Here is a 143,464-nt window from a genome sequence, read left to right on the forward strand (position 1 = left end):
GGGATGCACAGTATTGGCACTAACAACAGCATTTGTGATTGATTTATGCCAGGTTTGAACCGGATATGCTAGCATTTTCAGGTTGTTATTTTGGTGGGGGAGAGAAAGAGAGACGTGAACTTGGTGAAATCAGAAAAAGGTGGACAACATTACCTGTAAGACTACAATCCATTCACTTATGATGATGGAAATCTTATTCATTTAACTACCATGATTGTAACTTTTTGTCCTTGTTTAACTGTGCTGACCTTCTGAAGGTATTGAAACCTGTATTGTTCCCTGAAACTTTACCTGATAGGCTTTCTAAGTACAAATTAACTTTTGTCACATGAAACTTCTTAAAGCTGAGATGAACTATTTTATGCTGTGATATGAAATGAGTGAGTTATTACCTCATGATAAAACAGGATTTGAGCCCAGATGGAGAGCGGAAGCGAGGGAAATGTCCTCTTACTCCTCATGAAGTGGGTTTGATGCTGCGGGCGCTCGGTTTTACAAATGACACGTACCTCTATGTTGCATCGGGAGAAATATATGGTGGGGATGAAACTATGCAGCCTCTCAAAGATCTTTTCCCCAACATCTATACAAAGGAGATGCTTGCTGAGGAAGAGCTGAAACCTTTCCTTCCATTCTCTTCCCGCCTTGCTGCTATTGACTACATTGTTTGTGACGAAAGTGACGTATTTGTAACTAACAACAATGGTAACATGGCCAAGATTCTTGCAGGTCGAAGGTAAAATAAAATGACTTTGATATCCTCCACTTTTTTGTTTAGTAAACTAATGAACTTGTTTATAAAAGTTATACTAAAGACAATGAACAAAGGATTATCCACATTTTGTAATGAAATAGCTAGAGTCATAATTATGATTATTCTGTTATGGAATGTGGCTACTATATTGCATTGTTTACTCTTGAATTATATTCAGAATAGGTGTGATAGATGTGTATGTTTGCTGGGATCGAGGAGAGCATGTTGTGTTTTACTGTATACTTGTTCACCGGCAATCTTGTAGAAAGAAAAGGAATAAATATACATTTAGGATTCTCTGTTATCATGACCTTGTAATCGTCAGAAGTTACGTAGTAAAGGATATAGATTGGGTTAAAGATGGTCTAGGTAAATGATGAAATGTCTTCAAATGAGGTATGATCTATATCCTATTTCTTCCCCACCTCTTTGTTTTGTTGATTATTCTACTAGCTTTCACAACTGAAAAATGTTCAGGGCGGTTGATTTTATAATTGGAACAACAATGACCTAGTTTTTGCTATTTGGAGTTAGCATAATTCGGCTAACTATACTGCCTATTTTGGAAAGTTCCCAGAAAATTTGAGGTTGTATGGGATATGTAGTTCCCAGATAATAATATAAAAAGTAACTACTTTGCTCGTATTCAGGCATCTAAGCTAGACCTGATTAACGTGCTAATCTTGTCAAAATTCGTTTTTCCCAGGAGTCAATTTCAATGTCCCCATTTACAAATAGGCAGTCTTGCAGTTGATTTCAGTTATCTTTTGCAAAAGCAAAAGTCGTTCCGTGAAAACTGAGAAGTATAACCTGTTTCAGGAGGTTTCCTGTAAAGCCTGTGTTTGCTTCGACTCCTTTTTGTAAACACAAAATTCGAAACTTGATGAATACCATATCAGTTAAGGGTCTATTTAATTGTCTTGCACATGTGCTACTGCTCGTTATGCTTGCTTAGTATCGCATTATCTTTTCATTCTTATATATATATATTTTTATTAATTTGCCTACTGTTAACTTTTCATTTTGTTTACAATAGGAGATATATGGGTCACAAAAGAACAATTAGACCAAATGCGAAGAAACTTAGCACGCTATTCACGGGAAGGCATCAGATGGACTGGGATACCTTCGCCAGAAAGGTTAAGGCAAGCCAGAGAGGATTCATGGGAGAGCCAGATGAGATGAGACCTGGACGAGGTGAATTTCACGAGTTTCCCGGCTCTTGCGTGTGTGAGAAACCATATGTGGATGAAGAACTTAGCAAAGAGGGATACCGACCTCCTAAAATAAACCTTACTGCAAAAGCTGATTCCTCATCGAATGGAATTAGAAGGACCAGCACATGATAAATGTAGACTTTGAAACGGGGGGGAGGTCATCGAGTGGGAGGGAAAAAAGAATACACAGTTGTCATTCGCTCCAGTTAAATGCCAAGATAAACGTCAGTTGAAATATTGAATGCTACGGCGATGCGTCCATTTCACACGATTTGTCTTTGTAAATCGTTAGGGGATCCAGTTCAAAGTCGGTGGCTCTGTTTAGGGCCTACAGACGTCAATGTCTTGCAAATTGTTAATAGATATATATATATGCTTAGCATAGATTGCTCTCCATCTGTTTTGCCCTCATTGTCTTCCCACAAATTCCACACTTTCTCCCGTTCTATCCGACTAATCTGTTCTCGTCAATTAATAGATGCAGCCACATTGGACCATCCTTTGATTGTGCAAATATCAAATAAAAAAATAATGAAAAATCATCAAAACTGAAACCAAATATTGTATAAATTGTGTGATACTGAATCTACAAATCATTGACAAGTGAAAATCAATTAACTATTTTACGTAAATGGTTAAGAAATTCTATAAATTGCAATTATTAGTTATTTTTAAAATCAATATATTGATTAAATGTGTATATAAATAACTTCCCACTTTTCTCAACGCATTATCTGGCGAAGTTATTAAAAAGGGAAGTTGGCGTGTAGAGCATCACGTTATCATTTGATCGTCAAACCTCTACAAACAAGGTAACATGGAGAATTTCCATATACAGTACAGCCTACGGTGCCATAAGATTAGGGGATCAAATCACGTTTAAAATAAAACTAAAATCAATATGACCGACTGTCAACTGAACTATAGTCTGCCTAAATCATAGAAGTAAGAATTTGCATTCCTAGGTTCCCTATTATAAATATACACATCTATGCTAGGTATGTCGATCATCTAATAACAGAGCTGGTCTTTTTAACTGTAACGCATCATTGCAAGTTCCTTCCAATCAACCTTGGTTATTACCTGTTGCAACTTACAGTCAGCCAATCAGTGAAGATGTAAAAAAGATTCGACCAACAAAAAATGAAAATTCTGCGAGGGTATGGATACTCACCCTTTGAAGTATTACGACTATGTGGAACCGAAGGAATCTTTGAGATGATCAAAGAACTCTGCAATCCTTCCAATAGCTGCCACCAAGTCAACCATCGGATCAGATTCAAAACCAAAGGCCATTAAAATATTTCAAATTAAAAATGGCTTCATACAGGGGAAGAGATAGAAAATAAGTCGTTGATACAACTGAGAATATCCACTTTCAGTTATAGAAACTTACTCTCGACGTTGGTTGAATTCTGCGATTGGATCTCCGGGGCTCAATGACGTCAGATGCTGATTTTGCTAAAACCTTTTCTGCCTCACCCTTACCCGACTTATCACTGGCAGGCGCAAGTTTTCCTTTACTTGCTCTTGATGTGGATGTCCTTTTAGTGGGGATAGCATCACTGGAAGTAGCCAGTGACGAAAACAACATTGGTCCTTGTGTTGCTCCATCAGTTGAAGAGTAGGGTTCTCTCTCCACCTGACTTTCACTCTGGGAAGCATTCTTGAAATGGTTTGAAGAATCCTTGATCCTTTCTGTATGACCTGTCTGATCATTGGTGAGAGAAAACGCATTTGATAACGAAATGTCTTTTGGTGGGATCACTCTACCCCCACTCTGTGGTTTTCCAGATTTAGTCTTGGGCTTGGAGTCGGCTCCAAGCTTCTGTCTGGTATCATTTTTGGAACTATTTTTCCATCCCCTGGATCCTGAACCTTGAGGCATCAAGAAATTTGCAAGTTTAACTGAATCATTTCTACTGCTTTCATGTGCAACATAATGCTTGCTTACTTCCATAAATTTCCTTTTCTTCCCAGGTTTAGGAACACCAAAAATCACTCCCGATCCTTCTTTTTGAAGACCGGTCCTCACCATTCTATGAGCATCCTGTTTATTTTCATTCTTGCTGCTCTTACCAATGTTAAACACTTTCTCATTTTCAGTCAAATTAAGCAATCTCATCTCATCAGGGTTTGCTGACTCCACAGCATCAATACCTTTTGACATCTTGTCTTTTCCTTTAAACTCTACTGCATGACCTAGTTTAGGTCGTTTTTCATGTGGTGTATCGCCCTGTATGAAAAATGTAAAACTCAGCAGAGAGCCATGAAGTTGGAACACTAAAAGAAGCCAAAAAAAGCACCTCATGGGTAGAACTGTCATTTGCTCCCACTTTGAAAGATTCAATCCATTTCCCATCCTTCCAAATAAGGGACGGTCGAAGATGCCAAGCTCTAACAACTGATGTTTCTCCACTAGCTGCAGAAAGTCAGTGTTATAACTTTTCAAAAAATGGGTGCTAATGTGCCTAGTGTAGTAAGAATTAAGAAACAACATACAATACAAAATATCGTTAATCAAGTAATAATATGTATACCAGGAAAGTGGATAGTTAATGTTGTTTCATCTTTCTTATTCTTCTCTGTGATTACTCCTTCCCGCCAGCTGATAACAAAAGGCACCAAGTGAGATAACTTTAACATGCAAATTTATCGTGGTTCAGTTTTATCACAAATAATATTTTTGTTTTAAATTCAGAAAAGTTTATGCCTCCAAAAAAATTGATGTAGCAATTGCATGTTGACTTTCTATTTTTCAGTATATATCTAATTGAACCATCTTAGAATACTATTTTAATATATGTAATGATTTTTTTACTCAACATTTCTATAGAAAGAATGGGAACTACTATAATTAAATTGAAGAACAGGACAAAGTACAGAATAATCCTAACTTCATAAGCCAACCAAACCCACAAACATCCACTTTTATCATGGAGGAAATCAACTGTGAAGATATATTGTATTTTTGTACATAAAATCATGAAGTGGCCATAAAAATAAACTAGTGAAAATAAATCAGTATATTAGTATACCTTTCTTGTATCCATGCATCAACTCTATCCCCAACAGACCATGCATAATCTCCCATAGCTGCTCTACGTCTCTTTCTTGTCCCTTCATATTGCAAAGTAGTAAGAGGGCGAGCAGTACGTATTCTGGGGGGTTTGTCTCCTTCACATTTAAGTGAGACCCATTCCTTTAAGGGTCCTGCATCTTGAAACCAGCGATCTTTTTTAATCATAATGAATGGATACACACTACTACACAATTGAATAAGATCTTAATGGAAAAAGGGTGGCAAAACATTAGCATCCAGATGTACGCAGGGGTATGGGAGTCAACAGAACATGGCCATTTTATGAACACCTAAATTTTATGATTTATCCAAAACTTATTGCAAGTCACAAGTATGAATTTATATATGAATTTGTGACCAAAAAATTTGGAAAAATACTAGTGTTATTTTGGTCAAAATATAGCATTCTCATTCTGATGTTCCCTTTAAGAAGAATTCTCCCAACTGTACACACAAATGAACCCAAGTCCATTGACTTTTCCATGAGTAGTCAAATATTGGAAATACAGTCAATACATTTTTCCCACTGGTTCACTAATTAATAAAAAACTTCCATTCTCTCCAAAGTATGAGCATATATAAGCTTTACCAACCTTCAACAGCTACAAGTGAAGTGTAGCATACATAAGCTTTATCATCCTTGAAACTCAAAATATTGGCTGTGAACCATCCAACTTTGTACCCTTCCTCGTCTTTGAAAACCTGATACATATAATAGCTTCAGTTTTCAGGGGAAAGAAAAAAAGAAAAAAATTGTAAGAACATATTCCTTTTCGAAAACATAAAGAATGCATGCCAATTTAATTAAAAACCAGCACCTAATCCTCACCAAAGTTGATATCAGAAAAATGAACCCATGGGCATTAGCCTAGCCACTCTACCTAGCTCAACTTAAAAACTGAAATGAACAAGAATAAAAGCCACCTCTACAAGTAAGCCCTCCTTGATGTTATTTTCTTCAAGATTTTCAGATCCATTACTAACAGTGAAAGAAGGAGCCTGTATTTCAGAGTCAGATCCAGGAACAACACCAGGCTTGACTAAATCAGAAACCTTGCGGCCTTTTGGTCCTCTTGAATTCTTTTCATTGATCTTAATAGAAGCTGAAACATCACCCGATGAAATGTCTTTGAGATGTGTATGAGAAGTTTCGGGAATATCTCTAACATTGTCAATGTTCACCATATCTCTACTGATGTCTTTCAATATTACAGCTTGCTGAGAAGACTCTCGAGCTGCTTTCCAACATCCCTCTGGGCCAGCTTCTACCAAATCACTTAATGGCAAAGGATCACCCATAGTTACAATCTTTCCTGCTTGAGATACAGCTTCTGCTGCCAGCTCAGCAGCCTTTACAACAGCATCCAAATTTTCAGCTCTTTTGGTGGCAGCAGACGCAGCTTCCACTCTCCTTTTAACAGCTTCCTTTGCCGCAACAATGATAGAGCCAGGACTGTTGGTTCCATTAGCACCCTTCAAGATTGAAGCAGTGGTAGCTTTTCCTAAGTTATTTGTACCCTCAGAAAGAGAAATTTGATTACTTTGGTTAGAATTATCATAACCCAATGCTTCATCAGCCATCAGTTTTGCTTGAATAGCAGCATTTGAAGCAACATTAGCTGCTGCAGCTGCTGCCTTTGCAACAGCTGCAGCAGCTGCAACAGCAACAGCTGCAGAAGCTAATTTAGCCTCAATATCTGACATCAATCCCGAATTTTTATGCTTATCCAACTGACTCCATAACTCTATGCTATGATTAACTGCAGCAGCAGAAAGAGCAGAAGCTTCCTCTGCATGTAAACTAGCCTCCTTAACTTTCATAAGAGACTCATCTGACATAATCCTTTTCTCAACATTTTGATCATTTTTGGATTGATCAGCAAGAGGAGATACAGACACAACTGATTTCTCAACAGTAGTTATTGGCACATTCCCAACCGGGGTCACAACAGCAACAGAAGTAGATGTATGGCTAATAACAGAAGGAGGCAGCGATTGCAAAGCCCTCTGGCCAAGATCCTCAGATACCACAGCTTTTTTCCTTTTCTTGGGCTTTGGATCTGAAGAATGCTGAGGAGGTGGTACTGTCACATTGTTTGCTTCAAGTGGAGAGGCAGTCCCCAGAAAGATACTTTGCAAACCTGCACTGGAAGTAGGGAGGCCAGAAGCAGCATTCTTTATGCCAGAGGTAGGCAGCAGAGAAGATGCTTTCACTGAACCTAGCTTAATTGTATCTGAGACAGGTGATGCAGAAAGATGGGTACTGCTGTCAGGTGCAGCAGTTGGAGAAGCAATCCAAGGTCCCCGAAGGGAGGTTTGGGATATCCAAGGTGTATTGTGTCCAAGAAAGTTCCTAGCAGGAGGAGTTTGATAAGGATGCAAAGGAGTAATTGCCTGCGGATAATCCACAACTGAGCCTCTTGCAATGGCACTAGATTGAAGGGAATCACTAGAGAGAGTTGGAAGACTCCAAAGTGGAGACGAAAGCGGTATTAAGGGGTTCACAATTGTTGGAGTGGCCTTGCTGCTGGCTCGACCAAGTGGTGAAGAGATACCTTTCCCTTGAACTGTACTGTGTTTTAATGCTGAATCAGCGGTTCTAGCAACTGAAGATCTCAATTATCGTGAGTTAAACAAACAAGTCGATTAATCAAATCAGAGAAAAAGCTATACCACAAGATATACCAGATCGTGAATGCATAGGTGTTTCTGGATTAACAGGAAGAGATTTTTGACCATGTTGCCTTTCCATGCAGACACACCAGGCATTCTCCCAAATGCTCCTTCCACCATCTGAAAAACACAATGTCTAAGAAATAAATATTTTATTATGAGCAAATAACAAATGGGTATGTAAGGGAGTCATTATAAACAGAAAGTTAACCTGATCCCCCAAAAGCTGATATCATATACGCCTCATCAGGGGCTGTGCCTTGACTGCAGAAAATCAACAACATAAATAATTGGCAGAGCTAATTATCATGCCACAAAATCTAGAACATGAACAACTATATCATGCAGATCTAAATGGCTCTGGTGACCTTGGCCTCAGATAACATTTTGATTAAATAAGCATGGAATATGTCTAACTAAAATAGAAAGGCAAGTATACAATCAGACAGATTTTCCAATTAACTATGCGTGGTAATGTTAGGTCAGGTCTCATATAGGGAGTAAGTGAAAAAATGCATGATTAATTCATAAACACGTGCATGTATTACATCTGTTTAGCATCCATAGCAATTAAATAACATACAAAATCAATAATTGAACTTACATTAAAGCTCCATAGACGAAGATCTGTGCACGCAATTGTATTTGCTGCAGATCTGTGAAAGGCTGATGAAACAAAACAGGTGACGCAGAAGTGTTCAAATCTGGAAGGCTAGATGTTGAAGTATTTACAAGAGCAAATGACTTTGTGCTGTTTGAATCAATGTGTCCATACGGCTGCACCTCATTTGACTGCATCAGCTGGAAAGCAGGAGATGGGCTAAGGGAAACCTTGGTTGATTTATCACCTCTATCAGACTGTCTAGATGGAGTAGTGTCTTTCATATGACTTCCTCTTCTAGAAGATTCTTTTCCACCTGTCTTATTGGATGATCGCCTAGTTTTGCGCTCAGGCGTAGCTTTAGGGGCACTATGTGCTACCCCTCTGTCTGATATTTGTGGATTTCCATGGGAGATATGTCCTACAGTCTTGGCTTTTAAGGAACCTATCCCAGATGTTGAAGGAGATCCCTCCATAGCCTTCAATAATGAAGTGGAGGGAGAAAAAAATGAAAATTCTATAAGATCATTTGTTATTCATAATGTAAACAACAGAATATATCACCCATGCATTTAACATAATGAACCTTTCAAGAATCCCCTTTGCACATTCAGGAAAAAATTCAATCAGGAAATAAAAGTAATAAAGGAAAAACATTAAGATACAAATTCCTTAGCTTGGATTATAAACTGCAACAAGACTTACTTTTGATGCTTTGATGGTTGCAGAAACAGGAATTGATTGCCTCTTGCCAGCATCTTCTGTATTCACATCAGCAACATCTTTTTTGGACAAATCAACTGCTGAATTTAGCTCAGGAGTTGAGCTTCTATCATCTTTAGATGCATTATTCCCCTTTAGATCTTGAGCAGTAGATAATGTTTTTTTTTCAACACCATCTATGAACTCAGAGGCTTGAGGTTTTTCATTAGCAGAAGCCTTAACTTGATTCTCATCCTTTTCAGTTTGGGAAGTGCTCCCAAATGTACTAGACGGACTACAAGTACTATTGGCAGGAAGGCTTCCACTTCCAGTCTCACGCAACTCAACACAGGGGTTCGGTAAATAAGCAGTAGATATGGAACCTTGGTTTCCAGTTAAATTGTCACCTAAAAAGTTAATATTGTAATAGGAATGAACGCATGTGAAGGAATATGATAAAGAGAGAACATGCAATGCACATCACAGAAAGAAAAAAGAAAACCTATTTTACATCAGACAATACAAACAAAACTACCATCATGATTCATGGCATGGCTATTTATCGTCATTGATATGGGTAGCAGTTTGGCATGCTCAAAAAGGGAAATTATAAATAAAATATGGCTATGAATAGAAAATAAGGCAGTCATCAGAATGATTCGGTTGCCAAGATTGACACAAATACTATTCGTGAACCCTAGAAGACTCATAAAACAAATGCTTCTACATGGCCAAGGGTATGCTCCTGAATTTCCTTGTGGATGAATGTGAGGTCAAGTGAATCTTCTCTCGAGAAAATTTCCTTCATCACCTTCTCTACTTGCATTCAGCTCCCCTTCCCCTTTTTTTTGTCTAGGATTCCTACCTGTCAGCTATACACTTCTCTCCAATCTTAAATTGTCAGGAACGAGTAAAATGATTCAATAGCTAGAGAATTACCTATGGAAGAATTGAAAAACACTTATTGATTGTTCACATAACCAGGAAATTGTTATTTGTAACTGGCTCAAATAGTTCACTGTGATTCTAAATTGCATGAGCTATAGACTTTTAGTTATAATTTATCTTAGACAGTACAATTGATTGCACAAAATATGAATACATGTTTATTAGCCAGAATTAACTTGACACATGAGATATGGGTCATGCAAAGCCACAGATTTTTTTTTTCAAAAAAGGAAAAACATACTACCACAAGGGAAATTTTCAGTACTTTTGGATTTTATACTCCTTCACTTAAAAATTAGCAATACTCACCTTTCTGTGGTTATTTTTCTCTGATTTATTTATTTTTATGATTAAAAATAAGAAAAAATAACTGAAGGGAAGTAGGAACTACAGGAACACCAAAAATTTACTCCTCCACAGGAGAAAACCAAGATAAGTTCTTGTAGTTGAAAATTTGCTATGATAACCCAACTGCACTAAAGGAAGGACTGAACGCAAATAATAATTCTCCCTTTACAAGCCACTGAAATAATGAGATGCTCTTTAACAAGACATTTATTGAATGAATACATTCAACCACAGCGTTCCAAAAAGTTTTATGGCACAGACATATTTAATTGATAATGAGTATATCACAAAAACTCAATAAAATCATTCAATTTGACAAAACTTGAAGTGGATGCCACATATTCTGTTTGTTTTCTCCAAGTTCTAGGTATTGATACATTAACCTCACACAATAAAATGCAGAATTTAAAGGAATTTCATAAGTGGGTAGCAAGACTTGATAAAATATTACCTAATTCTTTTGAGGAACACTTGTCAGGATTATCCTGTACAGTCTCCTTGTCATTCTTAAGTGAGGAAATTGTGACACAGTCACCCTGTTTCTCTGATGATACACATAGATCTTGAGACATAACAGTCTCTTTAGCACATTCCTGAATAACCTCATCATTTGATGTTCCTTGAGGTTCATCAATCTTTACAGCACCACTAGTACCTATGTTATGCACATCACTTGCGACATCACATAATGGTTGTTTAGATGCATCAACAGAAAGTTTTTCGGTTCCTGCAACAGGACAAGGAGCAGTTTCCTGCTCAGAAGGTCCAACAAGGGTGCCTGCATCCTCAGCTATTTTGACTGTTGATTCTTCCTTTTCCTTGACAGAAGAAGATTCAACAGGAGTTATCCCTTGAAAATCATTGTGACCAGTAACTTCATGAGTGGAAACAACTTTGCTAGGAGGAGGTGGAATGTCTATAATCTCATGCGATGTCAAGCTAATATTGTCTGAAATAACTTGTGAAACTGTAAAATATGAAAATGAAACCTTAAAATAATGGAGCTGTTATGAATTTGATCCAATATCAGTGAAGAACATTTTACTATATCAGTAAAAAAAATAACACCTCACTTTGGTACCTAAAGGTCTGTTTGGCTTGAGAGAATGTTTTTTACTTTCATTTCCTAGTTTTACCAATATTATAAAACGTCACCTTATCTCCTATATTCCATGAAAGTACAGAAAATGATGAAAACACCAAAACATGAAACAAGATGAACACAATGTAACATTTTTGTAATCATTAATGAAAACAGAAAGTGTTTTCTCAAACCAAACAAGCCTCAAGTGTTTTCACTTAAAGTGCAGGTTTTTAACAATTTTTCAAATAGGTGATACCATATGATTCAATACCAGTATACAACAATTAAGATTGTCAGCTTACCAAGATTAAATCAATCACAATGTACCTGAATTGTTTGCAGGTATGACTTCAATTGATCCTGTGGAGGTTGTCAACTCAGTTTCCATGCTACCTGCACTAAGAGATGACGAAACAACTCCCTTGTCAACAGGATGGGATTGATCAACATCACAATGCTTCTGGTTAGAGTCATAAGGAATCTTTTTACTTTCTTGATCCTTGACAGAAACATCTTGATCATTGACAGAAACATCTTGATCAAACTTTTCACACTCATTCTGTCTGTCAGATTCATTGCTTACACATATTTGAGTTGACTCACCCAAAATGGAAGATTTTTTTAACGAAACTGCCACACTGAAACCTGAGAAACCTCCTTCCCTGTCATCAACATTTCCTTCACTAATAGTGGAAACATTATGTTCCTCAACAGTAAACCCAGATGACTCTGACTTACTTGATAACATCTCTGTATCCACATGGTCACCAGTGTTTGATAGCTCATTACCCACATGGTCACCACATGTCTTTGTGTCCCTGACATCCATATTCTGCTGTATGGTAGGACAAATCTCACAACTGGAATTACTAGCATCAACCGCCTGCTCCTCAGAGATAGAATCATCTTTGATAGAAATAGTTGGCAACGCACATGCATTTGGTGCAGATTCATTGTTCATGAGCACATCGTTAAGTAACATTGCATCTTCATTTGCATTGTCCCGAGACAGATCGCTAAAACAAGTATCTTCACTACATTTTTCTGCTTTCTGCAAGTCAGAAACTGCAACAGAATCCATTCTCATGGAATCCTCTATACTACTTAATCCAGTCTCGAGACCTTCACCTACACTCCCACTTTCCAAAGTTTCTTTTGCAGGGGTTGGACAAATTGGTTTATCTGGATGATGCGTATTGCTCCCAACTGCATTTCCATCCATAGTCTGTGTGTCTACAAGAGCTTTTTTATTCATCATAGAAGAGTTCAAATCATGATTATTAGTTTGTGTTTGTAAAGGACCTTGCTTCTCATCACCCAAATTTTGCATAGATGATTCAGCAATATTAGTTTGCACTGCAGATGAATCATGTGTTTTGCCATGATGTGAGTCATCGGCGACAGTCCCAACTTCTTGTTGGTCTGCATTGTTACATTTGTCATCAGTAATAAGTGTCAGACTCCCCTCAGACATAGGCAAGTCAATATTTCTGCAAATATCACTTAGTTCTGCATTACCTGAACTTCCAATGATGGATAATTCCCTTTCATGACCTTGTGACACTGCATCCTGAAACTTTTCCATTCCTACATGCTCTTTCAATCCAGAAAAACTTGCATGAGAACCACCAGGTGAATGTAAATCTGTAACATTATCTTGAAATTCTTTTTTATCCTCAGGTTTTGGATTGGGGTCCATTTGCTTAGCTAAGCAGGCCAGTTCATCACAGGCATCTGATTCCTGAATAACGGTTTGCCTAGGAATATAGTCCTCCTGTCCAACAGATTTTAAAAGCATTTCAACAGATTCCGAGGAAGTGGCCTCGGACCAAACATTGCCATGCCTTGATATGGAGCAAGACTCAGCTGCAGTTGAACTGAACTCTATGCCACTACCACCCCGGGAGAATGCGTCAATCCACTGGTTATCTTCGTTACTTTCAATACCAAGGAAAACTTCAGTTTCAACCAAACTGTCAAATCTTAAATTTGCTTGAAGGCTTTCATCAAAATCAAACTTAGGGAGAGCATATGGCCTTAATGCTGGAGGAAATTTGGTGCTCCCTTCACCAGCTAAATGGAGATTCTGGCTTTGAAAGTCATTGTCATCATAATCCATGGGTAAATCCCTAAAACAAATAAGCATATTAGAATAAGATAAACAACAATATGAGTGCAATGCATGGATGGATAGACATGCATTGAAAGTCATTGTCATCATTATTGTTGTTTATCCATCCATGCATTGAAAGTCATTGTCATCATTATTGTTGCTTGAAAGTCAATGCATTGCATCCTGATATAAATCTATGAATGCAATGCATGGATGGATAGACATGCATAGATACAAATGCAAAATCAGACAGAGGGATGTATAAAATCCACTGCAGACATATACATTACATCTATCATCCAAGCATCAGCATGGCATGGTACACCAACAAATGGATGCACGAATACATAGAAATTCAAGAATAATTTGAAAAAATTGTTGGCTTGGCAATAACATTTCAACCCACACACGAGGCAAGTAAAAATAGAAGCACAATTTAATAGAGCAAGAAAACAACTTATATTGAAAAGTCTAACTATTACCCCCATATTTAAATTTCCACGGCCACTCACTACTAACATAACTGAATAGAAGAAAAGCAAATACCATATCACTAATAGATTAGGTTTCACTGTAGTGATATATTTATCTAATCTACAACCGATAATTTGACAGTAGGATTAGAAAAGAACTATCCTTAGGGTTTATAGGCTGTCTAGTGATCTGCAAAGTTGTTTTGAGAATACAACAGGGGGCAAATAGTGCATAAAATAAACCTAAATAATTGGAAGAGTCCCCCATGCATTTTGATGTCATACAATAAGAAAGCTTCTTTGGCATAGGGGTATGGCATTCAGCGCTTCTTTATTAGCCTTAACTCATTAAAGATGAGGCAGGTTTAAAAATTGATACATCATGCAATTCTTCAAAACAAACGGGAAAAATAAATTAAAATCTGGAACCAACTGAACTGTGCCGTTGTACTGACTCAACTAAAAAATCTACTGAACCAGCAGCACGATTGGAGCACACTTTGTGGCACAGCACCAATCTTCTAAACGACTAAGTGAAACAGTTTACACACAGTGATTAACCACTTGGTTAAATCAAAAGCAGCAGTTGAACAATTCTTCTAAGCGCGAATTAGCCAGTTGGAACGGTTTAGAAGAAAGAAAAACAATTTTCAAACAAAACTCACCATTTGAAAGCAAAGGAAGCATAACTCGTGCCCTAATCATAGAAAATGAAAATTGAAGAACCCAAAGTTGGACATGAACAGTACCAGAACAAGTAAGTCTAGAGACGCTACCTCCCTCCATCCGGCGAGGAAATCCCAACCCTTTTGATCTCACCTATTCCCGAATCGTACAGTCATCTACTCCCTCCAACACAAAAATCACTTCGTCAGTGTAGAAAAAAACAACCAAGGGGAGCAACAAGGGCAATTGAACCTCACCGGTGGATTCGAGTTCCGGCGGATCCAATTAGGGTTCCGGCAAGAGTAACAGGGAACAACACGAAGAAGTGTGAAACAGAGTTTGAGAGTGGATTTTTGTTCGTTGGCTGTGGCTGGGGAAAAAGCAGTGAAGAATTTTGTTTTTTTCCCAATGAAGAGAAAATAGGTGTCAGCTATCGGAATCAAAATTGAAAAAAGTGGGTTTGCTCGTAAATAGCCGAGATCCAACGGCTGAAGATGCTAAGGCGGGACACGTGGACAGAGATAATTCCCGCATGGAAAGTATCTGCTATCTAGGGTTACGCATGGAACTGGCGTCCTTGGAAAACAGTGTCACGTTTGCACGGACGATTGGTTAATTGCGGAGAGAAGGGTAAGTAAAGTGTCTCATCACATTCTGATGCTGTAATCCCGCGGTTCTTAGAGGGTTTACATAGATAAATAAATCACACCGTGTAGCCACATTGCTTTTACAATTATTTTCATGTCATTAGTTTAAATATTATTAATTAAATGCAATTGCAAAATTAAAACAAAAGCCCAAGTCTATAATTATTGGCTCCGAGTAACACATGGGCCGTTAAGTTATGAACTTAATATATCTGTACTGGAATTTCCAAATTGTGCAAATTTGTACAGATAAATTTGAATAAATATATTATTTAATTAATCTGTATTAATTATTTTAATATAATTTTTTTAAATTATTAGAAAAACTGCTCTTTTATATGGTAATTTTTTTAAAATAATTAATATTTAACAGTTAACTGCATGTTTCATAGTTCAATTTTAAATACATATATTATATATTTTTATTATATTACGTTTATTTATTTTTCTTTTACATCACGTTAAAATTTCAAGAAATCATTTTTTACAGAGATTTTTTTTATTGATATATAATAATAATTTATAATTAAATGATAATATAAAAAATACATTATTAATATATTTTAATTAAATTCTATTTTATGTCAGAGAATGCTTTGTTAATATGTTAAAATAAACCAAACTGAAATTTTCTCTTATTATCTTTAAATTATATTTTAAAGATGAGTACGTATAAGAAATAAATAAAAAAATAATTACACATAACATTACACAGGATATGAAAATTTTTACGTCGTAATAATATAACAGCTGTTACAATAATGTTTCTCTTACTTTTAGTTTCATGTTTTTGGAGAGGAATTCACAGACATGTCATATCGGTCGGTGGATTAATCCTTCCTTCAATTTACTATTTTCTGTAACTGATCTGCCTCCCATCGTGTCACTGCTTTTGGATAATGCTACTTTCGTTAAAATCAAACTTTTCCCAACTCAAACTGTTCATATCCCATGGAAGGCCAACTTCATAGCAATCATGATCATTATCTCCGGTATTTCCGATCATTTGTCACTTTCGGTACCTCTAAGGACACATTATTTTTTTCAAAATTATAAATATTATTTACAATTTTTTTTGGGAGTTGAGTCTGTCAACAAAATTAAATTTACATGATTTGATGAAAAGAACACTAGGATCTTTCTCAAATTTTAATTATTTCTATTTATTTTATAATTATTATAATTTCAATCCTCTTCGTTAAATACAAAAATCGAAGGTTAATTACGTGTGTTCCTTCTTATTTGGGCTTTTTACTTTTATATAAAAAAATTAAATATAAAAAATATTAAAATTTTTAAAAATTATGTAAACAAAAAAGTAAAAATTATTGACCAATCATTATGAATGAAATTTGGTAATTCTTTTTTTATTTTTTTTGAAAAATACCTTTTTAAAAATAAGAATATTTTATAATTTATAATTATTTTATATTTGTATAGAAGCATTTAAAATTTTTGAATTATTATATTTTTATAATTTTTAAAATTTCATATTTTAATATATATCATTTTTAGATATCATATACAATTAAAAGGTAAGAAGGTAACGTTATGAGTGAAACAAGTTTTCTTTTGTATAGAGTTCTCAAAATTAATCGTGCAGTCAGTATGACTAATATTGAGAAAAATAAAAAAAATTAGTCTAAATAAATTTATCAGTAAAAGGTAAAAATTTGATCAATAATAAAAAAGATAAAAATTAAATTTATCCCACAAATTAATATTAATTAAATTTTTTACTTTTTAAAAAATATTATCACTTAAATTTTTAAAAATTTAAGGAATATAAGTTATTTTTAACTTTAAAAAACTTCATTACCAATTTATTTTTCTTTGTTAAAAGTATTTATTTAAAATTTTACCCAAAGTGAGTTTAATTAAGATTTTGTAAAATAATACTTGTCCTTCATATTTTTTAAATTAAAAAATTTGAAAATAATTTTATCTTACAACAAAATTTAATTATTTTTTTTTCGTTATCAAAATGCTAATCTGAACTGAATCTACGTAATATTAAAATATCACAATTATCTATCAATGATTTATTTTTTAAGTATCAACCTACTACATTTAAAACAAAGAATTTATAAAAATAGTAACTTTTATAAGTTTTTTTAAATTTATTTTGATAAATTTTAGCTTTAAATTTATAATATAAATTATTATTTAGAAAAGCTTATTAAATAAACTTTTAAATAATTTGTACAGTCTAACGCACCCCTAACTAGAGCCAGTTATATCTATTTATATAACGTGATGGTTACATAGATCTACCGACCATTATAATTATTCTACACAATTTATATAAGCTATGTCCAAAGAAGTTAGTTTACTTTTCAGCCTGCTAATTCAAGTACTTTTTTTTCGCTCAAATCACCGCTTTCAGATGTCACGGGTAAAGTACTTTTAAGTTACAATAAAGTACAAAAACTACACATTTAACCTTCCAGGATAGGCCTCTGATATCTTTATTATGTATATCCTTTTCACATTATCAGATCCAAATTCCATTTTAGATTCTATGCATCTTATTAGCTATGCTAGGGACTTACACTGTTAACCAATATCTTTGCTCACTCATCCAACGTTGTATTACGGCGTATTATTCCATGCTCCAACTTTCAAGTTAAAAGAAAGTTTGTCCGCACAACTTGTTAGGCGTGCGTACATTAATTATCAAAATATAAATGGTAAAGTATGTTATCTAACGTAAGCAAATATCAGATTATGTTAAAATGTACACGATATTTCTTTGAACACCTATAATTAACTTCTTCGCATCCTCAAACAGTCACACCTCAAGAGAACCTCTTCATGTAAAATGTTATACCCACCATGGCTTTTCTATTAGATCCTTCGAGAACATGTACCTGAATCTAGAACTGTAAGGCAGCCATTCTATGATCTGAGATGACTTTTTATTGGACTTACGATCAAAGCACTTCTGTATTGAATCATGCAGTTTCTTGTCAACACTTTCCATTACCCATCCTAGGAGATCATCTAAACCGATTGATGCTTCTCTGGAAAATCTTTCCACCAATTTAGGGAGAAAAACTTTGCTTGATTTCTTGACAACCACATTTGCTTGAAGAAACTCTCTCTTGGCGATATTCAACTCCTCTCTTATATTTGACGCCGAGTAAACTTTTAGCTGGAGCACATTAACAGGAAAAGTCTTTATCATCTTTTTAAAATCAGGGTAAAATCAAATTTTCCAAATTGCAATTCCTTGAAAAAATGTAAATGAAAGAAAAATTACCACAGGATCTGACAATGCCCCGGTGCAAAGGGCAAAGCAAACAAGGGGTTGGAAATCAGTAATGCCCAATTTTGAGCTGATAAGCTGTTTTTCTTCACCACTTTTCTTCCTCAAGGCAGCAGACACAAAACTTTCAAGCCACTGTGTTTGATAAACAGAAATAATAATCAGATGAAATATGACAAACCAACCTAACATTAAGTTCGGTATTAGAAACTTTTTCTTCAAAGTCTGCCAAAAAAATACAGTATAATATCAGGAAAAAAAAAGAGGTCCTAATTAAGTTCTAAGCATCCCACTCATATGAAAGAATTACATTAAAACTGTCTTGTAGAGTTTTGGTAGTCTTAATAAAGAAGACAGGACAAAATAGGCAGTTCTATTATACTTTCATCCATTAATTGGTTAGCTAATTGGAAAGGGTAAGTTCATCCTATAATGTTCATTAAATTAAATTTTATACTGAAAGAAGAGTTAGGCTAAGAAGTATGATAAGATGAACATTTTTTTTCCTTTCACTCTCATCTCCATGGAACCAAATCACATGTCGTGTCCCCTTCTCTATCCCACAATTAAAAAATGACACTTCAAGAAAAACTAGCACTCAACAGTGTGTTACTTTATAGTCATGTGTCAATTTCTTATTGGGCACAAGAATCAGGGACATGTGATTTCAGTCCTCACCCACCTTGCTCAGTTGCTCTTCCTTATTTTGTCACTACTGCCATTGTTATTACCACCGTTACTGCTAGGCTACTTCCGCCACTACTACTACCACCATCCCTTCTTCCTCTCACAAGGATAATTTTGTAGTTAGTATAAAATTTATAATTATATTACTATATACTATGATGTATAATTATATTACTATATACTATGATGTGTATCAAACACTTGATATGATAAAAACGTATCTAACTTATTTCTTTCTTATCTACCCTTGTCCTATTCCAACCACTAAACAACCCTATAAATTTACAAGATCATTGGTGATTATTAAATAATAGCTATGCAACACCAATTTAATGTAGTCACACATTCAAATGGATACACTAACGTCTTTCTACAGCAACATAGGGAACTTGCAAGCAGCAGCTGCAAATCATGGAAAGAATCTGTGACGTGTAACCCTCAATTCAAAACAGGAAAATAGATTTAGAATTGCACAATCTGGATGGACCAAGCAAAATATTCCATCATTAAATTGCATCAATAAAACTGACAAAACTTCGTATATAACGAGGTGCCCATGTTTTTGACACGAGGGTAAGGTAAGTACCCGTCCAATGCGGGGGGTTCGGAAGCAAAATATCGCTTGTTCTATGGCGTTTGCACTTACGATATGACCGCCAATGTTGTAAGCAGCCTGCACTATACAGTTGCACTCATCAATTCATATTTTGCATGATGTATCAATAAAAAAATTAAAAATAAAGTTACATCAATGAGAAAAATGGAAGTGCTAAGTTTATGACTATGACATCACAGGTTGAAGTTACTTCTGAACACGTCTATGTCCTCATGGCAAGTTGAAAACTTAAGATCAAGTCGTACGGTCACTTAAGAGAAGGTGCACGAGAGAAGGGATTTGTTTTGGCACAAAGGAAGAATTTAGTTGTTCCCTGTAAATGTGGCTGTTTCTCTGTAATTTGATGGATCCAAAAAATCAATGAAATAAACTTTATTTGGATATGGTTCCTGGTCTAGGCATCACGTTAAACAGTGATTGGCTTTGGGAGAGCACTTCAGAAGAAGTATAATTCATTAGTTTTACTAACTTTTTTATAGTGTTAGATAATCTGTGCATCAAAAACTCCACAGAACATCTAAAAATTTAGAATTTGCTTGTCTGACAACAATATACAATGAATAAAGAAATAGACTACCTTGTGAAACAAGGCCAGCCTCTTTAGAGGGCCCTGGGGAATTCCATATGCTAAATATGCCTGTTAACAGTTAAAGAAAGTTATACACGTACTGAAACTTGATAAATAAAACTATAGCTAGTGATGTGAGCGAGAACATTACGTGCATCACAAGAGCATTATGCACGTTGATCCAGAACGCAATTTGTCCATCACATTCCATTTGACTGACATTCACTCTTTCGAGTTGTTCAACTAGAACTCTGAATGAAATGACAAGGAATGGGTTAAGTCAACAATTCAATGATAAGAATCTAGGGCATGCTTGAACAAAAATAACAAGTATGCATAAAACTAGAAAATACCCTTCAGTTAAGTGGTTGGTTGGTTAAGTAGATTACCAAAATTGTCGTGTTCTCTCAAAGTTGAAGAATTAAACTTTAAGGAATTCCATTATAAAAAAATGTTCATTTGGTGTGTAGAATTAGGTATGGAGTTGAAGTTTAAAATTGGAATTGGACCATGCAATTATAATTATGATGTTTGAAAATCTTTTTAAAATTGGAATCACAATCCTAACATTTTCCAATTCCTAACTAACCTTTTGATTTACAATTTCTAACCTCACTTTTAGGCTGCAATTATTTTCCCTAACTTCGCTGCTCCTGCCGCAACTACGGTTTATAATGCCATTGCCACCACTACTGTCACTGCCACTATCATATCCCCCTCACCCCACCCCTGTCAAATGTTGTCACCTCTGCCTCACTTCAGTCCAACTTGGTTAAAAAATGTGACAATGTCCGAATTCTAAAAACGGATCTCGTTGGGCAGGAATAAAATTCAGGGATACAGGTTAAAAGTACTAGGATTAGTTATGGATCTCTAGATTTGGAAGAAAAGAGAGGCGAAGACATGTAACAAAAAATCAGAGAGAGAGAGAGGTAAATATGGCACACGATCAATAAAAGGAAAGATAGTGGTTAACAATCAAGAACAAAGGAGAATGCCTAAACTATTCAGCAGCCTTCAAAACCCTTCGTACAAGATAGAGCCCTAATTTAAAACAATTCCTATTTAAATAAATCTAATAACGCCCGTCTAAGGTAACCTGAACAAAAAGATGTGAAGAACTACAGTTGTTGAACATCATCCGTCCATCTACAGCTCATTTGTCATGCATCGTTAAATGTGAAGATGCCCAAAACCATCCATTCAGGATTATCAGCAGATTTTTGCCAAGGAGGTATGCAACAGGCCAACAAGTGTATTGGAACGATCATCTTGGGAAGGGCAGCTAGGCTAGAGAGCATCTCAAATATGACGGATGGATTCAAAGGAATTATACATAGAACCTGAGAAAAAAGATCTAAAAGATTGTTTATGACAGAAATTCTATGAAATTTAAGAAGACTTTAGAATCATGAAAAAAAGACTTTAATGTGATGAGGGTCTTCTAGTAATCTGACTTTCTTTTTTGAACTGTTGTATTATAAACATAAATCACGGAATACTAAAATGACTGTGGTAACAATACTATTTTAAGACATCTAGGAGAGAGTTGCCAGTCAAAAGATAACAAAATTTGTCTAGAGAATTATTGTACAGACCACAATGAATACACAATAGTCGGTAATAGTAAATAACTCATGCTAAGATTACCACAGAACTGTTGGTTGTTAAATTTCTAAATTTCCAAACAAGGATCTTTTGTGGTATGACACTGCCTTCAAGATTCTTTATAAATGCCTGAGAAACATCTCTTGTGGTATTCATATTTAAAGAACTAACCTGTAGTTGTCAATGGCGTAAGAAGCATGAGAAGAATGACGTTTGCGAGTAGCTATCCAAGATATTTCCACAACTGATTTGCAAGAACAGTCTCGATCCTCTCCAACACCATGCCGCCGCCGTATAGCGTTAGTGGATGACCTTGATAATAAAGGTGACCTACTTTTTTCAGTATTTACAGAGGATGCACTACGGAGCCAGCAATATACAGTTGCCATACACTTCACCATCTCCTCAGAAAGCCTGCTTGGGCACTGGTATAGATGATCTTTTAAAGTTCGCAATACTGGAGTTTTCTCCACCGTAGAAAACTTCTCATGAATCTGACATATGATTGAGGTGAAAATGTTGGGATAAACACCAGAAGTGTTGCATGTAAGTGTTTTTCCGTTCGTTGAGAAAACAAATGAAACAAAAACTATAACAAAAACTAAATCGCATACCTTGGTGGAATCAGGACAAGTCTTTCCAAAATAAACTTTGCCCTTGCCACTCGATAAAGGAGCATGATTTGACCCAAAAATTCTATTCCTCAAGTCATTATTAGAAACCAGAGCTTGCAAGGGTCGCAGGGGGAACTTTTTTGAAGAACAGAAAGCACTTGAAATTATACTTGGATGCTTCCTGGATTCATGCCTTGGGTGAGCAGGTGAAGCAACGCCAGAATTTTGTTCAGAAGGTGGCCGGCTAACACAATGCTCAAAAATACTCCGGTACATGGCAAGCACATGTTGCTCACGACTTGTAACTTCTTCTTCAAGCAATTCAATTTCAGCAATTAAGTCCTTTGTCTAAGAAAGGGGAAAAAATAGTTAATTCCCACAAAGCAGGTACTTATGGCCATAACATGCTTGAGAAATATCACATTGTGAATTACACATGCCAATCAAAATTTACAATCCAAGTGAAGAGTCCTTTTATGCTTATCATCAATCTACAGCCGTTGACATGAAAATCGGCTCCTCTTGTCCTAGTAATTTATAATTGTGAATATTTTATCCTATGTTGAGTCAAGTTTTATGCAAACTTAAATAATGTAGTCACAAGTAATCAGACATAGACCAATTGCCTGCATAGCAAATGTCAAATTACCTGAGCAGCAAAGTGCCTGTGTCCAGGTGATAAAGTACTTGAGGCTCGGCCCATTGCTCTCTCGAGCAGGATACGCATAGATTTTTCCTGCTGCAGGCGTAGCTGTAACTGCTCAACCTACAAATGAGTGCATCATATATGGTTCGGGCATCAATCAAAATGGGAGCAAGAGCCATTATATACTTATCCCATATAACCTACATCTTTTTCCAAGGATGCTCTATGACTTGAAAAGGTTTTCTTGTTTATACATGTGAGGTTGTCATGCAACGGACTTTGTAACCTAGAAGCCCTCACCGAAGGTGGCGATGCCTGTTCATGTCATGTCAAAACCAGGGAATCATCTTCACATTCAAAATTACAATACAAGGCCCACGCAGTGCATGTGGAATACAATCACTGTGTCAATAAAAAAATTACGAGATATGACTTGAAAGTAAAAGATCAAATTTAAACTGTAGTCACACAACTCACTAGAGGTTCATCCTGGTCTTTCTCTACAGGATCCAAAACACCACCTACTCTTGAAAATTTCAGGTTCCTGTCAGAAGCACTGAGAAGAAGTGCGGAACACCGCATGTTACGTCGTCATGTCACAAAATGAAGCAGCGGAATATCATAAACGCAATTTGTCCAAATTAATTATCACCATTTACGACAAACCCTTCTTAAAATTATCTACATAGTATCCCAGACCAAGCTTTCCAAATCGTTATTTCGCTGATATTTTCAGTCGGAGCCATCCACCCACACTCATCCTCCACTCACTTTTTATTACTTTTCATAATGCTCTTGAATTCAAAAGAAAGAAAATTCTGAAGTTATCACTGAAGAAGCCAAATAAGCTCATTTCACACTAACGCAAATAAATTATTCATTAACCAATTTTAATAAAATATTACCTCAAAAGACGTTATTATTATATTATCTGAATGTGTAAACCAACAACAACTGCAACACGATTCAATTTCAGCAGTTAAAAAAGAAAAGCAAGACCTGTTAGAACGCCTGTGTCGAGAATGGACCCTAGAATCTGAACTCTCATCACCACATCCACTCGCTTCTGCATCACCGTCCTTGTGCAATACACGATGAAACTCACGCATCATTAATTATTAACTATTCTAGAAATCTCCTGGCATTCTTCTTCTTCTATCAACACTAAAATATTTACTACCTACTACACAACACCAGCGACCGAGTTTGAACTTCACATAAATGACAACAAAATTAAATTTCGAGATCTATTGCTCAAACGGAAGGGAGAGTGCGGGCCTCCAATTATTTAACACGACCAAGGTTTCACTTAGAAAATCAAATTGAAAATGAAAATAAAACAAAATGTGAAACTGTTTTTATTTAAATTTATTTTGTCGCAAGGAAGAGAAGAATGTGAAGTGAAATAAATAGCAATAGTTACCGAAAGACTGCGAAGATGCTGCAGTGATCGGAATTGAATTCGATGAGCAATGAGTGGTTGGGCGCATTCAATGTTGCGATTTAATTCAAGTACTCATCAACACCCACTCACTCTCTCTCCCTCACACACACACACACACGAAATTGGTTAGTTGGTAATGGAAAGTACTCGTGTGAGGTGTGAAGAACGCTGATCGAACAACACTTCGATTTTGAAACGCAACCATTGGTCAGATTCATTCACCCGCCAATGTCTTTGCCGTTTTAAATTCTGTTTACCACTTTTTCCCTTTCTCAGCCTTGCTAACTTTAAATGTTCATTTTGAAGGATTTAGAAACTCATTTTAGTCCCTACTTACTGATTTAGATTCTAACTTTTATTTATTTATTTATTCATTGCTTAAAATCTCTAATTTTCAACTTGCATGAAAGATTAGCCTATGTAATTAAGTTTTCAAGGAATTTGTATGTGAGGGATATACGCGCGAGTAACAGAACTCAAATAATTATGAGGATTAATATTTTTCTTAATTTTAGCCCACACCCAAATTTGACCTAACAGATAATGGCACGACACACTTTTTCTTCCCGTACCCATGATTTTTGAGCTGTGTGAACACAATACAAGTTTGTCCGCGTACAACAGTTATGGCTATTCAAACCATTCTAAAGCACCCATAATAAGTACGCGTTTAACTATTTATAGGGTCACTGGGTATTTGGAAATCAAAATAACATATTCGGATTCAGTGCAGTCCACCTAGAAACTGCACTCTATATTTAGATAAAATTTTGTATTTTATTTAAACAAAAATGTGTTAATTTAAGAAAAATACAAAATAACGTAACATGCCGTAATTATTGTACTAAATTCAAATTCTAAAATAACAAAATATATTTTTGTTCAAAACTTTGATTTAGCATAAATTAAAAATGTGTTTTCAATGGGATTCTAACATTTGTATTGCTGACAAAAATTCGCTCTTGTTAAACGTATTCATCACATTAGGTTTAATTTTGATTCGTTACTTGTACAAAACTTTTTTAAAATTGAAATATTTATTCAATTATATATTATCAGGTTGTTGGAATTATTTGATCTTTAATAATAATAATAATAATATATTATTATTATTATTATTATTATTAGATGAACATATGCATGCTTGTGTAGACTTTATTGCATTGGATCGGTTTAAGAAAGAAAGAAAAATGTTTACGATGAAAATTTTTTTATTGGGTTGTAATTAGAGAGAGAAATATATAATTTTTTTTTTAAGTTTCACATACAAAAAAAATCTCCTTTTAAAATGTACACAATAAATCGAGAGAAAAGTGATAATTTATTTTGCATCTGTTTTGTTATCACTTTGGTATTATCTTCCCCATTTCTCTATGAACCATGGAGCTCCAAAGAGTAGCTTGCAATGGGATGCCACTTTATAGTTTTTATTTTATTTCAGATTCGTTGTTCTTAAGATCTTCTATCTTTTGATGAAAAAAAATCAAGGGTAAAATGCCTTTTGAGGACTTTTTTTTTCCTTTTATTTTTAATTTAACCAAATAAAAAAATTATTTTTATCAATCTAAATAATACGTCACTTTCATCTAAAAATTTATTTATTTATTTATTTTTATCATCCGAATATAATAGGCAGAGATATTAGGTCGAACCAGTTGGTCTTCATCATTGAAGATACTTTACTTAACATGTTTAGTTAGTTAGTTAACAGTTAAAAATTAGTTGAATTCTTTGGTCAGTCGAGGCCAACATTAGTTAAAGTCGATATAAGTTTTAATAAAAGATACTCTAGTTAAAAAGTTATTTGTTGATGCAAAAATTTAATAAAATATATTGATGTAAAAAAATCGATTGAGCAAAATAATAAAGAACAATTGTATATATAACCATTTTTTCAAATTTTAGTGATGAAGATAATAGTTTAAATAAGAGGTTTGATTTGTAATTAATGGTAGAAATGATGACTTAGACTAATTTTTTTTTGTTTTTTTATAATTTTATTTATAAAAAATAACCAATAATGTTTCTTCCTTGGTAGATTAATGAAAAATTAAAGAAATATAAAAGATAAGGAACATAGTTCGAACTCTATCATATATAAAACCAAAAAAGTATCCCCCTCTTATCTCTACCTTCTCTATTGGATAAATTTTTTTCTAAAATATAAAAAACAAAGATATATTTTTAATTGTATGAATTATTAATTATTTTTATACCTTTATTTATTATAAAATTTATATTAATAAGATATTCACTTATTATATATATAAGTTGATATATTCATTTATTTAATACACAAGTTACTAATTCAATTATTTAAAATTATAAATATTTTTAAATATCATATAAATTTATAATATATAATATTTTTTATTAAATTAAATAACTAAAATATTTATTTCTTATAAATAAGATCAAAATTAAATAAGGTTGAAGACCTGTTATCGTAAAAAGGGATTTAAAATTACCATTGTAATTCTTAGCCATGCATGTTTGCAACTAGTTTAAACTTGTAAATACTATACTAAGGATATAACATATGCTAAAGAGAAATATACGAAATATCTTGTATCAGTATTCATAGATGCTATCTGAGGTTCGTATCGCTAAGAGAAACTACTGTATTGACCTTAATAAGCATAATACATACGCAGTCTAGAACCTTCTGCTTTCATAAAACTGCCTAAAAAAGGGAAATGCAAAAAGAAAAGACAGAGACATCATGTAGAAGAGCCATTCCACTAAGCCGTCCAACCACTGTGGATCAGTTACAATAATCATAGGATTAAACAATTCCAAATTGCCTATGAAATGAGGCCAAAGCTTTCAGTCCAACAACGTTATATTTTAATGTTAGCATTTAGAAAAATACTAGAAATACATATTTTTTAACACATTTTTTATTATCAATTAAGATTTATTAAAAATTATAAAAAAATATTAACTTACAAGTAAAAAAAAGTACCACCACATATTTTATAATTTTTAATTAATTTTAACGAATAATAAAAAATATAAAAAAATTAACTTAAAAATAAGAAAGAATGAGATTACATCATTTTTATAATTTTTAATAAATAGTAAAAATATATTATTAGCATTTATTTTATTAATAATCAATAAATATATTAACGGGAGCAAAAGTAATCGTGGGACAATCATTGGAGTTTATGAGCCACGAATATGAGAGGAAGACTGGTTCATCCTCGTGATAGTGGAAATAGAATGCCCGCTAACAATATTTATTGCCACCTTTGTTATCGTCATCATTTAATTTAAGCCTCCTTTTGTTCGTATGGCTATCTGGAAAATGACGACTCAAATGTGTTTTTTTTTTAATGTAAATGGAGTTATGACAATATTCGCTTAGGACATGCTTATCCATCCACTGTCTTTTAAAGCTCCTTGTTTATTGTTCCATTTATTACTAGCGAATTTCCTTGTCATTGACTTCAGAATTAAATAAGAATAATTATAATTTTTAATATTTAAATTTTATTTTAACGTATGTTTAAAAAATACAAAAAAATTATATAAAATATTTTTTTATTAATAATATTAAATATTACAGTTTTCATAAAAAAAATTTACTATTCTTAATTAAGAAGTGTTACTAGATACACATTAAAAAAATTATTAAATAAAAAATATTCAATATATTTATGTTTTTTAAGATAATAAATATACATACTATTGTATTTAATATTACACATTACATATATTCATCTATACATACTCTGTTATTAACGCATTGAATTATGTAATATTTTGTTGTTTTTAGTAAAACGTACATAAATTTTTATTAGATGTCCTTGATAAAAAAAATTGTTATATAAAAATATGTAAAAAAGTAGTAAGAAGATAAGTAACAGCTCATAAAATAGACATGAACACAAGTCAGAGAATTTTTTAAAGTAAAGAGAAGAGGAAGCAAGGGGGTTAGTTAGGACCTCTGATTAATCAAGGGTTATCCAACCACTTCTGTGGTCCATGGGCGGTGCAATGACAACCTGCAATAGCCATCCCTTCACAATCACATGCATTATATTTATGTAAGCTCTTCTTATATAAACTTAGGCACATATTTCTGATGCAAGGCACCCACTAATTGATAGCTCCTTAGCTAGATTCTAAAAACTTTGGTTTTTGCAAGTGGCGTGCCAAAATGGTGAAGATAGCTGTTGGTACCTTCGACGACTCCTTCAGTGTTGCCTCCCTTAAGTCTTATCTAGCAGAGTTCATTGCCACACTGCTTTTCGTGTTTGCTGGTGTTGGATCAGCCATCGCTTATAGTAAGTGCTCGAACGTGACTAGTTAATAATATATACTTCATATTTGAATTATACAGCAATTCATTTGGCTAAAGTGCCTTTGATATATAAAGCCAGATCAAAGCATCTAGATTACGAAGCATATATAAGCACACAACATGCATGCTTTAAATCCATGTATGGTATCCATGGACATTCTACACCTGAGAAAATAACATGAAATTGGAATCATAATTATTCATAGCATCCTTACATACTCCTCAATTTGAGAACAATTGCAAGTATTACTGTAAATTTATACATGACTTAACTCTCAAGCGAACAATTTCTATCAATCATGTAATAGACAATATGCTTATTCAATGTGAGAATTTTTAAAATCTGTCAAAATTATTTTTACCTTTCAAACTGATAATATGAACATGCTTAATCAAATTTAATGGAACTAATGAAACCAGTATGATCAAATTATTATCAGTTTTCATGATACACAAACATGTATATTGGTTTAAATATTCGTGATAGAAAGAGTTATAATAGTCATGATAGACAAATGTATATACTTTGACGTGTACTGAAAATTAGTTGTAATATCGACAAGCGTAAAAGGAATAATGAAGTGGTTGTTTTGTATTATGTAGACGAGATTACATCAGATGCATCCTTGGATCCACCGGGTCTGGTGGCAGTAGCTGTGGCCCATGCATTTGCACTATTTGTAGGCGTGGCTGTCGCAGCCAACATCTCAGGTGGCCATTTGAACCCAGCTGTCACATTTGGATTGGCTATTGGTGGCAACATCACACTCCTCACTGGTTTCTTGTACTGGGTTGCCCAATTGCTCGGCTCAATCGTCGCATCTCTCCTCCTCAATTTTGTAACCGCTAAGGTATTTCTTCAAATATGTTGGATTCGTTTAACACACTGTTTCAATTAAAATTAGTGTTCTATATAAATTATTAAAGTAAATCAATAATAGTTAAGTAGTTGACCTAAATTTTGTTCAACCATTAAATTGGATTGGTTAATGATAAAGGACAAATTATAAGTTGCTTAAGTGCTCTTAGTGCTGTTTATTAGTCAAAATTATATATTGATCTTGATTATATGAAAAAGCATTAAATATAAATGTTACTAAACTAAAATTTTAATTTTAATTGATAAACATTAATAACACCCTACATAACAACGCCTAAATTTTGTCTAAACTGTAACATGGAGTGTGGAATTCAGAGATAAAATTTTTCTTATATGATATTATTTTGGATATTGGCAGAGCATTCCAACCCATGGACTGGCTGCTGGCGTGAACGCTTTTCAGGGGGTAGTGTTCGAGATTGTAGTTACATTTGCCTTGGTTTACACTGTGTATGCAACAGCAGCTGACCCCAAAAAGGGCTCACTGGGCATCATTGCACCCATTGCTATTGGGTTTATTGTGGGTGCCAATATCTTGGCTGCTGGCCCATTCAGTGGCGGTTCAATGAACCCGGCACGCTCATTCGGACCCGCTGTGGTTAGTGGAGACTTCGCTTATAACTGGATCTACTGGGTTGGCCCATTGATTGGAGGGGGCTTGGCTGGGTTGATTTACGGTGACATCTTCATTGGTTCTTATGCCCCACCCCCACCCTCTGAAACCTACCCTTAAATCGACTTCTTATTCTTGTGTCCTTTCAAGCGTCAACTTTCTTCACCGTTTGCTGTCTTGAACCTGTTGCCTTTTCTTTTTTAACTGTACCTTAAATTATCTATCCACTGCTTGTAATAATTCTGTAAATTATAAATCGAATCAGATGCATGAATCTTTGGAATGTCCCATTTTCAGTTTTCGTTTTCGTCCCGACAGTATCACTGCGTACACCAACTAGCAATAAGTTTTACAATTACGATATCCAACGTTGCTATATTCTCAAAGAAAGCTACAAATTAACAGCTTTTTTGCTAAATGTAATAATAATCCCGGACTACGAAGAACTGTCGTTCCAGTTTCCATGTCTCGAGGAGTGCTCTCAGCAAAATGAAGTTCATAAAATTATGAGTGGATCAAGTGTTTTAATACCATATTTTGTTTTCATTAGGTATAAGAAATTAATTCCTCATCCTCGCTTGGTATATAATTTTAAAATGCAGATCTTATCACGTGATGAGACTGCAGCGCAACCGCATAGTCACGATTGCAGTCCTCGATGACTGCATCCGGCCACAACACTTATAATGCGACAGCAATGACAACCTAGATTTAATACCTCCTGCATGGTACTACAGTTTTTTTCTTTTTGATATGCAGAACTTTCATGTGAAGTCCACAAAAATATATTCATCTATATTTGTTTTAAGTAACTGAAAATGTTCTTTGTAGTCTATCGTTGTACCATTGCTGCACCAAACAAGTGAATTGGAGCAAATAACTGATCCCGATAAAATTATGTGCATATCCATGCCGATATAACATTGAAAGCCTTGCGCTTGATTCCTTGGTCTCTACACAATACAAGAATGATAACAAATCTTGATTAGTATGTAATAATTACAGTTCTTGATTCTATTCTAGCTCCAATGTCTAAATAATTTATTTTTTTTAAACTTAGCCTTATAGCAGTAAATCTAAGTCCAACGGCTATGACTTAAGTTGCATGTAATAGTAGTAAGGAAATAATGTCCGAAATATAGTATGAAAACAATTGTAATTTGATCAACATTTGAGTATAATTTAGTAGCCGTTCTCTAAACAAATAAAATAACTCGTCACTATAAGAACAATGTGGAACAAAATGCAATTTTCCTAATAGCCGACAATTAGGCCGCAAAGAAGTTGTGGAGCAAACAAAGAATGGCGAAATAAATTAAAAACTGAAAGGGGATATCTTTCAGGACACAAGCACGACGTAAGCAAACCAGAATTCTACATCAGTAGTTTCCAACAAAATCTTCTGTTATCCACAAAAAATTCCACCTCCCCAACCACCAACAAGCACGATCCAGATCAGGATAATCGCACTACATGTTCCCGGGTGGAGTATCGTTGCAACCTATAAATGATAATTACAAGAATAAGCCAGTTTGCATAAATCGAACGCTCTTGTTAACCATATGTAGCAAAATAGAATGAAACAATGGATCCAGACCACGTCAAGAATGCACTTTTCGTATTGCCTAAAATCTCTCAAAACAGGAGACTGCTGCAAAATCAGTGAATCATTTTTTCAGACAGATAACGAGTATGCCAACTCTTTAAATTGCTGAGAAATTTTCTCTACCAACTTACTAATGAAGTAAAGGAGGTATTGTAACCACCAGCTTATATTAGACATTGGCAATAAATCCCTTCCAAGTGAATTTACAGCAACGCCTGAGTTTGTTAGGAGCAGCAGTTAATCTTATGTGCATCTTCTCACAGACACCCATCCAAATTCCAATCCAAATGGCTAAGATATCGACTACTAGGACGGGTGCTGAATGAATGCAATTTTATTGGCACCGAGGCACAAATTTGTATAGATATATGGGATGAGGCAATGCCCCAGTGAAACAAAAAAGGGGGAGCAAAATATGGGAAATATTTAAAATTCAAATCAGGCAAATAAAAAAAATTTACAACACGAACAGTTTAACTAGTAACTCATCTCATGTCTACATATATATTGAGAAAAAGATAAATTATTTCTTTGTTTTGATGACAGAAAAAAAGTAAAAGCTATTCTAGATAAAGAACGGGGAGATTTCCAGAAACTCACCCAGCAGCTATTGAGTTAAAAAGATGGCAGTTGGACTTCCAGGTGATGGAGGATTTTGATTTAGTAGAGAAGCCAACGGTCCAGCCCTGGCCAAGGAATCAGCATCTGCTGCAGATAAAATTTCCACATCTTCTAGACCTATCTGTCTCTTTATCAAGTCCAAGTTTTCCTTAAGAACCTCAATTTCACCAAATGGCAATCTCAAATCCAGGGCATGAGCTCCAAGTGCAATTGCTTCCTCTTTCTTAAACCTCAAGAAAGGCATACAAAGCTTTTGGATTTGTTTAAAATTGGAAGATTGACCTACAGAACTCTGCTGTAAAGCTTCCAATATCTCTGAGTCTGGAGCGAAAGTTTGAGTGTCTCTGTTAAATTTTTTCTGAAGAATACTCAGGCACTCAGCTTTCCAACCATCAAACTGTTCATTTACATATATCAAGCCTGTTACCTTGTTTTCTGTCAGTGTTGTAACCGGAGGACCTTTTTTATTACCCTTCTTTGAGCCTGAAAGTTGCTTCTGAAGCAACTTCCTCATCAAAACAATTGAATCCTGCAGATATTTATTAGCACTCTTCAGTGTAAGATCAGGAGCATCAGCTGTTGGCCAGCCTGCATTCACGACAAAACCATCCTTCTTCAAAAGCTCTCTCCAAATAAATTCTGCATAATGGGGACAGATGGGTGCAATAAGACGTGTCTGCACATCCATAAAACGCCACACCAAGTCGCGATTGTAACCACCAACCCCACATGAGAATCTATACTCATCCCTAGCAGCCTGAAGATCATAAAAGCCAGTCTTGAGAGCTTCTCGAAACATGTAGTTGGAGTAATTTTGCTCAGTTGTTTTGACAGCAATGTTAATCTCATTGGCAAACACACGATCAGCATAAGTAGATAGGGGACCAGTTCTCATGGATGATTCTGCTGCCAAATTATCTTCATACCATGCAATTTCTTTGGTGAGCCGGAGAATTGCAGCATTTGCTGTCTCAAATACAAAATTTGCATCATCAACACCATCACCAGCATCAGCCAACGAGAATCGTGTAGCATCAGCAGAAAACTCTTCAATTGCCTGACGCAATGTCCTGAAATTTCCAGTGGACTTGGACATTTTCTCAGAATTGAGCATTATGTGGCCATTGCATCTAAACCCACGAGGCCAGTGACGCTTTCCCATGATTGCAGTATGGTTGTAAATGCTGAAAGTAAGATGATTCTGTATAAGATCCTTACCAGAAACTCGAAGATCAAATGGATACCAATACTCAAACTCCTGCTTCATTCTGTCTAAAAGGGTGGATGAAATATCAGTTGACTTGGGGTATGGTCCACCACAGAAAATATAATCCCAGACATCATCAGTCAGTTGCTGAGGTTTGATGGCAGACCCACTGGATCCATACATGTCACCGTTCTGTAAATGGTGTGCAACAGTGTAATAAGCCATGTAAATGGTGGAATCCGATAAAGACTCAACTAGGAATTGTTCATCCCATGGTATGCGTGTCCCCAGACCAAACGATCGTGAGCAAGCCCACTGGTTCAGCCAGCTTAAAGTGTGCTCAAATCCATGTCTTGTCTCATCAGAATACAGGCTCATGCTAGATAGGCACTCCTCAGCTAACTTCTTCCATTCAGATTCCCCATATGTAATGTACCACTGATCTGTAAGAGCTACAACACATTCATCACCAGATCTTGACATCACCCGTTTCTCTGGTTCACTGTAGATAATAGCTTGACCTGGAAGTGTGGAACCAAAAAATTTAAGTAATGGATGCAAGTTAACCGGAGACAATAAGGCACATAAGTAAAACATTTGTCAGAACTTTACATTTACATATAAAAATACAATAAAATAACTGACTTTTATCTAGATTAATTGTTATTGCAAATTATTTCTACTATCATTTAATCATATGTTACTACGTAGTACATAAAAATTCAATCTTTTAAGATGTATTAAGCAGTAAGTGGGAGGAATTTTTTATTAATTCAGAGATATATAAGAATATTAATATTACACATAATATTAAATAAAATGCAGTGTGAAGGCGAATGCTGACCTGTTTCCAAAAGCTTGTTCCTAATCAGGGGCTTAGCTTCCTGAACTTTTCTCCCTGCAAATTCTCCAACAAGCATTGTTCCTTCAGTGAATCCCTTCAAGTATGTTTGCTTCTTGGCTTCTGCAAGCTTTTCTTTATCATTCTGGCTTTTGATTTTCATCTGCAAGCAAACAGTTTCCGCACACTTATTACCGAACTGCGGAACCTCAATGATGGGCACAATCTCAAACGGCAACACCCATTCATCCTTAACACCATACTTTTCCCTGAGCGCTCGTTTTGACTTCAAATCATGCAAGGCCATGTAGTCATCCGGGGCATCACTAGGCACACTGGTCACAACCCCAGTACCTTTATCCATCAAAATAGACAACATAGGAAGAGCATAAATGACCTCGTTAACCGAAAGAGGAGACTTCAATGGAAGTCCAATCAAGTCATGACCAGTGAGCTCAAGCAAGCAAGTGGGTTTCTCAGGAACCCGCGAATGATTCTGATACGCAAGGTTAAGAGCAGCTCTGTGAGCAAGAACAAACACCTCATTTTCATTGATCTCAAAAGCTCCATACTTGCCATCAGGCAAAACCCACGCATTGGTTTGCCCATACATGGTCTCAGGTCTCAAAGTGGCAGCAGCAAAGAACACCTTTCTTCCCTCAAGCACCTTAAACTTAGGCGGAAAAGGGTGAACCAACTCCATCTTGATAATAGTGTATTCTTGTGGCTGAACCCCTTCACCAGTTGCCCTATCATGATCAGCACATGGTTGACCATCCAAAGGAGAAAAAATGGTGTACCTCACATCCTTCACAACCTTCCCCATTGACTTCAACTTCCTCATCTGCCACCTCACAAATGAATCAAAATAAGGGTTCATATCAGTCGTAATAAAAGATCTTCTCCAATCACAACCCAACCCAAAAGCCTTAAGATCCTCCACAGCCAAAGGAGGAAAATAAGAAAGCCATTTATAAGGATCCTGAAACTTAGATATCTCACTATCAGAAATACCAACACTTCGCATAATCTCCCATTGATAAACCTGTCCACCAGACTTAGCAACAGCCTTTGACTTTTTCCCTTTGAATTTATCAGGAGGAGCACCATCCTCGTTCTTCGAACCTTCATCCTCTTCTTTTTCCTCAACTTCACTAGGAAAAACCGGTGGATCACCGAACCGTTGAATTTCTCTGGCGAGTTTATCAGCAGAGGCTTTGATTGGCATGCCAGTGCAGTGAAAAGCGAAGGGGAGAAGCACGTTGGCGCCTCTGAGTCTGTGAAAAGCGGCGGCAAACTCGAGTTTGGAGAGAGAGAAGGCGTGACCGAGATGCAAGTAACCGTTCATGTAAGGGAAAGGAAAGTTACCGAAGAACTTTTGGCCAGGTTCGGGAGGGTTTTGGCCAGGTTCGGCTTTGAAAACCTCTTTCTCTTCCCACCATTTCTGAACCTTCAACTCGATTTCCCTCAGCCGATCCCTCCTCGCGAAGCTCTTCCCGCTCTCGCTCGCCATGTCCGTTAAATGACGGCAACTGCACCAAAATTAACTGTTTCTCAGATCGGAAACGAAAAACAGAAAGATATATGCAGAAATGGAAATTTTCAGATACAGAATATAGAAAGGTTGAAGGTATAAACAAGGAGCTAAGACAAGGTTTAGGGTTGAAAGTGGGGAAGACCTGTGTGCTACTGAACTTTGAAAACAAAGAACAGAGTGCGCGAGACGAGACCGGAGGCGATAAATCAACATGCAGAGTAGGGAGCACCTAACGGGTTAGTGATGGAGTGCAAGGGTTTTGCTTCCATCTCCATGTTGGGTCGGGCTCGCCCGGTTGTAAGCCCATTTGTATGGGCTTATATAGGCCCAACAGTTTCATCTTTAATTATGAATTGAATATTAAAAATTTCAGGAAGAAAAAAAAGGAAAGAAGAATTCAAAAGAAGAGTTTCAAATTTAGGACAAGATAAGAACTAATATTGCATAGATTCACGAAAAATCATTAGATTCAGTAAACAACGAAATTAAGCATGACAGAAAAACTAGATATGATGAAAGTTTTAATTATTATGACACATCGGGTGGATGAATTTATTTTGTAATTAGATTTTATCTATTTTTATGTGATTTTAACACTTAACGGCTTTCATCTGTTAAACAATAGAAAAATATAGAATTATTGCTAAAAAAAAAAATACAAATTTTAATAACATTTTTTAGGTATTGAGTATATTTCATTTGGATAAAGATATTGGGAGTAACAAAACTCTCTTTTTATTAATTATAATTATAATCATAATTTTACTTTTATATTTTTATTATTTATAAACTTTTAATGTCAGTGTATATTCAGTTCTTATTATTTTTTAACTATTAAATTTATATTTTAAACTTAAATTTTTATTTAATAATTAATAAAAATATGATTTTCAATAAAACTGTTATACTTTTTTACTGACTTTGAATTATATTAATTTTTATACGAACAAAGAGATAAATTTTTTAAACGAATATTTTATCTATTTTTATAAGCATTTAAATAATTGTTAGCTTTCATCGAATAAAAGTTAATTTGATAAGTAAATAATCTAGTATCACTTAAGGAAGGTCTTGAGTTAGAATTTTACTTACTATATCCAAGTGCAGAATTCATGTTGAATTTGAATTAAATCAAATAAAAATAATAATTGTTGTTTTTATAATTGTAAACTTATTTAGTTAAATATATAAAGTACTAAATGAAAAAATTTCAAAAATTAAAAATTAAACATTAAAATAAACTTATATTTAGAATAATTTTATATCTTAAATATCTAATTTTTTAAAAATAATTTTCAAATATTATATAAAACTAATATACTACAATAAAGCTTTTCAACAACTTTTTGAGATAAAATAAACTGATTAGAATCATGTTTAGATGAAAAATTTAAAAGCTGCGAATTGTTATTTTTTAAAGAGAAAAGTTGTTGGGTTAAAAGCTGAAAATTAAGTATTCTCTTTATAAAGCTGTTGGGACAAAATAAAATGTTTCATTAATAACCTTACCATTTTCTGTATGGAGAGTTTATTGTCACCAACTGTCACACCTACCAATACATTCTTCAAAAAAAGCATTTATGAGCTTCTTTTAGCCAACTTCTTCTTTCCATTATACATGTTGTACTTATATGAAAAGAATGTGAATGATCACCAAGAAAACGTGTGGGATCTCTGGATATACAAACAAGGTATGGTTTTCTACATTCTTTTTTTTTTTTTCTATTTGATCCCACAATGAGTGATTTTCTTTTGAGATTCCACTTTCAATTAATGTTATTTTTTGTTTTCCCTTGCTGGGAAGGAAACCCTAGAGTATACAACAACATCTTTCGTGGGTAAAAACTAAGTTTAGATTAGTGGATGTTTTCGTTCTTCATTGTTACTTACCATAGGAGGTTGTGTTTTATAGCTTTGGTTTGTTATTTTGGGTATGTTTGTTGGTTGCCACTTTGTTATTTTTTTAATGTATTTTGATTTTGATCCTTGGTCCTAATTTACATTTTCCTGCTATACGTATAAATGGAGCTAGTGTTGATTATTTGCCCTTAGATGTCTCTAAGTTTGTTATAGTTTGGATAAGTGATATGTTTCTGTTATGATTTGGATATGTTAATATTTGTTACTTAAATAATCAGTTTTGTTTAGTGGTTAGTTTGTTATCAGTAGTGGCTAGGATTATGGAACATGATTTCTCATTAGTTATTTTCTTTTTCTGTATTTAAGCATTTTCATATTCAATAATAAAACAGCTCAGTTTGCATCCAACACTCGCATTGTATTTCTTTTATTCTCCTTTTTTCATGAAAATCAATTGTTACTATAATTGGTTATTATACGAATTTATGAACATTTAGAAAGGAATCAACTTGTTACAAGAATTAGCCTTAGATTTCTTTAGTTAATTGTGCTATCCTTGTGAACTTCTACTTATTCAAGGTGAACTTCTACTTCTTTGTGCTTTCTCCTTAAAACTAACAAGGGCAAAGATCTATGGAATTATTAATGCTTAGGAATAATGCGTTGACAATATCATCTTTTCCTTTCTTTTTAATCCTTTTTTATCGATATAGGATGGCAAACATATTAAGGAAAAGAAAAAGCACCAATGGATAATAATGCACCAAAGATTTCTTCTAGACAAGATAAAACAACAACAACATGGAATGATAAAAATACAGAAATTTTAATCTATACTATTCTTGAGCAAGCAAATCGTGGTGAACGCAATGACAATAAACTTGACTAAAGCGAGGTGGAGGGGTGCTAGAGCACATTTTAAGACTATGAGTGGGTTAAACTATGATGACCTTTAAATTAAGAACAAATGGGATTCACTGAAAACTAAATGAGGTATTTGGAACCAAATATTTGGAAGAGAAACTGGCCTTGGTTAGAGAGTCGATGCATTAGATGATTGGTGGGAAAGAAAGATTCAGGTAGGTTTCAAAAAAATTAAATAATAAAAACTATAATGATTTTATATTTAGTTTAGTCTTACTTATATTAAGTGTGTGCTTAGTCCTTGTAAGAGGATCCTAGAGCAGCACAATTTTGATTTAAGGGATTAAAATTTAAATATGAATTGATCTCCCTATTTGCTCCTGGCACTACCACTAGTGAATATGCGTGGGCACCATCCTCTTGATGTTTACTTACAAATGTTGAAAATTTAGATTCTAATAAGGGTTCAGTTGATAGTGAAGACCTTGGAATTTGTGCTAATGTTAATGTTAACATGAATGATGGTGCTAGTGTTAGTGGAGCTAGTGTCCGTGGTAGTTTTGATTTTGGATCATTTTCTTTAAACAATTCTAAAGGTAGTTCTTTGAGTGGACAAAAAAAGGAAAAGAGAAGGACCAATGATACCTAGAAAGGGTAAGGGTAAGCAAACACAATAGCACAAAATGAATGGTTTCCTTAAAAGACTTGTGAGAGCATTTGAGTCACGCCCTTCAAATGTTGATGTTGCTAAAAATGCTGACATGAGTGATCCTTCTTCCATTATCAATGTCATGAAGGAAGTTAAAAACTTGCCTAGCATGATACCTAGTTCAGATATGCTTTCTAAATGTAGTCACATCTTGAAAGATCGAGCCACAAGGCAAATGTTCATGGCTCTTAATGATGAAGAGTCCAAGCTTAACTATCTGTTGTATGAAATCAGCTTGACTAAGTAGCATGTACTCTAGTCTATTTTGAAAGTTGTTGACTAGACAACCTATATGCTCTCATTTTGTATTATGTAATTAAGTTAATGATATATGAAACTAGGTTATCATGTAATTTTTATGATTTTATAATATAATTATGTTCTTATTATGTAATTATGATACTATTTTTATGACATTTATCTATTTGACTCATAACTTCACTCCATCTTCTTGCAAAATGATTATTCTAACCTCATCACAAAATGATGATGACTTGGATGAGGATGTTGCCAAAGATAACATGGAAGATGACATGAAATTCTTGATGGCAGCAACAACCATTTTGGTTATTGATCATAGTTTAAAGTACTTATGCAAAGAACTATGTCGAACTGGTAAATTAACTGGGCATAATTGGGTTCGAGAAATATTATATGGCCATCAAATTTGTTGTCATGAAATGTTTTAAATGGAAAAACATGTTTTTCACGCCTTTTGTGAAAAATTAATTGAGCATGGGTTGAAGGTAACTAAAAATATTGGAGTTTTAGAGATGGTTGTCATGTTTTTAAATGTTGTTGGACACATGATAGGTAATAGGATGATCCAAGAAAGATTTTAGTACTCTGGAGAAACTATTAGTAGATGCTTTCACAAAGTTTTGATTGCACGTTTGAAGCTATCAATGGAATTGATTAAGCCGTAGGATCCTTTTTTAAGAATATCCATACAAAGATTCAACGTGACTTGAGATATTGGCCTTATTTCAAGGACTGCATTGGAGCGATTGACAGGACTTATGTGCCATGTGTAGTACCTCCTAGTGAGCATAGAAGATTTGTCAGTAAAAAATGTTATACATTTCAAAATATCATGGCAATATGTGATTGGGATATATGTTTCACGTTTGCATTAGCTGGGTGGAAAGGTAGAGCACATGATGCTAGGATTTTTCATGAAGCATTGCATGATTCTTCGTTCAAATTTCCACATCCTCCGTAGGTTTGCATTATAACTAATAATTTTTATTTTGCATTTGACTTGTTCTAATTGGTTATATTTGTTTTTATATATCTCATTTTTATAAAACATTTATGGTTAGGTAAATATTATTTGGTTGATGCTGGATATCCAACCCCTCTTGGATACTTAGGACCTTATAAATGTGAACGGTATCACCTTCCTAATTTTAGGCGAGCTACCAACTTTAATAGCGACAATAAAATTTATAATTATTTACATTCTAGTTTGCAGGGGACCATAGAAAGAACATTTGATGTATGGAAGAATAGATTTGCGATACTAAACCGTATGCAAAAATTTAAATATTCAACTCAAGTTCAGATAGTTATTGCTACAATAGGAATATATAACTTTATTAGACAAAATAGTCTCATTGATGCTGAATTTACAAGAATCGATTCTAAAGAGAATTTCATCAACACTGATGATGAGTATGACAATGATAATGATGCAAGTCTACTTGAAAATATGCCATCATCTAGGTCCTCGCCATATATGGATCAAATATGAGATTTAATCAGGGATGAGATTGCTGAAGCTTTTGTGAAGAATTAGTTATATTATAGTATCTTAACATATGTAATTGACAAGTTGTAACATACTTGTAGTGCTTGAATCATATTTGAACCTTCTTTTAAATTCTGAATTATATTATTTTGTAAACTTATTAAGGATATGGAAATTTAGGATTGCGATTTATCTTTTATTTTTATTTCTTTCAATCCTTTTCTATGAATTTATCTGGTTATTGAATCAGCATATGAATTTTAGACCCAGTTACTAATTATCTAGTTTTTATTTAAACCAATTCATGTTTATTTTGTTTTGATCAATTTCAAAAATCAAAACTAATTGCAACTAAAATATCAATCACTAATGAAAATAAAAATAAAATAATTGACACAATCTGAACATAATAAATTATGTTAAAAATCATTTGTTCAAACTAATTCATACCTCTTTTAGTAATTTTCTACTAAAAGTTATCTTTTTTATATCATTCAAACATAACAAATTATGTTAAAAATCACTTTTCAGCAAACATACTCAAATAAAAACAGATTCTACACATAATGAATTCTATACATAATTAATTCTATACATAATCAATTCTTTAAATAATCTAATTTTTATAGCTATTCCAAATATGCTCTAATACTAATATTTTATTCATTTATTTGAATATCAATTAAATATAAATATATAAGTAAAAAATATTAATTTAAATTTTTGAATTAAGTTTTGTTAATCTATATTCAAAACATTTTTGATCTTTTTGCTAACAAAAAATCTACTCTATTTTATAGGATTTTGTTAACACTAATCTTTAGGATTGAGTTTAAGTTTTTAAAAATAAAAAGTTTTTATTAAAAAATAATGCATGTATTATATTAAAGTTATAAAAGTGTAATAAATAATTTTTATTTTAATAAAATATTATTATAATTAATTATTTACTCTTAGTCCTAAGAGTTAAAATTAATATGTTATATTTTATAATTTTTTTTATCTTATCTTCAAATGAATAAATAAAGTATTAATGTTAAATTTTTTTATTTTTTTATTGTATATCAATTTATATAAAATATTTTAAAAAAACTTTTTTATAAGAAATTTTCTATATATTTGAAATTGATTTATGTAATTAACATATCCTTATAGGAATATATTTTTTACGTTTCAATCATTATTAATAAAACCTTATCAACACTTGAATTTTTAAAAATCCTAGAGTTATCACCTTCACCTCTTAACCGAAATAATGAAGAAGTCCACACACATAATGAAAGGAAAGAATAAACTCCCTGTGTATATCTCCTCCCACTGTTTTGGACCACACATGTATAGTCTAGGAAAATCATTTTTCCATTGTTTTGGACCAAGTATATATAGCCTGTTAAATAAAGTCATTTTCCATAGTTTTAGACCACGTATATCTTTTCCCACTATTTTTGATACGAATAAAGGAATACATTGTACACGCGTAGTGTGACGACAAGCAAAAACCCACCAAATAGATTAATTTTGAGACAGCTAAATGAAATGGGCATCGTACGAAGATTTTGTTCTAGTTGGAAACTCCACCAAGTTGTTAGATTAAATAGCAGGAACAGATACAGTTATAGTTCCTTTAATAAATCTGTTGATCCCCCAAACCCATCATGTTCCAATTCCTTCCTCACTCATGGAATCCACGTGTTTCACTGCCCTGTAAGCCGCATTCTCCATCTCTTTCTAATCTTCCAACGTTAATTTTCATATCACCGTACAATGTCAAGTGAATTCGTTTTATGATAGGATTCTGTTGGAATTGTTGCCAAGTTATCGGATTGCATTGCCTCTAGGGGAGGCAACATTCTCGCTGCTGATGTTTTTGTACCTCAAAATAAACAAGTCTTCTACTCTAGAACGTATACTCTCAATATCGTCTTTTTATATGCATCTTGTTTTACACACAGTACAATTTATGTTGGTCATTACTGCAGTGTTTTCGTTTTTGATCCTGTTACATGGCCTCGATTGCAAATGGAGGAGGATTTCCTAAAGCTCTCCAAAACATTCAGTGCCATGAGATCTGTTATAAGGGTGCCAGCTCTGGATCCTAAATATAAGATTGCTCTTCTTGCATCAAAGCAGGTATGGTTTGTTAATGTTCTTCTCATGTTATCTTATCAATACATTATTTGATTTTAGTCTCTATATTTAACAAAAATGACGTAATCTTAGTCTTTATGAAAGGATAAAATTATGTGATTTTTATAATTTTTAAATATTAAAACTAAATATTTTTTATATGAATTAAAACAATTAAACAAAAATGGTGATGTTTTTAGGGATCAATTGCTTGTTTAAGTATATATGTGTGTGTGTGTGATAAGTAAAGCTTCTCTTTATTGTTGCAGGACCACTGCCTGATAGATTCATTGCATGGATGGCAGGATGGGAGACTCCCAGTGGACATCACTTGTGTAATTAGGTGGAATTTCAGAAAGTATATGTCTCTTTTATTTTTTTTATTTTTAATCTTTTTGTTATCATCTTATGTGATGCATTCAACAGTAACCATGATAGAGGTCCAGAAAGCGAAGTGATTCGTTTTCTTGAAATGCACGGTACTCCTTACCATTATTTAAGAACTACAACAGAGAATAAAAGAGAAGGGGAGATCTTGGAGCTGGTTAGAAATACTGATTTTTTAGTGCTTGCGAGGTATATGCAGGTAAATAACTTATTGGAGTTCAGGCTCTCTTTATGTTTATCACTGTTTCAATATTTAACAGTTTGTGGTGTAATTGTTTTACTCTTGAAAATAGTAAGGCATTTTATCTACAGAATCGACTCTTCTCTACCGGTATAAGATGGAAATATAAGTGTTATTTATGATTATCATCTATAGTGTTTGCTAAAACGATTGTGATGATGCCCAGTATTAAATTGAAGAGTAACATGGATTCATTCTTTTTTAAGTAATTTTTTCATTGATTTATTTGTGCAGATATTATCCAGCGTCTTCCTAAGGAGTTATGGGAAGGATATAATTAACATCCACCATGGCTTGTTGCCATCATTTAGGGGTAGCAATCCATCTAAACAGGTGGTCTTCCTGTATTTCATGGGTTAGATATTTGCCAATTACTAACAATTTGTTATGTGTTGTTCGGTGTTTCCTTGCTAATTATGTGAGAACGTGTTTAATATGAATGATTATCTCTGCAGGCCTTTGATGCAGGTGTGAAATTAATCGGTGCAACATGTCACTTTGTGACTGAAGGACTTGATGCTGGACCTATAATTGAACAAATGGTGAGCATAATTTTTTAGTACTTGTTTATTTTTTAATTACATTTTAATCAATTAGTTGGTTCCTCTATTACATTTCATGAGAAAGTATGATGAATTAGGTGGATGTCATTTGTTTACTTTTAACTTTCTTTGATGGTGGAGAGTAGGATTTTTGACAAGTGTTTGTTTTTCTGTTATACGTGCATTGGTGTCATTATTGAATTAGGTTATGGGGAAAGAAAACATGTATTGTGCTAGCCAAATCTCAAATTTGACTTCAGTTTTAACATCATGCGAGATTTATGTTATTTGAAGTGAATTTCTTTATAGATGCTCATAGAATTTTGGTCTTGTCCTATTTTAAAATAAAGGACATTTATTTGACTACTAGATGTAATAAAATAAGCATTCATATAGCACAGCCTTAAGCACTAATTCGATAACATATGAAGAGTGATTAGTCTTCTTGGAATTGGGCTTAAAAGCTTGTCATTTTGTTCAAAATGCTCGAAGTAATTTAAATTTGTGCATCTCTTACTTATATTTTCAACCAACCGTGGAACTTCTTTAATTTTTAACAAACTGGTTGAATCTCAATTGTAGGTTGAGAGAGTTTCCCATAGAGACAACTTGCAGAGCTTTGTGCAGAAATCAGAGAACCTTGAGAAACAATGTTTGTCAAGGGCTATCAGATCTTATTGTGAGCTTCGACTATTGCCATATGAAGAAAAGAATACCGTTGTATTTTAATGGCAAACAACAATTATAATGTACCCAAATGAGTGCATCTCTACATGTTTGTATAATTGTTTACTTGAAAAGCTCGTATTATTCCACTTCATTTGCAAGAATGATATGTAAAAAGGAAAATGCTAAAAGAATAAAGATGACCAATGTGATATTCAAATATCAATCATTCTAAAAAAAGTATAATTCATGAATCCGAATTTATGCATTCACAATTCTTGTCCCAAAACTTAATCCATTAAGCTAACTCTAAAGAACAACAATCTAACAAGGTGGATTCAAAATTAAATTTTCAGTGCTATTTTTCTTGTGGGGGTAAATAAAAATCTAGGAGGTTAAGAGATACTCGGTTTAGCACTTAATTTTTAGTTTTTAAAATCATCTATCATTCGAGACATAATATAAATCTCTATTAACAGAAACTATTGTGATCACATAAAAATGGTGATTGAGTGATTTATTTTCAGGGTTATACGTTGTAGTTTTGGACTTTGGCACTCATCTTTTAATAAAAGAAGCTATTCTCAGCGGATAATTTAACTAAAAGAAAAAGGAAGACGTTGAATACGAAAATTCTGACATGTTAAACAATTTTTAGCACTTATTTGTCGGTAACAAAATCGTCTAGGCAACCCCTGCAATTGACATTGTTCGTTTGCTACTGTATTGTAGAGGAAGAGCACTTTTAGGAGTTTAATTATTTGGCAAAATTCTATATATTCAACTTATGTAGAGCCTTGAACATATACAATTAATCTTATCTGACTCAAATCGAATTAACCGGATCTCCATGTCCGGATACAGGGCCTAGACCAAAAAAAACGGCATATACAATGAAAACAAAATCATGTGCTGCTACTAATATTTAAAAATTCAAGAGAACGCTCTGTTCCTTCAACAGAGTTGACTCGACGAAGTAAAAACTCTACCCCATCAACCCATTTTTGCTTGTGGTGTTTGCTCTCACACTTAAATTCTAGAAGACCTTGTGCAGTTTTGAGTCCAAAATAAAGCTCCTCTGACGCTTCCCTTTCTTTTCTATAAGGCCATGCAGTTTCTTTATCACAGACTCCATAAACGACAGCTGCTACAACACACGTTACACAGAATTAGAGTTTTAAATTGCATTGTTGTTAAAGAGTTTTTTAATACTAGAAACGCTCACATTTATTCTTCTTGGAGAAGGCTCCTCCAACGTGCTTGCTTTTGATCTTAATTTTGACCTGAAAAACAAAATAAAACTAATTTCTTATCTTCGCGAAAGAACCCGCCACCACACGAAAATGCGCTTGTTTGTTGTTAGGCCTGGATTAATGTACCTGACATTTCTTGTTGATGTAAACATGGACATGTTTCCATCGTAATGCACCTGAAATAATAAAGCAAAGCAACCTTAGAAACAGTGAATTTGTGTTGAAGACTCAGGTAACTCATTATAAAGAGTATTCTAGTCATATTAATAGAGCAAATTACACGCGTTCTTAAAGCAATTACCTTTTTCAGTGACCTGCAACAAATCCCCAACGCATGGAGGATAACGCTCCCGCATTTGTCCCTCAAAAGCAGGAACCCAATGCGTTTCTGCTATCACCTTATCATAGGGACTTATAGACGCATTCTTCTTCGCCTCTTTTGGCAATCTTGCTGTCAAAGCTGCTTCTGCTCGCAAAGCTGAATTAAACAATGTTGCAGGAAATGAAAATTGAATATTCATAAACAATTTTCAACTAGAGAGATTGAAAAAGTACCTGTTGCAGCTGCAGCTGTAAGAGTCATTAGATCACCCGGCGTTTGAATATCAACCGCAGACCTCACCGTGGAAGCTACGCGCTCATGATCTGCGCCAGCTTGCTCTGCCATTTCAACGCAATATGATGCTAAGAGTTGGGTGGCAGAAGCCAAAGCAACGTCCAATTTAGAATGAGAGCCACCTCCACCACCAGGGTCCTCTGTTGCAGCCACAGCAGCCAAGGCTGAGGCTAGTCCTGCTATAGATAGCGCAGAATGCACACGCGCATTTTCTAGACGCGCCCGGTCTTTCCTTTTTGTGATGTATGTATTTCCATGCTGCTTCTGATGTAACCATTTTCCAATTGTTCCCATCCTTCGACAATTACTGGAAGGTATGATCTTTCCTGGCTGCAAAAGAGGCCCACAACACATAGTGCATGTTTGGTATGAGATTAACTCTAAAAAATAATCGCTTATTTTTTTAAAAAAAAGTTGAATCAAACACGCACTTAGAATACAATACATCATGCATGCATTTTTTAATATCAATTTTGTTAGTTTTTTGTTGTTTTTTTTTTTTAAATTATCTTGTGACCTTGTTAGAAAACAATAGGTAATATAATGCATTAATACTGCTAAAATAATTTTTTTTTTTGTAATGCATTATTATCCTGTGGCATTGTTCATTTAATCAATTATTGATGCAATAATGCAAATGGGTATGAGGGGAAGGGGAAAGTTGGAGGAGGAGGAGATGGCATACTGCTAATTGAGGTGCAGAAATGGTTTCTGGCAATGTGTCTGGACTCTTATCGAGAAACGTTTGCTTTTGTTTCTCTGAGAGAGCCTTTGAAATTTCCGAAGCAGAGAGACTCCATGACCTGGATAAGAACTCCATAGGCTCACGAGGTGTGGGTGGTTCAGGTATTGCTGGCAAGGATGACACCATTTTGAATTGCTCATTTTCCTGCACATCCTCTAACTCTAACCCATGACATGACCCATTTTTCCAAGATGGAAATAAACCCCCTTCCATTTTTTTCGTTCTAACTAGTTCAATTCTGAATGCTCCAATCACTTGAAAATTGTAATCGTTGTGTGTACGATTTTGTCCAATAGCTGTTACATTTATAGGCACGCAACAAAGAACCAAAAGGGTTAGTATGTAAAAAGCTAAGTGATAGCTAGATTCCAGAAGACAGAAGTAAAAGTGAAGGCTACAAGATGTTTGAATACTGTTTCTGTTTGTACTTAGTATAGAGCAACAGAACAAGATTGGTACTAATAATCCATGCCTAACTATTCAAAATCTCCACTGAATTGATCTTATATATAAAAGATGAAACAAGAAAACCCAAGAAAAACTTCAGCCAAATCTCTAGGCAAACTTCAAAAGCTCGCAGAGTTGAATCTATAAACTTTGATAATCTAAGAGAATAAATTTTAAAAATCCCAATTTAGACCTCAACAAATTTCAAAAGCAGACTATTTGATAAACCAATTTGTAGTCCCAAAAGAAAGAATTTGAGAAGAAACCTGCTTAATTTCCGAAGCCTGCACCCTCGATGAAGAGAAGCTAATGTTAAGACCAAGCTGGTAGCTTCAGTCTCAAATAAATGAGATAGGACTTGGAAGCAACGAAGAAGAAGAGGAATAGATTCCAAGAACACTGATCGAAGTCTTGTGCTCTGAACCGCCACAAATTCAGGTGGAACGTGGAAGATAATTAAACAAAACAAGACAGACAGTACAGTATTTACTAAGGTTTGAAAAACTACGTATGCTGTAAATTTAAGAAAACATAATCCTGGAGAACCGGGTATGGTTCATGCAGGGCACTCCTGTCGATAACGCATAATTTTTTTAGGAAAATGATTTTGGAGCACAAAAATTTAATGCCTTTATTTTTGTGGTGGGCTTTTGAGACACTGTATTTTAAAAAGATAAAAATAATTATATGTTTTTTTGGATGTATAAATACAATGTCACGTATGACATTAATATTTTCATGTTCAAATAATGTAATTATTTTTTATAAAGTAGAAAAAGTACATGGATATAGCAAGAACTAATGGTAGAAGAATACTTGGACGTGTGATGTGTCTTTTTATAACGCGGATTTAGGGCGCTACGTACGTGTACTTTCAGTTGTTGGAGATTGGAATAAAATGTATGCACTGTGCAGTGCAAGACTGGTCAATGACGGTGGAGGTCGGTGTTGTTATCTTCCTTCTCTCATTCATTCCCAGCTCCCCTCTCTTCTACGATCTTTAGATAACCAGTCACTCATTTGAGAATTTAAAATTAAGGTGCAATACTCATAAAAGGGAGGGAAAATCACAGGATCGTGTTTTTTCCTTCTATGTCTTTATAATGCTTCAATGCGCCAAAAAGTCCTTGCATTGGTCTTTCCATATTTGGATATAAATTTAAATTATGTTTAACATTAAATTCATTAACATGTGATCTATTCTAAAATTAAAAATGTTGAAACGTGATTTTAATAAATTTTTAAACATGTTTTTAGATCCTCAACAGCTTTTTGTTTTAGTAGTAAAATATACCATTAAATATGTATTTAATGGTTATAACAACTCTTAGTATTTATATAATTAGTCAATTTCCCATTTTAAAACAATTAATATAATTTTACTTTAACAAAGAAGCTGGAGAGAGAGAGTAGTCGGAGAGAATGTAGATTTTTTTGGACATGGATTGGATAGGAGATCCATGCAAAACGAGTAGGATGAATCAATTTTTTTTTGGGCAATGAGGTGTGTCTCCGTCTTAAACGAATGCCACAAATTTGAAGTTTTGAACTATCGATAGGGATAAGACTCCAGTCCAATGAACACTAAATGGAGTTTTGGAAGTACTGATAAAGGTAAGACTCGAATGCAAACACAAATAATAAGTAACAACATTGGTACATTAGCGCACATGTCCAATATTATTTGAATAAAACAGCACTTCTTTTAGTTATATAAATAGAAAAAGAAAAAGCTGCAAAACTTGTTTGGTTCGACCTGTTCCTATCATTCAACTGAGTAATGCTGTTTAAAACCAAGGATGTCACACGGATCCAATTACACAGAAACAAAAGCAACCATATAGAAGAGTATTTGCAGGTCTCGAGAAAAGCTAGCACAGAACAACTATCCAATATCCATCTAGCTTACCCGTGCTGTCCCATATATGTTATGTATAAACCTAGAATTCTGTGACAGTCAAATGCAGTGTGCTAAATTAATCTCCAATTGTTAATATCACATGAGATGAACAAGATATTATATTAACTTTTTGCCATGAATGATATGAAAAAACAATACTTTGGAGTTACGCCATAGTCGTATTATAAAGCAGAAAAGAGAGAGAGGTGTAAGAAATGTGAAAAATAAGTTACTCGAATCATATATAGCATATAATAATATATATGCCACAACATAATATAGTGTGAAATATTTTTAACAATTCTTCGATATGCACGACTACGTCGTGTTTCAATAAGATAAATCCTCTACGAGTGAAAGGTTGTATAATATTTGGTTTTTGTCTTAATATAAAAGAATGAAAAGGAAAAAAAAATGGTTTGTGGAGAATTAGCTTTACTTGGATTTAGTCCGAATAGTTAAGTTTATCTTTCATGATCTTGACATTGTAATTTCACCTGATTATATTTAAAATTCCCACAAGAAAGCGAAATAACTCTGAATAGGAATTTTTTTTGTTTTTGTTTTTGTTTTTTGGCTATTATAGGAATTTGTTTTTATCCACCCCACCTTAGTATAATTGTATAAAGTAGATAATACAAAAATTGAAATCAATAAATTACTCATTAATCGGATTAGATTGAGAAATTTACTTTCATACTTAAAAATCATTGTAAGAAATAAATATTTTATTTTATTTTATATTTGAAGTGCCTTGGAAATAAATGGCAAACATTTTTTATTTTACATTTTAAAATTAATTAGATTAAGTAGAATAAACAAATAAATACGGATATTATTATAAATTTAATAATTAAAACTAAATAAAATTCACTCAAATTCAATAATGTCTGGATATATGTCTATTAACTCCAAACGCGTTCCGAATTCAGAAGTTAAAATTCTGTAACATCTAAGTGATCGTAAATTTGGTGAAATATGACGTGAAACTAAATGCATGCTAAATTTGAGTAGAATAACAAATACACACAACTTAAATTAGTGACTCATGAAAAATTTCATAATCCAATTAGTTTTGTTTAAAATATTATAAATAGAATCAATTCTTAAAAGCAGTGATTGTAAGCATGCTTGATGAATACAAGTGATACCATACACATCAAAACATTATTTACTGTCATTATTTTTTTTATATTTAAGGATCAAAATACCTATTTTTGATATAAACTTATGAAAATACGACCAACATCAATTAGTCCAAGTGATAAAGGGTTTCATTTTTTAAAAATAAATAAGATTTTAAATTAAAATTTTGTGTATTAAACAAATATTAAGAGAACTTTATTTTCTCAAGTGAGGACTCCTAATTCGACTCGAGTCAACGAAGATATAAACATGAGAAAAGAAATTAGAAAATGTTAAATATTGAGTTGTTCTTTTAGACAGACTTCTAGGGTATAGTATTATTCTCTATCTTATCGAAGCAGTACTCGTACAAAATACGAATACTAATTCAAGAAATGTTACAAGATTCTTCAGACTAATTTATTCTTATGATAGGAAGGTATTAATTCAAACTACGTGTCTTTTCATTTTCTCTTTTATAAAGCAGAATTATGTAAAGGTCACTTTGAATGAATTGTTTTCGTGGCAACAGCAGGCATTCGCTTTCAATGGGCCATTCTGAAAAGTAGTAATCACAGGCTGTTGTTGAGCCATTTGTAGAACAAGAATGTGTCGATGTTATAATGGAGGTTTTATCGTGCAAGTTAGGCGCACAAATACACAATTCATGTGACAATGTCTTATAGCACAACTGGATGTACTGACACACATCTTCAACCTAAATATAAATGAAAATTACATCTTACCAACTAGTTGTTCGCATCGGTCAACAAAATTCAAGTGCATATTTGCGGTATATGCACCATAAGGCATCTCAATTTCTATTCCCGATAGAATTTAAATGCTTTATAAGTGGCCCCATAATTTTTACAGAAAATTTATTCTTATAATTTTGTATAATTATTTTTATGACTAAAAGAAGATAAGAGAAAAATGTGTGGAATAAGATAATTGAAGTAAAACAATAAATTAAAAAATATTTTAAAAAAATGCATGTAAAAAAATATATATGATACTTAGTCGGAACCACCATTATGACGATCGGAATCGTATTACCTGTCGGTTACATGATATTTCGAAGCAACCGCGTGCCCTCTAACCAGATACAAACTCTTTCTTTCAAGTTTCGTGTTTGGCCATTAATCACTTATGCTCACTGTTTTGCGTTTGGACAAAGGAGTGAATGAATGAGAAGAGAAGAAAATTGAAAATTTAATCCCTTTTCTCTCTCCCTCGTCAGAATCAGGTCCAAAAATAGGAATCTTTTAGTATTGGAAGACATTGAAGGATGCGAAGTGGGGCCCAGCGACTCATCTTCATGCGTGTTGCTATTCCAGGAACAAGGTTTTGATATAGACTTAGTGATGAAAAAGAGCTGCTCAAAATTTGTGGATTTGGATTATTGAAAGTTCGTTTAATGGGTTTAATTGTAATAAATGCAAATCCCAACTTTCTCAAAGTGGTGAGATGCGGTTTGTTGACTCTGAAATAGGGCTTTCATCTCATTTCGTGCATCTAAAAAAAAAAATTCCGAGGAAAATTTTCATCTCCCGGCTCTTGTTGACCTGTTCTAATATTTATTTCGTCTCACTAGTTTGGTCAAGTATACATTTTGTATGAAATAATATTATACTTATATTGATCTCATCTGTTTGGAAATATATACTGTAGAATATATATCAGTTTTAGTTTCATCTTTTTTTTAATATATAATGTTAGAATATATATATATTATTGGAGTTCAAACTATTAATTTTTTATAAAATTCAAGTTGAGCAGGATTAAGGTTCATAAATATCCTTGTTTACTATTAAAACATTGATGTCTTTTTCTCTGAGGATATTTGAATTTTTGGGATTTGTCTTTCCAAGGGAATAAGACCTTAGCGGCTGTTAGTAATTATTCTATTTATTTATTTTATCTGTTTGTTTAAGATGATAACATGAACAAAAAGAAATGTAATTAATATCTTCATAGATATTAAAATTATTTTTAATTTCTCAATATGACTTTTACTCTCATTTATGTATGTATATAAAATAATTTTAAAATATTTAAAGATAATGACATAGTTGAAAAATTACTTACTAATATTATTTGAATTTCTTAGTGATTAGATAAATAGAGCAATAAAGCAATGCCAGAGCTATAAAGCAATAATATTCCAAAAATGTAGTTATAATGGCGCTGTTTAGATATTGCAGGGTATTGTTTAGATATGAACATGGCACTGATCTTCTTCCTATTCTTCAATTATGCATGGGTTATCCTCACAGTGCTACCGCAGAATCCTAAACCTTGAAAGTATCCCAATTTCAAAACATAATTGTCTCAAAACTATGCTGCTAGCTGTTCGAATTTGAATTTTGTAACACTTTAAGCTAGAATTAATTACTGAGGGTCCACAAGGTTCGATTTCGTTCTATATGAACAATAAGACATCAACATCAAAATATCGATGGACCATTAATATAGAATTTAGATCCAATCTTGTTACTAAATAATATTAAATAAAAAAAACACAATTTTTTTTATTAAATAAAGACTACTTAATTGATTGTAAGTTCAATAATTTAAGTTGATAAAAATTATATCTTCTTCTCTCCAATATCATCTTAATAATACGGGATGATTCAAATCCATTAATATCAAATATTAATCATAGTTTCGAGTAAGTGGTACTAAAGATTCTTCATATAAAATATCGAAAATACTTTAAACATCACCAGTCTGGGGCAGCGTATATTTCACAAATATAATGAGCTGCACACAAAATTAACTTTGTCACGAACAATGCCACCTCCCTAGAGCCTCACCAACACGAATTCTATCCCCGCCTTTGACACAGAACTGGAACTCTTGAGATGAATCGCCCTCGTGGAGTTTCGAAATTGGAGCTTGGAAAACAAGCACAACTGTTGATCCCATGTTGAAAGCACCTAACTGGGGTAAAAAAAAAAGCCACAGAATTACATCATGCCAAATCTAATTGATAGCTCATTGCTCACAAGTAGTTTAAGCAGAGTAAACGAAAAGGAACCAAAATTCAACAACACCTCTACAACTCTACAAATTCTTAAAAAAAAATTACGAGGTTTTCCAAGTATACATTTTGTAGTTTGTATTTATTTGAATTTTTTACAGTGAATGGAGCACATAAGTTCCAAAAGACAATTAAATCACACTTCTAACCTCATCTCCTTTTTTAAGCATTCTACCAACACCTTCACATTCATAAACCCGTTCTTCAGGGGGCTCTGAATGTAGAAACTTCTTCATTGGCTTGTTTGTCTGAAGTTCGGGCTCAATGAAAAGCTGCAATGTTAGAGTTTAAACTGAAGACATTAGTGAAAAATCCAGTCAATCACAGCATATTACAAGTCATCCCAGCCAATGGGCTATCTTTAAATATTGGATCTGCCGGCTTTTATTTTTTTAACTTATTATTATTATTATTATCTTTAAAAGGAAAACTTGCCGTTGGATGCATGAAAACTCATACAGACAAGCATAATTGCATGTGAAAGCATGTTTAGTGAACTTATTGGGAAATAAAAGTAAGATTTACAAAATTAACAACTAATTTAGTCTTTTCCCAAATCGCTAACTTTTACAATATAACCCTAATTTTTACTTAGGACATTATTATTTGCATCCTTAAGAAACTGTGGGCAAACCTCAATTGACCCAATATTTGTGGCACCAATTGCAGCAAGTGCCATAAACCCTTCCTGCCATAGACCTTCAAGAATAACCTGAACAATTTGTAGAGTGAGAGTCAATAGTCAGGACTCCGTAGGTAATCATAAATTGAAGAGTGAAAGAATTTAATCAGAGTGTCATAACATAAATCAAGTCCACTGAGAATTGTAAAGGTAAATAACATCCAAGGCAAAATAAAGGTTATAATTTGAGAAGACCGATGTAATGAACTTATTTATGAAGAAGGAACCATTAGCTACTTGAGCCATTAATCCTGTTATAAAGTGGTGGATCATTAACGATTTTATGACAGGACTCACTACCTGGTTAATGGTAAATAGTAATTCTCTCCAAAATAAAATCAAGACAAGGGCAAAAGAAAAGATTAGGAATTTTCCCGAAGGTCATTTGGAGTATTGTTTACACCTAGAGAGAATTCCACGCCTGCCAGAACTAAAACTCATCAAATTTAATTACTTCCCTGGAAAAATATTCAAATGAGAAAAATAGGTAAATTCAGAGAAAGGCTTGCATTTAGACAACAAGTGGAACAGCTTGTAGTTTATTTTAAGAAATAAATTCATTTTTCGGGAGCATAACTTTTCAAAGTTATAGATCAATGTAGAATTGAGGAAAAAGTCTTCAATTTCTATTTAAATTGCAAAAATAAATGATAAAATAAAAACATGAGACATTGAAATGAAAACTGATAGAAGACAGGCACAATTTGCAGACATTGCCATCAGATATAAATTACCCTCTCATTCTCTATATAGAGATTTCTAATTGTTCTTGTAGCACGTTCATTCAAGGGATAAAGTCGGCCTGTGACATAAACAATAAATCAAACAATTAATTAATGCGCTGCATGATAGCAAACATATGCAAAACTTGAAAACCTACAGTTGTACTTCATTATTTTCTCCCACTGGTTCAAATAATTATTTTCATAATATGTATAATGAAGGGGTAGTTTTGATTTGCAGAGCTTTATAAAACACTTATCCACCCTAAATCTAAAACTGCACCTGGACCCATCAGCAGCAATCAAACATAAAAGGTGCCCCAGAGGAAGAGAAAAAAGGAAGAAGAATAAGAACATGTTTGTTTCCCTTTTTAAAAACAGTTTTCTGTTTCTAAAAATAAAATACAATACAATACAAATTTATATTGTATTTTATTTTTTTAAATAGAAAACTGTTTTTAAAAAGAGAAACAAACATGCTCTAAGCAATTTGAAATGAAGAAGCCACATATGCAAGTTGTAATGAAGTTTTAAGATTGTTTCCTTGCAAGGTATATTCCTAATGATCACTGAAAGAAATTACTTGGCTGTCTAAAAAAACAGAAGAGAGCATAACTAACAATGAATTAGCTTTTCTTTAACTCAAGAACTAACATATATTATATGATATATGGTGAACTAATCCACATTCCTTTTGGAAGGGTTTCTGTTATGATTCAAGCCCACAAGAGCTTATCCCAAAAAAATGCCTTATTGGGTGATAAAGCTTCATAATAAGTATCACATTGAATGTATTTCTTGGCTCATTGCAGACATATACTGTTGAATTTAGGTTTTAAACTTAATTCAACCCCAAAAGCTAGTTCATAACATTGGAGGGTCAGGTTAACTGCCTTGGGAAATTCGTAAGGCCAGATTTATCTTTTTATGTCAAGGGTGGCCTAATATCAAATTTATGATAGACTTTGATACTATATTTAATTGGGGCTTAAAGTCTAACTAAACCCCAAAATCTAGTTTGTAAGGTGAGAATTGTTTTTTTAGCCTTTATAAGCTCTCATTTAGTCATTCTATAGTCAATGTGAGATTTCAACACAAAATCTTTCAAATGCTAGGATTTAGAATGACCACTTTAGGGATCCATTTAGGATGGCTTTCACTTGGATCCTTGTGATGCAAGTAGCCTTTTCTTTGGTTGCTCCTTCCCAATTTGCATCCACTTTAGGCATCAATTGCCATAATCCAAGGCCCTGTGGAGAGTCCATCCCCAAAAAATTGCATATTCATATGAGAGAGTTTCAAGGCTCAAGTACTAAGCCTCTAACTTTGCTCAATGATGGATGTAACAATTTGGTCGTAACAATAAACACAGGTTCAGTGATATAGTTATACAAACAGTTAAAACAGATTAGCACAAGGTATTATTCTCAGTTTATTAAGCTGTTAAGGCTTGTATAAGATGGTTTACCAGAAAAATGCCTGCGTACTAGAATGTTCCAGTCAGCTGGGGAGTGTATCCGATGGTAATCTCCAGGCTTCAAGTAAATCACACAGTAAAAAAGGCCTCTCTTTGGGCTGAAATGGGAAATTTTAATGATGTATGGACCGTCAGGCACTACATTCAGTTTCTTTAACAACAAAAATTAGCAAATACATTGCTTTTCCAGAGATCAATGCAAAACAATCATATACATATATCGCAAAAAGGTTACATTTTTGGTAATATGCGTAAAATATATCAGCACGAAATGCATGCTTCTAAACTCTGAAGGCAATAAGAGTATTAAGATACAAAATTTGCATGTTATGTAGTTCAAAATTCAAATTACTCTTAAAGTTTGCTTTACAATGAAGAGAAATGCTAGCAATATACTCCAAAAAACACTCTTGGTTATTAGCTGTTTTTTAAAAAAATTACAAAAATCACACAGGTTTCACTCTTAATTTAATGATTCTCTGGTATACTTTTGTAATTTTCAATAATTTTTAACCAATAATTAAAAGTGTGTTAAAAAAGGGGTGTTTATGTTTCTAGCACTCCTCTATAGTAAAACACTAATACAAACCACGCTAAAAAAGCAGGGCTCATTTCTTGAAAACATGACAAAAAATCGTTGTTTTTTATTAAAAAGAAGAAATTTTCTCGTTATGATTTTACAGCACTCTTAGGCTCTTATTCTATCAAGTCAAGCAATCCTGCTTTCTATTACAGCTAGGCTGCAAGCTTGCTAAATTATAAGTCTCCATTAGTTGAAGCCAATATGCCATAAGTACTCAAATGATGGTTACAAACACCAATGATAATATGTATGGTGAAAAAGAATTACCAGTAGATACATGATGAAGATTTAGGAGTTAATTTGAGAGGATTAACAGATAAACATATCAATCTCTGATTTTCTTCAATAACCATACTTTTTTTAAATGCAAATGGTTAAAACCAGATATAATAAGACATTGGCAGTTGAAAGCAATTAGAAATACATCATCATCAAATTACCGTGATGTTGGGTCCCAAACTTTTGGCGAAGCCAATGAAACCCTCCACCATGATTTCTTGTTCTTCTCAGTAGTAGTTATTGATTCACTGTGCTCCTCTTGCACATCACCATCAGCTGTTGTTGGAAGGGAAGGGCTTGCACCAAGAAGAGAAAAAACAGAATATGAAAACCCTTTTACTTGTTCAATCATTGCCCCTGCTCCCTTCAACTCCCCAAATCTTAAAACTATGCCATCTACAGGACTAACCTGCAGAAAATAATATGGTCAAACAGGTTATGTATCAACTGCAAATGGCACAAACAAAGACATTTGAGATTTCCAAATAGCTGTTACCAGTTACCAGACACTGTGAATAAGCATCAATAGGCCTGGAACCTTCTTTCAAAGCCCGACCAAAGAAATCCCTTAAAGAGGTATACTTGTCTAGAGGTAAAGCAGCTTCTTCCAAATCTGAGATGTCCATAGGGATTAGGAATTTAGGATCATATTTACACAAATTTTAGATCATAATTTATCTTATCATGAACAAATTCTGCCAGTTTCATGATATGATGGTTACAGGAGCATATTAAAAGGAAATAAAGAATACATTAACATTAAAACAAAGGGGGAAAAGTTATCATACTTGAATGGAATGCTCGAGCCCAAGCTTTATAAACATACGGCCTTAGCCACACTGGTATTTCCTGAAATTTTTATGAAAAAATAAAGTCATAAAAATAATATAAACATGCAGAATCATTTTCAAATTTAATAGTGTCAGATTCAAATTGATAGAAGGAGAGAGAAAAGTACTATATAAACAAATATAGTTAGAAATCTTGAAAAATATGCTGCATTGATTTTTATCTTCTTGTACTTTTTTTTTTCTAATTAGGATCCCTGTTCAGCTTGTCCTCCTTTACTATATACATTTCCTCTTTTTCTTCTCATAATATTGCTTTTTTCTCACAAAAAAGAAAAGAAAAGAAAAGAGTCAATTGTTTATTTCTACATCAGGTCTCTTATGCTTAAACAACTCAAAATATTGTTTCTCTGTGTTCTTACTACCAGTTGCAATGGATGTGTAACATAATTGCAAGCACAACAAATAAGATTACAACTTAATAAATATATATTAAAAAAAGGATACTCAAATATAATGTTGACTTCTTACCATGCTTGTCAAGTATCCCCAACATCTAGAAATTGAACGCAGAGGCAGTATTCTCAAAAATGTAGCCTAGTGTTGACAAGGTCATAGCACACATCTCAGAGTTGAAACAGATATGTGTAATGATACACAAACAATTCAACTTTTTTTGGGGGGTAGAAGGGAGGGTGAGGGGGTGGGTAAATGTAAAAAGTTTACCTTTACATCAGGTTGGAACTCCAACTCAATTCCTTTCTCCCTCATCTCTTCAGTCTGCCACAGGGGTAAACAATTTTATTCTGTAGTGTATGTAAACTACAAATCAAATAAGGGCTACAATTTCAATTAAGCAAAATAACACAAACAGAAAATCCTACAAATGAAATGTGAAAAATTTTCCAGTATCATGACTGAAAACACTGTTCAAGAGTGGTACAAACAGAAGGCCTCACACATGACAAGTGGTCATCTCTACCAGCAAAGAAGTTGCAACTTCTCATTAGTCTTGAGTGTTAAAGAACATTTTTGTTTTTCATCATTTTTATTTATTTATTTTTGCAGTTCCATAATAACAATAGACTAAACAAAATAAGGAGTAAAAAAAAAAAAAGGACCCGATGGCCTTAATCAATCACTGACAATGACATAGCGCCTGTTTGTATTATCATTTCTCCGACACATTTAAAGGAAGAAGAAGATCGTCTTAATCCAACCACGTTTGTAATGTGGCTGCCAGGATTGGGTTTTGAGCAACTGTGGTTGGGCATAAAACAAACAGGCTCATAGACCATGCAATTGTAAAATACTACCAGATATACCAGCAAACAGACCCCAAGTAGCATGTGAGGGAGATATCGGGGGAGCTGCGGTCTGTGAACCTATCATAGCCAATGTAAGGCAAGCAGAGAAATGCAAAGTAACCACTGATGATGTTGTAAAAAGAATCAGCAGTGCAACCAAAATTTACCGTTGGCTACTACTCTAATGCACATGCATTACGAGTAATCAAATTAAAAAACGTACCTTCTTGTCATCATAGAGTCGTCGGGCATGGAGAACACCAAGCATCAGAATGGTAGCAACTGTTGCCCCAGGTACAAGAAAAGAATCCCCTGCACACTTTCATAGCAATAAGCTCAAAGCTTCTAAACATGGATAGTACGCAAAATATAGCAATCAAGATTATATTAATTCAGACCAGATCATATACTTCGAAAATTTACAATTCTATACTTGTTTCCTTGTAAATATTACGACTATCACAGCAAAACATTCTGCAAAACACTACTCATGTGTACGTGTAGCTTATCATAGTTCAGCATTCAGCTTCAATTTAAGGTTTAGCCAATCGTAAATTTATTCATCGTGTTTACGACAGTTCAACTCGTGCTTTGGCAAGAAGGCGCGTGGACTGAGATGTGAGTGGAGAAGCAACTAACCTTGAGAATTTCCACTTCCGCCATTGACAGAAGCACGAGCTTGAGGTGTTTGAAACTTTTTTGCGAAGGAAGTGAAGCAGCGTGTGTGGTTAAAGGGACGAGTATGGTGCGGGAGTAGAAGGAACCTGTGCGAAACCCTATATTTCATTTTTGCACTTTATGGAAAAGAGATGTATAGTGTTAGTTTTTTAGTCTAAAAGGAGAGCGTTGCGAAATGTAATGTTCTATTTTGATTAACCCACTAGCACAGCGGGGAAGAGTAGCTACGATGCGGCGCTCCGCTTCGTCACTAACAGTTATCTTGGGGTCATTATTTGAACCCCTTTGGTTGTTATACTCAGTACAAGGGTGCGTGTTGTTTCTACATAGATACACGACTTTGGAAATTTAAGATTAGGTAAGATGTGTTTTAATTTTTCAAAAATATTATTTATTATCGTTTTTATTTTTTTTATAATGTGATATGACATGTAAAATTAAATATATTATATTTATCATTAAAATCATATTAAATACGTATAATACACAATAAGAATTGATAATTTACTTTTAAAAAATATTGATTTCATTTAATTTTTAAGATATTAAAATAATTATAATCGTTTTTAAAAAATATACAAAACTTTCTTTCTAAATTTACATATAGCTTAAGTAATAAATTTTATTTTAAAAATTAAAAAATCAATAAAAAAATTTAAAAATAAAAAAATTAAATTAAATTCAATCTTTTTTAAAAATTGTATACCAAGCTACTAAGTGTTAAACGTCTTAAATATTTATTTCAAAAACAGTGATAGACACTTCAATATTTTAAAAAAATTCATTAAAAATACTAAATCAATCTCTAAAATTATAAATATTTTAGATTATAAATTTTTAAAAATAAAAATAGAAATTTTAATAATTTAATTTTAATTATAGTATTAATGATCAGTAAAAAAATTGTTATGAGTTTAATTGACATATTTTTTATAAAAATATAAATTAAATTTATAATTGGTTGAGTTATAAAATTAAATATTTTAAAAATAAGATTATAAATTTCAAAATAAAATGAGAAATAACAAAAATTTAATTTTAATTATAGTATTAATTTCTAATAAAAGAAATTAATTAAAATAAGTTTAATTGACATAACATGCATAAAAAATTAAATTTATAATTATCTGACTTATTAAAATTATAAATTTTTAAAACATTATTAGAAATTGTAAGATATTTATTTTAATTTTAATATTAATTATTCTAAAGATAATCTTAATTATTTTTATATTTATAATCTTAAATATTTTTTAAATTCATAATTTTAGTTTTTTTAAAATCATGATTTTAAATATTTTAAATTTAAATCTTAAGTATTTTTTAAATTTATAAATTTAAATATCTATTAAATTATAATTTTAAATATTTTTAAATTAATGTCACACATCAACATCTCATATAATATCGTATCTAACACATAAATAACAGTATTGTTGTAAAAGTAGAGATAGTCTTATTGTCTAAAAAAAAGATACTTATTCTATATTTCACATTATTTTTTATGAAATCATGTGTTATGATCGAATTCATTGCTAATCATATTTTCGATAGAAACAATTGATAATTAAATTTAATTTTTTTCATAATTTTATATATGTAATAATGTGAAAAGAAATTGTTTAAGAATAGTAAAGTTTGAGTTTCTAGATCCTTTACTTTAAAATTAGTCAATTTTATTTTTTAATAAAAATAAAAAAATAAGTATAATTCAGTGGTAAAATATAATGAAAGTCTATCAGTTTAAAAAATGTCAAGAGTGAATATGATTATGACAAGTATTAAATTATTTTAAAAAATAATATTGGATACATCGAGAAATTTTTTTTAATTAACCCTTTTATGGGAAGTAGTTTTTAAAATTATATTATTTATATAAAAAAGCCTTTTGTGACTGTTAAATGTAAGTATTGCGAAATTGAAATTCCCGCCTTAACCCCTGTACGCATCATTGGCTAACTACAAAGTCCTGTTCAACCAAGTGCAACTTAGCATCGTAAACCGACACTCTTATAAGTAGTTTTGACGCGCTAAGCAAAGTTTGCTGAAAATTGCTAGCAGGCAACAATGGAAGACGACGGTGGAGAGAGTTCGAGTTTCGTGGTCGGTATCATTGAAAACAGAGCGAAAGAGGTTTTGATCTTCGATTTCCTGATAATCATTCGTTTCATTTTTCACGTAATAAAGGAAAATTCAATTGAATGTTCTCTTTTCTCCAGAGTTTTTTTTTTTGTTTTTTTTACTTTGCTTCAATTTTTTCTACTCGATCTAGCAAACTTAAGAGGCATGTCGCCTAGTTGCTTATTGTTTCATCTTCAATTTTTTATGTTTCTACTCTAGTAGTTGATTGTTCGATATTCACATGACTTCCAGGATTATACTGCGCTTTTAATTGTTATTTTTGACTTATACGCGATAGGAATTTCAATCAATCAAGCGGTAGAAACACGAACATAAATTTGATTTCGAATTGCAATGCCAATGAGTGCAGCATAGCTGTTTATATACGATTTGTGTTATTGGAGCGGAAATTAGTTTCATATCAACTTGTTTGGTTATTTTGTTAAGGACAGGTGTACATGGAGGTTAGTTTTGTTTGTATTATCAAAATGTGTAAATGCGTTTTAAGTTTATCTATTCTGTAATTGTTTGATTTTCTCGCCCTAATTCTAACTGGTTCTTCTGGATTATCCGTAAACAGCCAATATTACATGCACCTTTCAGCGTTAAAATTTTTTAACTAAACCTGAACGCCATTTTAATTATTCTATCGTGAAGCTAACTCAATGAATCACCATATTTGCTATTAATGGTGCAAATTATGTTTTCCCCATATTTTTGGGCATCCATCTATTTATTTCTCGATGCTTATATCTAGTCGTATAACCAGTTTGTACTTAGTAGTAATCTGCCAATCAACTCCTTATTCCATGCAGTTCTTTCCCCCATATAATCTTCTAATATTTTTAACATCACAAAAAAATTTGAATCCCTGTGGTATTTGATTACTAGAAAAGATATCTAAAATGCATCCTTTATCACTAACATGATCCTAAACTTGAAACAAGTCAGATTGTTAACACTACTGGAAAAATATGTCTTCCATTAATTTATGACTTATACAGAGGAACTTTTGGTTGTAAGAATTTTTGTAGTGTGCTGAGGAGGATTATAGATGTTGAATAAGAATCAGACAAGGGGAGCTTTATGTTGTATTGTGTTGGTTATCATAAGAACGAACGGGGACGCACCAGTGGAAATTCCCATGTTTTATATTTTTCCAACGTGGTGAAAAATGGATTATTATTTTTTTTTTTTGGAGAGTTTGAATGCATAATTTTAATGATCTTTTATAACAGATTACGGAACTGGTTTCAGACAAATAGATGAAATTTATCATGTCTAACTGGAATCAAATCAATCAATCATCTAACAGGTTGGATTAGCTGCTTTCGATTTGAGGTCAGCTTCACTGCATCTTTCTCAATATATTGAAACAAGCAGTTCATATCAAAACACAAAGACGCTGCTGCATTTCTATGATCCTATTGTGATCATCATTCCTCCAAACAAGTTAGCATCCAAATCTACAGTTGCAGTTACAGATTTGGTTGATAGATTTTATGGTTCGGTCAAGAAGGTAATGTTACCATCTTTCTTTGTCCCTACATCCTTTCCGATGTGCTGTCAGTGAAAAACTTATGTGCATGCTGTCTCTCAGAACTTCATTTTATTTCGAGTTCTTATTTATGCAGGTAGTGCTGGCCCGTGGTTGTTTCGATGACACAGAGGTTTCATTGCATACTTTTGGTCTTTCTGTGGATTTCAAGATTTAGGATGTTTGAACAATTTTTTCTCCCTCATTAGTGCACTGAAGTTTTGTGCTCAGGGCGCTATCTTAATAAAAAACCTTGTTGCCAAAGAACCTTCAGCACTTGGTTTGGACACTTATTACAAGCAGTACTATCTCTGCCTGGCTGCTGCTGCTGCCACTTTAAAGTGGTATTTCCAATACTTAGATATACAAAAAGATTATCTTGAATGTTGAACTTTGATTTATTAAGAGCTGATTATCTTGAAATACCACTTCAAAGTGGTATTATCAAATACTGAATTATCAGGGATAGTGAACTTTGACTACAGCATTGTATCAGTGGTGATTCAATATTCTGCTACTATGTTGTGTTCTTACTGTGCTAGAAGAGGAACATCTTGCACCTAAATATTTATGCTGCGCGCCTTCTTGCTTTTCAACTTTTTACTGCAATGTATCCTCACAATAGAATTTTTTACGAACACTAACGTGTGATGTGTGTGTATATATCTTTTTGGGGAGCGCTTGCATCGTTACATGTATATACTTATGTCTATTTAATCTTCATTTTTGTACTTTTCAATTGCTTGCAAATGAGTTTTGACTGGGCTTGCACAGGACGGAAGCAGAAAAAGGGGTTGTTGTTACCAATCACTCATTGTCGGTATGTATATCTTTAAGCGCGACTGTTCCTGAATTGATTTTTTGAAGTTTAATTAATTAATCCGTATTGTTCTGCTTATCTTATTACTGCATTCCCTGTATCTTAATGAAAATAATGTTCATACAAGAAAGCTAGCCACACAATCTTTGTTTTTGTGACGCGCCGCGGCACCCATATGTGATCTCGACAGATACAAATTAAGTTTTGAAACAGTAAAAGTCATCATCATCTTATACCAAGAAAAAAAAAAAAACAACAGAAGTCGTCTGGTTTTTTGGGTATTTGTGATTATTTTCTGGCTCATTATATCTTTTCTAGTGGGCTAAACTGACATGCAAGGTATGATTGAAGTTCGATTTCTTTTACTTGGATAAATAAATGTCAACTTGAAAAAGGGATCAGAGAATCTACCATTTTTTTGATTCCTTATGCAAATTAATTAGCTTTAGGTGCTAAAAGGGTATACAAACAACGTTCACAGGGTAGAATCCTCTGTCGCGCACATTCATTCCTTGCGATATTTTTACACCCTTCAAGCCCTGCCACCACTTTTCGCATTGTGAACTCATCATTAACTGCCATTGATGTTCTTTAGGACGGTGGTCAATGTCCCAACTCTTAATACTTTTTAGTCTTCAGCTGCAAAACTCCCATATCCATTAAAATAAATGTTAATCTGTACTTATTTTATGGAGGATTGTCGCTCCTTTTATTTTGTTTCTTTCACTATTTCAGGTCACTTTCAATGGATCATTTGATCACATGAATATTGATGCAACCAGGTTAGCTTGCTTGCTTTATTGAGCTAATAGCCGTCCTTTGCTTGTGATGCATTAGATTAATAGATATGAAGTCACAACCTCAACCGGAGAAGAAATAAAAAAGGAGACTAGCTGGCGGGGAATATGAACTGCGCTGACTTTCCCAGGAAAGGGATCAATTTAAAACTTTAGTGGCCTGTTACGAAATATATTGGTATCGTAGATCTTACATGTTTAACAGAGTAAATCCCTAATTTAATTCCTTAAAAATATATCGTCTTCTTTCAAAGAATTACCACACAAAATCCTAAAAAAAAAAAAAAAACATTTCGTGGATTAAATTAGTCATTCATAGCTTAAGAATTACTCCGAGCAACAAAATGCATACTTTAATAACTCACCTTCATTCTTAACTTAGGAAATACTTAAGTAACTAAATGCTTATTTTAACAATTTATTGTTAATTTCCATATTTTACGTTATATTTTTTGTTGATTTAGCTATTTACCGTGTGTGTGCTTTTACTTTTTGAGAAGTTCAAATCATAATTTGGTTAAAAACTTGTTTTATAACTTTTGTCTGTGGTTTGGAAATTTCAAATGCAAAATTAACACATCAGTCTTCTGAATATTTGCTTTTGTAGTTTCCAAACCTCTCTTATCATCATTTTCTTCCTATCTTTTCTCTCGTGACCTGCTTTCCTGTTAAAGAGACACGGTTCATAAAAGACAACCTTTTTTCTAGTTTTTTTTTCCAGAAAAAATTTCTTTAAAATTGAGAAAAACACAATTGATCATTTCATAATAATTTTGAAATGTTCACTGTTTGATTCCTGACGAGAATAATTATACGACGAAAGTGAAGTTAAATAGAGATGAATGAAATAAAGAAATATATTTGATGTTTGCATGAGTTAAAATAAAAAAGAAAGAAATGATAAATAATTTATTCTATTATTTAAATGAATAAAAGAGAGAATAAAAAGAAATAATTGAATTATATTAAAAAATAAAAATAAAAATATTTTTGTTTTTTATTTTTATTTTTATTTTTATTTTTATTTTTATAATAAATTTCTTAATAAAAAATATTTTGTATTTTAATATTGTATTAATATTTTTAAAAATAAAACGAAAATTAAAAATAAGATAATGAGAAATATAGTAAAAAAATTGATATTTGAATGAGTTGAAATAAGAAGAAATGAAATTATATATATATATATATATATATATATATATATATGTGTGTGTGTGTTTACTTATTTAGATGAATATAAAAAATGTAGAAAAATAAATAAATTGAATTAAAAAATTTATAAAAAATTAAAATTAATTTAAAAAATTAATTTTTTAATTATAATATTTTTCTTAACAAAAATTTATTTTTATTTTTATCAAGTTAATATTTCTTAAAAATTAATAACAAAAATTAAAAGAAAATTTCTCCAATTAAAAACATACTTAAAAAGCAAGACTTCAATGGTAAACGATAGTACTAATAATCCATTTTTAATAAAAGGAAAGAATTTATTTTTGTAAGGTTTAAATTATCTTTTAATTTTTATACAAGACTCATTCTTATAATTTAATTTCTATAGGTAAAAAAATTGTACATAAATTTTTATAATTTTTTTAAAACATTTTCGGTACTATTAAGATAAGTTATATCGATGTGATGATCTCCCTAGGCAAACGATTCTCTAACCTGACTTGTTACCTACAAATTTTGAAGAATCTGTAACCCTTAAAAAAATGTAACTTGACACTTAAGTGTGCCATAACAAGAGAGATGAAATTTCAAGTCCAATTTACATTTTCCTGTGCTATGTTTAGTCTATGCTAATGGAAGTCATGGTTAATATTTAACGGCAGTGTCCAAAATTTGGAGATCATTGAGCCATTTCATTCCACCCTACTGGGAACAAGAAACAAGAAGAGAAGTCTGTTCCACATGCTCAAGACAACTAAAACTATTGGAGGGTACGTGATGATTCACGCAAATTTATTGATGCAGCATTAATTGTTTGACACTGTATTTGTTTCCTCCAGGACTAGACTCCTTCGTGCCAATCTGCTGCAGCCTCTAAAAGATATTGAGACAATCAATGCTCGTCTTGATTGCCTAGTCAGTGTCAATCACATTTATTCAAGTTTATCTCTTGTGCTATGCCATATGCTTGTGAATCCTGATTAGTTAAGATGTAGATGTGTTCTTCTATTTGTTAACCTTAAAATTCTCTATATTGTGCACTTATTTTTACAAGTCCACCTTAATTATGGATTTCATTCCAGATGTTATTCTTCTTTAACCTTTAGTGCTCTAGTCTGAAACTTGGAACTCAGATGTTTATATATACTGTCGTATCACTCACATTTGTGTTCTGATTTTAATTTTTAATCTTGAAAACTTCCTGATGGAGGTTTTAGCTGAATGCCTTTGTGCTTATTGTTTATAACTTGATACTAATATTTCGTTTTAGGATGAATTGATGAGCAACGAACAACTATTTTTTGGCCTCTGTCAGGTTTTGCGTAAATTTCCAAAAGAGACAGGTAATTAAAAGCAGTAGTTGAACAGACATTACTTTTTAAGAAGTTTATACATCTTTAGTAGTAATGCAAAACAGTATTGTTTCAGATCGAGTATTATGTCACTTCTGCTTTAAGCCGAAGAAAGTTACAACCGAGGCCTTGGCAGTTGATCGGGCTAAAAAGAGTCAGGTGCTAGTATCCAGTGTAATCCTCCTTAAGACTGCTTTGGATGCGCTTCCTTTACTATCTAAGGTAATTCTCTCTCTCTCTCTCTCTGTCTCACACATGCACACACACTCAGACTAGAATCAGGTATTCCTGAAGTAATCAAATAAAGAAAAGAGGTTACAGATTATCCTTTCTTCTGATAAAAATATCAGGTGCTTAAGGATGTGAAAAGTTCCCTTCTTTCAAATATCTACAAGTCAGTTTGTGAAAATGAGAAATATGATCTTATTAGGAAAAGGTATGCTAAGGTTTTCTTCTGCATGAGTATACGCGACTGTTACATGTTAGATGGTACATAAATCCATTTATTACTTGAGAGTTCGTATAATTCTCAGACTATAATGATGGAAAAAATCCGACTAAGATATTAATTACAATTTTACATAATCAAATAATCAACAACCATTTATTTTCCATATTTTGCAAAGGCAATGACAAAGTCTTAATTAACCTAAATTTGCTTCCTCTATGATACATTTTTTGACAAATATAATTGTTCCATGCTAATTCTTTGTACGTACAAATTACACAATTGGTCAATTCTTATCCATAGAATTAAAAAAAATTGTTTTCTATCCATTGCTTTTGAATCAAGGATATTTGATAGAAACCATATTCGGTATGGTCACATGACTCACATCCCATTGGCAATGTAAAAATATATGCTGAGTACTATGCCAATTGATTCAAAAAAACTTATATGTTGCAAACATTCAGTTCCAACCTAGAAAATGGGACCAATCAAGTCATGTCTTTAGGAGTGATTTTTGTTACAGGATAGGGGAGGTTATAGACGAAGATGTGCTTCATGCACGTGTTCCTTTTGTTGCCTGCACTCAGCAATGCTTTGCTGTTAAGGCTGGGATTGATGGCCTCTTGGATATTTCACGAAGATCATTTTGTGAAACCAGTGAAGGTTTTATAAGCTGCTTGCTTGAGTTTTCTTTCCTGTCAACAGTATAATCTTTCTTGAAATCAGCAAAACATATCTAGTTTTCTTAAAGCATTTGGTGTTACTTTCACAGCCATCCACAATCTTGCAAACACTTATCGAGAGGATTTCAAGTTGCCCAATTTAAAACTTACCTTTAAAAACAGGCAGGGATTCCACTTTGTTATTCCACAAAAGAATATTCAAGGAAAACTTCCAAGCAAGTTCATTCAGGTTAGAGATTGAATTTTTGTAGCTATATTTTTAAGAATGTCCTTTTAAAAGTTCTGTTTTCCCTGAATTACTGTTCATTTGGCTTATATTAGGTCGTTAAACATGGGAACAACATTCATTGCTCAACCTTGGAACTTGCATCTGTGAGTATTTTGATCCTTTGGATTACAAAAACATATGAATTCTATTCAACTTACAATATTGATGAACAGATTTATATACATGAACTGAAATTGACAACTTGTACTTGTTGACAACATTAATTTTGGTAACAGTTCTACGAATGTAAAGGTTTACTTTGTGTGCATTAAGTTTGATGAGATCATGATCAAGTTAACTCCATTATTCCATAAAGAAAATAATTCCTCTGATCAGGAAAGGATTCTCTCATGTTATATTTTCTCATGACAAGGTGCCATGCGAAGACAAGGTCATGTGAAAAGTTTGTGTTTAGCTATCCCTTCGTCACTATTGAGTAGGTGGGTTCCTTATCAAAATTTGTAAAGTCTATGAAGAGAGAGGTACTCAGCAAATTTTTCACATGACAAAGTCATGCAAAATTCTTACATGAGAGAACCATTCCCCCTGTTCATCTGCCTCCTACCTACTATTTTATGGAGATTCTTTATTATATAAGATGGCTCATGTGCTAAGGACGCTTAGAAGTTTCCATGTTGATTAGACATTTTGGATTTTCATTGTTGAAACTATCTTTGTTTTGGTAAGCCCAAAAATACTTTTTGACTCAAACTGAGAAACATTATGCAAGCTTCTGAAAAAAAATTTGACACAAAATGCTGTTGCATTTGTCTGATATGTTACCACTCTATAAGATGCTACTTGCTTCAGAATGTTTAGGCTCTTGAAAAGTCTCGATTTTAAGTTTTAATGAAATTTGCAGTTGAATGCTAGGAACAAATCTGCAGCTGCAGAATGTTATACTAGAACAGAGGTTTGTCTGGAAGGTAGTAATTGATGCACTGCATTTACCAATACAAACTTTCACAGGCTTGGCATGTTTGCTCTTTGTTTATTAGTGCATGAACTACTCTTGTTGATTTTGGCAAGGGCCAAGAAAGGAAACTACTGAAAGATCACTTTATTAGTTGGAAAATTCTGGTTGTTGCACGTGAGCAGCAAACTTCTCTTAGGGGATGTTTTATAAGGGGATTTGTTTAAGTTTTTAGAAATCTTAAGCTGAGAATGTTAGATTTTCATGTTTAGTATTAATATTCTAAAAATTCTTCCTAGAAAACCAACATTCAACCAAAATGTATTTTTAACTATGTTTTCCAACAAAGGATTCTCTGGGGAGGTGTGGTAACACTAATGAAGGTGGAAAGTTTTAGTTATACTCATCAAAGTATTTCCAAGAATCTTCCAATCGTACCAAACATATTCATAACATTCTCACTCAGAAATGGTGATTCCCATAAAATATAATTCTCAGAAAACGTAATTTCTAGTAATGTAAAAAATTCTATTACCAAATACCCTCTTAAAATATCTATATTTAGTCATCGGATTTTGACAGGAAATACCATATGGATTTTTGTAAGAACACTGAGAAGTGAAAAGAGACTCAAGTTATTAAAATCAGAGTCATGTCATATAACTAATGCACATCTCAGTTAACAAGATCTAAGTAGTCTTTTAATCTATTTGTTTAACTAGTTATTTTCTTGGAAAGGATTATATTATGCTAGGTCTATATTTGCTGCAAGTATTGTAAAGAGAGAACTAACATGCTTTAAAGGAATATTGGTTAGGTGAACTGGCAGTGTTTCCAATAAAAAAAAAATTGTAAGAGAAAATATTAAAACTCAATCCATTATTTTACTTTTTTCTCTCCATTCCTTTTTGTACTTGCTTTTATTTTTCATTATCCGCGACCTAAATATTTTCCAACATCTCTAGTTTAACTTGTAACTATATTTTTCAATTGGATTTTGTCTTTAATAAATGTTAAAATTTGTATAATCAATTATAGCAAATTGATATCTAGATACAGATCCGATCTATTTAGTTCCTCGGACTTGCACTATCTCATATTTTCAGTATTGCATTTATATCTATCATGATAGAAAATATTTACAGAACTTCTGAATGACATTCGTGAGAATGTCTGTGTGTTGACACTACTTGCTGAGATCCTGTGCTTGTTGGATATGATTGTGAATTCATTTGCTCATATGATATCAACCAAACCTGTAGATAGATATACAAGACCAGAATTTACAGGTAAGAAATTGACAATTTCTATAAAATTTTTGTTCATCGATGAAAAAACTTCTTAATTCATATTTTGTTTTATTTGCTAGAGAATGGACCAATGGCAATTGATTCTGGCAGACACCCAATCCTGGAGAGCATACACAATGACTTTGTTGTACGTAATGATTATAGCCAATGGTCCTTATAACTTCCCTCCACAGGGCCACCCTTTTTTCACGTAGTAGAAGGATTTGCACTATTTCTTTTGTAGTAATTAATCTTTTGCATTGCAGGCCAATAATATATTTCTGTCTGAAGCCTCAAATATGGTGATTGTGATGGGCCCCAATATGTAAGAAATTTTCTGTTTCATGTCTAAGGTGTACTGTTGTATAATGAGATAGAAATGGAGGAGTTAATTGATGATCGATTGCAATTGACGAATGTATACATATATACAGCAAGTTGGTAGCTAATAATAGAAAGTTGTTACAAAATAATCTAAGATACGTAAAAGCTTTTATGTAATTCTAAATGCAAAATAATCTGATATTATATTATGTTATTAGAATATCAGTTGTAACTGCCTTCTTCCTTAACTTAATGGAAGATTGGGGACAATAAAATTTATTAGTTTAGGTGGTGGCCTAGAAAATGGCTACCCACGAATCACGACCAAATGCTTTTAGCAAGAAGGAACATTTATGGGTTTAGAGATGGGCAAATGTGAATCTTATAACAATGAGCCAAAAGCACCAAGGATTCAAAACGATTTCACTTAGAAATGCATCAGATATTTGTTACTATTCAAAATTTGTTATAAAAGTTGAAACTAGACTAAATTATGTCGCGGAAACATGTATGGTGTATTTTCCTTCAAACATGCCTTAAGAACCTGACGTCCGTCATTAAAATTTTTGTGTCTTTTTTACACAGTTCAGAGGTGAATTATATATGAACTACAGTGAAGTTTACTTCTTTTTGGATGGATATCTGTTTACGTGAAGAATATCAAATATTTAGGTTTATTTTCTATATTCCTTTTCCCCCAGGAGTGGAAAGAGTACTTACCTTCAACAAGTGTGTCTCATAGTTATTCTTGCTCAAGTTGGGTGTTATGTTCCTGCTCGCTTTTCAACTCTCAGGGTAGTTGATCGTATGTTTACCAGGATGGGTGCAGTTGATAATCTTGAATCAAACTCTAGTACGGTACAATTTCTAGAAACTTGCGTTGTGAGGATGTTTGATCCTGATCATGTGGTTTAGAATTATGGATCAATTTACCTGGATGTGTAGTTCATGACAGAAATGAAAGAAACAGCTTTTATCATGCAGAATGTCTCACGAAGGTAATGCTCCACCTTTTGATCTTCTCCACTACACTTACACACGACAGTTTTTTTTTTTTCAACAAATATTTAGTTGGATGCAGGAGTCTGATTGTTATGGATGAACTTGGGAGGGCAACTTCCTCGTCTGATGGATTTGCAATTGCGTGGAGTTGCTGCGAGCATCTTTTGTCACTTCAAGCGTAATTGTTTCTTGATTTTCAAATTCAATTATCAGCAAGTGCTTATAGCAACTTTAGTGGCATGGATTTCTGATAACTAGTAAATTGAAGGTCTTTCACAGGTAGCTCTTCAAAAATTCCTATTAATTAAGTGGAAAGGAAATTGACACAAAAAAAAAAAGAAAGAACAATGACCGAAACAATAGATTCTCTTTTGATATTTTGGAGAGAAAAATTCTCTCTTGCTATGATTTGGTGTTAAATAGTTTACGAAGAACACCTGGCAGAGTTTTAATCACCCGTCAAAGGAGCATGTTATAATTGATCTTTCTCTTTACTGAACCATACTTTTTAACCTTTTTCAGGTATACCATTTTTGCCACTCATATGGAGAACATATCAGAATTAGCAACAATCTATCCCAACGTGAAAATTCTTCACTTTCATGTCGACTTAAAAAACAACCATTTGGACTTCAAGGTGGTATCTCTGCATATTTTTTCTTGCGTAGGGATGACTATCTGCGAGCTGAAATTCTGCTTTACTTAGTTTCAACTTAAGGAAGGACCAAAACGTATCCCCCATTATGGCCTTCTCTTAGCAGAAGTGGCAGGATTACCAAGTTCGGTTATTGAGACCGCAAGAATGATCACATCTAGGATTTCAGAAAAGGTGATGCACAACTTATCAAAGGTGGAATGTTAATACAATTTCGTTCGTGTTAATTCTCAATACAGAGTAGATAATCAAGCCTGATTCCTAAATATTAGAAATACTGTTAGAGGAAATTCCACATCTCACTCCCTTGATTTGAATGATATACAGCAGTCTGCAGAGGATCAAAATGCTTAGGATTTGACGGGGTTTTGTACAGTTGCTGTGTGCATTTATGTGGAAATTCATACATAAATTCGTGTAAATATTTAGTCTACCACACTATAAACGCCTGAACTGGGTCAAATTGCCCGTAATATCCATCTTCACTTGGACGTTCAGGGTTGCTGGGAAAGGGAAGTTATAGAGAAAAAGAGCGGGGATAATATTTTTTTTTTTAAGTAAATATTATTTTAGATTTTTTTAAAATAAAAAATATAAAATAATATATATCAACATAAATTTAATATATTAATTATATATATTCATTGTTATAAATAATATTTACTTTAGTACTGACATCTTATGTGAACAAGCTGGTGTCATTAGGAAGTGAAGAGAATGGAAGTCAACTGTTTACAGTATCATTCGATGCAGAGGGCATATCATGTTGCACAGCGATTGCTTTGCCTGAAATATTCCAATCAAGACGAGGAGACGATTCGGCAAGCTTTGTGTAATCTTAAGGAAAACTGCATCAATCAAAAGCTCTGAAGACAGACATGAGAGGCTTTCTGAATGAATATCAAATTGTGTATGCATCTAACATTAGTTTTAAAAATATTGGATATTAAAATTGAAATAAATTTTAATTAGATGATAAAAAATTTCAAACAGTTCAGCTGATATATAATTAAATACTCAACTAATTATAATTATTAAACATTTATTAAATAAGAAACTTTATGCTGATAGTAAACGATAATTCGAATTAAGCAATTTCACCGAATCGACAGAGTTGAAATAGTCTATCAAATCATCGACCATATAAGAGATAACAAATATCAATTATAAACTTTTAATTTAACAAACAAAACTCAACGAATTATGGAAAAGGTTGAGACTACAACGTTCAAAACTTAAATTTCATGTCAAAACATCAAATGCTGTCCTCAACAATATCCAGAAAATGAAGCAAAATAAAATAACAGTAGATAAATTAGCGGTAGCGGCGGAGGGACAGGGTGTTGTTTCTCTTCCAAGTTGCCCTGCGGGATGGACGTGCTTTGTGGTACAGATGTCCTCTGCCACGCAAGCCCCTGTTACTTTTCCCAGCAGAGGTGAGCCCCCGCAGCTCTCTGTGCTTGTGGACCGGATTGCAGAGCCAATTGATTCTAGGATCATTTCTAATTGCAGTGTGAGCAACATCCACCAGAATTATCTCAAAATATTTATAAGTGGAGTCCTGAAACACAATGGTAGAATTTCATTAAACAACCGCTCACGTTTCAATTTCAACAAAGGTGATACGATGACAAACCTCATTCACCCAATAAGAATTGAGAACCCTAAGACCACCCAGCTTCCGTCCGGCACGCTCCTCAGCAACTGACCTCTTGCTGCGCTGAAATTTCAGTTGAGTGACACCCTGATTTGTGGGCTTCCCATAAACAATACCTTTGGGAACTGGTCTCTTACGGCCACCCCTTCGAACACGAACACGGTAAATCACATAACCCTGCAATGCCACAGTCACAGTCAGCACCGGACTAAAACAAACAAGATAATGTGAAACGGATCTCTACATGGACAACACAATTGGCACAATAATACAATTCAAAGTCAGTGAAATAGTACAATTAATACATTTAGCAAGGGGAATTGGGGGTGACATGCATTAACAAGAACATGAAATTCATTCAAGCCCCATGTAAATGAAATCCAAAAAACTAAAAAGGTGGATAAACGTGTGAAGAAATCAAGACAAGCAAAATTGGTAAGAAAGACAATCGCTCAGTCAGAGTGATCAACTATTCATTTCAATACAGCTAGCCTCAGGAAGCACCCAATCATTCTACACAAGCAATTCCCAAAGAGAAAACGAATCATGATGCCACTCAGCCAATGATTGTAATAATGTTCATATGAACATAAATACAAGGATAGCAAAATATTCATTATTCACCACAGTTCACCAAAATTCTGAGATCACACCTAGTAGCCATCACGTCACTTCTTCAATAATTACTAAAATTATAAACATATCAGGCTAGAATGCCCAAAGGAGATATGAAATAAAAACAGACAAAACACCAAATAAATGGTACATTCCTCACAAGTCTAAAGCTATATATTAAATAGTCATCAATACCAATAAGATTGTGAGAAAAAAAAACACAAAATTAGTTACCTGCTTGGCCTTATAGCCCAAGCGACGAGCCTTGTCAGGGCGAGTAGGCCTTGTCACACGAACAATGGATGGTTGCTGCCGATACTCCCAGCACCTCACCCGCTGCAAGAAGCGCATGACATCAGACTGCTTCTTGCGCCATAGCTCTGAAACATACTTGTAGGCACCTATAGCCAATCATACAATAAAAAAAGGCAAAAATTTCATCAGATTCACTCTAGCTCCAAAGGAAAACTCTGTTTAAATTCCCTTAGTCTGAACGTCAATTAAAAAATAATACAGGATTGAAATAAATATCCTTTCGGTTTCAACAGAGCTAACTAAACAAGAAGAAATTATATATTGTGACGTAGACAACATTTCCAACCAGCAAGCCAAAAAAAAAAGATTGGAAAAAATCAGAGTAGAGAATCAATGTCCAATTTATGAAAGCAAGATGCAAAAACAGAAAAGCAACCCCCGAGGACCAAAGGAAGGAAAGGTAAGCTAATCGATGTTCTTAAACCGAAGAATCCTTCACATTCATATCAAAACGAATACATTGATACACGAAAGAAAATCTTAAACCGAACAGCGAAGGAGATAGAGACAGTACCCATCGCGCAGTCACCGCAGGGGGAAAAGGGTTCTAGTTCACCCACACCAGAGCTAGCTAGGGTTTTCAGATGACTTGTAACATTTTATAGAAGCATCATTGTATGATTGGGCCTCCAGGTTTTACAATCGGGCTTCTATTCTCGAAGTTTCGGGCCAGACCTATGGTGCGATATTCTTCACGAGACATTTGGTCCAAATCCAGTTTTTTAGTCAATAAAAAAAAGCCTTTTGTTTTATCGACCTCGTAAGTATTTTTTTTTATATCTTTTTAATCAATGTCAAATCCGACTGAATATCAACTTGATGAAGGGACCTTGTCAATAAATAAAGGTTATAATAATTTCGCAACAACTTTTTATAATACATTTTTAAATTTTCTTGTTACATCATTAAAAAATTTTATTATTATTTCTCTAAACTCTAACAAAAATGCAATTTCTTTGTACAAATGTCATTTCTCATAAATAAAGCTAGACCAATTAATATGAAGACAATTATTTATTACAACACGAGATCATCCGAAAGATAAGAGACACCATGCGATATAATATATCAAAGTCCAAAAGAATTTGTTAAAGAAAATCTCAATTAATATTGAGTGAGCAAAGCTAATAATTTTTACCGTATATATGTAACAAACATTTTTTAAATTTTTAGTTTAAAAATGCTAGTAATATATTTTTTAATATATTCTTATTCTTTGAATAAAAATTATTATAAGTTATAAAAATAACATTCTTTACTATTTTTTATTTATAATTTTTAATAAATTTTTATCGTTCATCTTTCTTATATATTTGTTTTCCTTTCCATAGTATGTCTTGATTAGACCTTTGATTTTTCTTTCAGAAGGAGATGGAAAAATTCGAATATCTAAAAACTTTTTTATCCCAAAAGACATGATGCAAGTTTTTCGCTATCCAGCGATTTAATTTGGTTTGTAGATGTAACAAAAATTATGAACCTTTAAGGAAATTAAATTTTGGATTTCATCCAAGGGTAGGAATGCTATTAAAATTCTATGGTTGGAAGTAATTTATCTATATGGTGAATATATCTATATGGGTGTATGATCTACACATTATGTCTTTACTAACGATCCGTTTGAATGATAAGAATTAAGAGAGAATGGAAGGAAACAGACAAAAAAATTTAAACTTTCTTTGTTTAGTTGCATTTAAGGAAGGGAGGTGCTTTTTTTTTTCTTTTACCAATTAGGTAAAGGAAATTTTTTATTAACAATATAAAAATAGTTTTTTATTAAAAAACATTATAAATAAAAGAATTTTATAAAAAAAATCAATGCTTTCATATTCTATTATTTTTAAGGTAAATTTTAATTTTTTCCTTTTAATTTATTTATTTATATTATTTTTAAAATAATTTTCTTTTCGTTTGAAATGTTAATTCTGTTTTTTTTTTCTACTGCTTATACGTTCATGTCTTCCTCAAATAAATGTCCGATTTGCGTCTCCTGGTTTTTTCCCTTCGTCTTCTCCTTCATGGATACATGCATCTGTCGCAGAAGCTTTTGAATCAGCGCTTGCTTGTTGACGCAGCATCTTATATCACATCACTGCCACAAATATCAGAAGAGCGGCCATGGAGACAAAACAGATCAAAAGCTGCTGATAGCAATCCTTCTATTTCGATATGAAAGCAGCCTTATTTATGGAGATAAAAAAAGGGTTAGAATTAATATGATACTTTCCGCAAAATTATTTAAATAATACTATTTATAAAACAAATTATAGAAATGAAATTTTGGATAATTTTTTTGTCAGTTATTGCATCTACATGGCCGATAGCAATTTTTAAATAGATTATCATTCCTTTTTGTTAGCTGACACGCAGAAATCAACAAAAATAATAAAAATAATAATAAAAAATATTAGTTCTATAAATGCGATAATAGTCACGTGTCATTACAAAATTTGTATCGTCCCAACAGCGACGATGGTAGTTTGACATTAACGATTGGGAGAAAAATAGATACGTGTTCAAATCATAACTATGTTGACTTTGAAATATCGACTAAGATCTGAAGTGTAAAAACGTGACTTCGTTAAAATGGGTGTCGTGAACGACCTTCTTCTTCCCCTTCCTCCTTCCCTCCCTCCATCCATTAACGCGTCAAAAAATTGTTCATTGTTGATGTGAAATTTTTCTAATCAAGTTTTCGATTTTGCAGTGTTTTTAGAAAAATCCAAAGATAAATATAAAATTGTGAAATAAAAAAGTTTTATTTTATTTATAAGAAAAAATAACTATTTCTACATGTTTTAAAATTTTATACAAGTGTTAGTGCACAGTCCATTTTTGTCAAAGAATGGAAGTTTTATAAATATATTTTTTTATATTTTATTTGAGTCCTTAAATATTTATTGCATAATATTATGTAAAAAATTTAAAATTGTAATATCTGAAAAAAAAATTGGATTAAAAATTAGATTTAGAAATAGATTAAATGTTGTATTTAAACGGATAGTTTAGCATTAAATTTGGAATTTTATGTATATACGTAGGTTTAACTAATTAAATTATGTTTAACTTTGTAATTATTGTCAGTAAAAATAGATGAAATATTTATTGTAATTATTAAATAAAATATATTAATGGTATAGGATTTTTATAAAATAGTAAAATACATAAATACTTTAAAAAAATGCATAATAAAACATGAATTATTTATTAAAATTTGTAATAAACTTTTTTATTGTTTAAATTAATTAGGAGGGTGATTAAAAGGAAAAAAAAATGTAATGTAAAACACTTTAAAATGTAGAATAATTTTTATTAGAAATAAACAAAATTTAAGGTAAACAGACTTTCAAAAATATTAACTAGTACATGAAAAAATGTTACAAGTAAATTAGAAATTATTAAATTTTTAATGATAAAATTTAAAATAAAATCATTTTTAATTTGATATGAAGAGGGAATTTAAATAATAATTAAAATGAAATATATATAGTTCAATTGAAATAATCAATATGTAATATTGTATATAAAATAATTATTTAAATAATTTATTTCAGAATTCATAAAAATTAATAACTGAATTTTTTAAAATTAAAAACATATTATATTTTAAATATATAAGAAATATCTAATTGTTGTAGAGTAAAATAAAATTTATATTAGTAACTTTTGTTAACAAAAATTTAATTACATAAAATTATAATTATACATATTTTTGAAAAAATTTACAACTTGATATCTGTAATAATAAAAAATATAGTTAAAATAATTTATAAAATGTTATAGCTTTTTAGATTAATATTAACTCTGGTTAGGAAATAAATTTATGTTATCACATTAAAAAAAATTATATTCAAGTAAGAATATGATTAAGTTAGATTTATTAAATGGTAACAATTAATAAAAAAATTGTTAAAATTTATTTACGTAAGTTAATAAATATTAAACTACTATAACTTTGATAAACTATAACTCTAATATAAATTGTCGTAGGAATAATACGGTTGTATCATTATAAATTTAAAAACAAAATTGTAATTATATTGTAAAATAAAATATCAGGCATGTATATACATATATAACAAAATAATGTAAATAAAATAATATTGGATATTAATATGTAATTGTAATATTATTTTTTTTGTTTCATATGCATATTTGGTCTTATTATGTATTTATGTTGACTAAATTTAGTATTGTGTATTTAAATAATTGAAAGATGAGTCAAACCAATTTTTGTTATTGTTAATAATACTAACATTTTATTTTAAATTATCATATGACTTCATCTTCTTAATAAGGTTTGATGATTAATCCAGAGCCAGAAAATTCATCATTATTGCGTTTTCAAAGTATACATGTGTCTGAATATATTTGCGATAGTCGAGAGCATCCTGTGATGAAAGTTAGGAACTGTCAGTTTATACCAGCTGGCCTAGACGGTGTTCCTGCAGAGATTTTACCACATTTGGAGTTGGCTGGCTTTGCTGGAGTGGCGCAGCTTGCTAACTTTCCATTGGATAAACATTTGATCACTGCATTGATTGAGAGATGGAGGCCTAAGACACACACGTTTCATATGGCACCAAGAAAGTGCACTATAACGCTTCAAGATATAGCCATACAAATAGGTCTTCGGGTTAATAGACTTCAAGTATATGCAGCGACCAGCGGTAATTGGCCGCAAATAGTTGAAGACAGGCTAGGTATTAGGCCACCACCAGAGACTTTTGTGGGAGCAGCTTGAAGCTTTGTTGGTTAGACCAACATTTCACTGACGTTGCTATGCATAATCAGAACGAGCTTCCACTAACAAGATTTGCTAGAGTGTACATTATGAGACTAATTGGAGGGTTCATGTTAGCAGATCATTCTAGCAGCAGAGTCACAATTCGATACTTGCTTTTACTTGAGGACTTCGCCATCGCAGGGCAATATAGTTGGGGAGGAGTAGCTCTTAGTTTCTTATATAGAAAATTGTGCATGGCAACAAATATTGACAGAGTTGCCATCGGTGGTTTGACTCCATTACTAGTTATGTGGGCTTGGAATAGATTCCCATGTTTGTCTCCTCCTAGTCCTCCACATTTGCGGCATGATGTTCCATACGGTGCTAGGTAAACATTTTTACCACTTTTCTACTTAGATAAATTATGATGTATAATTTAATGATTTCAAATTAATGTTGTTTACTTTGTTATTATTTAGGTGGTTAGTAAATTGGGTGCCCAGAAAGACGAAGAAAGATGTTGCATATTGTAGATATAAACTTGATCGTCTTAAATGGGAAGAGGTATTTATTAATTTCAAACACTTTAATAATTTTATTCACAAAATTCTATTTGTTTGAATTTAATGAATTTTGTGTTTCAATTATCAGATTATGTGGTAGCCTTATAGTCAGGAGTTACTTGAATCATTGCCGCCCATATGTTTGCAATGGATGAACATTTGGAGGTCAGTGGTGCCCTTTATTTGCATTCAGATTTGTGAGTGGTATCAACCGGACCGTGTAATGCGTCAATTTGGAATGGTGCAACACATTCCTCATGCTTTATATCAACCTGATGTCTTACATGACATTACACTTAGAAAGAAGACGGGAGAGAATTGGAATGACAAGTTTAGACACGTCTTAGCATCATGAGAGAGGCGCATGGATTGGGTTTTCAGCAATGCCCCTCAAATTGGATTATTGAGTTTTAATTCGGAGTACATGAGGTGGTATATGAGTCATACTAGATGTTGGATGACAAGAGATGTAGTCGTTTTTTCACTTCTGGTATGTATTTGTATACCTGTTAATATTATTAGACATGGTAACATGATCTTGTCATTGCTGGTTAATATTACGCACATTAAGTACAATTTAATCATATAGTTTACAGCTTTTTATGCAATGCAAGGAGATGCACATGAGAGGACATACTATTTGGCTACTGATGGCCAAGATTCATTCACATTTGATGAGCTGCGTACATTAAACGAGATCATGTTGTCTCTACAGAGTGAACAGGCGTGTATCTTAGAATCAGTCTCGTCATTCGACCAACCTGTTCAAACTGGACACACAAAAGACCCGCATATTGATCTTGGACAGCATGAGGGACGCAAAGAAGGAAGAGGTTTGCAACGACATAGGACACAGGTGTAAGCTGCGACATGGTATATACCCCCTCTACCTGTTAGACAAGACGGACTATATTATGTCCCTTTACATGTGCCCTTTATCCCTTCTCACTTTAGTCAAAGTTTATATTTTCACTCATCACAATCTATCACACATGTTGGGTCTCCGTTCAGTACTGGACAACACGAGTATGTACTCGACTTTCATCATTTTATGACCCCCTCCATACGATCTGTCATTGTTCACACCATCTGCACTAGGTCCATTATTTGAGACAGGGGGATGATCTTCTACAGAGCCTTTGGATGAGATTGACATTGATATAAATTCTTAGTTTGGAGCAGTTGCAGATGATGGCAAGCAATATGTGCGTTGTAATCCTCATCGAGAGGTCAGAGATCGACCTCAACATTGCATCTTGACCCCACATGAGGACTAATCGCACTAGGGAGGTCAACAATCATAGTTGCGACGTGCCCTTTTTTTATATATAGTATGTTTGTGTGCATGATGACATATCTATGTAATATTTTTATATTGTATCGTAACGTGTATGTCTTTTTAATATTGGTTATATCATTATTTATAATTTTCTGCATATAAATAATACGTCTCATTCTGGTCATATTCTTTTGGGTTAAAACTGGTAATGGATAAACATAATACAATACATTCTAAAACAAGATATATAACTGATGACAAGTTTTGAATCTAAGTCCAACACAACATACTTAGCATGTAATTCTAAACAACATATTCATCGCACAAACGTAAACAGGCAGACAATAATATTAGACAACAAAATCATCAATTGTTGCCACTTTGTCTTGAACAATGACGTTGGTTATGACCAATTTCTCTACACAAAGTACATCATTGTCCTGGTTGAGAATCCACCCAATTCATTTCATTCCTTATATGTGTAGATTTTGTTCGACCTTTTCTCCTTATTCTTTCTTTGTCAGGTAGTAATTTATATTCGCCTGATGTTAAAATGTTGCTTTCACTTCCAAGAGGCCACCACTGCATTGAGTATGCATTAACAACATATTGCACTAAATAAACAGGATCAACATATTGCCAATAATCAATACTGACAGATCCACAAGCAGCTATAACATGGGAGCATGGAAATCGATATGCTTGAAACTTTCCGTATTGGCAATACCGTGTTGAGTGATAGTATTAAATGTCTCTTCTAATTCAAACCTTGTCCTTTGAATGTCATATCGTTAAACTTGATGTGAAGACGCTTTCTCTTAATTTTTTTCAATTTGTTGCATCAATTTACAACAAAATCTCATCCTTGCATTTAATTCTGACGTTGCGTCTTCGCCACGCTTCACAAAATATGCAACTAAGTGTGAGTATGTATATTTTACCAGTATAGTTATAGGCAAATTTTTGGCTCCTTTAAAAATTTTATTAACTGCTTCTGATAAATTTGTTGTCATATGTTCATAACGCCTTCCTTCGTCGTCATAGGCAGCATCCACTTTTCTTTGGAGATACAGTCAATCTAACTTTTGATATCCTCAGATTGATTATGAAATCGTTGAAGTTTTTCTTCAAATTTTTGTTTGCATGTTGTGTATCCTATACAAACCAATGAAAAGGATGTTGGAATAGTATTATTCAAAACATAGTATTCTTTGTAAACAGGAAATACGAACTGCACGTATATAAAAACAATCAGATTCATACCTAATTTTATTAACTCTTTCTTTAATATTGGATTCTTGAATCGATGATTAAAATTGCTTGCTATATGACAAATGCAATACACATGATATGCATTGGGAGCTTGCCATCCTATATGTGGATTAGAAACTGCACCTTTGATACTTTGATGTCTATCAGATATTAAAGAGATACTTGTCTTCTCTGTGACATGAATGCGAATGAGAGCTAAGAATCATTCACATGCTGACAAAGTTTCTCCTTCCACAATTGCAAATGTAATTGGAAGGACACAGTTATTTCTATCTTGACTGATAGCAATCAATAAAGTTTATCGGTACTTACCATACAAGAACATACCATCAACCTGTATTAAAGGTTTACAAAATTTGAAAACACTTACGCATTGTCTGAATGACCAAAATAACCGATAAAATACTTGATATCTGTTATCAACTTGGTGACTCCTCACATACTCATTCGTTTCAATCTTATAAACAGACCCAAGAGCATGTAATTACATGTACTCTAACCATGTAGGTAATGTAGCATACCATTCATCTCAATCACCAAAAACCCTTACGATAGCTTTTTGTTTTGCCTTCCATGCTTTCTTGTAAGAAACTTGATAACCAAATTGACCATTAATTCTTTCTTGAATTAATGTAATTGGCACCGACGGTTGTTCTTTTACCATACCTACAATTACGAATATCAATTTCAGTAACATTCTTTAATATATTTTACAAAATTAAAATAACAACCAACAAATAGTTTAGAAAAACTTACACAAGAACACGAGCAAATAAAGTTTGAATCAAGTTTTTTGTGGTCTAAAGACATCATTGGATTAACACATGTATGTGTTCCACCATATGTTGTGATTTTTCACTTGTTATAAAGTTTGCCTAAAGTTACTCTTACTCTCCAGGGGCATCCACTTGTATGGTTTGGACATTTTACATGCAACTTAGTTGGTTTTGATTCCACAACAAAATAATTTTGATGTGTTTTCATTACAAAATGTTTAATAGCCATTTTTACCTCCTCTTTAGACTGAAATACTTGTCCAACATATACAACATCACCCTTCCTCCATGATTCATGTACATGAACATCTAAATTTTTCATTTTTTGATCAGCATGTTCCTAATTAATATAAGTATAATGCAGACTTGAATTCCAAAATGGAGTTTCAATCACGCCTACATTACAACCAAATCCTCAAGTTTATATACTTTATTCATGAAATATATAAATTAAATTATATAATATATAATACCTCCATGTGGTGCATTTTCATGACTATTTAATATTGAATTAAGATCACCATCCACATTAGTATCTGATGAACTATCTGTTGAAAAATCTCATTCATTTTCGTCGTCATCAACATCTTCATCTTGGTATTTACTTTCTACATAATCATAAAATTTGCTATCACATAAATATACTTATAACACATTAAATATCGGTTTTTATCAAACAAAAAATATTCTCATACCTAATCCTAATTCAGGCTCATCATCATCACAGATATTGTCACGTAAAAATGTGGCATTTAAGTTCACACCTTCTGTCCGAATACAAGAACTTTCACCCGATGCAATATCTGCATATACTTCAATTGCACTTCTCTGATTTTGTTGTAAAAAAGCACTTAACATACAATTGATATTTTCTTCATCACATATATCCATATTTGTATATTGTCTACCAATTGGATTTACTAAAAATCGTGAAATTAATATAAATATAACTTGATTAGTAGACAATTGCAATTTTTTATGAATCTTTTCTTTTAATGTCTCAAAACTTATTTCACGTTCAATTTTAATCATTTTATTATTTCCTTCAGAGGTAACACCCACATTACTCAAGAATATTCGACCATTCCAAGATATTATTATCACAAAATTAGTTATCTTGCATCAACAAATTAAATACACGTACAACAAATTAAATCAGTAAAATTTAACAAATTAAGTACACATACAACAAATTTTACACTATTTTTTTTCACATATACAACATTCTCCTATTTTCTATAAAACTATTTTATTTTTTTAACTCTTTTAATTTTTTACTTTTACGTATTTAACAATGATTTTTAATAACTATAGTTTTTTAGCTTCATATTAAATTTATAATAAACCATTTTTATTTACAATATCCATTTATTTGCAATACTGCATTAATCTATATTTTTTTGCTAACAAATTTAACACAACAAAGTTTACGTTTAAAATTAATTATCAAGATAAATTACAAAACACATTTGTATATGCATTATTAAATTGTTTTAATGCGTATGCATTAAAATTTAATGTAACTGTAACAATCTTTTTTTTAACACTACCTTAATCTATTTAAAAGACAAATACAAAATGTTGATAAATTTTTATTAACCTTATATCGTATTTATATAGTTTACTTAAACATTTTATTTTCTATATTATTAACATATTATTTTCATAATTTATTATATTTATTAAATTCTTTTACATCATTTTTATATTTGTTTTCATGAATTTGTAATTTTTAAATTGTATCTACTAAATTTTAATGACTTTAACATATTATTTATATTTTATTTTTATTATTTAAACAAATTTTCATCACATTAATACAGTTGTTGTTTAACAACTAATTAAAAAAACTCAATTTCATTTAAATAACTAACATAAAAATTATTAATTTTTTTATAAATAAACTACATATAAATAAAATTCATAAAAAAAAAAAAATTAAAACACAAATCTATAATTTAACTAACCTGAATTCTTTGTGCAATTTTCTTCATTCCAACTCAAAGAAAGTTGACAACAATTGTAGAATCAGAATCGTGTATATATATATATATCCTTTGCAATCGAACAAAAGAGTGAATTCAAATTAATGACAATAAGTTATTATCACGTGTCATGCTCTCAGATGTCTCGCACTTTGCTATTTGACAGATAAGCTGCTGGTTGACTACTAATAATGCTATCGTCTTTGACAAGCCGATATTCATCCAGAAGCGCCATGAGTTATCATTCAAGCTGTTCCTCCTTATAGCTCTTGTTTGAGAAATACCTCACCACATGTCAGCATATAAAGCTGAATCGAATGCTCAGAAACAATAAATTATTTAAAAATTATTAAAAAAATCTATCAGCCATACATGTATGATACAAGTGATGATTTGATGAAAAATTTATGTTTTAAAAAAAATTATTTTCAAAATTTGTTTTATAAATAGTATTATTTAAATAAATTTGTCGATGCTTTCACATGACAAAATGCACTAGCAAAATTAATATGATGCTTTCACACGTTATGGAACCAGTGACTGTCCTGTCAATTTTGTGAAATTCAATTTTCATGAAAGTACTCTTGGGCAGCCACAAATTATATAAATGTCGGAATTCAAAAATTACTGAGATACGAGTGCAGAGAATCAGACATAAATGTTTAAAAAATAGTAATTTTGAAATTTATTTATATTCTTGTAATTTCTCTTAAACAATTATAGTTTAGTATTTTAATTTTTTTATATTAAAAAAAACTCAAGCAGTACATAAAATATTTCTTTAATAATATTTATATTATGTAATTTTCATCTGCTAGATATGAATTTTTTTAAATGATTAAAAAAAATAAAGAATAAAGAATGTAAAAAAGATATCTTAAGTTTGAATAAGAATAATTCTATTTTTTTTCTTTTATTCCTATACATTTTTTAATTGTTAAATATATTTTATATTTTAAGATTGTATATATGTATATTATTCAATGTCTACTTTATAAAGTTGAAGAACGATTATTGGAAAAATAAGTAAAAATGTATAGTAAAATCCAGACAAATAAAAAAAATTATTTTTAAAAAACAGATAAACAAGAACAGAATAATAATGTATAAAGAATGAAATATTGAAATACTAGCAGATTTTTACTAATTTATTGAACGAACACTTAATTCAAATGTTTAATCAAGCATACTTTTAACCAATAAAATTAAATATTCATACAATAATTATCTTAATAAGATGGATAATGAATTTTTGAATTTTTGAATATTAAGGATATGTTTGATTTCTTTTTTAAAAAGAGTTTTTATTTTTTTTTCTAAATATAATATAAATTTATACTATATTTAGAAAAAAAAATTAAAAACTCTTTTAAAAATGGAAAACAAACATACCCTAAATGTTTTAAACATTAGTGTGTGTGTTGAAATCTCATAGAAAAATGTCAAATAAAAGTTAATCTCAATAATAATTTTTACTTAAAAGTGAAAAATGTTCTTCTAATTTGTAAATTCAAACAGCACACAGTTTCAACACAATGCAAATGCCAATGTTCCGATTTGTTAAATACGTGTGTGTTTCAAGCTTTTTTCTACTAATTTCTAACTATTCTAAGAACAATTCCGAAAAATATAATTCTAACTCAACAAGTGCTTGATCTTAATTCATAATTGAAGGAACATGATACTCACCTTAAATATTGTAAATATATTAAAGCGTTGGTATTTTTGTTAAAAATTGACATGTCATCACTTTAAATATAAAATAATTTAGTCAAAAAATGAGAATTTAAACGAGAATTGTAGGTAGAACAATTTACAAATACATTTAATAATAATAATAATAATAATAATGATATTACACATATACCGAATTAAAGTGACTAAAAATATAACTAATGTTACTTATAATTATTTTAGTCTAAACAAATTGTGCAAATCTTATTTATATAAGAAGTTATCATCTTTCTTTTGCAAACAAAAAATAAATAATAAAAAGAAATTTTATATTCATTTTTTCTTTATAACTAATAAATAAATAAATAATAAAAAGATAAACTAAAGGTATGTTTGATTTTTCTTTTAAAAAGAGTTTTTTATTTTTTTTCTAAATGTAGTATAAATTTATACTATATTTAAAAAAAACAAAAAACTCTTTTTAAACGAAAAATCATACTCTAAATCTTACCCTATATATTACAAACAAATATATATTTATTATAAGTACGGGAAAGACTACTAACATAAATACTTTATTCAGTATTCTGATTAAGACATTATTATTGACTGAATTATATGTAAGTTTCACTAAATATAATGATGACAGTCAAATTATTTAATGGAACTCACACATGTACTGCTACTTTGCTAGGACACTCCACTTATGACCACATAAAAAGTAAACACAAGTTCATACAAATTAAGAGAAACTATTAATAGAAATAGAGAACATGTAATAACAACTCTCCTCAGTCGTGATTAGAGCACATCAATTTTGTTCTCACGTAATACGCCACTTTCTTCATCACAGTAATTATCCAATGCTCAGCTTTACGCCGTGCTTTGTGGGATTTCATCCACTTCTAGATACGTGTTCATCCAAAGTTTCTGCTTTTACCTCTGCGTTTAACCTTTTTGCACAGATAAGAAATCCAATGGTCAGGCCGTTCCGTTCTTGACCTTTTTGGAGCTATGCGAAACAGGAAATTGGGCCTCTTCTTTTAACTTGAAGAAAATTTTTTCTGTTGTTATGTTATAGAAAAATAAAAAAGGTTTAATACTAAAAACTGTTTAATTTTTTTTTTTGAGAAAAACTAAAAAATTTTATGAGCTTTAATATTAAAAAGAGTAAAATTAAAAAAAAATTGAATTTAAAAAAGTCAACCAGTCGAATGCATTTATAGTAAGAAGGCACAAGAATTATTTTTTTTTTTTCAACTACAAATTATAATTAAAAATTAGATTTCTTTTTCCATCTAAAAATATAACACAATTTTTATTTTAGATCCCTTTCAAGTCCGCACTCTTAGACTACCCTCAGGCCGGGCCTACCAATAATTTCATTATATGTTCATCCTAAAAACCTCTTAGTAGCAATCAAAGATCATCTAGACAAAAAATGTAGATTATCATCATATTCATAATATATAGAGTCTTGCAAACACTAATTAATGAAGTATAATTGATTGTAGAAAACTTGTATTATAAATCACGGTATAATAATATTTTTAAATGATATTAGAAGATATTGATCAATATTTGCTTAAGACATATTTATATATGTAGCATTCTCCTGTTACATTGCTAACCTGTTTCCCAACAGTTTGTGAAGCCCAATAATCAAATCTTCTTCTTCAACTGGTATGTAGCCCATCTTGATATTGGGTCTCAAATAGTTTAACCATCTTAGCCTACAACTTTTTCCACATCTATTGAGACCTGCCAAACCATATATATATATAAAGAACAGGGGAAGAAGTCCAAAGTTAAATCATATTTTGCATTTGTTTCTATCATCATCCCTGTTTTGATTATCTCCTTTGTTTCAGGGCTACATTGTCCATACACGTTGAATGTTTTCTCAGATTCCTTTGTCTCACATAACCGACTCGTGACTTAGTCCATACTCCATAGTGAGGTACCGGGGAATCCAGCAACATAATACCGGCTTCAAACAAATTAATAAACAGTAAAAACAAAAAAAACACAACATTTTGGAACAATATAAAAAACTAATGCTTTAAGTTAATGTGCATTTTATAACATTATTTAAAACATCATCAATAAAAATAATAATACATTATTAAAAGTATGTTTATAATATTTTAGTGTATTTTGAAAAAAGTTCTTATAATTTATTTTGTAAAATAATTTTTTCAGTGCAACTAATTAACAAGTCAAAGCATGTTGTTTTAACTTTTTAAAAAAAATCTGTTTCTGTTGAGGTTGAGGATATGAAATTGAAAATGAAATTAAAGAAATTATTTTTGTTCTTTTAGTGTAATAAATATTTTTTAAAAATTCATTTTTTGTAACATTAATTTTAAAGACTGATACTAATAATTGATTATTAATCTAAAACTGAATATTGTTAGTTTTGGGATTTATATTTTTCATTATTTTTTATAATTTTTTATTTTAATAAATGTTGCAACTATATTATTTATATGGAAATTTATAATTTTCTTTCATGGATTTCTATATGTTTAAATAAATTTCTTAAAAACATTGCTTTTAAAAAGTCTTAGTGTATTGATGCACAGTTTTAATCATTTATTACCCTTAAGAAGTCTGAAAAATAAAGTGAAGATTTTGAACAAAATTACAAATTTAGTGGTAAAAATGTTTAAAAATTCATTTGTATAAATAAAAAATACCTTATAATTTTGTATGTATTAAGGACGTCTCATGATTTGTGTTATAATTAAAATTAATTTTCAAACTTTTCAATAGATTTTTTTATTCTTATAGTTTCATTTACTGCATGCATTAGAATTTTAAAAATTATTTAAAACTAATAGGTTTTCATGTTTAAATAAATATAAATAATTCGACAATGAGGTATAATTAAATAATATTATGTGTCAAAATTTGTAAAATAATATTTTTTAATAAAAAATTTATGCCATTGGATTAAATTTATTTAATATAATTTCAATGTATAATTATGTAGAGTATTTGTAAAAAGGCAAAAATAATAGTAAGACTTATGGAATATATATATATAATTGTTTGAGATAGAGTTTATGAAAAGGAAAATGAAGATGGTTTTTATTTTAAAATTTAGAAAATAATTTTTATTTATAATAATAAATAAATAATATATGAATTTTTTTAAAAACATGAGAATATTAAAATTATTTTATTGAAATATTACAAAAAAAATTTAAAAAATATTATTAGAAATAAAACTATATATTATGAATATTTTTTTAATTAATCTAAATAAAATTTTTCTTGTCTTAACAATATATTTTTATCTTATTTATATTATTTTATTCGTCGTACAAAAAAGTGTAAATGGATGACGTTAGATATCCATAAGGCATACGTGTTTCACATATATGGGTTTAGGGAACAAGAATAAGTGATGCGATGGGATCTGTGACTAACTTTTCTTCTTGAGTTGCCAAGTTTGCCACGTGGCTACACTGTGGCGGTTATAATGCCAATAATAGAGGCTTTTGATTTGAGTCACCCATCACACAACGGCATGGTCCCTAATATGGGACCTTCCCACTACCTTTTCGTTAAAACTGTTTCTGTAATCTTTCCGAATGTAGCTAAGCTCGCAATTATCATTCCTCTATAATCACACCCATATAAGGACTACGAAATGACGCATTCAATTGAAGATTTTTTTTTCATATTTAATTATTTCCTTTAATGAAAGTTAATTTAAATATTTGTAAGCATACATGACATCATATCTGATTTTTTGCTTGAATCGAAATAAAAAAATTTCAATGAGGATCAAGTCAAAATATATTGTAATAATCTTTCAGAAAAATAAGTTTTAGTGAAAAATGTAATATTAAAATATATAAAATCAGTATGAAAAAAAGGCGATCCAACTTCTAACAGATCCTCGTATAATTATATACAATTACAAGTAGAGTAAATAGAAAAAAAAAATCGCTTTTATTTTTCTTTGATAATGTATGTTCATTATTTTACCTTTATTAAATCAGAAATTTATAATCATTAAATTAAAATGAGATCAATGATTAACCGACGATGCACGTCTAAAAAGATTTATACCAATGTACCTGTTAGTTGATATTATCCTCTTGAAGTTCTATTTATCAGCTTTAATAATAATTTTTTATTGCAAATTATTATACTCGACTCAGGATATAAAGATTAAGAACACGCGTAGAGTGAGTGTTATATTATAAATGATTTTCTTCTTTTGTCTTGAATATTTTTTTCATTTTTTATTAGTTAATTATTTATATAAAAATTGAATACAATAAAACTGTAAAAGCATTTTATGTTAAGAGTAAAGGATGAAAAAGTTTCACCATTATTATAAAAGTTAGTTAAATTACTTTAGGTTATTTCTAACTCTTTTTATAAATACATTGTTATGTTATTTTTCTAATGTGTGATCATTTTCTGAATTAATGAAATTTATTTTCTCATCTTCTCTCTCTAAAACTCACATGGTATCAAGAGCTTCTAGTGGTTAATCATCATCTTCCGCTATGACTTCTTCATTCAATCCACAAACCTTCAACACACCAATATTTACAAAATTTGATGATAATAATTTTCTCATATGGCAGCAGCAAGTATAGGCTACAATTCATGGTTTCAAACTTGAGAAGTATCTTCTTGAAAACTCAGTTTCAAAGAAGTTCAAGATCAAAGAAGAGGAAGTAGAAAACAAGATCAATGATGAATATTTACCGTATGATTAACAAGATCAACTATTAGTGGCATGGTTATTAGCATCAATGACAACTCCAATCTTGACCAAAATAGTTAGGTTAGTCCGCACTCATCAGATATGAAAGCGTTTGGAGACTTATTTTGCATCCCAAACACAGGCAAAGATCAAGAAACTGAAGCTATAATTACGTATGTCAAAGAAAGATCGTACGATAACATAATATCTTCTTTCAATTAAAAAGATTGTAGATTTATTAGCTTCTATTGATTCACCAATTTCTGAAGAGGATCATATTGAGGCCATTCTTGATGGACTCCCAGAAAAATTTGATTCTTTTATCACATTTATTACATCCTACTTGGATCCTTACTCAGTGGATGATATTGAGGCATTGTTATTAGCACGAGAAGAAAGGTTTGACAAACACCGAAAGACTGAACATAATTTTGTTCAAGCTAATGTTGCGACAGTAAATTCTCAAATTGGCAATATTGGAAGAGGAAGAGGAGAACAATAATATACCCGTGGTGCTAACTATGGTCATGGAGGAAGGAATAATAATAGAGGTAGCTTCAATAACTACAGAGGAGGAAGAAATACATTAGGAAGAAGTTTTGGTAAGAACAATTGGTTTCAATCCAATCAGAACAATTGGAATAATTCTAAACCATAGTGTCAAATCTGTGAAAAATTTGGGCATGTGGCTATTAATTGTTGGTAGAGGTTTAATCAGGACTTTCGTCAACCTCCACAAGCTAATACCTCACAATTTCATTCTAGTGCATCAGTCTATTCTGATCAAGGAAGTATTACTATTCTATCAACTGTTCAAGATCCTTTATGGTATCCTGATAGTGGGGTCTCACATCATATGACCAATAATGAAGCTAATCTCTGAGCTAAATCCTCCAATCAAGACTCAGACGTTGTCAAAATTGGTAATGGAGCAGGTTTAAAAATTTAAAATATTAGTTATTCTGAACTGTATATGCCAAACAATTCTAAACATTTTATCTTAAATCAATTACTTCATGTACCTTCTATCACTAAAAACCTATTGAGTGTATCCAAATTTGCTAGGGACAATCATGTATATTTTGAATTTTTTCTTGACTTTTGCAATGTCAAAACAAAGGATACCAACCAAATCAATCTGCAATGTAGGTTTCAGCAATGCCTATATGTTTTTCCAAGCTTCAAGACCACTCCTTCCTATTCTGCTTATCAAGCTATCACAGATTCTACTCATGCTCTTTCTGTTCAGGATTCTTCCCTTAGGAATTTTTAGTTATGGCATGTAAGACTTGGTCATCCCTCATCCAAAATTGTCAAATCCGTTTTAGATAAATGTCAAATTACTTAATACAAGTACCGGTCTTAATTGTCATTCTTGTTGTTTAGGGAAAGTACATCAATTACCTTTTGTACAATCTACAACTGTATACTCTAAGCCTTTGGAGCTTATGTTTACTGACATTTGGGAGCCTTCTCCTATTGCTTCCACCAATGACAATAGATACTATATTGTGTTTCTTGATGTCTTTTCTAAATATAGTTAAGTCTATCTTTTACAATACAAGTCTCAAGCTATATCTACATTTTTACAATTTAAAACCCTTGCTGAAAAACAACTTGGAACTAAGCTCAAAGCCCATTCAATCTGATAATGCAAAAGAGTTCCTTAAATTTTCTCCTTACTTAACACAAAATAGCATTATTCATAGACTATCTTGCCTACACACTCACCAATAAAATGGAAGTCCGAACGTAAACATAGACATATTACTGAGATGAGTCTTACTCTTTTAGCTCAAGCCTCACTTCTTTTAAGCTTTTGGGAAAAAGCTTTTCTTACTGCTACATCTCTTATTAATATATTGTCTACACCAAACCTTAACAATGTTAGCCCTCATGAAATTTTGTTTTACACAACACCATATTACAAGTTCCTCAAAATATTTGGTTGTGCTTGCTATCCCTTTACAACCTTATAATCCTCATAAATTTGATTTCAAATCTTAGTTATGTCTCGTTTTAGGATATAATTCTAATCAAAAGGGCTACATCATTTTCTCATCATCGCTCTCTAAAACTCACATTTTATAACTAATTGACAAATTAACCTGGAGATAAAATACAAAATAATAAAATTACGAATATTTAAAATCCAATACATGGTTATTGATAACTTTGTTTTTATCAATAACACCATTTTAAAAGGGTTAAAATGGCTCAGTTCATTAAGATAAACCTATTTTGTCACTCCTTAACATATACATATTCCTTAATTACTTAAATACTCAAATTTTACTTATATTTAAGTTAAATAAAACATTTTAATATACCTTAATTGGCAAGTTAATAAAATAATGATGTTATTTTACTATTAAAATTAATTATAAAAAATTTAACAATGCTCAAGTGTCATTTTTCAAGTACAATATGCTTATAAGTTAGGATTCTTATAAAACATTTTAAAGATTGGATGCAGTTATTAAAATATAAATAACACAAAAATATTTTATACTATTAATGTAAGAATAAATTATCCTCAATTTATTTGTACATGTAATTTTTTTATTTAAAAGTTAATATATTAAATTATATATACAAGTATAGAAGAAGTGGGTGTTAAAATGGTTCCCATAATTCACGCTTACTCTATAACTTTTTTTTTTATAACTATTTATAACTGAAAATACACTTTTTAAGTAAATATTTCTTCTCATTATAAATAATGTTTGCAAATTTTAGTTATACTCAATTCTAATTATCATTTATAATTACCTTTCACCTAAGCAAGAAGTGTTTTTGTTTTAAGCAAGAAAGGATGTGTTTATTAATTATTTGAGTAAGTACAGTGTGATCTTTGTAGTTACATAAAAATAGAATAATATTTTTTAATAGTATTTTGGATGAAAAAGAAGTCATAGATTCTATTATTCTAAGGTCTTGGAAATGACTATCACTTGTTAGTAAAAGAGAAATTTGTTTGTTAGCAGATTGGTATCTGAATCCATGAAATTGTTTCCGCCTTAACTTTACATAAGTATGTTTCTAGATTTTATTTTTTGAATAAGTATTAATTTTTTTCTTTATATATATAAATTTTGAGTTCCTCTTAAATTTTCTTTAATAATATATATTTTGTTTAAAAAAAAAAGGGTTAAATTCAAGATAAACAAACATTTTTCTTTTTATCGTTAAATGTAAACTTGTTGGAAGGGTAAGACAAAGGAATCACTAAATTAAAATGAATAATGGAATCAAATAATTGAAGCAATAATTAAACACTTTTAATCTTCACCGTTGTTGGTATAGCTATTGATTAATTAAGAACCCGATATAAGTTAATACGACAAATAATAAAATTTTAAAAAATGAACTTAAATTTAAAACAATATTATTTTAATAGTTCTCCCAAAAAGTTAAATTAATGTGCGTGTGTGCTGGAAAATGCCAAGTTAAGTGACCTTGTCACTTGTATCACTTTTTGGTAAGTATAACGATTGTTATAATACGACTTTGGTATTGACATTGATTTGAAAGTGATGGTATAACGGATTATTAAAAAAAAGGTGGTGGTATAACAAATAAAAAAATGGTTACATGTAATTATAATAATTTTTTATTTTTAATAAAATAAACCTCTAAATTATTGCAATCATATTAGTCAGTCATTTTATTCTTTGGAATTTTAAATTGTTTTGTAAATCTCTGGTTCTATAAAACTTATTCATTTGAGTTATTTTTTATTATCATTTATATTTAAAAATTAAAAATAAGCATTTTTAAATAAAATTGATGATTTGTTTTTTGCTTTTTTTGCGCTGAACGATAGCCTTCAAGGATTGATAGAAATTTCTGTTTTTTGGCACAGTGAAAGTACCATTAGTCTCTTAATTTTTAATTATTGTAATTAAGTCTTCTAGCATTTTTATTTGTTACAGTTAATTTTCTTTTGCGGTATTTTTTATCTCAAACTTTTGATTTATCAATTTTGCCCTTAAATCTTTTATGAAATAAACTCATTAAGTTATTTTAAACTTCTCTTCAACTCAAAATTCATAAAAAATATATTTTCAAAATTGAAAATTCTCAAATTTAAATATTTGCATATCAAATCTGTCCAGTTCCTCTAAATAGAATAACTTAATTATAATAATTAAAAAATAGAAAATTTAAATTATACAAAAACCATAATATAAGGGAATGCAAAAGATAAAGAAAAAGAAATCTATTCATATGCTTTTATAAACAAATTTTTTGTCGTATATGCTTTTATAAAATAAATCGATAATAAAAAAGAGAAGAGCGGATAAGACGATCAAGCAAGTGCACGCATGTGTAAAAAGGTTGGTTTGATTGTACCTCAGAGTGCCAATTGTCCAATGACTGTACATATAACATATCTTTCTGTGAAACAAAAAGATTTTTGAAAAAATAGTTTTAAGTATTTAAAAGTATATTTGCATTCAAAATAAATAATTATTACATAAAATAATACAATTTATTATTTCTATATATTTAAAATCAACTCAGAATTGATGATATTAATAAAATCAGATAAAATTTTAGATTGGCGATCAAGCCTTCTACTCGTTTTCTCTTGGTAAATACTAAATAGTAATAATCGACGAAATCATATTTATTGACAAGATAATACGGCCCTGAATGATTGAGTTCTAAGCAAATTTTAAATTTTGGATTGGAGTGCTGGACCCATGGGTTTAACACATTTAATTTTGAACTTACAAATTGTTTGGTCAAACCCCTATTTATTTTTTATTTAAAAATTTATCAAATGTAAAAAATATATTTATTAAAAAGTAATTTTTTTACTCAGCAATCAACTTCTACAAGACTACCCCGAAAGTACAAAAACGCGCGAATATTGGACGCAAACTAAATAAATCGTACATGTATTATTATAGCGGCTAAGGAAGAAAAAATGCAGCCCAATCAAAAATATTTTCAAAGTAAATATATTAATTTAACTTAAACCGAATAATTATTTTTAATTTACAAAAATATAAACACAATTTTTAAACAAGCTAGCAAAGTAGCATTTTTAATTTTACAAATTTAGTAAGACTCCCAAGGGAAAGGAGGCTCTTCCAGCCGGAGACACGTGTCTAGAAGTTCAGCTCCGGCCACGAGCCACGGCGCGGAGTAATGAAACTCACCTGCACAATTACTTGAGTCGAGCAAAAGATCAGGGAGGTCGAAGAACGTGTCATCATCGTCGGTCGAGGATTCTTGGGCCTGGGCTTGGGCTTGGGCTTGATAACAGGTTTTGGTTTGGTGGTGGTAATTGAATTGAGCTGCTTGGGCGGCGGCGGCTTGGATGTCTTTAGGGGAAGTGGTGAGTGGGCGTGGAAGGTGTGAGGCTAGTTCGGGGAAATTGAGGAAAGCGCTGGAGCCTTTGATGGTGAGAGCCGCAACATCATGGGCTCGAGCCGCCATCTCTGGCGTGGAAAAAGTGCCAAGCCAAATTCTGGACTTTTTTCTTGGCTCTCTTATTTCTGATACCCATTTTCCCCAGTGTCTCATGCGTACCCCTCGATACGTTGGGTGCTTCCCATCACTGCCTCTCTTTTTCATATTCTTGTTGTTATTCTCAATTCTCACTTCTGAATCCATGTTATTGGGGTGAGGTGTGAAAAGTAGTGGAAGTGGAGTGAATGGAAATAGAGTAGAGGAGGTAGCTTCAAATAGCGCTGGCTTCAGTTGAGCTAAGGTGCTATCTACATTTTTTCACATTACGAAATGGGTCCATTTGCAAAAGAGAAACAGTTGCATTGTTGGCGTTATATTCTTCTTCTTCTCTCTCTCTCTCTCTCTCCATTCTTTTTCTTTTTTGGCATTTTGGGTGTGCAACAAAAATCGTTACGTATCAACTCTGTTTTCCCCCTTGTAGAAAAACCTATAAGTAATAATTTTGTTAAGAACAATTTTTTGTTTTTTAGGGTTAACGCTAAAAGATTTTGAGAGTTGATTTTAATCATGAAAGGAGAGGTAGCGATAGTCACTTTTTAGGGTTAAATGCTCTTTTTTTAGAGAAGGGGGGTTGGGGGGGGGGGGGGGGTTGTTTTTTAATTATCTAAATCTATATCATTAACAAAGAAGGACAACTAGCTTTCAGTAGAAAAAGCTGGGTCATTTTTTATATATGTTAATTTGTTTATATAAATGAAAAAGAATAACGAAGACCGGTGATCTGCGCAATTTATTAATTTAGAAATTAACAAATTTCTCTTTCTATAAATTAATTAACACAGAAAGCAAAGTTGAAGTGAATAACACATAATTTACTGTGGATATAATTACATCAAACAAAGTCTTGTACAGCAATAGTCACTATAACTCACTGACGTTCTTTTCTACACTAACATTCATTTTAGTAATATCTTCACTTCATGCAAATTAAAATGTGTTATTTTTAAGCAGTGATTGATTGATGTTCATTTCTTGGCGTTACCGCAGTTTTTCATGCCCTTCCAATGACATAGTGCCTCATGTGGCTCTTGGATCGCAAGTGGAATCTCTCTGTTTCATAATTGATGTTTAAGTGAAAGATTAGGTGTCACACTGTCCATGTCCGTTTCCTCATCCGCTGTCCCCCGAAAATTAAAAATGGAGACAAAGAAAACTAAAGAAAAAGAAAGAATACGGACCCCTATGGTCATCATTTTATTTTATGATCCGTTTCTCACGTGCCTTTTTATATCAATTAAGGATAATTTTAGCAAGAACATAAATTATTTCGTCTATTTAAATAATAAAATTTTATATGTATTTCAATTATAGCCTAAAGAAATTGTTTACCTGTAAGCATGAATAAGGAATTGCGAGGAAATAACAAAAGAAATGTTTAAAAAGGACAATTTTCAAGAAACTGTATTCAGAAGGAAGAAGTCCCTAAAATAGTTCAATCGAAGATGAAGATGTCGAATCACTACGAAAAACAAGAAAGTTTAGACAATTTCACTGTATTTGACATACAAAATACGGCATACAACTTCACAGTACTGGTTCTTTCAAAAGGAAGGTTTGGTTTTTATATTTACTTTTTATTTTTCATTATATAAAAATTATGTTTTACTACCATTATTTCTCTCTGTTCGTCTTGTCATATATATAATAGTCTTGATCAAATTGAACGAGTGGGTAAAGTATGAAGGCTCAGTTGGTGGCTCCATTCGGTATCAATATATACTGATCACACCACTCATTGTCACCGATTGCCAAGTTGCACCGTTAGAAAATTCTTCCTCTTTAGGATGCTTTTCATGTTGTTAATTGTGTATGTGTCAAATAGAAACATATATATTTTTATATATAACATTACATACTTTTTCAAATTTTAATAATTCAAATATAAAACTGGTCAAATTATAAAGCATGTCGACGTAAATGTCAAAAATCTCACGACCAAATCTGTCTCTCTATACGCAAGGGAAGAAGGTAAGGACGCAAGTCGCTCGGGACAAGTGCAGTGCATCTCAAAATGCTGATTTCAGTTGTTTTTTAAGCTAAATTTTTAATATTCACAAAGGCAGGAAATTTGGTATGAGTAATGAGCTCGACAATCTCATGTCAAACACTAAATTTCACTATCAAAATTAATTATGAGAATATAATAACAACACACTCTTAAAATTTATCTTTTTTATTTTATAATATTGACTAAAATTTTGTGTGTCAAAATAAATTACTTTATATTATTAAAGTTGTTTTAAAATTATCATTACAATATTTTTCATGGAATTTTTTTAACAATTATAAACAGCATTATCTTTGTATAATCAATTATACCATTTAAGGTTATATCAAGAATATTCCAAATATAAAAAGTTCTTGTTTGAATTAGATCTGATATTACCCAAATTAGTTGGCAAGGTGTGCATTATTTGTTTGGATAGCAGCCCCCTTTAGTGATTCCCCTACATCGCAACATCTCTATCACTACATGCGTTGATGGTCTCATTAATTCTAATATCGATTATTAATTTTTGGTTGATATGATGGCTGACTAGTTAATGGGTATAATAAATATTTATTTGTGAAGCGCAATCACTATAGCAACCACTCATTGTCTGCCGAGAAACATCTAAAAAGTCCAAAAAGGAAAAGAATATCCTGAAATTAATTAACAATTCTACTAACATCTTAAGATTAAATTAAGTATTTAAAATAGGAATAATTCTAAATCTTCCTACTCTTTATTCTTACAAATCTTTCTAATTATTAACAAAAAAGTATTTAATGTATTTTATGTTTTCAATATAATAATAAATGAACTTACTTTATAAAGTAAGAGGATATAGCAAAGTTCTTAAAATAATAATTTTATTAAAGAATCAATATTTATTATATATTTATATTTGTAAACAAATTTTTTAATTATTTAAAATCAATCACCAAATATGTATATGACCAATATTTATTAACTGATTGAGAAAGATGTTGATTGCTATAAAGAATTTATTATTAGAAAAAGTTACAATTTAGTTAAAAGTTAATGAATTTATTTTAATTAAAAAATTAAGTTAAATTTATTAAATAAAATATTTGATAAAATTAATTACTAATTTAGTCAAAAAATAATATACTTTATTTTTAGTATAGTATTTGTTAAATAAATTAATAAACAAAATGTAATCAAGAAAAAAATTATTAGGATAATTATACTCCAAAATTAAAGATAATAATTTTTTGTTGTCTCTCTCTTTTTTTAATTTTTTATAAATTTATTGTCCCATTTTGTTGTTACAAAACATTATCCTACATATACTGGTCCTATAAAAAATTTTTAACAATAAACTCTTTAATACACTTATATAATTAATCATTTTTATAAAATTTAAAATATAATCAACTTTTATAAAGTATTTATTTTTTAAAATATAAATCAATTACAAAAAGCATATTAAAAATATACTTAGAAGAATATGTTGAGATAAAAATTTTGTTATTAAGCATACTTCATCATGTATTACCATAATTTTATGCATATACTACTCTTTCTAGTTCTTTTAATAAGATCATTTCAATTACATTACACAAATTTTAAAAAATGTAATTAATATTGGTTATGCATTAAAATTTTTAAAATTAATTATAATAATTTAACTTTATCTTTATTTAAAGTCAAACTTTATTATCATATTAATTGCTAAAAAATAAAAAGGTTTAATATTTATATGAGAAGATATGAAAAAGGAAATAATAAATACTTCTATAATTTAATAAAATATCTTATATTAAGAACTATAAATTTATTTATCCTTGTGATAAATTTATTGACACTTGTAAACCACGATAGTGCTGATAAATTTCTTAGATACAAAACAGCATAGCTATAAAATCAACTAGAGTCTAGCATTACGTAGTTGTTGCTTAAGCATAGGTTGAACATACTCTTTAAAGCCATCAGGAATAATTGAATCATTCAAAGGATCCTTCCATGCCTCATCGTACAACTGCGGATACACATTTCCATCATAACGCCCAAGAATCGAACCAAGGTAGTGATCAGTGTAATTAAATGCATCAACGAGTGCAATTGCATTTGGACGAACCTAACCACGCTTAAAATCATCAGCCTTCATATAATAATTAAGATATAAATACCAGAAGAAGCTATTGACTTGAAATCTTTAGGGCAAACCTGTGAGTACAAGTTTCTCAGCTGCTCATCTGCAAGTGATCCTTGTTTTGGGTTAATGCAGCCAGTGGAAAGAAATTCACCCAGATGCTTATGAAGAAGAAACAAGGCATAAATGCTGCAAAGAGCTTCTAATTGCTGTTTCACACCCTTTCCAGGTATACTTTGCTGCAACTTCTCAATAAATCTAAAAAACATAGGGTTTGATCAATTTGTATGTAGAATATTCAAGCAAATCCTAGTTTCAAATAAAGAATTCTAATCTCCTAATATAACAAAAAAAAGTTGTATGTTTTATTTGGACTCCTTTCACTATGGTGCCTTCACATGAAAGAAAGCCCATCATGCTATATTTCCACTATAGACATTGACACACACACACAATAAAAATAAAATAAAAAGGAAGAGGAAAGGTGACTAATATTATGTGTTTCTCTAGATTAAATATAATAGATTCATTCTTTCCCCGGAACAATGCAGTAATATTGTAAATCAAGAGATGCAACCGTATAGTGTATAAGGAAACAACCAACATGTAAAATTTGGAAGAAGCTCACTTGGAAACAACAATTAGCTGGCAATGTGCAACCGCTGCCTCAACTAAATCAGGTGAGAGCTCCTGAAAACCTGCTGTCAGGAAAGCCATTAGCAAACAACATAACAATATCCAACCATGTCGCACAAATTACAATAATAAATCAACATTCAGTTTCAAGAAATTTTGTACATCTTGAGGTGATCTATGTATATTTTTAATGATAATGACTTTTCTTTTTTAATTTCTGGACCTTTAAAACACTTGTTTGTTTAAAATGTGCCATTTTATTATTAGTATAAAATTTACATTGTATGTCATCTATACAAACAGAATGTGTGAAAGAGACGCAATTTTTAACAGAACTGCATATTCAATTTATTCTTTCAACATGTAAGAAACCAGTATCATGTCCGTAGTCAGGTGATTTCTATGTTTTAGCATCTTTCCAGTGACACAGATCAGTCAATGAAAACCACTTCCCAGCCCTGTTCTCCACCATCACACGCCAAGGAATAAAATCAACTACAAAGGACAAGTGGATACAGCTTGTGACTTAAATAAGATTGAATCATTTACCCTCTTCAGGATTAGTGAACTTGCTAAGATTTTGAGCACAAGCAACAGACATCCTAGCAGCCCTAGCTTCAAAAGCTTCCAGCACTACATTAGGCTTCAACCAATCCTCAGCTGAAAGGAATCAAAACAAGTATAATACGTCAACTCATAAAGGACGCAAGCATGGTTGGTATTATTGACTATAATAATATTGATTTGGATATCATAAAATTAATATGGTTAGAGTTTGCACAATCTTCAATTTGACCATACCTTTTTTAACATCAGAGCGATATTGCATCAGTTGTTCCAGTCGAGCCATATAAGCTGTAGTACCAACAGGCTTATTTCCAGAGCCCAGATGAGAAATACTCTTCATGAGATGCCTTGCCACCTATATGAGATTTTCTGGAAGTTGTCAAAACAACCTAACTATTCCTAAAAACCCTCCTAAGGCAGAATGCACGGTTATGTAATATGAGGCACAGAAATGTAGAAAGGACATGAGTAGAGACATATATCAGGCATGAAGTTTAGACTCGGCCACATGGAAATAGAAAGCAAAATTAAGAATCATTATTTCACTCATTTCTATCCTTTTAGAACTTTCTTACTTTTGTAACATACTACAGATTTGACAATCCCAAAATCCTTTTTTTTTTTTTCCAATAATATAACTCAATATATTTTAGATCCAAAACCAACAAATGTAAGGACTTTACTCCATTACATAGGTGTTCTAAAAAATGTATGAAAGCATGTCAAACACAAACAAAAACCTAGCTCTAAACAAATGGCTTTGTCATGCTGCACTTTAAATCCTATTAATAGCTGGAAGGACTTAGTAAAGAGTAAATGAAATAATATTATAACATATATTTAACATTTAACAAACCTGTAAAAGCAGCACAGTATTGTCTCCTTCATATGTGCAGGCTGGAACATAAACTGCAAATAACTCAGGGAGACCACTGCTACAAAGGTAACCATGACCACCACATAGTTTACGGCATTCTTCAATTGCATCCTATAAAATAAGTTAATTTAACTTTAATTGAACATTAAATGTTCAGGGTTAAAAAGGGAAGACCAGATTAGGATATCATAAAAGGATAGTAGCACAATGATAATGACAACAACACTACGACCATTTAAATGCAAAGATTATTCATCCAGTCAATTATCCCACAGACACATCATATAGATGACATGAATGATAAAGTAATGGTAATAGATTAGTGTACTGCAATTCAGGAAACTAAATAATTTTTTAGACGGGAAACCAGAAATACATAATAAATACAACGTATAATTGAGCTCTCAATGTATATAAACTTCAACATGCTATGCCATATCCTGTTATTTATTTAAACTGACACTAGCAGGATGCCAGATTGTAATGATTGAAGAATATTGATTGTAAGGACTTGTTTGTTTGTATTTGCATAAAGCACATTTTTAAATTTTAAAATATGTATAAAATTTCTTACAGAAATTAGATCATATTTTTAAGAATAGTAAAAAATATATTAATATATAATAATTTTGAGTGGCTTTCTTTGAGCAAAATTATGTGTTTAAATTAAAATGATTAGAATCATTGTGTTCTTTTTCAGGATTTTTTCCTATGCAAAAGCAAAACATCTTGCACAAGTTGCTGCTAAGGATTTTTCATATACCTTATCATTCTAAAAGGATCCTTTCATCCATTATGTTAGATATCAAGAAAAATCAATTTTAGTTTCACAAAATATGTCTCTTTTGATGAATAAATAGAAATACTATTTTATCCATTTATCGCAAAAATCATATTTTAAATGCTATCTCAAGCAGCTTAATAATGAATTACAACTAAGACCAGTCAGCATAGAAATGAACAGAACTGCAGAAGTAATAACATACAGCAGTTGCTGCAGTTGTCAAGGATTTCAATCCAGCAGTGCACGCATGAGCCTCAGGCAATGTTGAAAAATCATTAGCTTGCAATCTTTGTGTCACGTCCATATAAAGCCATTTCAGCCACTCACCAACAAATCTAAAAGCATAAGCAGAAGCCAGCAAAGGGAAGAGCCTAGCCTGCTGTGTTTTGTAATCAATCACCTAATGGAAATGCAAAAGCACAAAGTAAGACACCCATTAAACTTGCTATCAAACTAATACAAATCTGCATTTTTTCTACTGGTCAATAGATATAAATACACATTTTAAAACCATATGATTAAATTTAATGCACAAGATGAGAAGGAATCTAATCAACCTTCCTTATAAATCATTCAAAACAAATATATTGGCCAAAAGCAATACTTCCCCAATTAGACAATAGCAACATGATAGCATTAAAGTAATTTCACTTATTTTTCAATCATAATATGTAATTTGGGTTTAGCCTCCTTTTTATTGTTTTCCAGCAAAATTACTTATTTTTCAAAAAATAGAGATTTTCATTAGCAAATAATTCAAAATACTCCTACTTTTTATTCCTATAAATCCTCCTAATTGCTAAATGAAGAAAGTATTTAATATGTTTTATGTTTTAAACATAATAATAAATGAATATTTTCATTTAATACTTACTTAAAAAGTAGTAGGAAGATTACCAAGAAGATTATTAGGAGGATATAACAAAACTCTTCTGTTAGCATATCTCAATAAAATAAGACTTATCAACCAGCAACAACACGCATATCTATGGTGGCTTTTAAAACTTACCTGTGTTTCTGGACCTCCATTATGAGATCCAAACTGTCTTCGAACAGCACTATATCTTGTAGCAATGCAAACTGCTCGAGACAAAGCAGTTGATGCATCAGATACAATTGTTTGTCTCACATATACCATAGTACCATAGACTAATTGTCTTGGAACACTGGAGTGCATATATTTTCCTTCTCTGGTAACCTGTGAAACCCTGATAGATTTGAAAAACAGAACAGTCATCCCATGAATCTACTGGCAAAAGAGCAATGTTAGCCACATACTCTTTTACACATTTTTTTTCAACTCATTCTCTATTATTGGATAAATTTCATGCGGATACCACTAAAAGCCTGGGCCCACTCTCTTTAGTGGGATTAACATGAAATTCACCCAGTTAATAGAGTGTGTAGGAAACAAGGGTTAGTTGCTAGTATTTCCCATTGGGAAAAATTGACAAGCACCTTGTGACAGCTAAAAGTATTATAAAAGTTAAGATATTGTTTGCTTGCTTTATACCAAATGCTCCTCTTCCCCTCACCATGAACAAGTAGTGATGAGTTCTACACAGTATAGCCACAACCATCTATTCCTGTTTCTGTTTTGTCAATTGCAGTTGGCTATTCTGAACTATCTTTTCTATTTAGTTACCTATGTAAACAATCTAAAAGAAAACCAATTAACAATTGCATTTAACTGGAAATATGGCAATTAATGATGCTGCAGTTTCAGTGTATGATTATTAGGGTATTCTCAATTCATGGACAAAAATACCTTCAACAATCCACCAGCAAATTCGTTGGAGATAATGATACTAAAAGCTCTTGTTGTTGAGTAGTTGATATTATTATCAGAGTTCGATTACCCAATTTTTTAATGTATTGCCCTGTGCTCTAAATTTTTGCCACTTAACCCCCACAGATCATTCATGTATTATATATTATATACCATAAAACACCCAACATGGATCATTTAATTTTCCTCTGACAAGGCTAGAAAAGGGACAAATGTGTAAATAGAACTACCTCATTAACATTTGATTCCTTGGAATTCGTACATGGTCAAATTTTAGAACTCCATTATCCATGGTGTTATATGCTCCGTTTCCAAATTTCATACCAATATCACCAATAGTAATGCCACGAAGAGGAAAGTGATCATCCAAGCTCCGCAGCTGGACAATGAAACCTTCAAATTGGATAGATAGTTAATTAATTTACGTCTGAATCCAACACCAGAAATTTGGATTGCCAAAATTTGGTAATTACCATGCACTCCGTGGTCTTGACCATCAGTAATTAGACGGGCATAGACAACAGCATGCGTCGATATTTTACCCAATCCACCAGGCCACCACTGTTTAAATCAGTGTCAGGAAGCGTGATAATATATCCAAATACCCTCTAATACAAGTACAAAGTAGAAACACAGCTGTTTTCCCTGAATGTACTTGTTAAAGCACTCAGTAAAACTGTAAGATTGTATAATCTCAAAAAAAATAAAAATTGAAAAGACCATCACCCAGTTCACTCACTTTACTTGAAGTCAAGGTGGGGCTATGGATAACAAACTCATCTGTTTTAGCATCAAATGTTGCAGTTGTTTCTAGCCCTTGAACATTGGACCCATGACCAAGTTCAGTTTGGGCATAGCAACCAATTATTTGCATCTTATAAGCTAGAGGCAACCATTTTTGCTGCTGTTCATCAGTGCCTTGTCCTTTGATAGCAGGCAAAAACATTCCCTGCAAAAGAATATGATACCTTCAATTTAGTAAATAAAGCAATGCCATCCCTCTTCCCCAACATATATTTCAGGGACTGTGAAAATACCAGGTCAATTTTGTATTTCTTTGATATCTCTCTCTCTCTCTCACACACACACACATCCACATACTTATTAAATATGACATGGAAGTTAAAAATGGAATGAGGAAAAGAAATTGAATTATACCCAATGAAGATCCGTAAATGCAGGTTCATCCACAAAGGATCTGAGCCTAGAAGCTTCCTGTTCTGTAAGAATGCAACTTACAAAATTATAGAGAACAGTAAAAATGTAATAGGCAAATAATTGCATCCATAGGTTTAAAAAAACGATTGGAAACCAAATGCAAACTACACCAAGAGCAGAAAACTCACCGTTAAGACGGAGGTCGATGATCCTTTTCCAAGCATAAGCTGCTTTTCTCAAAGTGTTTTTAAATAACTCCTTTCTATCAAGCATGGTTCTGTTATCCTTTCTAAATGCCTGGAAACAACAGACAACTAGTCAACGTTTCATTTTCAAAAAATGCATAATCATCATCTATCGCCAAACTAATAGCAAAAGTGCAGGCAACAGAAGCGAGCCACTTTACATGTTGAAGTTGAACACTGATTTGTGAAGTGAATCATTAACTACCCCTTGACAACTTCACAAGTTATTGTCTTTTGTAGATAAATGATGAGTAACATGATTAACACCCCTTTCATAAAGTCCACTACACTATTCACACAAAAAGTTTGTTCAATGGAAAAAAGCAATAATTAATTTTAAATATAGATAATTTAACATTAACAGATATGAAAAGCGAAAACAGTAGGTAAAAAGTAGGACTGCGCGACATATAAGACAGAAACAGAAGGAAATAAAGTTCAATCTTATAATTGAACACTTTGATTTTGAACAAGCGTGGAAATTGAACGATCAAGAGTATCACAAAATTAGAAATTGAAGAGGTGAACTCACCGGATCGCTGGCAACAAGGCGAGAAATCCGATCGGAAAGTTCAAAGGCTTCACGGGAACCAGCCCAAACGATCTTCATCTCGTCAACATCGAACTGCGCCTTGTTCCTCTCGAAAGCCAAGTGATCAACGCCTTCCATTTTCGCCTTCCTCTCGAAGAACGCAGTTTTTGGGTTTGGTTTGGACTTTGAAATGGGAAGAATGAAGACTCTGTTTTAGTTTATTATCTTCTCTTCTGTATAACCAATGACCGTGACAACAGCGATTAACGCATATTCTTCGTGGCTTTTGTATTTTAAACGTGTGAAAAGAAAAATAAAAAATAAAAAAGTGTCGTTGACTGGCACACACTTTTGTTTTGAACAACCTGGTTTTATCATGATCCTCCGGGTGGTCCGGGTCTAGGGTCCCGGCCAATGTTAATTATTCACGTTATTGGTTAAATATAGATTATTTTGTGATAAATTTTTATATATTTTTTTTAAGATATTTGAAATCTTAAAAATTTAAAATTTAATTTTTACTGTTAATTTCTCTCTTTTAAATACTGAGTTGCGTTGCTGTTAATCACGTATTAATTCTATATTATTTATTTTATAATGTTTTATTATTTAAAATAAATATTTTAAACAATCTTTAATATACTATATATATTTACAAAATAAATTTTCTTCTTCCTCTCTAATCTCCCCCCTTTCCAACCAGCGAGCGGAAGCCTCACTTTTCTCACCTTAACCCTAACCTTCACTTCCACTCCCTCCTCCTCAACTCCTCCACCCTCACCTTTAACCTCCCTGCAGTCCCTCTCCCACTCCCTTCGAATTCCCCAACTTTCAAACCCACCCCCAACCTTCACCCCTTCACCATGACCTTCACGTTTACTCCCTCTTCCTCAACCCCTCCACCCCCACCACTAACTTCCCCCAGTGCCTCTCCTTCCTCTCCCATTCCCGCTCTCTCCCATCCCCCAACTTCCAAACCCACCCCTAACCTTCATCCCACCTGAGTCAGTGTGTGGTCAATTTAAAGCCACTTTTCGTTAACAAGCACTAAGCAACGTGTTCGAAAATCTGTTTATTTTCACACAGTGATTTGAGTGAGGGAGGGAGGAATTATGCAGAAGGAGTGGATCCGATATGGTTGGGCTTGGACTGGGTGAGTTTGAACCAAAACAAAAATTCATAGAAGACGACGTCATTTGAAGAAAGGTACATTAATGGTAATAGAGCGGAATATTTTCAATTTCAATTTCGCAAAGACAGCAGAAATATAAAACCCCATCTTGTAAGAATTGTGGTAGCAAGTGAAGAGAAGAAGAGAGAGTATTCCAAAATGTTGAAGCTATCTCGAACACTGCCTTTCACTTCCACTTGCAGGTACCTTCTCTTTCTTTCAACTATCCCTTTTCTTTTATAGCGTAAGATGAATCTGTCTTAGTATTAGTAACACGATAAGATGCATTTATGTTTTGCAATTTCTCATGTCTTTGCAGGCTTCAATTGCTTAGGAAACAGAGGTTGGTGACTGTCTAAGGGGCTGCCACCAACGTTACAGGTGTTGAAGCTGAAGAAGGGGAAAAAGAGGAGAAGATATTTTTATAAATTTTTAAAATATGTTAAGGTTTTTTTCATAAATATTAATTTTAAATAATAAAATATTATAAAATAAATTACAGTTGACTTTCAATTTGACTACTCAGCATTTAATATAAAAGAATTGATTAAAAAATATTTGAAATTTTTAATTTTTAAGTAATTATATAATAAAAAAAAATTCTATAAAAATTTATCACAAATGACTTATATTTATAAAAACTAATAATATATTTAAGCCTTATTCATAATTATGTGAGTGGTCAAAATTATAAATCTCTTGTGACATAAATTTTTTTTTCTTATTCTTTAAATTCATTATAAGTTAGATAGTTTTTTTTTCATGTTTTTAGTTTTCTTGGTTAAAAAAAATTATTTTTATTTTATTTTTATTTTTTCAGTGAATCATTTATTTGATATATTTTTATAAATTTTATTAACTTCAACTTTTAAAGTTGAAAATAAGCGAATAATAATAAAAAAATTTTATTAAAAAAATATTTATTATATTTTTATAATTTTAATATAATAATTATATATTTTTTTTATAAAAAAATTTTATTTATGAATTTCAAAAGTTGAGCTTAACGAAATCTTATTTTTATTTATGTTTTATTTTTTATTTTAATTTTTTTTTCATTTAATACATTCAATATGTATTAAACAACAAAAGACTAATTCTATAATGTTTTTTATAAAAATTATATTACAAAAATTAAATTTATAATTTTTAAAGAAAATTAGTATGCATTGATATTTTCGGTTATTATATATATATATATTGCAAACTTTCTAAACGACTCAACTGCTCTCAGGTCCATAGGCAATCAACGAGTGGTGCATGATCATAGTTGAACCCACCTATTAAAGGGGAAAAAGAATGAGAATGTCTCTACTAAATATATGCATGCTATTGGCTAAGGATCCAAACCACAATTAAGCACCTGACACGAAGGAAACATAAACAAAGGGGAAATAGTGGTGTGAGCCAAATCTTGGTCCTAGCTAGGGCATTAAGTGTAAAGATTGAAAAACTCTCTCAATTTTTTTCTTTTTTAAAATCCTATTAGCCATTGTTTACATTACTTTTTGTCAATGAAGTGAGAGAAGTGAAAACCTCATGAGAATTGAAGAAAATAAATAGACTGAATAAATTTAAAAGTGTGAGAAAAATATTTCGATTTAAGTATTATTTCTATAATTTATGGGTACTGATAATCTTTAAACAGGAACGAGTGTAGTTAGAAAATATTAAGTTTGTTTCTCTTGTATTAATGTAATATATATATTAATCTGTTCCGTTAACTTTCTTCAGCATTAAATGATTTCTATGTTGGATCGGTAAGTTAAAAAAAGATAATTATAATAAAATAATAAATTTATTTATTAAAGACATAACATTTATAATAAAATTTGTCAATAATAATCTAATTTTTAAATTAAGTTGTATACTTTGATACACAATAACTTAATCAATTATAGATATCTAAGTACAAACGAATCATTTAAATTAATTATTAAGATTAATTATACAGTCTATCTAAATTATAAATTTATTTATTTTTATAAAAACTAAAATAACAATTGATATTTTTTTTCTGCTACCATTATACTGCAAAATCTAATTTGCTAGATCACAATTATTACTTATCAACTTCCTTTAAAATTTTAATTTATACTCTTTGCTGAGCCAAAGTACAACACACGGTACCCAAAATCTGTTGTATAACCATATTCAGCCAAGTAAGTGTTACCTTTCCTAACAGATTAACACTTATTTTATTCGTTCAAAAGCTAAAGTGACTTTAATGTAAGAAATTCAGTTCAAGTTAATTTTTTATGGATCATAAGAATATCATTAATAAAGTTAAATTAACATCCACTAAGCTAAACGATATTGTTTGTTATGACGTATCATCATTATATAGATTAAGACGTTATATATTGATATATCATTATTTTATACACAATAAGAATATAAACTTTCATGATCTTCGACCAGTTTTGTGCCAAGGACATGTTAAAAAAAAAGGTGTTCATAACACATACGGTGGAATAAAAATATCTATTTTGTATTTAAATAATATTAAATATGATGAAACAGTAAAATTGTACATTTTGATCACCTTTTCAAGCGTAATTTTTTTAATATTATAAAGACTACATATATTTATATTGAGACTAATTTTTATTACAAGCTACTTTTATGTATGAAATCAAGTTAGAAATATATTTTGAAATTTTGAATACTCCTTTGAAAGAAAAGGAAGAGAAAGTAATAAATATACTTTTTAAATATGCAGCGTAAGTATGTATAAAAACAAGTTAAGATAGGTTAGACCTTACTCTAAATAGACTAAGCTTATAGTATAATTATTTAGTCTAAGTCTTGCTTGTTAACAAAATATCCTGTAAAAAAATCTCGTAATAGGCCATTAGGTTTATGCCAGCAAATATGCAATAAACAGGTCGTAAACAGGCTTTTAAATACTAATTTTTAAATTATATATATATATATATATATATATATATAAACAGATCAGCCTACCAGACTTTATAAACAGTTCAGACTTGACCTATTTATTTAAACAGATCTTAAAAAAAATTTAAGCATTATTTGTTTATTAAAAAGGCAAGGTTAGGCCTCAAACTCCTGTCAGGCTACTTGACCTGTTTCTATTCCTAAGCCTAAAATTAATTTTATAGCACATTCAAGAAACTAATTTTACAAAAATAAAATAAAATAAAAACCACTAGTATACAATATATATTTTTGAGCTATTTGCACGTAACAATATTGTTACATTCCGTTGTTAGCTTACAACAACTTAAAAATTAAAATAATCCAAGTGATAATATATTTGTGCATCATTATATATAAATTAATAAATAAGATCTATTAATATTCATCTAATAAATATTATTATATATACATTAATTTATTTGAATTATTAATATTTTATTTATAATAATTTTATGATTAAGAATAATTTATATTAAATTATAAGAGACATATTTTTTATTTGTATAATTTTTATTATAATAACAAGTCTTTAATTTTAATCAAGTACCTTTATCAGATAAACTATTTTATCAAAACAGTGCATATAAAATAAAAAAATAAAAATACTTTACTATTATAAATAAAATGAAGTACATGGTAAATTGAATCTTGAGAATCAATTGTTCATTTATTTCATTCGTATTTTCCAATTGTACCTATAAAACACCTTTTTTTTAATGTCTATCATCTTTATTTGATGCAAAACTTGCATAAATGTCTCCTTAGTTTCAATTTGAAATCTCCATAGATGAGAAATTAGTCTTTAGTTCTTTTCAAGTACTTAAAAATGATTTTAACCATTTTTCAATGTTTTTCACTAGAACTTACTTGATATCGACTAGCTACAACGAGTGCATAAGTAACATCAGGACGTGTACAAATTATGGTATGCATGATAGCTCCTACTGCATTAGAATATGGTACTCTAGTCACGCGATCTTTTTTTTTGAGTCTTAGGACAATCCTTTCTACTAATAATAACTCTCATTCCTATTGACAAATAACTTCTCCTAGAGCTTTCCATGTTATAGTTTTTAAGATAGTATATATATAGATTGGAAGAGCTCAAGGAGCTTTTTAGATTTAGATCTATAAATTTTTATTCTTAGAATATAAGTTGTCTCCTCCAAATTTTTCATGAAAAACTGTTTTGATAGTCAAATTTTTGTATTTTGTATTATTGATATATCATTCCCAATTAGTAATATGTCATCCACATATGAGTATGACCAAGGAAATGATTATGCCACCACTAAAATTTGGTAGACACAAGATTCTTCCTCACATCTAACAAATCAAACTTTTCATTTTTGTTGAAATGAATGTTCCAATTTCTTGAAGCTTGTTTTAATTCATTAATGGATCGTTGTAACTTACAAACTTTATTATGATCAAACAAGAATGTGAATCCCTCAAGTTGTGTCATGTATACATCTTTTTTTAACTCAAGGTAAGTCATTTTCACATTAATTTATCATATTTCATAATCATAGTATGATGCTATGGCAACTAGAATCCAAGTTAATTTAAGTATTGCCATAAGAAAGAAAGATTCATCATAATCTACACCTTCTTTTGAACGATAACCCTTAGCAATTAGGCGAGTGTTGTGAGTCTCAATCTTTTCGTCTATTCCAATCTTTTTCTTGTAAACCCATTGACAAGGCTTTTTTACATAAATAAAAAAAATTATTATTCCTTAAATATCTTGAAAAGAAAAAAATTATATAAATGTTCTAAAAGTACATATAACAGAAGTCGATTTAAATCGACTTTCGTTTTAAAAATTTTTACACAGAAGATTTAAATTGACTTCTATTATAGGTATAATTTTTTTACATAGAAGTCGATTTAAATCGAGTTCCATTTTGCTTTTGAATTTTTTTTACACAGAAGTTGATTTAAATCGACTTCTATTATATGTTTAATTATTTTTACATAGAAGTCGATTTAAATCGACTTCTATTTTGCTTTTGAAATTTTTTTACACAGAAGTCAATTTAAATTGAATTCTATTTTATTTTTAAATTTTTTATATAAAAATTAATTTAATTCAACTTTCATTTTGATTTCAAATTTTGTTTATACATGAGTCAATTTAAATTAACTTTCACTTACACATGAATATGTTTTAGAAAGAAATCGATTATAATTAACTTTGTAATACATAATTAAAGTTAATTAAAAAGAAATCTATTATAAATAAATAAAATTTGTCATTTAAAGATAAGAAAATTTTGAAATTAAGTGTGAAAATTAGAGTGAGATGATAACATTCATTAGCAATCGCTTTGCACTTTTATTCTTAAACCTTACAACAAATTTTAATACAATGACATAATGTGCTCCACATAATATGCATGATATGCTAAAGAGATGTCACTCATTCCTTGTAGCTTCTAGAGCTAATTTGATTGCATGATAGGGATCGAGCTGGAGCTCGACAAGAGCAAGACAGGAAACCATACAGTCGACGGCTAGCAAGAATAAGGAAAAAGATAGTAAAAGCTCAAGGGATTCATCATAAAGGCAAGTACTCCAGCGAAAGCTATCAATTAAAAGAGAAGACCGGGTAGTGGTAGTTAACCAAAGGAGGGAGCAACTCATCCGTCAGAATAAGGAAAAAGATAGTAAAAGCTTAAGGGATTCATCATAAGCAAGTGCTCTAGCGGAAGCTATCAATTAAAAGGGAAGACCAGGTAGTGGTAGTTAACCGGGTAATGGTAGTTAACCGAGGGAGGGAGCAGCAGCTCATCCGTCAGATGGGATCCCTCTATTTCACGTTTTTGGCTTATCTTTTTCTTGCGTTGATACTTCCAAAGGGACTTTGTCTCCACCTCAACCTTCTTCGCTCCCAGTTAGGTATCTCTAAGGACTTGAGCTAAGGAATTGTTTACTGAACGTCCCATATAGTTATCATGCAATCAAATTAGCTCTAAAAGTTACAAGGAATGAGTGATATCCTTTCAGCATATCATGCATATTGTGTGCAGCACATTGTGTCACTGTATCAAAATTTGTTGTAAGGTTTAAGAATAAAAGTGCAAAGCAATCGCTAATGAATGTTATCATCTCAGTCTAATTTTTACACTTAATTTCAAAATTTTCTCATCATCAAATGACAAATTTTTATTTATTTATAATAGACTTCTTTCTAATCAACTTTAATTATGCAATACAAAATTAATTATAATTGACTTCTTTCTAAAACATATTCATGTGTGAGTGAAAGTTAATTTAAATTGAATCATGTGTAAATAAAATTTGAAACCAGAATGAAAGTTGAATTAAATTAATTTTTATATAAAAAATTTAAAAATAAAATGAAGTCAATTTAAATCGACTTATGTGTAAAAAAATTTTACAAGCAGAATGAAAGTCGATTTAAATCAACTTTTGTGTAAAAATTTTTAAAAGTAAAATGGAAGTCGATTTAAATCGACTTCTATGTAAAAAAAAATTATACTTATAATAGAAGTTAATTTAAATCGACTTTTGTATAAAAATTTTCAAAACGAAAGTCGATTTAAATCGACTTCTGTTATATGTACTTTTAAGACATTTATGTAATTTTTTTCTTTTCAGGATATTTAGGAAATAATATTTTTTTTTATTTGTGTAAAAAAGCCCATTTACAACTACTTGATTTTCTATCCTTTGATGCTTCAACTAAGTCCATATTTTGTTGATCTTCATTGATTCCATTTCAGATTTTATAGCTTCTTGCCATTTCTTACAATCCAAGCTTTGCATAGCCTTTTCATAGCTTTTGGGATCATTATGATAAACCCCATTCGAAGTGTCATCTTGCACCACCAAGTTTAATCTATCAAGTACACAATGCACTCAAATACATCTTCTAGGAAGTTGTTGCACTAGGTTAGTAAGTTGTTGAGTTATTCTAAGATGGTTTATTAACTTGTTCTTGAATCGCATTTGTTGGAGGTAATGACCTTTGTGTTGACTTTAGAAATTAGAACATCAAGGAATGTTTCTCAGTTTCAATCTCATGTTCCTAAGTTAGTTCATTGGCTAATTGAGTTTCATCAAGCATAATTTCTTTACTATGACTTTCTCTTACAAGAAATTTCTTTTCTAAAAAAGTAGCTCCTCTAACTACAAACACTTTATGGTTAGAAGGTTGGTAAAAATAATATCTCAGCATTCCCTTAGAATAACCATTAAATTTACACTTTTTTGACCTTATCTCAAGTTTACACATTAGCAATCTCAACATAAATATAACAACCGCATAGTGTGTTTGAGATTCTACTAACACCATTTCTATATCTCATATAGAGTTATAGAGACTATTTTTGTAGAAACTTTATTTAGCAAGTAAGTTGTTGCATCTAAACCATATCCACATAAATTTTCTGAAAGATCAGTAAAACCCATCATAAATCTTACCATATCTAATAAGGTTCGATTTCTTCTTTCAGACACATCATTGTGTTGTGGTATTCCTAAAGCTATCCATTTTAAGAGAATTTTATTCTCTCTTAGATAACCAATAAAATTAACACTAAGATATTCTCCACCCCTATCAAATCTAAGCATCTTGATACTTTTTTCAATTTATGTTTATCTCACTACGAAATCTTTTAAACATCTTAAATGATTTTGATTTTATGTTTCATCAAGTATAAAAAAACCATATTAAACATATTATTAGTGAAATAAGAATATTCATCTTTGACTTGAGTTTCATTGGCCCATATACATATATGTAAACTAATCCTAATAATCTAGAGACTCTTTCTTCAATTCTAATAAAAGGAGATTTAGTCATTTTTCCTTTGAAACAAGATTTACAAGTTGAATATGATTCATAATCATAGTTATCAAGATTATATTCTTATTATAACTTGTTGATCCTTTTCTCACCAATGTGACCAAGCTTACAATGTCAAACATACAATTTATTTATTTGAGTATCTCTTTCTCTTTAAAAATTACAATAAATATATACAATCGAGTTATGATTTATATCAGGCAAAACATAAAATGTCACATTAGAAATAATCATTCACATACAAATTATTATCGCAATAAATTGAATAAATATTATTATTAAAAATAATATTTTATTATTATAATTAGAATAAAGTACATAATAAATTGAATCTTAAACATGCATATTTATTTCTAATAAAACAAACAAAATAAACTCACATAAACATTAATAACATGTTCATCTTACATGATAAGAGATATAATACACATCAATGACTTCAAATTGAATAGGGTCTTTTGACTTAGAAAGTCTATTCCCTTAACACACTTTTGTTTGTAGCCACATATACAAGCATGAGCTCTTTTAAATATATCAATATAAGGAGCATTTTAAATCCTTATCAGACTGGTGAGATCCTAGAACGCTCATCCATGTAGTCTCCGCTGCGGATTGGAGCGAATCTGCAGTGAACATGAACAAAAGTTAATGTCAACATGTGTGTAGAAATAAAATTTGAAGGGTATGTAACAGGGGACAGTAATCAATTATCTTTTTGTGCTGTGTGCATTTTAGTCTACCTAAATGAATCAAGTTATATAAATCCTAAGAAGATAACAAATTTATTTATACCTTGGAGGAGATGATTCACTGTAGCAACTTTCAATGCATTGCACGACACAATCAGGATGTGGGTCTAGGAATAATGCCATCTACAAAATAGTAATTTTTAACACAATGTCATTCATGTTTCACAGGAAATTCATTAGCCAATCATGTTAACTAATAAAAATACCTCATTAAAATGCCACTGAAGTAATACAATTGCAAAATTTTGGCTTTTTGTGTAGAGGATTCTCATAATATATGACATCAGACATCAAACAAACACCTTATTAGGTATAGTATGAGATGAAAAATTCTGTCTCACTACACCATGGAAGGAAGAGAGAGAACAACAAGTCAAGTAAGTCCTACAAAGATCCTATGTCTTACTGTTTCCTGAGTGCACATGCAGCCACTGCTAAGAGATTATAAGATATCGGGTTATCGAATTATTCTTTTTGTGCTATGTTTAGGATTATTAGTTGTAACATTCTCCAAAACTTAACTAATTCTTGAATATGTTCTATCGCTTACTCGTTTTCCCCTCTTTCTTTTAAAAATAAAATGAAATAAAATATTTTCTTTACATAAGGTTGTCAGTACTTTAATTATTTTACATGGTTGTTATTGTATTATTTTTTTTTCTTCTTTCTTTCAACCATTCCTTAAAATTCTACTCATTTGAATTACTGTATTTAGTTTAGATTTTTCTTTTTGCCATCCCTATAAGTTGGCTTTAGTATGTTGCTGTAGAGGTACCCTAGTATATACTTTTAATGTTTCAATGGTGCTTGGACTACAGAGTATTTAATTTTAATCTTATCCCTCTAGTTGGCACATTTGCTAAAAAAAGGGGGGAGGGGGATTGACGTATGGTCTTCCCTCCGTCTTGCATGGCTACTTTTCCCACTATGATAAATACTTCAAAGATTTTGGAAAAACGCTTCGTCTTCTAGTGAAATTCATGGCCATTCATTTCAAATTACAATCCTATGAAATTGGAAGTGTAAGTTACATCTTTATGTATTAATTACTCACTTAAAATACCTTTCAAAGTATCCTGGGGAGAACAACGCTCGAGGATATGGCCGTTATATCCGTGTATGACTTCTCACCTTCCCAAAATACATTAAATGCCAGTCTTTTATCTATCCATGCATCAGTCCTCATTATAATTGCCTTGCATGCTTCATTTAACGATTCCTTGAAGTCTTCCTCCACATTTATTCTTGCCACCTGCATTAATTCCTCAAAAGAAGCCAAGAAGGATGAGGGTGCCGATTGTTCCTCTCCAATTACATGTCATTAAAGTTGATCACTTGCATTTAGACACCCCAAAGAAGGTGCAGGTTGTGCAGCTACGTCAACTATCGGGATTTTCATATGCTTTCCCACCTAAACCGTATCAACTTACTATCTCTCCTTTAGTTAGTCGCCTTGGCATTAAGTATACTACTTTTTTCTAACGATTACCAACCTTGCGTTGTGTGATTACTTTGGCAAACCGCGAGGGACTTAAATGCTTAGTGGGAGAAGGTGAAGCACCTCGGGCAGACCTCAAAGTGGAAGGAGAGAGAATGTGTGACTGAATTAATGGTGGGTTATATGGCTGCTTTGAGTGATGACTCATAACTAAAGGGAATCGACGCCTAATGTAAAAAAAGGAAACATTACTACGCAACTAAAGAAAAATCCCTTCATTCACTATGCACACAAAAATTGAAAATTTACTCTCTTAGTCTCATTTTTCTCTTCATGAAGAAACGTTATCTAAAGAAGACGCAAAGGAGATAAGGAGAGTTTAAGTGTTCTTCTTCAAACTACACCTCACTACCTTTCCTTCTTGCTCAAACTTGTCATGCTTCATACTCCTGATCAGCTACTGCAATCTGTTTGACTAGGACATCACTCACGAGAATAGACCTTTCCATTTTGTCTTTTCCTACTACGACTAAGAAAAGGTATGGGGAGTCCTAGTTTGGTTAAGTCACTGCATGTGAAGTTAATGTTTTGCTTGTGCCCTTAATCTTACATTATTCGGATGAGTTTGTTTACTGCATGCATGGCGTCCTCTATACCCTTTATGATTTTTCATGGAGCCAAATAAGATAACTTCTTGAAATACGTTGCATAAGGGAGGGGTGGTCGTGAGGGAACATGTATTGCATGCTGCTACCACTCTTCATTTTTTACCTTTTCATTCTTTGTGTGTTGTTATTGGCTGAATATTTGATTAAACTGTGATGGAAATGATTGTATTATAATGTAAAGAATCAAAGTTCTTCTTCATATATTTCTATTAAACCCACTAAAAGGAGAATCTCGTAGTAATATTGTATATTTATAATATCGATCTGTATTTATTTAATGGTGCAGGTAAGTTAATAAACTTCTAAAAATCTCTTTTCTGCTCATATAAACCAAAATTAATGACATGTATGTGGGATAAAAGAGAGTGAAAATGCTCGTCACATTGGGATTCCTTTATGACTAAGGACTAAATCACTTCTCTGCTTCTTGACTCCAAATTCACTATCCTATTACCTTAAAGATACCCATTATATCGAGACCAAAATATGGTTTATGTGCGTGAAGGACCTTATCGATTTTCTTAATTCTGTTAACTAGATTTCTTTTGTATAATATCCAATTCCCAACACAACTCATGACAACACCCTTTTATTATTGGAATTAAGCCACTATACCAAATCATGTGAGAGAAAATTTCTTAGCTCCACTATAGGTTTTAGTGAGATACCTTTCTAAATGTGTATTTACCGATTAGTACATTAATGCATTGCTCTGTTTATATTGAGGGTGTTCTCTACTTTGTGGTAATTATTTTTTATTCTCTTACTTTCCTTATGCAATTAGGCGAATAGAAGTAAAGGTTTTCCCTAATGTAAGGATCCCTGCAGTCTCGAATAATTGTATGTGTAATAAATTCTTATATTGGGTGGATAATAGTAAATTATTTGACTGAAAATAATTACCCTCTTGAAATATAAATTACCATAGCTAGGTGATGTGGAAATAGGAAATTAAAAATGGTATAGAGACAGAATACCAAATCCACATTATAATATAAGTTAAATTTTAAATTACATATTGTTGTACTAAAAAGAATAAGATTGAGTACGCTTATTGAAAACTTAAAGTTGTCTTGATAGTGATTTTTTTTTATAGGCAAAACAAATCTTATTAAAAAGAGTTCAAGGGGAACTCAAAATCCATATATACAAAAAAATTACTTACTCGAAGAAATAAAAAGCAAAAATATACTTATGCAAAATTAAGACAGATACAATTTCATGGGTTCAAATACCAATCAGCTAACATAATAGCTTCTCCCTTACTAACAAGTGATAACCATTTCCAGGATCTCAGAATAATAGAATCTAGGACTTCCCTCTCATCCAAAACACCATTGGAAAATATAATTCTATTTCTATGCAACCACAAAGACCACATTGTACTTACCCAAATAATTAATAAGTATATTTCTTCTCTTTTACTACAGCCAACACCAACCCAAGAAAGCAAGTGAGTCGATAAATCTGAAGGCAAAACCAGTGAGAATCCAAGCCAACGCGCAGTAAAGTACCAGATTTGAGATGAAACTGAGCACGTTAAAAATAAATGAGTTGGAAGTTCCTCCAAACCATGACAGAAACAACAAATTATATCATCAATTTGAACACCACGATCAATCAGTAAACCTTTACAAGGAAGTGCATTCAACAACAATTGCCAAGAAAAAATCAGACACTTAAGAGGGACCTTCCCCCTCCATAGCCTTTGCAAGGCATCTGCCGTACACTGATCTACACTATTAGGACCATCAAAAAGTTCAAATAGTCATGAATACGCAGATTGCACTGAATAACAACCTGAAGAATCTGCCCTCCATACCCATTTATCTTCTTGTAGTAACTTAATAGAAACTCCATCCACAAGCTCCAACAAAAGATTAAAGCTCGAGATCTCATGTTGAAAGAGTCCTCTTCGCCAACTAACATTCCAAACCCATCTAGTGCCATCATGAAAACTATTCTCCAATACACGTGATTCAGCATTTCTCGCTACTGCAAATAATCGCAGAAATGCTTCACACAATCGCACCCCTCCTACCCACTTATCTCTCTAAAAAAGAGTGTGTAAACATGCACCCACACTTCTATCAAACTTCTCATCCAGCCATGAATTCCCTTGATGAATAACCTCCAGCAAATCACGCCACCACAAAGAATATCTGTTGTAAACTGATGAATGCTGAAGAGAAGAAGCTAATCTTCCATATCTAGATTCTAACACCCGCACCCACAATGAACTAGAACAGTTAACACCTCGCCACAACCATTTACCAAGAAGCGCCCAATTAAACCACTGCACATTCCTAATGCCCAAGCCACCATTCTTCCGCGGTCTACATACAGTTTTCCATTTCACCCAGGGGATTTTAGATCCATCCTTAACACCCTTCCATAAAAAATTCCGTTGGATAGTGACAATTTCCTTTATTATCGACTTCGGCACCTTAAAAAAGGATAACGAGTGCAATGGCATAGAATTAAGAACGACATTAATCAAAGTCACCCTACCTCCAATCGATAAATACCTATGCTTCCATGACGCTAACCGCTTTTTAAGAGCCTCTAACATACCCTTCCATGCACTAGGCTTTCTCGGGTTAACACCTACCTGTAACCCGAGATACTTTAATGGGAAACTACCAATCTTACAATGTAGGAACTCCACAGCCAAGTTTTCAAAGTCATCACCAGTGTTAATCCTCAATACAAACGATTTATGGAAGTTAATTTTCATACCTGACATTAATTCAAAGCTACGCAATACTGCTTTCAAAGTCCATAAATTTTGCACCGAAGCCTCTCCCATAATCAATGTGTCATCCGCAAACTGCAGCAAAGAAATATCTGGTCCCCCTTCCCCAATCGTCACACCAGAGAACAACCCACAAGTCACTGCCTTCCGCATAAGAATTCTTAACCCTTCCGCTGCCACAAGAAAAAGAAAAGGGGCAAGAGGATCCCCCTGTTTTAGGCCTCACTCAATATGAACCTCCAATGTAGGACAACCATTAATCAAAGCTGATAGGCTTCCCCCCCACACACAAGCTTCCATCCAACTGACCCATTTGTCTGAAAATCCAAAGCTACGTAACATAAACAAAAGATATTCACACTCTATCGAATCATACGCCTTCTCATAATCAAGCTTTAACACAAAACACCTCTTATTATACCTCCGCACATAATCAACTGCTTCATTAGCCACAAGTACACTATCTAACATGTTCCTTCCCGGGATGAAGGCTGATTGTTCTTCTGAAATTATTGAATCCAAAACTCCTTTCAACCTATTTGCCAAAAGCTTGGAAACAATCTTATAAAGACAACCTAAAAATGAGATAGGCCGAAAATCATATATCTGTTGTGGGTAAGACACTTTTGGCACAAGTGCTACAAAATAAGATAATAAAGACCTAGGTAGCTTCCCATTTCTACAAAATTCAGTAAGCATACCCATCACTTCTTCCTTGATCACTCCCCAAAACCTCTTAAGAAACACAAAATTGAAACCATCAGGCCCCAGACTTTTATCACCCTCACACTCCAAAATCTTTCCCACTTCCTCCTCCGAAAAAGCATTAACAAGCTCCTCATTTTGTAGAACAGAGACTCTTGGTAAATTATTAATATCAATAGTAGGTCGAAGCCAACTTCTACTACTAAAATGAGCCGCAAAATAGGACATCACACCTGTTTTAATCTCATTAATCTCTTCGACACATCTCTCTCCAATTTGGAGCGAATGTATATTATTTCGTCGCCGCCTCCCATTAACACATAAATGAAAGAACTTTGTATTTAAATCACTCTCTTTCCCCTATCTGACCTGAGCTTTTTGGGCTATGAGACTCTCTCTATTCTTCCTAACCTTCCAAATATCACCCACCAACATTTGTTGACGCTTCTTCTCCATATCGGAAAGTTCTATCACAGAATTTTTATCATCAATCAAGCTCAACTCAATTGTCAAATCAGAGATCACCTTATCAACATTTCCAAATACCTCAATATTCCATTTTTTCAATGCAATCTGTAATATTAAAGATATGTATTCTACTTATCAATATTATGTGCATATGCTAATTACCTCTATTTGGATTTGATTGTAACGTTGAGAATGTGCACATTGTGGGATGATATTGTGCATATATTATTTACTTTCATTTTGGACCTAATTGTAGTAATAAAGAAAGCATGATTGTTGTGTTATATATATATATATATATATATATATATATATATATATATATTAGTTATCTAGACCTTGAGTGTCGCGTGATATAACCACGTCTTATACATAACTGATATGACAATGAAGGAAGAGTCAAGGTAACAGTATGACACAATTGGGGAATGCCTGTATCCAGGTTCAGGAAAGGACCTTGGGGGTAATGAAGAAGGGGATGATCCAATGGCATGGAATAGCTCACCGCGGCCAGGTCACGTCGCCAAGCAAACCTAACTAATCCTGACATAGATATCCATTACCGAATATCGTGGTAGGCTCATTCCTAAAGAATAAGGGTGAATGAATAAGAAATGTGCACTTATGCTAATAAGGAATGAGGACCTCCGATCACCTCAACTGGAGGGATGTTGATATCAAGAGGGAGTGAAATCTATTAGTGACATACATTTCATCTCATGAATTTGTTTAACTTCGTATTAAACTTTTAATGTATTTGTGTAATGTTTGATGTGCAATCCTTGGAATGAAAATTCTCTTTACCTTCTTTCTTATGTTCACTTTAATTCTATCAATGATTCACTTCTCTCTGTGATGGACTTACCTTTCTGCCTTTTTCTTCTTCCTTGGTTTCCCTTTTTATGCTTTGTGTGGTGGTATGATAGATGGACCCTCAGCAAGCAGCAATTTGGAGAGTCAACAACAGGGAGAAAGAGACATGAACTTATGACCCTTAAACTCATCGACTTATCTTTCAAGGGATGATCAACATGAGTCTGGGACCCGTCACCGATGATGGCTGGAAAACATACTAAAGTGACTATCTTTTTGCCGATACTTCTGTACCCCCACCAAATGAAGGATGCATCACTATACTCCTCCCTTGCACTCCTCCAGTAGTATCACCTAACCAAACATTACCCCTTGAACCTCCTAAGAACCCTAACAAGGGTAAGGCCCCTATGAGTTTTGAACCCCCATTCACTTCTCGCTCAAACTCTATTCCTGAACCCAAATGAAAAGACATAGAGGTTGTTGAATCTTTTGTTTGACCTATACCCCATCACATTGTGAGGGCTCCTCCTCTACCCTCAAACAAAGCAATACCTTCCATGAGATGTCCGTCACCACTACGAGCACAGCCTACATCTCGTTCACCACCCTTTACTGTCGAATGGATAGACAGTGATGATGATCTGCCACCTTCTTTCTCGCCCCAAATAAGAGATGATCCGCCTTCCTCTGATGGAATGGAGTCTGACCCCAACAAAGACTACCTCCCATTGGAGTACTATATGTAATTATGTTTGAGTTATGGTCTGAATACTGCTAGTAGGATGAGTTCTTTTTTGTTTATTTTAAGATACTACACGTCAGGGGTTACTTTTGATTCACACTTGTGGAATGTTTAGTTCGGATGGATATATTTAAACTATCGTTCTTCTATAATTATATACATGTACTTCTATATTTCACTCATGCCCCTGCATAATATATTTAAGGTATGTCTTATTTCTTTCGATGTGGTCGATTTAGTTTAGAATCATGTCATCATGTATTAATTTGAAATTTGATTGAGAAGTAAAGAACAAATTCCTCAAGGACTTCTCTTAATAGTGATGATGTTCACAAGTGTTATAAATTATAAGTTGGTAAGAATGATGTGCATTGGAATTCCTTTTCATTGAAGTTGACACAACTAATTATTCACGTTTACATTGAGTTAAAAGTGAGGAAGGACCCATTATAGTAGGACATATTAGTTGGACTAGAATAATTTGTGAGATTCGCTTTATGATTTATTAGAATGTTTGATTTGAGATATAAATTATATACATTATAATAGTGTTATACACGTTAATTCTCTCATTTGTTGCACATAGTTGCTCTATGACACGATGTGTTACTCTACTCTAATAATGTCTTAAAATAGTAATTTAGTTGTGACACTATTAGTCTAATATTAATAATCATTGAAGTAAAATTTTCAATAATTAAATTATTAAAATATTTTATCAACCAATCATAATGAGTAATTCAAAACTTGACTATTAAATTAGTCTAGTATACACTATACCATGAAATTTTTTCAATGGTCTAATAATTTTATCGTATAATACGTCTTTTTATTTTTTTAAAAAATAAAAAATAAATTCTAAAAAAACAATTAAAAAAACTTTAATTTTAGTAAATTTTTCAAAAATTTAATTTTTATCCAAAACTTAATAATATCTAATAAAAATATATAATTTTTTTTATTTTACTAACATCGATATATAGAGTTGAGTTTAAATATATAAATAGTAAAATTTTATTTTAAAAAATATTTATTATATTTTTATAACTTTAATATAATAAATATATATTTTTTATTAAAAAATTTTACTTATAGATACTTAAAATAATTTAAAAAAATTATATATAAACTACTCCACATAAAACATTATTCAATAAACAAAATGGAAAAAAATAAAATAAAGCAACTTAAGAAAGTAAAAAATTGTTACCGAGTAGCGTTCATTTCCTGTTCGTTTGACCCGGTGCAGTGTTGACCTACAAATTAATGACACAAATTGAGAATTTCATATATTATTTGTAAGAGAAACAAACAAATAAATCTCTTTAAGTCAATTGATAATGAGATTTACCGGTATAAACAATTTGTCCACCTTTCCATCAAGTCCCCAATGTTTACAATAAAGCCCCTGTTTATGCAAATTGATTTTTTTTTTAAATATTAATATTTTATTAAAAATAAATTTAAAATATAAAAATTACTCTAATTCGCTCCAATTTAAAAAAAATTAATTAAAAACATTTAACAATATACATTTTTAATAGAACTTTAACAGTTTCTAATAGATAACTCTATTAAATGAGATTCAAAGGGCTTCAACGATTCAATAAATTCTACACAAACTATGAACTCACCCCTCCATGTGAGACACATCCAACCAGACTCGTGGTTCCTTTGACTTGTCTCGGCAGATCTGAAAATATAAAATATTAAATTTAATGGCTTTGAATACAAGAATTCTAAACTTAAGAAATATGATTTTTCTTACATAAACACTCACTATGAAATTAATAAATAATATTTTTAAAAACTTATATTATTCAATGTTATCATGTGATTTTTAATATATTCTATTTTATAATTTGTATAAATATTTATTACTTATAAATTGTTATCATATGCTTTTGAATACATGTTAAAAAAATTATATCTCATCCCAATTTTATAAAGTACACCGTTGGGAACCTGTAGTCCTGGAACTCCATCTGTCATTAGGAGGGTGAGCGCACCAAAATCTGAATGAGCAGAGCATATCTCTTCATGGGGCCCCATGTCACCTAATGAAGTAGGAAAGCATATATTATCAATAGGAAGAAAATTCCATTGGATAATTGGTTTGAAAATTGAAAGCCTTGGCCCTATGCCAATTACGAAGGAATAGAATAATCATAAAGAATCACAGAAAAATCTAAGAAAAATCTATAATTGCAACCAGAATTGTAGTTTCTTTGAATTAGAATTCTATGTTCTAAGTGTAACTAAGATGGTTAAGCAAAGTCAATGCTACTAAACCTGGGTAGCGCAAAAGCCGAAGAAAAGCTGATGGTTTGTTTATGGCACCTATCTTCTCAAAGAAATCTTCATCCACATTCAAGGAAAGGGCAATTAGAGAGAACAGCTTTTTCCCAACTCCACTGTGGCACATAAACAAGAATAAATTCTAAATTTATTAGAAATAACAAAAAGTTTTTAAAAAATCCCGAAAAGAACAGAGATATGTTGCTATTTTATTTTGCTGTTATGAACAATTCACAATACATATTTGATAGCATAGGGGAAAAAGCAACAAACAAACTGTGGATAATACAACTTACAAGAGTTTCCAATATAAGGATTCCATTGAATGTCTCCAATTTCTAAGTAATTCTGAAATGTCCTCGCAAAATAAATATCTCAAATAAAGCTCACGCAGCCACAAATTGTTCATATAATATGCAACGAAATTCATAGAATTTAGGATAGTTATACCATAGTACCATACCTTCTGAAGGCCATTGATTCAGATTAACACTTGTTGAATCTGCTAAAGAACCAATATAATAGCTCTCTTTTGAATCACCTGATGATTATTAGCAATGATCAGAAGTTTTACTTCTTTCTAGAAAATGAACCATTTCTAAAGGACATAAAATAGTTTTCAGCATTTACCATATCACTTTCTAAAAATTTATTCTAAAAGTAAAAGAATCAATTAAAAGTTGTCAACCAAAAAGAGTGCCTAAAATTGACATCAAAAAGAAAATTCACCTTTGGAGCCCAATGTGGGATCTAGAGGAGTGTAACCTCTACTTTCCTTGCGTGCCAACTTCATTTTCTCTTCCAGTGGAAGTGAGAAGAATCTCTTACTCTCATCAAACGCTGTCACCAAGTCTTTCTCCACCCCGTGGTTCACAAGGTAGAAGAAACCATGCTCAATGCAAGCCTATTAACACAGTGAACTTTTTTTCGTTATTTAACTAAATTCAGTGTATAATAGTGTTTAGGACAGAGCAGTACGTCAAAATTTTCCCTTAGAATTGTAAAAAATGTCGTTTTAATCTTGAAAATTATCAAACAATGGTCATTTTAATTTCTAAAAATATAAAATAGCAGTCATTTTGATGTTTTAAAAACACAATAATAAAAACTAAAATGATTTTTTTTGTAATTTTAAAGATTAAAAATTGATTTATGCTTATAATGTAAAGATGAATTTGATGTATTCCACATGTGATTATGAAATGAATTACACAAAACAGAAGGGTTGTGAGGAGGGAAGAACCTGACGGATGGAAATGGCCGCGGAATGATGATCAGGTGAGGACAGATCTATGATAGGGAGACTCAAGATTCCTGACATTGCCTTCCCTCCTTTGCTTCCTCTTCTAAGTTACAATGGCATGTTCTTGAGTGCTGCCAAGCCTATTTTATTTCCAAATATGGGGGTAGCTTCCGTCTTCCAACTAGCTCATAATAATGGCATAAAATATAGCATGTGCTTTCTTGCGAAAGAAGATCATGATTCAGCAATTAATGAATTGAGTTATAACTTTTTAATTTAAATTCGAAATTTTATATTAATAAAAAAATTAATATTTAAATTTAAACTTAATTATATTTTCAATATCTATCATGCACCCGGTTTTGAATTGCACTGCAGTATTTTAGCTATTTCCTCCCTAACATCTACAATGTACCCTTTGAAATAAGTCTTTATAAAATAAGTTAAATAGTACTAGATTTTGCAGTCTCTAGATCCTCCCTTTTCAAAGAAAGAAATATTTGATAGGGTTTCTTATCGTTGTGCTTTGAAATGCAATGTGGGTTTAGCTGCTAGAGATTATGTGGAATTGGAATCTAGAACAGTGACTATGAAGGAAATAATGAAGGAGTTGAAGGATGGTGGTGGTTCACATTGTTGGGGTGTATGGGATGGCTGGAGTGGGAAAGAGTGCATTGGTAAAGCAATTAGCATGGGAAGCTAAGAAGGATGGTGTATTTGATGTGGTGGTGGTGGTGGTGGTGGCTACTGCGAGTAATTCTCCTGATGTGAGGAGGATTAGAGCTGAAATTGTTGATGGGTTGGGTTTGAAGTTTGATGAGTTCACTGAGTTGGAAAGGGTGAGTGGTTGCGACAGAGGATTAGACAGGAACAGAAGATTCTTGTGGTATTGGATAATGTTTGGGGAAGACATAGCTATTGTTGGAGAAATCACAAGGTTATAAATTCTCAAGCTTGAAAAATATGAGCTTAGAAAGCGCAGATTAGGGGATGGGATTTTGTGCATCAGTCATTTTAGGTTACTCACTCAACAATATTTGAAATGTATTCGAAAACTTAACAAAAAATAATTAACAATAGATTAAGTCATGATTAAATTTTAACTTTTTTTAAAAATGTATTTTAAAAGATATTTTTTACGAACTAAAAATATAATTAAGTCAGAAATATATTATAAATTATATAATAAAACTAAATTTTATTTTTACGAAATTATCTTAATTAATAATAAAGTTCTACCACAATCCTTTTGACGCGTTTCGGAGGCCATTATTACCACTAGCTTGTCAATTATTTTAATGAAAGGTGTTATCGTATTGTTTAATATTATTTCCTTTTTTACGTTATTTTATAATTATGTAAATTTTTATACCAATTTCACTAATAAAAAGTCCTAGGTGATTATTTAGTAGAACTACTATAGAATTTCCTTGAAGTATTAAAAAGTTTGTGTTGTAAAATTTCTGCAAGAACAAAGTCAATAGGCCTCATTGTTATACTCAAATCTTGATGCACGCTATTTCATTTGTTTCTTTAACCTTTTTATAAGTTTAGGGTGAACGTTGACGTACAATTTTTTGAAAAAAAATCTTTCCCAACGCACGTGGGATTTTATTCCCATAAAATATTTTTGGAGTGGTGTGTTTAGAAAGAATAGATTTACAAGAACGAGAAATAGGGGAAAGAAAGGAACAATAAGAAAACCTTTTAAAAATTAATACTAATAGATACTAGATTTGCTGGCATATTTCTTATTTGCATTCCTCTTTACGACAAAGCTTTTGTTTATTTGATGGAGAGAAAATGCAGTGAATAGTGGAATGGCTATGAGTGCTTGGATAGCATATACATATACGGATTGGTTGACTAAAAACATTATAGTTGACTTTCACAGTGAAACTGCAGTAACATTGGATGTTCGAATTTTTATTTTTTATTTTTAGATTTTAATTATGGAGTGAGTATAATCGTTTTTTTAGTGAAAAAATAAAAAATTGATTACATAATCGATCTGAGAGAAGTAAAAGATTTTAGTTTTTCTGTTAACAAGAATTAGTTTTAAGTGTGAGACTTATCCAAAATCAATTCTATATTCTATTTATTAACCAAAAAAATTCATTCTCCCTAATTTACTATTAAAATACAATTCTTAAATATAAATTAATTTTTTACCTCAATTATTTTTTTCCTCATGAATTCATTAAAAATATTATAAAATAAACACACTAATATTAATGAGAAAGGAAGATTATTCATAAAAAATATATGATCTACTTCACATTAGTTTTGACGTCTGTAATTTATTTATGATTTTTAAAAAAATTTAAAAATTATCAAATTTAAGCCAATGATAATTTTTTAACCATAACAATTTGTTATCAAGAAAAATATTTTACTATTATGTATTAAAGTTGTGTTTGATAATTGATAGTCTCTTTAAAGCTTTAAACTCAATGTCTACATATTAATTTGTACCTCAAATGTATTTAAAAGTAATTTTTTAACTTTTAAACTCAATACCTAAATGTTAATGGTGCTATCTCTAAAACTTCTGGCATTGCCGTCTGTGGGGGCCTAGTTAGGAATGTTCATGATAGTTGTATTGTGGATTGAGTTAGATTCCAAAGAGACTATCTCCCTCATCTTAAGGTTGTAGCCAACTTCCCATCCTTTATTTTTTTTAATATGTAAAATTAGAGATGCTTTAAAAGTTGTTAGTTTTGTTAGCTGTCTCATGTCTATAGAGAGGCTAATGCCTTTGCTAATTTTCTTGCAAAGTTAGGCTTAGAACTCCTTTCTCCCTCTTCACATTTTATTGATCCCCCTCCCTTTTTTTTTTTTAAGTTTGGACTCTTATAATTCTATTTTTCCTAAGTCTACTGTATAGATTTTGTTTGTTAGCTGTTCAGCCCCTGTTATTAGCAAATAATAATAATAATAATTTGTTTACATGTTTAAAAGGTATTTTTACATCAAATAAGTTTTAAATAAATTTTTAGACTTTATCAAATATTTAAAAATAACCTATATTTAATAAATAAATTAGACTCATGTCTTAATTTTGAGAAATATTATAAAATCAAACTATACAAAAAAAACTAGCTTAATCTGCCTCATTTCCACCCTATATTCATTAGAATGATTTTTTTATTATAAAAAATAGGTAAAATTACTTATTTTGGCACTTAACTTTAGAATAAAATTTACTTTTATCCTCTAACTTTTTTTAGGTTCATTTTAGTCTTCTAACTTTTCAAAAAATTTAAAATAGATTTTTTTTTGTTAAAGACCCTAACTCTTTTAAAAAGTTTTGTCGTTTTATGCCGCGCATACTATCCGTTAATGTTCATCGTCTTCTTACTCATATCTCCGATCTTGTCTCCAACACCTTTTCTTCTTCCTTTTTTCTTTTATTTTCATATTCTTATACTCAAATATCAATTTTCTTGCCAAAAAATTCACATTCAAAGTCAAAGAACAGCCTTCCCTAGCCATGTTTTCCTCTTCTCTTTTCAGAATTTTATCTTTGATCTGAATGTATTTTAGACACAATACAATATGAGTTGGGGTAAATGAGTTGGGGGAAGCACAATAGACTCAAGGAAAGAATATGATGCAATTGCGACTATGAGTGTGGATTTTCCTGTGTCTCTATCATTGACGACTGCAATTTTAACTCCCCTATGACCATCAGCGCTGGACATACGTCATTACAACAAACCACAAAACAAATGCAAATGAGTATTCAAACTCGAAGTTAATAAGGATATAAATTTTCTATTAGAGAAGAGGAAAACAAGATGATTAGAATTTTATGAAAAATGGGTATTATAAAGTTAGTTATTTATAGTTTGAAATTTGAGGGTGAATATTTAGTGTTAATGACAAGAAGATAAAGTTTTGAGTATAAGAAGATGAAGATAAAAGAGAGAAGGAAGAAAAAATGTGTCTGAGACAAGATTGGAGATATAAGAAAAAAGACGATGAACAATAACGCATAGTACACGTGGCACAAAAAGACTTATTTAAAATTTTTTGAAAAGTTAAAAGACTAAAATGAAAAAAAAAAAGTTAAAAAATAAAAGTGAATTTTATCCTAAAATTAAAGAACGACAAGAATAATTATACCTAAAAAATATTAGAAACTTTAAATATTTGCTTAATTAAATTAAAAAAAAATAGTTTTTTCTATTCAAAAAATGATAGAAACAATATTCTTACAATTTCAATATGTCTATCTAGAATTTCAAACACACTTATTTTTGTTATTGGAGGAGGATGTGAAAATTTATAGATACAAAATTTAAACCTTATCATAATGTTTGTGTTCTTATAATTATCACTACTAAGCTATCACTAAAAATAAGACATTTTTTACTTTTCGTTTTTTTGGCCCCAAGAAAACACAAACAATATTGATACTGACGGCCAAAAATTTAAATTTGGTATGGGTAAATTTTATTTCCTTTGCCGAGGTTTGAATTGTATAATTACGCTGTCCTCCTAATTTATACACTAATTTATTTTGGCATATATAATGACTCAAATGTTAAAAAGTGATATTTTAAAAATAAAAGCATGAATGATTATCCTTTAACACGTTGTCCTTTAGATCTTAATAAAAATAGGGCAAAAACTAATTGATTTATGCTTTTGTTTTCTTTTCATTTATCCATATGAGAAGATAACACGGACAAAAGAATATAATTAATATCTATGCTTATATCAAAATTATTGTTAAATATCTAATGACTTCCACTGTTATGTCTTTCACTTACGATGTAAAATAATTAAAAATAAATGAAAAGAAAGATATGATTAAAAACAACAGTGATTAATAGTATCTTAAACTTATAAATAGACAGATAAATAAATAAAATTATTTTTTTCAAAGGTATTCAGATTAAAAAAGAAAAAAGAAACATGTTGCTCTCTCTTCTCAATGATAGAAGAAAATCATGATACACTTCTAATTTTTTCCCTTTAACTATCGATAAATCCCAAACTAAATATATTTAATCCACTCAATTTAAATTTAAAACTTGAGTTTTTCCTATAATGTTAGACAAAACCACATTTTAAATGTGATTTGCGTTAAAAAAAAACTTATGTTTATCCAAACTCGTTATAATGGATATCATGTAACCATTATCAAATTTTTGGTGTCAAGAAATACTTTATTTTACCAGTTGATAAGAACAATCTTCCCTTCATTCCCCACTGTAAAAGATCTGAATTTGATAGCCGAGCACTGCAATTTTGAGAACGCAAAATAGCTTATCCAATATTATGTCATTGCATTACGCAAGGGAATAAAATTGTACGCAATCATGGGAATAAACCCCTCCATACTGTGTTAATTTATATATTAAACATAAAATTGTTTAAATTTTTTGTCTATATCTCCTAATATTAATAGACATTAAAAGTACAAAAGATAAACACAATTCAAACATGACTTCATCATGTTAATATTTAAGATGAAATGACTCATTCCCTTGACTATAATATTTTGTGAACTCGACCTTCCGTAAATTCACATCAGATACATCACTCTACTAGGTCTACTAGGACAAGGTAAGATGCTCCCAAACGCCTTTGAATTTGCTCAAACATTAATTTTTAAATGAATCGTTTTCCAAAATCGAGAATATCATAACTTGGATAAACATTACAGCAAAGGGATACGAAAATGCACCTTTAACATTAACATTTGCTTCATAGAACATTAGCTGCACAACGGAGACCAGCGTAAATGTATATGTAAAAACTCGAAGTTCCAAAAAAACCGAAGCTCTCATCTTAATACAACTCTCTCAATTGTGCCCTTTCTTGTGTCTTCCCACAAAATTTTCAGAATCTTTTAACCAAAAAGTCAAGTTTTCATCTCTTGCCAACTCTGCTTCGTCTAGTTTTCCGTGTTGGAGTTGCATAATAACCTATATCCATAGCTCTTTCCAGACCCACATCCTCTTCCCCATCACTAGTTTCATCAGATCTCCATCTAGGTCCACCATTCATGTTTTCTTCAGTATTTAATTTCTTCTCTATAAGGCTAAAGAAATGAAGTGCACAAGGATTCAGACTACACATATTATACCCTTTCCAGCAAATATTTAAAAGCATTAAATTAATGCACAGGGACATTCTTATACACAATTTATACAAAACAAGTAATATCAATAAAAGAAGCAATAGACAAAACAAATGGATAACTAGATTCTTACCTCTGAGAAACATCCATTGGATCATTAGTGGAACCCATATTCCAACCACTATCATCTTTTAGCAATTGGGCATTCCTACTAGATATATTTGGGTGATCATTTGCAAATTCTTTAGGATAGCTGAACATAGATCTAGTGACAGGATTAGCTGTTTCCTTCCAGGAGTACATAGGGCTGATAGTTTGATTGTGGCCAAAAAGCATATTTCGTTCAACTACTGGCGAGATTTTCTCCTGTGTACTTTCTTGGGAATTACTTGGTGATGTCCTGTTAAATCCCTTCAGAGGTGAACCATTCATGAAACGGATCCTGCGATTCCTTGGACTTGGAGTGTTTTCATACCTAAGAATTTTGCCAATTTTACCTTGATGACTTGGAATCCTCTTGTTATTGGTAAATAACCCATCATGATGATATGATGAAGAACCAAGATTACCAAGCTCAGGGCCAATAGGGGGAAATGACATGCCTATTTTGGCAGAAGTTCCTAATGTTGATGAACTCAACAAACCATTTGTATGATCTCTATGCAGTGTGAGGGAAGGATTTCCAGATGAAGGAATCAATAAACTGGTTGACCAGGAATCCTGAATCTGAGAAACATCAAATTTATCAGGAATTTCAACTTCTTCATGAGAAGTAACAGCACCCTCAATCAAGTTTCCGCTCTTCAGTTGCTGTTGCTCAACTTCTGGCAACAACTCCAGGCATCTATTCTGTTTTATTCAAACATAAAATGCCCAACAAATTCAATCCAAGAACAACAATTTTCTTCAAACAAGCTAACTAAAAGTCTTAATTTTTTAAAAAAAAGGAGCACACAGCACAGGAAACACAGAGACTGCTAGAAAGAAAAATAATTAATGCCTGACATGATTCAAGGGTTCAAAGTTCCTGGAAGAAAACATTTGCTTCAAAATTAAAGATTTTAAATCACTTACAATCAAACTGGCTCTCCAGTGAATAGCCTTTTCTAATCTTGGTAGAAATTCTTGACTTACAGAACCTTTTGAAATGCAGTCTTGCTCCACCTTTTCAAGTTTAATATGAACTTGATATGCTTCTGAGTATCTGTAGCGCTGAGACACAGAAAAATATATAAGCCAGAAATTCTTTCACATTTTCCTCAAAATAAAATATTATCATTAAAATTATGCTAAACTACCCTGACACATTTTAAGAAGCAAAATGAAGCTCAACTTATTTATACCAGGAATGATAACCCAATAGGACCAGGAATATAATATACAAAGTTCTCTTTATTATTGAAGTTAACAGCACATCCTATGATCTACTGAGCAGGTTTAGAAATAAGATATCACACCTATGCAGGAAAGAAGTAAAGATCAGGATTTATCAATCATATCCACTTATTTTTGCTCCAATAAAAATTTGGATGAGATGGCCATCAATGCAAGATTATAGAGGATCACATCAAGAAAATCCAGGAAGCAAGTTGCACAATAAGCCAATACAGATATGAGTTCAGCAAGGAGACTGCATGCAATTTTGGAAGATGTTTCGTGGTCTACAGTGGATCATGAAGGACAAGTTAGAATGAAGGAATTATATTTTCCCTTGGATGGGGAGTCAGTATCCGGAAATCAAAGACATGAAGATGGTAGATATTAAAGATAGATGGAGGAGGAAATGTTTTGTTATCAAGGATATGCTAAGTAAGATAGGACTTAGGAGGACAACCTTGGTGTATCATATGGAACAGAACTCAACATTGGGTAGCTAATTAACATTTACAAGATTCCAAAGTTAAAGCTAAAAAGATCATAAGAAAAATGAAGTAACAAGATCAATAAACCAGTAGCACCAACTTTTGATGCGGAACCAGCTATTGAACTTGAGTACCTGAATGTAAAACACAACAAGTAGATTTCCTGACGTCCTTAGAGGGTCTTCAATTGCATAATCCAAAAGACATTTGTGTATATACTTCTCTTCCTCAGAATTCCATGGCAATTCTAGCATCCTATCCACCAAGTTTCTCCTAATACAGAGGCAACAAAGCTCAGTCACCAAGACCTCCACCCACTCCATCCAATTACTGCATTGGCCTTTTAGTTTTTCAGAAGTAGTCCTAGATGCTCCTTTATTGAAATTCTGTTCCTTAACTCTGATGCAGAGAACTCTCTGATGCATAAATGCTTCAGTCAGAAGGCCACACTCAATCCTCACTCGTACTGCAGTGACAGCATCTCTGATTGAAGTCATCTGCGGTCCACCATCACGCCCAGCCCACCTCAAAACCATGAGAGCTGTATCAGGACTACCCCTTTCTAACAGTACTTCAGCAATTTTAGGGTGTGATGCTGGTCCAGATATTTCAGGAAGAAGGCGACAAGCTTCCTAACAGAATAATAAATTATATTACTCTAAAAGGAAAAGGAACAGTTTAGCATTAACATCCAGTACCAACATGCTACAAAACTTTCACACTGCAGAATCCAAGCTGCATTTTTTAGCCCATTTCCTATACTGGGAATGGGAAACTCTTGGTGCTATTATTAAATGCCACTAGACACTTAACAAACATCCTGGACCTTTTACTTTGTAAAAAAAGACAAGAACACATCCCATTTAAATAAAAATGATAAAAGAATAACCCAAATAACATTTACAATTCTTATACTTTTACCTCTTTATTTTCAGCATCACATCTAATATTCCAACATAATTATTACCCAAATAGTGCCTACATTTTCTCCTAGATGAATAGGATGCTTATTGTTAGCCAGCCGCTAAAAGGAAAATCAATAAAGCAATCATGATAAAAATAGATTTTGAAGACTAGGGTAAACATGCCTCAAGACATTGAGCATGATATTATATTGATGTTACCTGTAAAGCCTCCTCTGTGTGATCATCCAGAAGGTAAAAAGTCAAAGACTCAAGTAATGAGTGCCTGCTAATACTAAATGTAGTTGCAAAGTCCTCAAGTACGTGTCTCCATTCTTCATCAGGAATTGTCCAGTGGCGATCATACAGATAATACAGAAACTATAGATGTTAAGGAATGAAACAAGTAATGCTCTAAATAATAACTATGACAGATAGAATCATCCACAGTTTCATGCCCACAATAAAAGGTAAGGGTAAAAGGATACAATTGCATGTTTTGCAATCACCATATCAGAGCTTCCATGTAAAAACAATAAGTCAGCAGCAGCACGAAGATTTTTGAAGGGATAGTAATCCAGTGCCTGATCAGTATCAGACCTGAAAAACAATGCCCCATCCTTCTGCAAGGAGGCAATTTCTAATCCCTCTCCAATTTCATGCATAAGCCCCTCCTCCAAATCAAGATTATTCAATGCATCTTCAATAAATAGAGATCCATCATGTCCTGATAACTCCACAGATTGATTTATTGCATCAGGCCAAGCACGTCTAATTGCTTCTGATTTCCGCTTGCGAACAACTGACGCCCATGATGAACTATCAGTGAAACGCGATCTCACATTCTCCAAAAATTGATGTCTTGTACACCAAATAATAATGTCCATATGCTGAACAGAACAAATTAAAAAAAACAAATCAATCGCCAGAATGAAGATTGCAATAAGGTACCTATCTTTTGGAACTCCATACTTCTGAGATATAGGGAGACAGATAGAGAAAGAGTACAACCAGTCAACCAAAGCAGGCTTCACAAGCAATATGATTGTAAGTATAAGGACAAATATCAGCCACTCTACAAATACCCCTTTTACAAACAACAACATACAACAATGCTGTGAACTACGATAACAAAGGTTACCAATCGTCATCATACTTCTAAAGACTGGGGAATAAATCTAATGCAAGAAAAAACAGACAACAATGTTTGAACACAACACAAGAAACAGTAGCGAAAGTACAATTTAAAATAGAAGAAAATAACATAAATTTATCTTGATGTACAGCACATCAGCCAAGCAAGAAATGTGTCAAAAATCAAATCTTAAAGTAAAAATCATAAACAGTTATGCCATTACTCCATTGAAGTTGAACACAAAATGTTGTAATACTTAACCTGCTTTGTCTTCAATATGCTCTCTTGGAGCCGGTGCAAATCATGAAGCTGTGCTGAAAGGGTACCCTTAAAGGATGACTCCAAAATATCTAGCACATTTGATATGCCCTTCAAGTATAATGAAAATTTTAGCAGTAAACTCAATCTCTCTTTCATTCCAAAAACGTCCATACTGTCTAGAAAATTGTTAGGGAACATAAATATCAATGAGTATGATAAAAAGGTCATACTAATGATTAGCTTTAGATATCAACAATAAAACAAGGTTTGAGGATACAAATTCCTTGAAGTTCAGTTACAATGTTTTTGAATGTCCTCTTGCACCAATCCTTCACTACTACTTCATCCAACAAAAATGCTATGACAGGATCACTGGAGACAGCAGTTTCATCCATACATACATCTGTGATGTCTGTAAAATTTCTTGTTAAGATAATTCGAAGTGTAGATACAACGAGACATGACACAACAATAGAACAAATAAGACAATCTTGGTTTCTCTAAGGTGATAACGATAATAATAAGATTAATAGCATGTTTGGATGAGCTTATTTAAAGGGGAATAACTGCTTATTTTTTAAAAGCTCTCTCTGAAAGTTGACATATATATTTATTTAAAATAAGTGAAACTAAAGAAGCACTAAATCTCATCTCGTAACTTTACTAACCAATTACATATATTTAATTTTTTAATTTCAATAATTAAATTGATGATAAAAATTAAATATGCCAACAAAATGACTGGCATAGAAAAGGATACAGTGGCAAATTAAAGAAACCATGTTATTCTCAAGCGTAACATCAAACAAAGAATAAAGGCGTTGCACATCAGCAGTTAGTTGTTTCTCCCCATCTTCTATTTCTTGAAATCTCTCATCACACCTTTTTGAAATAAGACCAGCTTCTATGCACTCATAATAAAGTCGGAGACGCAGTCTAGCACCACTTTTTGAAATTGGGATTCTACAAATTGGACAGGTATCACACCGTTGACTACATTCTTCACATAATGAAGCGTGTCCACATGAATTCAAGACATGGTGGACATATCGACCACAGCTTCTCAAGTCTCTAGTTGCTCGGCAGTGCTCAACTTTGGCTTCTTTGCACAACTCAATCAGGTCAATGGCTGCCAAGTGTTCTAATGTTTCCTGAAATCAAACATCACAAGCCATTTCTTTTCTATTATTTTCTCAATATAATAATTATTCATTTGACAAATATGACAGGATAACTATTATTCTGCATTAGTAACATTAAACTTAACTCATTTACAGCACAAATACAGTTCTTTTATGCAGCATCTGAACATGTACAATAAGTATTCAGACAGAAATGCTAGCCAAATGAAGCCTTTGACATAGATTATTAGGATGCATGATTCATAAAATCAAAATTATGAATAGCTTCAGCACATGACAGGTACCCATATCATCAGACTTAATGCACAGCTCATTATCTCACCCTAACAAATTTCCTCGCCACAAACCCACAACAAATAATATACACTTTTAAGGACCAAAACGTAAAAAGCTTCATAAACTTATGAACATGTCCATTAAAGGATAAGTGTCCAATTTCTTAGTAGGTTTACCGAACAAGAGCTTCTCAAAGTGCTCTAAAATTACTACACTGATCTCCATTTGCAACATAAAGCTCAAAACTGCCACATGGGCGAAACTCAACTGCGGTAGTAGGTGCGAATTATAATAGAAGTCAATTGGGTAAAGTCGTGTCCGTGTAAAAACTGAAAGTTGAAAGGCATGTCTGCAAACAAAGTGAAGTGATAGCCAGAGCTCATGATTCCAATGGAAGAATCCAAAAGAGTAAGGCGAATTAGACTTGAACGCACAGGTAACAAAATAAAGCAAACATGACGTAAGAAACAGCAGAAGCTTATCATCATTCAAACATTAATAAAATCTCTCTCAGTGAAAGGAAAAAAGTTGGGGAATACAAAATGTCCAACCAAAAAGTGTGTTAGTAATTGACAACTAGGGTTTACGAAGTAGCTCGCAGCAGTTAAAATTGAGAGGGTAAGTGAGTACCTGAACTAATCGGC

At 31.9% G+C, this 143,464-nt stretch overlaps 15 protein-coding genes across 26 annotated transcripts in view; 5 read left to right on the forward strand and 10 right to left on the reverse strand.

Annotated features, from left to right (window-relative positions):
* LOC113870217 (O-fucosyltransferase 29-like) overlaps positions 1–2,297 on the forward strand; it is a 4,496-nt gene extending 2,199 nt beyond the window's left edge. The window contains exons 7-10 of the mRNA XM_027506812.1: positions 53–155; positions 408–736; positions 1,791–2,163; positions 2,233–2,297. Coding sequence (XP_027362613.1) covers positions 53–155; positions 408–736; positions 1,791–2,100 — 742 coding nt within the window. The 3' untranslated portion in view covers positions 2,101–2,163; positions 2,233–2,297. The remainder of the gene's footprint in view (positions 1–52; positions 156–407; positions 737–1,790; positions 2,164–2,232) is intronic.
* Positions 2,298–2,645: 348 nt separating this feature from the next.
* Positions 2,646–15,079, reverse strand: LOC113869548. Of its 2 annotated transcripts, XM_027505924.1 has the most exons (16): positions 14,935–15,079; positions 14,772–14,837; positions 11,737–13,538; positions 10,777–11,292; positions 9,033–9,436; positions 8,331–8,806; positions 7,938–7,990; positions 7,739–7,846; positions 5,978–7,659; positions 5,647–5,755; positions 5,010–5,184; positions 4,512–4,579; positions 4,278–4,393; positions 3,368–4,207; positions 3,146–3,221; positions 2,646–3,054 (listed from the first exon to the last, which is right to left on the reverse strand). In XM_027505924.1, exons 3-16 carry the CDS (start codon positions 13,526–13,528, stop codon positions 3,038–3,040), a joined length of 6,432 nt encoding a protein of 2,143 aa, XP_027361725.1. In that variant the 5' UTR covers positions 13,529–13,538; positions 14,772–14,837; positions 14,935–15,079; the 3' UTR covers positions 2,646–3,037. The 2 variants fall into 2 exon arrangements, with proteins under 2 accessions (XP_027361725.1, XP_027361724.1); XM_027505923.1 differs by lacking the exon at positions 14,935–15,079 and having other exon boundaries at positions 14,745–14,837.
* Positions 15,080–18,132: 3,053 nt separating this feature from the next.
* Positions 18,133–24,424, reverse strand: LOC113870218. The gene is made up of 11 exons (XM_027506813.1): positions 24,315–24,424; positions 23,793–23,871; positions 23,520–23,630; positions 23,319–23,435; positions 22,670–23,017; positions 22,227–22,549; positions 20,599–20,698; positions 20,457–20,516; positions 19,850–19,936; positions 18,571–18,711; positions 18,133–18,462 (listed from the first exon to the last, which is right to left on the reverse strand). The coding sequence occupies exons 1-11, from the start codon at positions 24,422–24,424 to the stop codon at positions 18,133–18,135; spliced, it is 1,806 nt and encodes a 601-aa protein (XP_027362614.1).
* A 4,410-nt stretch (positions 24,425–28,834) lies between these two features.
* Positions 28,835–30,847, forward strand: LOC113869916 (probable aquaporin TIP2-2). Its single transcript, XM_027506442.1, has 3 exons — positions 28,835–29,051; positions 29,672–29,919; positions 30,307–30,847. The coding sequence occupies exons 1-3, from the start codon at positions 28,925–28,927 to the stop codon at positions 30,679–30,681; spliced, it is 750 nt and encodes a 249-aa protein (XP_027362243.1). The 5' UTR covers positions 28,835–28,924; the 3' UTR covers positions 30,682–30,847.
* LOC113869915 (leucine--tRNA ligase, cytoplasmic) lies at positions 30,837–36,648 on the reverse strand. Of its 7 annotated transcripts, XR_003505500.1 has the most exons (5): positions 36,516–36,598; positions 34,840–36,368; positions 32,768–34,516; positions 32,159–32,212; positions 31,727–32,062 (listed from the first exon to the last, which is right to left on the reverse strand). XR_003505500.1 is itself a non-coding variant. In XM_027506441.1 (4 exons), exons 1-3 carry the CDS (start codon positions 36,584–36,586, stop codon positions 32,775–32,777), a joined length of 3,342 nt encoding a protein of 1,113 aa, XP_027362242.1. In that variant the 5' UTR covers positions 36,587–36,648; the 3' UTR covers positions 30,837–31,514; positions 32,768–32,774. The 7 variants fall into 7 exon arrangements, 6 of the variants coding, with proteins under 6 accessions (XP_027362242.1, XP_027362240.1, XP_027362238.1 ...); XM_027506441.1 differs by lacking the exons at positions 31,727–32,062; positions 32,159–32,212 and adding an exon at positions 30,837–31,514 and having other exon boundaries at positions 36,516–36,648; XM_027506437.1 differs by lacking the exon at positions 32,159–32,212 and having other exon boundaries at positions 31,328–32,062.
* Positions 36,649–43,047: 6,399 nt separating this feature from the next.
* Positions 43,048–45,766, forward strand: LOC113868577 (formyltetrahydrofolate deformylase 1, mitochondrial-like). 2 transcript variants are annotated; one of them, XM_027504274.1, is made up of 8 exons: positions 43,048–43,260; positions 43,348–43,460; positions 43,536–43,686; positions 43,953–44,026; positions 44,110–44,269; positions 44,546–44,644; positions 44,767–44,853; positions 45,436–45,766. In XM_027504274.1, exons 1-8 carry the CDS (start codon positions 43,093–43,095, stop codon positions 45,580–45,582), a joined length of 999 nt encoding a protein of 332 aa, XP_027360075.1. In that variant the 5' UTR covers positions 43,048–43,092; the 3' UTR covers positions 45,583–45,766. The 2 variants fall into 2 exon arrangements, with proteins under 2 accessions (XP_027360075.1, XP_027360074.1); XM_027504273.1 differs by having other exon boundaries at positions 43,348–43,686; positions 45,436–45,719.
* A 527-nt stretch (positions 45,767–46,293) lies between these two features.
* LOC113868576 (VAN3-binding protein-like) lies at positions 46,294–48,447 on the reverse strand. Its single transcript, XM_027504271.1, has 6 exons — positions 48,074–48,447; positions 47,328–47,718; positions 47,074–47,250; positions 46,899–46,948; positions 46,745–46,802; positions 46,294–46,663 (listed from the first exon to the last, which is right to left on the reverse strand). Exons 1-6 carry the CDS (start codon positions 48,344–48,346, stop codon positions 46,425–46,427), a joined length of 1,188 nt encoding a protein of 395 aa, XP_027360072.1. The 5' UTR covers positions 48,347–48,447; the 3' UTR covers positions 46,294–46,424.
* A 5,764-nt stretch (positions 48,448–54,211) lies between these two features.
* Positions 54,212–61,407, reverse strand: LOC113868431 (phosphatidylserine decarboxylase proenzyme 1, mitochondrial). The gene is made up of 12 exons (XM_027504004.1): positions 61,126–61,407; positions 60,710–60,798; positions 59,906–59,959; positions 59,711–59,776; positions 59,180–59,240; positions 58,895–59,004; positions 58,553–58,800; positions 57,521–57,627; positions 56,065–56,132; positions 55,283–55,360; positions 54,798–54,920; positions 54,212–54,548 (listed from the first exon to the last, which is right to left on the reverse strand). Exons 1-12 carry the CDS (start codon positions 61,271–61,273, stop codon positions 54,390–54,392), a joined length of 1,311 nt encoding a protein of 436 aa, XP_027359805.1. The 5' UTR covers positions 61,274–61,407; the 3' UTR covers positions 54,212–54,389.
* A 1,824-nt stretch (positions 61,408–63,231) lies between these two features.
* On the forward strand, positions 63,232–75,422 carry LOC113868430 (DNA mismatch repair protein MSH4). Its single transcript, XM_027504003.1, has 24 exons — positions 63,232–63,297; positions 64,601–64,804; positions 64,920–64,955; positions 65,054–65,166; positions 65,597–65,642; positions 66,378–66,424; positions 68,278–68,385; positions 68,455–68,530; positions 68,886–68,958; positions 69,044–69,189; positions 69,318–69,403; positions 69,942–70,081; positions 70,191–70,330; positions 70,423–70,473; positions 71,232–71,295; positions 72,428–72,571; positions 72,652–72,719; positions 72,838–72,896; positions 73,597–73,753; positions 73,841–73,893; positions 73,977–74,075; positions 74,420–74,534; positions 74,604–74,726; positions 75,258–75,422. The coding sequence occupies exons 1-24, from the start codon at positions 63,232–63,234 to the stop codon at positions 75,420–75,422; spliced, it is 2,379 nt and encodes a 792-aa protein (XP_027359804.1).
* Positions 75,423–75,703: 281 nt separating this feature from the next.
* Positions 75,704–77,762, reverse strand: LOC113868432 (60S ribosomal protein L15-1). Its single transcript, XM_027504005.1, has 4 exons — positions 77,654–77,762; positions 77,059–77,225; positions 76,189–76,386; positions 75,704–76,113 (listed from the first exon to the last, which is right to left on the reverse strand). Exons 1-4 carry the CDS (start codon positions 77,655–77,657, stop codon positions 75,868–75,870), a joined length of 615 nt encoding a protein of 204 aa, XP_027359806.1. The 5' UTR covers positions 77,658–77,762; the 3' UTR covers positions 75,704–75,867.
* Positions 77,763–81,442: 3,680 nt separating this feature from the next.
* LOC113870219 (serine/threonine-protein phosphatase 7 long form homolog) lies at positions 81,443–81,883 on the forward strand. The gene has a single exon (XM_027506815.1). It carries the CDS (start codon positions 81,443–81,445, stop codon positions 81,881–81,883), a length of 441 nt encoding a protein of 146 aa, XP_027362616.1.
* A 17,333-nt stretch (positions 81,884–99,216) lies between these two features.
* On the reverse strand, positions 99,217–99,748 carry LOC113869821 (ethylene-responsive transcription factor ERF039-like). Its single transcript, XM_027506314.1, has one exon. It carries the CDS (start codon positions 99,733–99,735, stop codon positions 99,217–99,219), a length of 519 nt encoding a protein of 172 aa, XP_027362115.1. The 5' UTR covers positions 99,736–99,748.
* A 3,637-nt stretch (positions 99,749–103,385) lies between these two features.
* On the reverse strand, positions 103,386–110,589 carry LOC113868925 (peroxisomal acyl-coenzyme A oxidase 1-like). 2 transcript variants are annotated; one of them, XM_027504928.1, is made up of 14 exons: positions 110,334–110,589; positions 109,730–109,838; positions 109,542–109,603; positions 109,123–109,332; positions 108,857–108,944; positions 108,614–108,776; positions 107,604–107,802; positions 106,797–106,994; positions 105,790–105,921; positions 105,168–105,288; positions 104,916–105,026; positions 104,359–104,428; positions 103,805–103,988; positions 103,386–103,715 (listed from the first exon to the last, which is right to left on the reverse strand). In XM_027504928.1, exons 1-14 carry the CDS (start codon positions 110,454–110,456, stop codon positions 103,506–103,508), a joined length of 1,980 nt encoding a protein of 659 aa, XP_027360729.1. In that variant the 5' UTR covers positions 110,457–110,589; the 3' UTR covers positions 103,386–103,505. The 2 variants fall into 2 exon arrangements, with proteins under 2 accessions (XP_027360729.1, XP_027360728.1); XM_027504927.1 differs by having other exon boundaries at positions 110,319–110,589.
* A 9,176-nt stretch (positions 110,590–119,765) lies between these two features.
* Positions 119,766–131,226, reverse strand: LOC113870220 (2-oxoglutarate-Fe(II) type oxidoreductase hxnY-like). Its single transcript, XM_027506816.1, has 11 exons — positions 131,149–131,226; positions 130,635–130,809; positions 130,369–130,446; positions 130,202–130,253; positions 129,900–130,021; positions 129,573–129,664; positions 129,242–129,300; positions 128,959–129,015; positions 128,818–128,863; positions 120,059–120,138; positions 119,766–119,889 (listed from the first exon to the last, which is right to left on the reverse strand). Exons 1-11 carry the CDS (start codon positions 131,224–131,226, stop codon positions 119,829–119,831), a joined length of 900 nt encoding a protein of 299 aa, XP_027362617.1. The 3' UTR covers positions 119,766–119,828.
* A 5,239-nt stretch (positions 131,227–136,465) lies between these two features.
* Positions 136,466–143,464, reverse strand: part of LOC113868869 (E3 ubiquitin-protein ligase HOS1) — a 7,272-nt gene continuing 273 nt past the window's right edge. The window contains exons 1-11 of one of the 3 annotated variants that reach the window (XM_027504833.1): positions 143,451–143,464; positions 143,089–143,169; positions 142,163–142,553; positions 141,680–141,814; positions 141,403–141,578; positions 140,495–140,896; positions 140,229–140,387; positions 139,239–139,736; positions 138,317–138,454; positions 137,376–138,091; positions 136,537–137,203 (exon numbers count right to left, since the gene is read on the reverse strand). The exon at positions 143,451–143,464 is cut by the window's right edge and continues 273 nt beyond it. In XM_027504833.1, the coding sequence (XP_027360634.1) occupies positions 137,032–137,203; positions 137,376–138,091; positions 138,317–138,454; positions 139,239–139,736; positions 140,229–140,387; positions 140,495–140,896; positions 141,403–141,578; positions 141,680–141,814; positions 142,163–142,184 (2,418 nt within the window). In that variant the 5' untranslated portion in view covers positions 142,185–142,553; positions 143,089–143,169; positions 143,451–143,464 and the 3' untranslated portion in view covers positions 136,537–137,031. Of the gene's footprint in view, positions 137,204–137,375; positions 138,092–138,316; positions 138,455–139,238; positions 139,737–140,228; positions 140,388–140,494; positions 140,897–141,402; positions 141,579–141,679; positions 141,815–142,132; positions 142,554–143,088; positions 143,170–143,450 lie in introns of all 3 variants that reach the window. The other 2 variants (XM_027504832.1, XM_027504831.1) reach the window with 2 other exon arrangements.

This window comes from Abrus precatorius, unplaced genomic scaffold (genome assembly GCF_003935025.1).
Source record: "Abrus precatorius isolate BTA unplaced genomic scaffold, Abrus_2018 Scaffold6, whole genome shotgun sequence".
Taxonomy (NCBI): Eukaryota; Viridiplantae; Streptophyta; class Magnoliopsida; order Fabales; family Fabaceae; genus Abrus; species Abrus precatorius.

Coding starts and splice junctions, on each gene's coding strand:
- LOC113869548 (XM_027505924.1), bottom strand. CDS start 13,528: ATGGATTATGATGACAATGACTTTCAAAGCCAGAATCTCCATTTAGCT. Junction 7,660..7,738: donor ACCTATGCATTCACGATCTG/GTATATCTTGTG, acceptor TGAGATCTTCAG/TTGCTAGAACCGCTGATTCA. Junction 4,208..4,277: donor ATGACAGTTCTACCCATGAG/GTGCTTTTTTTG, acceptor TTTTTCATACAG/GGCGATACACCACATGAAAA.
- LOC113870218 (XM_027506813.1), bottom strand. CDS start 24,424: ATGCGTGAGTTTCATCGTGTATTGCACAAGGACGGTGATGCAGAAGCG. Junction 23,018..23,318: donor ACAGGCACTTTGCTGCTCAG/GTAATTTGACAT, acceptor CCCCTTTCTTAG/ACAAAGGACTTAATTGCTGA. Junction 18,463..18,570: donor GGGCATTGTCAGATCCTGTG/GTAATTTTTCTT, acceptor AATGTGCTCCAG/CTAAAAGTTTACTCGGCGTC.
- LOC113869916 (XM_027506442.1), top strand. CDS start 28,925: ATGGTGAAGATAGCTGTTGGTACCTTCGACGACTCCTTCAGTGTTGCC. Junction 29,052..29,671: donor TGGATCAGCCATCGCTTATA/GTAAGTGCTCGA, acceptor TGTATTATGTAG/ACGAGATTACATCAGATGCA. Junction 29,920..30,306: donor TCAATTTTGTAACCGCTAAG/GTATTTCTTCAA, acceptor GGATATTGGCAG/AGCATTCCAACCCATGGACT.
- LOC113869915 (XM_027506441.1), bottom strand. CDS start 36,586: ATGTTGATTTATCGCCTCCGGTCTCGTCTCGCGCACTCTGTTCTTTGT. Junction 36,369..36,515: donor CAAAGTTCAGTAGCACACAG/GTCTTCCCCACT, acceptor ATTTTGGTGCAG/TTGCCGTCATTTAACGGACA. Junction 34,517..34,839: donor GAACAAGCTTTTGGAAACAG/GTCAGCATTCGC, acceptor CCACACTTCCAG/GTCAAGCTATTATCTACAGT.
- LOC113868577 (XM_027504273.1), top strand. CDS start 43,093: ATGGGCATCGTACGAAGATTTTGTTCTAGTTGGAAACTCCACCAAGTT. Junction 43,261..43,347: donor TCCACGTGTTTCACTGCCCT/GTAAGCCGCATT, acceptor GTTTTATGATAG/GATTCTGTTGGAATTGTTGC. Junction 44,854..45,435: donor GACCTATAATTGAACAAATG/GTGAGCATAATT, acceptor TCTCAATTGTAG/GTTGAGAGAGTTTCCCATAG.
- LOC113868576 (XM_027504271.1), bottom strand. CDS start 48,346: ATGGAAGGGGGTTTATTTCCATCTTGGAAAAATGGGTCATGTCATGGG. Junction 47,719..48,073: donor TTTCTGCACCTCAATTAGCA/GTATGCCATCTC, acceptor CCTCTTTTGCAG/CCAGGAAAGATCATACCTTC. Junction 46,803..46,898: donor ACATCAACAAGAAATGTCAG/GTACATTAATCC, acceptor TTTGTTTTTCAG/GTCAAAATTAAGATCAAAAG.
- LOC113868431 (XM_027504004.1), bottom strand. CDS start 61,273: ATGAAATATAGGGTTTCGCACAGGTTCCTTCTACTCCCGCACCATACT. Junction 60,799..61,125: donor CGGAAGTGGAAATTCTCAAG/GTTAGTTGCTTC, acceptor GAAAGTGTGCAG/GGGATTCTTTTCTTGTACCT. Junction 59,241..59,710: donor GGGGATACTTGACAAGCATG/GTAAGAAGTCAA, acceptor TAAAAATTTCAG/GAAATACCAGTGTGGCTAAG.
- LOC113868430 (XM_027504003.1), top strand. CDS start 63,232: ATGGAAGACGACGGTGGAGAGAGTTCGAGTTTCGTGGTCGGTATCATT. Junction 71,296..72,427: donor AACAGAGGTTTGTCTGGAAG/GTAGTAATTGAT, acceptor AAATATTTACAG/AACTTCTGAATGACATTCGT. Junction 74,535..74,603: donor ACAACCATTTGGACTTCAAG/GTGGTATCTCTG, acceptor TGCTTTACTTAG/TTTCAACTTAAGGAAGGACC.
- LOC113868432 (XM_027504005.1), bottom strand. Junction 76,387..77,058: donor TGGGCTATAAGGCCAAGCAG/GTAACTAATTTT, acceptor GTGGCATTGCAG/GGTTATGTGATTTACCGTGT. Junction 76,114..76,188: donor ATTCTTATTGGGTGAATGAG/GTTTGTCATCGT, acceptor ATTGTGTTTCAG/GACTCCACTTATAAATATTT.
- LOC113870219 (XM_027506815.1), top strand. CDS start 81,443: ATGATTAATCCAGAGCCAGAAAATTCATCATTATTGCGTTTTCAAAGT.
- LOC113869821 (XM_027506314.1), bottom strand. CDS start 99,735: ATGAAAAAGAGAGGCAGTGATGGGAAGCACCCAACGTATCGAGGGGTA.
- LOC113868925 (XM_027504927.1), bottom strand. CDS start 110,456: ATGGAAGGCGTTGATCACTTGGCTTTCGAGAGGAACAAGGCGCAGTTC. Junction 106,995..107,603: donor ATGGAGGTCCAGAAACACAG/GTAAGTTTTAAA, acceptor CATTTCCATTAG/GTGATTGATTACAAAACACA. Junction 103,989..104,358: donor CAGCTAATTGTTGTTTCCAA/GTGAGCTTCTTC, acceptor TATGTTTTTTAG/ATTTATTGAGAAGTTGCAGC.
- LOC113870220 (XM_027506816.1), bottom strand. CDS start 131,226: ATGTCAGGAATCTTGAGTCTCCCTATCATAGATCTGTCCTCACCTGAT. Junction 130,447..130,634: donor TCCCACATTGGGCTCCAAAG/GTGAATTTTCTT, acceptor AATAATCATCAG/GTGATTCAAAAGAGAGCTAT. Junction 129,665..129,899: donor TCGGCTTTTGCGCTACCCAG/GTTTAGTAGCAT, acceptor CTACTTCATTAG/GTGACATGGGGCCCCATGAA.